This window comes from Heloderma suspectum, chromosome 2 (genome assembly GCF_057233095.1).
Source record: "Heloderma suspectum isolate Gila_16-S chromosome 2, 16-S_ref, whole genome shotgun sequence".
Taxonomy (NCBI): domain Eukaryota; kingdom Metazoa; phylum Chordata; class Lepidosauria; order Squamata; family Helodermatidae; genus Heloderma; species Heloderma suspectum.
Genome location: NC_139459.1, coordinates 260,781,337 through 260,925,515, shown reverse-complemented (window position 1 = coordinate 260,925,515; position 144,179 = coordinate 260,781,337). Strand labels below are relative to the sequence as shown.

Sequence of the window (144,179 nt, the reverse complement as noted above, 5' to 3'; positions counted from 1 at the left end):
AGTCTAAACCTCAGCAGGAAGTGATCTGACCATGACAAAGGGACAGATGTTAATTCCTCTACTTTCAGATCACCATCCTCCTGCCCAGTCGAGAAAACCAGATCAAGCGTGTGTCCTTTTATATGCGTTGGGCCAATGACATGTTGGGACAGCCCCATGGTTGTCATGGCGGCCATGAAGTCCTGAGCCGCCCCGGATACAGCGGCCTCGGCATGGAAGTTGAGATCCCCCAGGACCATCATCCTGGGGGTCCTCAACACCAGGTCCGAGACCACCTCCGTCAGCTCAGGCAGGGAGTCTGATGGGCAGCGGGGTGGGCGGTACACCAACAGAATCCCTAATCTGTCCCGGGTACCCAACACAAGGTACAGACACTCAAGATCTGCACTCGAATGAGCAGGAAGCCTGGAGAGGGAGATTGAATTCCTATAGACCACGGCAACCCCCCCTCCCCGACCCTCAAGTCGGTGTTGGTGCTGCACCGAGTACCCAGGAGGGCACAGCTGGGAGAGAGTGACCCCTCCCAGTTCCCCCACCCAGGTCTCAGTAATACATGCCAGGTCAGCCCCCTCATCCACAATCAAATCATGGATGAGGGAGGTCTTATTTTGGGCCGACCTGGCATTCAGCAGCAGCACCACCAGACCCGAGGGCAGACTGGTAAGGCTGCCAGGAACCATCAGGTTGGGGGAAGAACCAGAAGAGGGGACAGCTGTAAGGTGTCTAGCCCCTCTTCTCCTCAGCTGGCCTGTTAATCCCCCAATGCCATACCTCCCCCTGCCCATGACCACAGTTATGGTGGCACCTCCCCCACCCCCTGAGTTATCCAATAGTCCTCCCAGGCACATATTAAAATATTAAGATATAAAATATACAACAGTTTAAAAGAATATAAAAGAGATAAAAGAGAACAGCAGCTAAGAAGGAGCAGATAGTCCACGTTTGCCCCTTCCCCTGGTCTTTAAAGCTGCTGCCCTCTGCTGCTGCTGCTATTTGCTGCTGGTGTTGTGGCTGCTGGTGTCTCTGGAGAGGCAGGTGGGTAGATCTTGCGACTCCAAGTGCGACGCTAAGACGTTTCCATCTAACCATCCCAAGGAGGCTGTCAAATTCATGAACTAGTGTCTAGAGCCTGTTTTGGGGTGGATGAGGGTAAACAAGATGAAACTTAATCCAGACAAGACGGATGTACTGTGGGTTGGGAAACCAACAACTCTGGATGGAGGTTTACAGCTGGTCTCAGATGGAGTTGCACTCCTACTAAAAGACCAAGTGCGTAGCGTGGGAGTCTTCCTGGACTCTGCACTAACTGGGGAAGCCCAGGTGGCTACGGCATTCAGGAGTGCATTTTACCAACTTAGGCTGGTACGCCAGCTGCAGCCCTATCTGGAGAGGATAGACCTTGTCCCCATCTATATGGCACCACTTTGACCCCCTTACCCGTCGCAACTGCGCAGCAATGCAGCTTCGAATCACCATGCCCCGAGATACACTCGCGATGTACTGCACGCTTCCCTAACATTTGCTGTGCCCTTTTTTGTTGTTGTTGCTATTATACTGAAATGCGCAGCTGTGCAGTCCCATGAGTGTGGGGGTGCAACACTTCAGTGGCTGTTTTATATTTGAGGGGCTCTGCTGTGTCTTTCTGACCCTGTTTTAGGTAAAAATTGGGTGTTTTGTGCTCCTTCATTTCCGCACCATCAGTTTGTCAGTTCCTCAGCCTGACACCCTGGTGATGGTTCGCACTCACAAGCGTGAGCACTATGTGCCTACCCACTGCTCCAAAATGGTGCCCGGAGCAATGTTGTTCCTCCACCAAGACCCCCAGGCCCCCAGCCCTTGGGTACTGAGTCCAAAAGCAACTGTTGCGAAGATATGAAGCTGCAAATATGTGCAAAAGTGTGATTAAATATGAAAACGCCCCTCTGTGCCTCTGTAACTGCAGCGCTGCAAAGGGATGGGTGGAGTAAAGGGGCGTCACAGAGTGATGCAGGCACTATGCATGCCTAGAACATGCCCGCTACAAAATGCGAAGTCAGTTTGGGGAAAAGAAAGACAGCTCACAAGCGCGGGGAAACCTGTAGCAAATGGAAAACATCGCAGCAAAATGACTCCTTGGAACTCCACATTTTCTGGGCGAAAACTGCGGATGGCTGCAAAGTCGCAACTGTGTCATCTATCACGAGGGACCTCAACTCACACCCACCCCAGAGTAAAACCCAGGTGTTGGTGAGCCCCTTGCCTCAGTTATCTATGCACTAGTGATGTCCAGGCTGGACTGTTGTAATGTGTTGTACATGGGGCTGCCTTTGAAGACAGTTCAGAAACTTCAGCTGGTACAGAATGCAACTGCCCAAGTGTTGGTGGGGGCGAGGCATTTTGACCATATAACACCTATACTGCACCAGCTGCATTAGTTACCAGTGTGTTTCTGAGCCCAATTTAAAGTGCTGTTTTTCACTTTTAAAGCCTTAAATGGTTTGGGACCAAATTACTTGAAGGATACACTTCACCTATATCAACCTGCCCATATTTTAAGATCAGCAAGAGAGGCCCTTCTCATTTGCCCACCTGTGAGAGCAGTTAGGTGGGTGACCACACAAGAGAGGGACATTTCTGCAGTGGCCCTACACCTCTGGAATAAGTTGCCATTGGGGGTTCACCGGGCCCCATCACGGCAAACCTTTAAGAAGGCCCCAACACTGTACTGCTTTACTCTGGTCTTCCCCTAATTATGTTTTATCAGACTGGGTTTTGGCTGTAATTGTCTGTTGTAAGGTTTATTTTATGCTGGTGTTTTTAGAAGGTTTGCTGCTGTTACTGTTTTTATTGTGTTTTTACTGTTTTTGTTTGTTTTTACCATTTTTAATACTGCATCAGTTTTTATTACGTATTTTATTGTTATATGCTGCTTTGAGAAGGCTCCTGCCCTGAAAGGCAGTCAAAACTATTTTAAATAAATAAATGTTAAAATCTCCAAGTGGTCCATGGGAAAAAGGTGGCATTGGATATTATGGGCACGTATGAAGGTCACCCCACGAAGCAAAGATCTGCTATATTTCTGGTAGAATTATTATTCCAAATGACCTGAACTTTCAGTTTCTGAGAAAGTGACCACAGATAAAGTGATCCCATTACTTTTGTGAGGGAATTCCTAAGGAAGTAGTGACTGGTAATGGGCAGCAGCTGCCATCTGTTGAAATTGAACAATATTTCTACAATAATGGAATAAAACACAAACCTGTTTCTATGTATCCTCCATAAGGAAATGGATTGGTTGAATGGATAAAGAGACAACGAGAGTTTGATGAAGAGTCAACTAGAGTTTGCAATTAGCCAGTTCAGGGCAAAAACCCTGAAAGGAAGCAATTCAGTAAACCCGATTTGCCCACAGAACCACTCCTTATTCTACTACAGGTGTATCACCTTTTGAATGGTTGAGGGGCCGCAAAGCAAACACTAAACTTGCTAAGCGGAAGGATTTGGGGGGATCCTTTATTCAGGGCTGGCCTTAGGGGTGGGCGAGTTGGGCGGTCGCCCAGGATGCCAAGCTGAAGGGGGCGCCAAGCGGAGCTCAGAGCTAAGGGCTGGTGTTCTACATAACACTGAAGAATTGCATTTCTAGTTTCTGCCCATCTTCCAGGAAGGATGCCCACCAAGAGGACTGGTCGGGCAGGTTTATGATTGGCCCATGTCAAATAGCCCTGTAAAGCTGACCACAGCAGGGTGGGGCGAGGGCACCAAAGGCACGCCTTGCCCAGGGTGCTATTTATCCTAGGGCCAGCCATGCCTTTATTCAATCCACACCTAAGGACAACAAGATTTGTAACTCTGTGAAGAAAAAACAAATTGTATACAGATTAGAAGACTGGTGCTAAATGTCCTACATTTCGTACAGGAGACTTTGTTGATGTGCAGCTGTCCTACAGGATTAGAAAGGGACAATACAAATAGGAGTAAGGAGAGGTTGCTGAGACAGAAGACCACCAAAAAGATTTCAGGACTTTGTTACACAGTTTTGAACAGTCAGATTATGTAATGTTTGTTAATTTAAAGAGTGGGGGGATGTGTTGTATCCTGCTAACGATTAGTCTGTGTTTTGAAAAGTTTGTCCCGGGCTGGACCCAATACAGAGACAGAAGGAGGGCAGCATGGCGGAAGAAAAACTTATGGCTGGGAATGGAGTTATTAAGTAAAGTGTTTTTTTGGAAATACTAACGTTTCTTCCTTATGGAGGAAGGGGCAGACATAAAAGGGGGGTTGTACTTTGCAATCTTGAGGTTCCCCTGAGGCTACTGATACCTATGTTTTGTGTGTGACTGCTGCTCTTTGGGCTACATTGGACTTTGAAAATTGAATCAGAATGAGAATGTAAGCACCATGGCTGCAGCTTTTCTCTGTGTTACCCACAGTGCTGGGTTAATATTTAGAGGCCCACAACCATGAACATGCTAACATCACTACCCCATGGTCTGAATCAGGCTTTCTTCACACGGAGCTTTTATCCTGAGATTGCTCCCTCACAGAAGTTTGCGGGCTCTTTACATGATGCTGTGACCTCCAGGGCGTCTCCTGCACTAAATGTCCTTTGTTCTGTTTTTAAATAGATTGCAGATAATGAGCCATCAAATTACCCTGTTGTGTTCCACTTGAGTTTCCTCCGGGAAGAGGAGCGAGATCAATGAAAGATAATGGAAGACTCAGATACGGGGAGAAGGAAGGGGAAGGGGGTGGGGGGAAAGGAAGCATGTGACAAGGGAGTCGTTGTGATCCTGCATTTAAAACGGAAGCAGAAAGCCTCGTTTTAAATGCAGGATTTTAGGCTGGTGTAGAGATGCACCAATGTAAATCATCTGACAGGTTTTATTCAGACTGTGAAATATCCTTTTAATTTCCTGGAACAGGACATGACCACTGCCTTCAGGTATACTGGAAAAACACCTTAACTAGATGTTCCTAATACGATGATGTGGAGTTTAAATAGTTTTAGACACATGCACCCCTCTTTGAAATCCATCCAATCCAAGTATGCTTTTCTTTCAGTGTTCTTCCATTTTTTCTGTTGCACAAATTGGTGGGGTATAGAAAAAATGGGATTTTGTTTTTTCTCCAGACCTTTACACTGTACTTTTTTGACATTTGTGTCGTCATGACATACCTTATAATACAATCTGATTGTTACAGAAAATAATCTTGTTTAGTATTTAAGAACCAGCAGTGCTATGGTAGGCCACAAGATGGTACTGCCACATTATTGATGTAAATGAGCAGTCCAGTCATACAATGCTGGCAGTGGTGAAACATACCCATGCCCTTATAATAGCCTCTAAAGCAAGACTGCAAAATCCTGCTATGATGTGGTTTTCTACTGAGCCAAAGGACAGTGCCCTCTTTTCCACCAAATAGAATTCTCAGTAATCACATAATCTTTAACTACCCCTTTTATTCATTTGTTTATTATAATGAAGTTAATATTGCTGGTTTGGGGGAAAATATGATGCTATAATTAATTTGGCCAAGGAAAGGGTGCTGTGACAGGTGCTAACCAGCCACCCTCCATGTTGTGTTTATGATATACCTTACTGCCCAACTGCCGCTTCGTCTCTTTCCAGCAGTGGCAGTTGGTAGGTGGAGGGATTGAGGTTCTCATCTAGAGCTGTATCTAGGCACAACGGAGGTGCCTGAAATAACAGATTACAATATGCTGGGGTGTGAGCTGCTGGGCAATATGTGTTACTCAATATGGGAACTTGTAAAGTAATCTGAGATTAAAAACAGAAAATAAAGATGCTGTGGGTAGGGAATCCTTAAAACCTTTATAATGTTTGTTGGAGAAAATGCTATATTCTCTTGTTCTTGCACATTCACCTGTGTGCCCCTTCATTGCCCGATTCAGGGATGGGAGAACTCTGGGCCATGGGCCAATTTGAACCACAGGCTGGCCCATTCAGCCCATGGGGCCTCAGCTGAGGCACTTCCCCCTTCCCCAAGCTCCACTGTCTGCAAGTCCTCCCTCTTCATCAGAGATAACAGTGGGGATGCCCCTGCACGTTGCTTCCTATCCCAACTGGGAAGCTGAGCACCAGGTGCCTTGGTTGGGGCAGCTTTGCCTGCCCACGTCCTCCCCAATGGGGGAAGGCACAGGGCAGGCGAGGCTGGATCCCCGATCAAAGTGCCAGCTGGAGGAGCTTCAGTTGGCGTTTTGGCTTGGGAACCAAATGATATCGGCATTGGTGTGTTCCCCCCCCCAGATGTCATCAGAGCCAAAGAGGACCATCATCTGGCCCCGCACCCAATTCAAGATCCCCAGCCCTGGCCTTGTTCTTTGTCAAATAAAATAGTTAACTTGGCTGGTATTATTTTATTTAATCATAAGTTGTGATCTGATCTTGTTCAGCAATACATATACTGTTGGTGAGAAAGCAAAAGAAAAAATGGAGCTCAAATGTATTGGGTTGGATCCAGATTTAGGGGGCAATCCTATGCAGGTTTAGACATGCTGGCTGAGGAATGCTGTGAGTTGCAGGACTTTTTTCTGTCTACCTACATAGGATTGCGCCCTTAGGCAGTTTCCAGACAGAGGATTCCTAGCACTACCAGTCGAAAGCCGTTGTGCCATCTCCCTCCTTAATAGATTTAAAAAGAAAATTTAAGAAAAAAAGATGTAAGAAGCAGTGGGAAAATAAGGGAGGGTAACAAATTAAAGATGATGTCTGGACCCCCTGCAGAATTCTGTGAATGAGGTAAGGTGATTTATTGTGAAAAGTATTGTCTGGAAGCGCCCTTGGTCATGCTTAGAATAGAGCCACTTAAATCAGTGGGACAAGTTAGTCATAATTAACTTAAGTTGCATTGATTTCAATGGGTCTACTCTAAGCATGATTAAGTCTAGATCCAACCGCTTGTCTCCAAAATCCTTTCAAATTGTGCTTGAAGAAATGGGTGGCACAAATAATGAAACTCTGGGATTTGCCAGTAGGAGCAAAATATTCCATTCTGCATAAAGAAATTTCATAATGAGCTGTTACGCTATTGTCAGGGTGGAAACTGAGTGGAACAGAGCCCCAGAGCAGTTCTGATTCTGAGGAGGAACAGCAATCCGTGGGAGAGGAACTCGCTCATCTCTCACAAGCACAGCAGCTGGCAGAGATTCGTCCTGCCAGCATTCCTGGGAGAGAGAGTGACCCTGGCAGCGAGAGAGCGCTGGAGGGGGGCTTGCTGGACACTCGGTGCAGATGCAGGGAGCAACAACAGATGGAGGGCGCTGAAAGGAGGCATAGCACTCAGTTCGCGCGCAAACAACGGTCGCGTCCCGAGGACCCAAGGGAAAGAGGGAGGATCTCTCCCTAGTCCATAAGTTCAGGGTCTTCCCATGATTTTCCTTCAAACGGGGACCAACTGCCTTACCTGGAGCTTAGGCTACTCTGCTATCTTTCCCCAGTGCTGTTCCTTGCTTTGTCACTAGTGATTAGTATCTGAAAGAGTCAAAAAGGAATAAAGTCTCGGAAAGCATTCCTCGTCGTTCGCGTCCTGATTTGGCTATTGGTGGGGACTGCAAGAGGCAGCTAGGGCGCTCCTGACAGCTTGGTCCCCGTTCCTCTTTTTTTCCCCTCTCTGCTCCTACTGCCTCTGGAGGCTGCCATGGACTCGGCGATACAAGCTCTCGCGCAAGAGAACCAGGTTCTTCGTGATCAAGTTACTCAACTGACGACTGCCGTACAGAGTCTGCAAGCTGCGGTTCAACCCCCACCACCTCCAATTCCCCCCTGCCGCAAGTTCCTGGTGGCTCTGCCAGATAAGTTTTCTGGTGAGAAAGGACTTTTTCAGATTTTCCGGGCCCAGTCGGAGCTGTATGTGCGCCTACGACCTGAGGATTTCCTGACAGAACAGGTTCGTGTGGGCTTCATCGTTAACCTACTTTCAGGCATGGCAGCTAGATGGGCTTTGGGACTTCTTGCTAATGACCCCCTGCTCCGGGACTATCAAGGTTTCATGACAGCAATGGCCTGTTTTTTCGGTGACCCCTTGCGCACGCAGATGGTTTCTCGGGAGATTCACCACCTCAGGCAGGGCAAGGACTCAGTTTCCAGCTACACAACAACTTTTCGCTTGCTGATGCAGGATTTACAGTGGAATGATGATTTACTTATATTTTCTGAGGACCCCCACGCCCATCAGCACCATGTCTCCGCCGTCCTCCAGTGCCTCCGCAAGCACCATCTTTATGCCAAGCTGGAGAAATGTGCGTTTGACCTAACCTCTTTGGACTGTCTTGGCTACGTTATCTCAGCTGACGGTATCAGGATGGATCCTGTAAAGATCCAGGCTGTCCTCTCCTGGCAGGCTCCATCCACCAAAAAGGACTTGCAACGTTTTCTGGGGTTTGCTAATTTTTACAGAAAGTTCCTGCCCAGCTTTGCTCAGCTGACATTTCCTCTCACGGACCTCCTTAAGGGCAGGAAATCTCCTTTTCATTGGACGGCATCTGCCCAACAGGCTTTCGAGGAACTTAAGAAGCTTTTTAGTTCTGAGCCGATCCTGTTACATCCCGACCTGAGGAAGCCTATTGTAGTGCAAACTGATGCCTCTGACTTTGCGGTGGGGCGGTGCTTTTTCAGCCAGATCGGGCAGGTGGCAGGTTGCAACCCTGCACCTACCACTCCAGGAAGCTGAACATGTCTGAGAGGAATTATACCATCTGGGAGAAGGAACTGTTGGCCATCAAGTCCGCTTTGGAGACCTGGCATCATCATCTGGAGGGGGCACAGCACCCAGTCGAAGTTAGAACCGACCATCACAACCTGGAACATCTTCAGACAGCCCTTGCCTTAAACCAGCAACAGATGAGGTGGTCGCTTTCCCCCCCCCCAGTTCTACCTTAAGAGTTGCCATGTGAAGGCCTCCGACAACCTACAAGCAGATGCTCTTTCTCATAAGTCGGACCTCCAGCCAGGGGGTGAGGGAAATCCCCCCACCTCTCTGATTCTTCCCCCCCCCCCAGAGCCTGGCAGCAGCTGCAGTGCCTCACTCTTGGGAGGAACTTATTCACTCTGAACAGGCTCAGGGTGCTTTTGTCTGCACAAAAGTGGAGGAATTGGGGCTAGCCTCTGGCCTCCCCCACTCTACCCCCTTCTCTTTGCGAGGTGGCCTGCTTTACCATTCTGGTGGGGTCTATGTGCCTTCTAGACCCCTCCGCGAGAAGGTCCTCCATCAGTGCCACGACTCCCCCACCGCTGGGCGTTTTGGCTTCGCCAAGACCCTGCACAGAGTGATGTGGGATTTTTGGTGGCCTCGTGTGTGTCGGGACGTCAAGACCTATGTCATCTCCTGCCCAACCTGCCAGTGGGTGAAGGCTCCCTCAGGCAAGCCCACAGGCTTGCTTCACCCCCTGCCTACCCCCTCAGGACCTTGAAAACTGCTCTCCCTTGACTTCATCACTGACTTGCCTCCCTCACACGGTAAGACCACTATTCTGGTGGTGGTGGATTTGTTTTCTAAGATGGCCCATTTCATCCCCTGCTCTGGGTTGCCCACAGCCACGGAGACGGTGGAGCTTTTTTGGGCGCATGTTTTCCAGCTCCATGGATGGCCCGAGGGTCTCATTTCAGATAGGGGCCCCCAATTCACTGCCCATTTCTGGAGGGAGCTACTTGGGTTTCTCCATGTGACACTCCGTCTTTCCTCCGCCCACCATCCACAGACGGACAGTCAGACCGAGCGCACCAATGCGATTCTGGAGCAATATTTGCGCTGTTATGTCAATTACCAGCAAGATGACTAGTTTTCCTTGCTGCCTTTAGCAGAATTTGCTTATAACAATGCCTGCCATGCTTCCACCCACCAAACTCTATTTTTTGCCAATTTTGGTTACCACCCCAAGGCTTTCATGTCCACCCTAGCTCCCTCTTTGGTGCCGGCGGCCCATGACTTTTTAGTAGGGATGTCAGAGAATTCTGCCACGGATCTTGGAGAGGCCGAATGCGCTGGCCCCCGAAATTGGTGGCTGAACGGTCTGCCACCCCCCCCGCCACCCCCCCGGGATGAGACTTACCTGGAGCGGATCTTCCTGGCGGCAGCGGCTCCGGTGGTGGCTCCGGTGGCGGTTCGGCGGCGGCGGCCGGTCTTCCGACCAGCTGCCGCCGCCACCAGTTCCAGTTTAAAAAAACAAAAACAAAGAAAAAGACGTGATAGGCTACGTAAAGATTTAAGTAGCCTATCACAGCTAGGTTTAAAAAAAAAACCGTGATAGGATACGTAAATCTTTACGTAGCCTATCACGTCTGACTTTAAAAAAAACAAACGCGCATACGCAAATGGTCACGGCCACCGCCATTTGCATTCCTTATTTTGTCACGTCTTAGTCTACGTCAAGATTTACGTAGACTAAGACGGCAAAAATAGGGAACGCAAATTGTTCCTTATAAGTGTTCCCCTTATTTTCGCCATATTTTCTCCCTAGCCTTATAAACTTATTTTCGCCGTATTTTCTCCCTAGCCCATAAGTTCAGGGTCTTCCCATGATTTTCCTTCAAACGGGGACCAACTGCCTAACCTGGAGCTTAGGCTACTCTGCTATCTTTCCCCAGTGCTGTTCCTTGCTTTGTCACTAGTGATTAGTATCTGAAAGAGTCATAAAGGAATAAAGTCTCGGAAAGCATTCCTCGTCGTCTGCGTCCTGAGTTGGCTATTGGTGGGGACTGCAAGAGGCAGCTAGGGCGCTCCTGATAGCTATTTGGAAGTTTATGATGAAATCGATGGGCTAATCACTGCTACTCTTCTCATTTATTTTCCATTCATTTCACTTTTTTCATCCCATTTTGTTCTGAAACAATCTTCGTGAGGTTCTGTGACTGCACAGACCTCTCCCCAAACTGCACCTGTGTTTTTTCTTAATTAAATAGCTTCATTTCCGCCATTGCACCTAGGTGAAATAGCGCAAGTGCCCCCCCCAGGGGGGGGTTACTTCCTTCCATTTTGGAAGGAGGTAGTGTGAGCCACATTACAATGTTGTGTCTTTACCACGGACAGTGTACTTCTTCAAGAAGTAAACTATTTTTGCATGCAGAAACTAGGAAGCATGAAGTACAGTGACAGTTTTGGAACATAGTGGGAACTGACCCTATTACTCATGTGAAGGCCACCATAAAATTATGGAAAATATGGCTGGTATGAACACACTCTTAAGATTTCATGTCAGCATTGCCTTTACGTAGGGATGCACGAAAGTCACTTACCTGGTCTCGCAGCTTGCTTTGCGGTGGGGGGGAGGCGCTTCGCTGCTCACCCCGAAGTTCAGGCCAGGGGGGGAAGCTTCCCTCCTCGCCCAGCCGAAATTCAGGCCGGGGAGAAGCGCCCAGTCTCCCCGGCCGCGAACTTCAAAAGAAAAGAAAAAAACGCCCCTGTGATAGGCTATGTAACGATTAACGTAGCCTATCACAGCTAGATCTGCAAAGTCAGCCATGATAGGCTACATTAATCGTCACATAGCCTATCACGGGTGACTTTGAAAAAAAAAAGCGCGTACGCAAATGGCGGCCCCCATAGGGAGCCGCCATTCGCATTCCTTGTTTGGTCCCTGTAGTCTATGTAAAGATTTACGTAGACTACGGCGAAAATAAGGGCAACGCTATTTGCGTTGTCCTTATTTTCGCCGTAGTCTACGTAAATCTTTACGTAGACTACAGGGACCAAATAAGGAATGCGAATGGCGGCTCCCTATGGGGGCCGCCATTTGCGTACGCGCTTTTTTTTTTTTTAAGTCACCCATGATAGGCTACGTGACGATTAACGTAGCCTATCATGGCTGACTTTGCAGATCTAGCCGTGATAGGCTACGTTAATCGTTACGTAGCCTATCACAGGGGCGTTTTTTTTTTTTTTTACTTTTCTTGTAATGACGGCGGCGGCAGCCGGTCAAAAGACCGGCTGCCGCCCCTGCCCCTGACGACCTGCTGAACCGCCGCTGGGACCCGCCGCCGGGAGGGACATTCGTGAAAGGTAAGTCCCATCCCGGGGGGGGGGGGCGGAGAATTTCTCCCCGAACAACCTTCGGAGGACCGAATGCGTTGGCACTCGGCCCCCCGAAGTTTCGGGGAGAAATTCTCCCCCATCCCTATCTTTACGACAGATAATGTATGTGAGTTCTGGCGCCAAATCCTCCCAAACACACCACCCAAGCAAGTGAGTTTTTGGTTAAAATCATGTGAAAACGTGCTTTCAAAAGGCAAATAAATTAGAAAAGCTTATGTATTTTTTTTAAAAGACTCTCCTTCTCTCCCTCTCTGTCGTATAGGTAGTAAGAATGACTGCAAGAATCAGCACGCCTCAAACACAACTGTTCTTTATTCAGTACACGCAGAAGTGAGGGCTTAGCAGAAGCTCCACCCACTGTTGTTACTCTCAACTCTACAGGAGCTGCCAAGGCTCAGAAACAATAACCAACCCACAGTACACCCCCCCGCCCCAGATATATAACATAAATGAAATGGCAGTAATTAAATGTTTGACTTTTTGCATTCAGTGCACGTGCTCTGCTACTGGGCCATGGTTCCTCCCAAATTGAATCTAAGGTTATTGTTTCATTTAACTTTTAATAGCATTGCAGCAAATTGGTAGTTTCTCAGGTGAAGTCAAAGGGCAAATGGACACACTTTCAATCCCACCTGTTTTTCCACTGGAGCAATCTTTCTCAACCTTGGGTCTCCAGATGTTGTTGGACTACAACTCCAATCATCCCTGACCACTGGCCATGCTGGTTGTGGATGATGGCAGTTGTAGGCCAACCACATCTGGGGACCCAAAGTTTGGAAAGCCTGCTCTAGACCAGTGGTCTCCAAAGTGGGGTGCGCGCACCCCAGGGGGTATGCAAGATGATCCACTGGGGTGCGCGAGCTGCCTGATAATTGAGCAGCCTCCTGCTGCCCCAAGGAGCTGCCATTGTGTGCAATCATGGCAGCGGTGGAGGCAGCAGGATGGGATGTGAGCTGAGAGAGAAGCTCCATGGCATTTCTCTCTCGGCTCCAGTCCTATCCAGCCAGCAAGAGCAACTGCGCCAGTCTCAGCGAGGCACAGCAGAGGTAGGTGCTGTCGTTTGCTTGGCTGCGGCACCGGAGCAGATGCCACCCTGCTGAAGGAGAGCAAATTTGCTCCAAATTTGCTGACCTTTTCTGTGATGATAAGCGGCTGTCAGTAGTATTCTACCTCGCAGATATTTTTGAAAAAATAAACACAATCTGTCCCTTCAAGGTAAAGGTGACATTTTAAAAATGAGTGAGAAAGTAACTACTTTTCGAAAGAAACCCATGCTATGGAGAGAGCATTTTGAAAATGGATGTTTGGAAATGCTTTCATCGGTATGTGATTTTGTTGCCGAAACGATATAAGTGTGTGTCACCTATAAAAACTCTCAGATCTGCACACTGTAAAAACTTGGAAACTGAATTTTCTAACCTGTTTAAAAATCTTCCAAACAAAGAGTTTCAGTGGGTTTCGAACCCATTTGTTAGAAATATAGAAATGCAACACCTTCCAATTCGTTTGCAAGAACAACTGGTTGACACCAGAGAAGATGGAAGTTTACTAGCTGAATTTCAACAAAAACCTTTGCATACTTGGTGGATGGAATTGAAAAATGAGTATTATGATTTAGTAAGCACAGCCAAAGATTCACTTCTCCCATTTGGAACTACGTATCTTTGTGAGGTGTCTTTTTCAGCTATGACAGCCATTAAAACCAAGTATCGAAATAAACTGAACTTAGAACCAGACCTTGAAACTGCTGTATCGCAAAGTGTTAAACCAAGATTTTCAAAAACAATGATGCATATTCAATCACATTGCTCACACCAAAAATATATATTAATAATAATATTTTAATGAGAGCAAAGAGGTTTTTTTATACCATTAAGAAATACAAGAAATAATTTTTAAAATATTTCATCTTTATCTCATCCTTTTTTAATTTTTATGTTTGTGTATGTTTTATAATGTACATAATATATTAGTACAGTAGAACATGTATATCATTTATAAATATATGTATATTGGGGGGGTTCAAATTTTTTTACTGATGGGGTGCACGATCAATAAAGTTTGGAGACCACTGCTCTAGATGATGTCTGAGTAGCAGATCTACACAAATGGTTGGGTATGACCATAGATCGCCCTTCTCTGTGATGCTACTATTATACCTTTGCATTCTGGCACACCACTCATCTCTCGCTCCATAGGACTATTCTCTACTTTAATCTCAGCCGCTTTAACAGCATGCTTAGGACATGTCTATACATAAGCCTGTGCAGTCAAGCCTCTGGTGGTATACCTAGAGTTCCACCCTTTTTGAGCTATGGTAGAAGGGTTGTTTATGAGAGGAGAAAGGTTCTGAAAGACTGGAGGGGGCGGGGGGGGGGAAGGAGACACAAGATCCTGAAGAATGGTTCTGGTGATGCGAGTGGTGGGGTGGGGGCTGAGGATGAAAGAGTATGGCTTGGCCAAGGCTGCCTGTTGTATTCATGGTAGTGATTCTGATAAGATTTGATCCAGATAGTTTCCGATTTGAGGCTTTATCTCTGAGCCACTAGGCCACATCAGCTCATTGAAGCAACGATGCATGAAAGAGTTTAAGTTCTAGCTAGATGTGGTGATGGCACAGCTAGTGTGTTAGAATTCAGATTGTGCTAACCAGGTATAAAAGATGCAATTTTAAAGCAGAGAACTGGCAGGCATACAATGCATCTTGAACCCTTCCCTTGCCCAAGCTCTCCCCTCCCAAACCACCACCTCTATCAACTTTGTGCCAAAGGGGCTCAGGGAAAGAGCAGCTGGGAAGGGAGTTCTGGGGGTGGGAAACACAGGTGGACTTCCGTTCTGTGGCCACGCCAGTGCTTCCCATCCCTTTGCACCAAATTGCATCTTTCTGCACATACTGCCCTGCTTTATACTTATTCACTAGCTAATTGTGTTTTAAAAGATGCGGCTGCTGCTATTACATCTCGTTAGACCTTCAGCAGTGGGTAGAAGATAGATCTAGATCTGCTGGTCAGTTTCTGGATGATTTTCAGTAAACTGGCAAGGATATCTGACTCCAAATGGTTTAGCAACAGCAGCAACAAACTGGCTCCTGCACTCCGCTCAAAATTATCTGCAGAAATGAAGAAAGCTTGGGGTAAACGGGTGCCTTTTTGTACGGAAGGACTGTGAATTCCATTGAATTCTGGTTCTCAGAACAAATTCTTGGGTTCATGATTCTTTAATTCTAAGTGTATGTCTCTTCCATCACAGTTGGTGGGAAAGATAAAACAGATCCTGCAAGCCTGAAGTCTGCCTATCCCTGCTCTACACGATTCCCACTTGAACTGCACCAATCATTTCTTAGTATGCGCCATTTGGTGCTGCAAGTATAAGACTTTTTCTGTTGCTTTTTCTTCCATCATTACCATTTAATCAATTCTCATTGCTGACAGCAAAATAAATTGGTTGGGAAATGTATCTTGCTAATTCTTTAAAAAAAATCAGGTAAGTTATTGAATTGAGATGACTGAATTCCCCTCCCTTCTCTCACAGCTTGCTTATAAGTTGAGGTTGATTGTTGTGTCTGTTTTATTAATTGCATCATAAGCACTGGTATATCTTATTTCTTTGTAGTTCTAATTATATTGTCATTGAGGAAAAACTCACTTGATGCCTGGGTTGTTATTTATAGGACCGTTGAAGAGTATGATCTCTCAAGAAAAAAGAAATTACAAACCAAATACAGACTTGTTGCTGTTATTATTTCAATGTATAGCTCGCTTCTCAGGGTAAAACCTTCACAAAGTGGATTACAACTTAATTAAAAATACAAAATATATAATGAAACCCTAAAAACAATATTCAGTAATAAATTATTAAAATAACGAATAAGATACAACAAAATAGCATTGGCATCAGATGAAACTTTAGTTACAAGTACAATACACAAAAATTAAATACAGACTGGAATAAATCAGTCTTTATAATCCTCCTGAAGGTCAGCAGGGGGAAGTCATATGCGCTTCCCAGAAGAGGGCATTCCAAAGATGTGAGGCAATCGTAGAAAAGGCCCTATCTCTGGTACTCGCCAATCTCATAGCTCTCACTAGTAGACCAGAAAGCATGGCCTCAGATGATGATTTTAAAGCTAGGGCAGGCTCATATGAGTGCAGAAGACATAGTCCCAAAACATTTATTGCTTTAAAAGTTGTAACGTGTTCCAGACACCTAACACCTACAAGCATTCTGGCTGCTGCATTCTGCACCAATTGCAGTTTCCAGGTTGTCCTTAAGGGGAACCCCATGTATCACACAATACAGTAATCAAAGACCAGATAAGTTTTTGAGAAGGCCTCAGCTGGTAAACCAGCTGAAGAAGCATGCCTAACCACCAAAGCCTTCTATGCCTCTGTGGTAAGCACCCAGGAGAATTCCCATGCTGCATATCTGGCCCTTTAGGGGGAGCACAACCCCATCCAGAGTCAGGCTGGATCTACACTTACCACCTTTTTTCGCTTCCAATGAGGTTTCACCGCCCGCCTTTCACATTACACGGTAGCTGCCTCGAATTGGAACTGGAATTTCCCACTTCCATGCTCCCACTTTCAATACCCTAATATCCTGATATTTCCCCTTAATGTGCTGTGATTTTCCGTCTTCGCTACCGTATCCGGTCATAGTCCTCTCCCCCGCCTGTCCATATGCGGCGGTGTTTGTATTTCCCTCCTGTCCAATCACAGCTCTCGATGGCCCCATGTCTTCTTCTGGCTACCAATCGCATAGCTTCCTCAGCAGCCCCTGTTTCCTCATCAACAAGCTAAGGGCTGGATGTGCGCATGCTTGTCTGATCTCGGAAGCTAAGCAGGGTTGGTTCCGGTCAGTGCTTGGATGGGACACCGCCTGGGAATCAGGCTTCCTGCACTGAGCGGGGGGTTGTTATATCCCTTCAAATGAGACTAAATGAGACTTTTACCCCCTCCTATCCCCCGCTCTGGATGTTTTTTGAAAAATTCAGGCGTTATCCTCGCAGAATCGGAGCTTCTCTGCGATGTTTTTTTTTCTAATTGAGCATGATCTTCAAAGCTTCGAAGTTGTGAAGCTTCACAACTTCGAAGATCATGCCTCAATTAGAAAAAAAAAAACATTGCAGAGAAGCCCCAATTCTGCAAGGATAACGCCTGAATTTTTTTAAAAAAACATCCGGAGTGGGGGATAGGAGGGGGTAAAACTTAGTCTCATTTGAGGGGATACAACAACCCCCTGCTCAATGCAGGTAGCCTGATTCCCAGGTGGTCGCCCATCCAACTACTGACCGGGGCCAACCCCGCTTAGCATCCGAGATCAGACAAGCGTGCACAGGAAAACAGCACAGCGCTTGAGTGTGAACCAAGCTTGCGCATTCGATGAAGCACAGCAACAGGGAAAATGGGTGAGTGTGAATAATCACGTTTTAATGCGAGAGCGTTTAACCCGACGGGACACCGAATTCATTGCGATGGCAGGAGCAATGTAGATCAGCCCCCAGTGGCACACCCCCATTCAGATCAGCAGATCTCCCCATCCACAACACGTCCATCTTGTCTGGATTCAGCTTCAATTTGTTTGCCCTCATCCATCCAAAAATTGTTCTCAGACACCTGTTCAGGGTTTCCACTGCATCCTTGGGATTAGAAGATGGAAATTAGAAGTAGAGCTGCATGTCATCCGCATACTGAGGAAGTTAAGGCACGAACTGACCACCTTCCCCCATATATACCCAGTTGATCCCTGATATCTTCCAAGGACGCCATATTGGTCATTCCACAACCAGTAGAGTGTCATCAAGTAACCACATGTAAGCAACCATCTCACCAGTGATACCCACACTCTGGAACAAACTCTCATGGTTGTTCGAGAGGCAGAAAGTGTGTCAAGTTTTAAATACCTTTTGAAGACATATTTGTTTACACAGGTGTTCCCTGACTTGTAATGGGTTATGCTCTGTTTTTATGATTGTCTTGTGGTAATGTCTTCATTGTTCTGTTTGCACATTGGTTTTATATTGTATTTTATATTGTGAATTGCTTAGAGATCTTAGAATATTAAATGGTAAAAATATAAATAAATTTACAATTTCCATGTTTTTTGGTGCATGAGTGAATTTTTAAGTGCCTTAACTCTTCTCTTAAACCCAAAGTCAATTAATCCTAAAATATAAGTAGTAAAACAGCCTCCCCCAAACTGATACCCTCCAGATGCGTTGAACTATAACTCCTAGCATCCGCCGGCCAACCATGCTGGCTCAAGGATGCTGGGGCTTGTAGACAAACACGTCAGGAGAGCACCAAGTTGGGCAAGTTGGAGAAGAATGTAGTAAAAGCAGTTTAATTTCTGCTAGCACAGATCTGCTTCTGGCTGCCACTGGAAGTGCTGTCTCCCTCGATCCAGCTCTAAAGAAGCAATGGAACTTTGTCGACTCAACATTCTGCTCTGAATGTCGGTTGGCTTGCTTTGTAATAGCAGCTGCCCTCTAGTATGTGATAAACTTCATTCTTCCAGTTTTGACTCTCAGATGCAAAGACATTCAATGATCCAATATTTCCAGTAATCGGTGTGTAATCTTATACATTAACACAGTCAAATTTATTGTTTGTAGCCAATGGCCGTAACTTCACAAAACACAACATACAAAAAGCAAAATCAATTAATCCAGGGTAATTTCAGAAATACAAATCATCAAATTAAAAGCATTTTAAGTTAGGGGATCCCCTTGGCAGTTAATACTGTTGTAGGTCAGGAAAATTGCTCTTAACTTTCTTGCTGCCAGTGCATACAAAGCTAACCTATAATTAACAACCTTACCTACACCAGCCAGCAAACATCCAATTTTGAAGTTACCCGACTAACTTATCTAAAAGCCTCTGGAAAGAAAAATTAAACCAAGACCTGGTGAATTATATAAAGGGCAGTGTGCGTTAATCAATGCAGTATCAATGCAGTATATGTGAAGCTGCCTTTGAAGACAGTTCAGAAGCTCCAGTTAGTTCATATAGCTGCCAGAATTTTAGCTGGTGAAGGTCATTTGGATCACATCTAACCGGCTGTAAAACAGTTTAACTGGCTACTTGTTCGCTTCCCAGCCAAATTCAAGGTGATGACGCTTACTTCTAAGGCCCCAGCAGCCTGGGCCCAAAATATTTGAAGTTTATCAACCTGAGATACCTGAAGCACCGACTACTTGAGCTTCTCTGAGGTGGCTAATCAGAACAGGGACTCATCTTAACTAAGTTGGGCTTCTTCAGCTCTGGTATCCCAGTGAGGGAATTCCCTCCCTTGTTATTTTTTAGATGCCTTGCAAAAACCCTTTTCTTTGATTAGGCATTTTAAGTACTCTTTCTGACCTTTTCTGTTTCCTCCCTTTTTATTAAAGAGCCCCCTTAACACAATAAAAAACAAGAACATTAACACAGTAAAACATTAAAACAGCTACATAATTTAAAAAGCTAAATTAAAAAGATGTATCTTCACATCCTTTCTAAATGTCAGGAAAGTGAGGTCAGTTGTAGTTCTTGAGGGAGCGTATTCCACAGTTTGGGAGCAACGCAGCAGAAAGTGCTTTCACGTGTGTCCGATAGATGGCATCTGTGGGTAACGGTGGCCACAACGGAGCCTCTTCCGCAGATCTTAACAACTGGGTAGGATCATAATGAGGCAAGTTTCTATTACCCTCCTATTTCCTTATTTGGCTCTCGCCAGACCACTGTCTGCCTAGACCTATTGTAGGTTCTTTTTCTTAGCCATGCTGGAGTGTTGCTTTTATAAAGAGAGATTCTGAAGTTATTGCAAGTTTATTTCCCTGGGAAGATACCAGCAGGCATTCAGGGAAAGAACAGTGTGACAAGAGCAAGCTCTGACAAGTTAGTAGATGGATTCTCACTATACAGAGGAAGAAAGTGTATCTCTGTTCCACATAGCTTTATCTCTTGCTCACATTTTCCAAAATAATCCTGAACAAAGTCTTCTCTGAGACAAATTGCCCCAATTGCTCTAGGGTGTTTTGTTTTTGTTGGCATAAGCTGGTGCTTGTTTAGATGTTCCAGATATCTGCTATCAGCCTCAAACAGGAACTACTGGTTTTGTTTAATGTCCAGGAAAGCAACCATTGTCATTGAGCTCTACCCAGAAAAGGTTAGACATGCTGAAATCAAAGAGGCTTAAATGCCTAAAGGTATGCAACATTATAAGTATGCACCCTATCATAAAATATTTGAATGATACTGAAAAATATACATACTTTCAAGATATAAAACTTTACTTTGGTGTCAGGTAATGTTATATGTCAAAATTTGCATTCAGTGTTTTCCAGGGTATCTGCAATTACAGATATTTCCCATACTGTTCGTATAGTACACTGTATCAGGCAGAGCTAGAGTGAACCAGAGCGATTTTAATTGTTTGAATTGTTTGTTGCCCAGAGAAGTCCAGATATGGGGTGTCTGATAAATGTAATAAATAAATACATATTCTGAAGTGACTCATGAAGTAACTTGACACTTACAAGCTGCTTCAGCATTTAATACAATCATGTTCTTTCTAATCTAGAAGATGCTTGAGACAACATTGAGAACAAGTCAAGAAATTACAGCTCAGAAACATTTTTATTAGCCTGCTTGCCTAGACGTACCTACATAAATCAGGGCCAAGCTACACATGACATTATTCATGCTTTTAAAAACATGTACTTAACCTGGCTACTTTTATTTTGGAGAAAAAGCAGCCATGGGTCCCAATCAGAAGTGTGTTCCCAATCTGGATTGGGGACATGCACCAGTTTTCTGCTGAAAATCATCTCCTCCCTGGCTGCTATTTCCCCCTGAAAATTCTGGGTTGGATCCAGGCTTAGTCATGCTTAGAGTAGACCAACTGCAATCAATGTCTAGTCATGACTAACCCTTCCCATTGATTTCAGTGGTTCTACTATGAGGATGACCAGGGGCTCCTCTTAGAGATAAAATTTCCTGGCCAGATGGATTTTTGGTATCATTAGGCACCTCTGCCCCATCTGGTTCATGAGTTCCACTATAACACTCCTTCACACGGAGCTTTTATCCTGCTATTGAGATTGCTTGCTCACAGAAATTTGCAAGCCCTTTAGATGACTTCGTGAATCTCCAGGGCGTCTCCTGCACTAAATGACCTTTATTCTGTTTTTAAATAGATTGGAAATAATGAGGTATCAAATTACCCTGCTTGCATTCCCTCCATGAAAAAGGAAACACCGCAAGAAGAGGAGTGAGATCAGTGAAACACATAGAAGACTAAGATAAGGGGGAGAAGGAATGGGAATGGGGAGGGGGTGAAGGAAGCACATGTAAAGGGAGTCATTGTGATCCTGCATTTAAAATGGAAGCAGAAAGCCCTGTTTTAAATGTGGGATTTTAGGCTGGTGTAGAGATGCTCTAGGTCTGGATCCAGCTCTCTGTTTGCAGTAAACTGGATCTTTGGGGACAAAGAACAACTTGGTAGAGGGTGATTTTCAGCAGAAAACTGGTATGGGGCTGCAATAAAGATCAGGAGCATGTTCTCAATTGGGGCCCTACAGCTGCTTTTTCTCCAGAATCAAACTGCCCAAGTTAAGCACAATTTAAAGAAAGCATGAATAACGTAGTTCAGCCACTAGTAAACCCGCCCCCCGCCCCATTTCTTTAGTTGATGTCCTTAATGCTTTTTTATTGTTGTTATGTGCTTCCATTTCAAAGTTAATTGCATGCAGGCTGCTCTCTGTGTCTCAGTCTGGCGGAATCGTATTCTGACTGTATAGAGACAAGATACGAGAGGGTGGGGTTAAACTTCCTTTATGGGCATTGTAAGATTGTTAGTGAAAGATGCACAAGGAAGTAGATAATATTGTGATTAGTGACTCTGTTCTGTTTACACTCCTCTGTCTTGTCTTTCCCTGCTCGTACTGTGCTGCCAGGAATGGCACTGTGATCTTTAGGAGGATTATTTATTGGGCATTTTTTCCCTTGGCTGTTTCCACCTCTCCTTGTTTCTAGAAGGCAGGACACTTTTTCTTGGAAGCATTTTCATCTTGGGCAGCTGCCTCAAGCAGTGAGTTTGAGCGAGATTCCTTTCTAGTGATTTTCCCTGGTGGTTTCCACCTGGTAGCAGAATTTTGCTCAGTCTGTTGTTTTAAGCAAACTGACCTAATTCACAATTCCCTCATACATGGATCGGAATGCACTGATCTTTTGGACTGTATACTTCTCCAAATTTTGAAGTGCAGTTCTCAGCTCAAAAAATGCATAGACAAAATATTTTTTATGAAAAAATGCGTACAAAATTTGTATTTTATGGAGAAATTAGTGCAAAATTTTTTTTATGGAAAATGTGTACAATTTAAATGTGAATTTTTATGCATTCAAAATGCAGGATGGAATGGCCTTTGACTGAACACATGTGAAACCGACATGGGCTGGAAATAGGCTCGTCCGTCCATCTCGAGGCTTGATACCTTTGCTCAAAACAGCCTTTATCATTGGGTGGTTTCTTATTTGATACCATGCTTATGTGTCTGACTGGGGGGTATGGATGGCATTTAGGAAGTAGAGGGTTCAGAAATCTTCAAGCCATTATTGTTGTTTATTCATTCAGTTGTTTCCGACTCTTCATGACTTCATGGACCAGCCCACGCCAGAGCTTCCTGTCGGCCATCGCCACCCCCAGCTCCCCCAGGGTCGAGTCCATCACCTCCAGAATATCCTCCATCCATCTTGCCCTTGGTCGGCCCCTCTTCCATTGGCCCTCCATTTTCCCTAGCATCAGCATCTTCTCCAGGGTATCCTGTCTTCTCATTATGTGGCCAAAGTACTTCAGTTTTGCCTTTGAGGGATCATTCCCTCAAGTGAGCAGTCTGGCTTTATTTCCTGGAGTATGGACTGGTTTGATTTTCTTGCAGTCCAAGGCACTCTCAGCCAAGCCCATTCCCCAAAGAAATTCAGCTCAGCTCATAATGGTTAGGCACCAGCTGTTCACCAATGCCAATCTTCACTGGTTTCCTCCCATTTTCTTTCACATAATTTCACAGATTTAGCCATTGGAGGGGGAGGCTGGCAGTAGAGGAGGCTGGTGAAAGCAGAGGACTCATCATAACTTCCCGTGCTTCCTGTCTGCAAGTAAGGCTTAGAACACTAATCGACAATGGGAACTATGTGGCACCTTTTGAATGCCTCCTGAAAGCACACTTGTTCACCCAGGCTTTCCCTGGGCTGTAATTAAATCATGCCGCACCATCTACTGCTCTTTGTATTGCTTTTATTGTAATTGGAATGGTTTTTAATGTGTGTTTAATTTTGTATTTTAAATGTGATTTTAAGATTTATATGTGAACTGCTTAGGTAATTTAGTATATGTAGAAGTATATAAATATCACAAATAAATAAAACTATTTATTTATTTATTTAAAATTACTTTTAGGCTGCCTTTAAGGGTAGAACCCTCTCAAGGTGGCTTACAGGATAATTGTTTCTCTATTCCTGTTTGGCTGGACTACCCTCCCTCTTTTTTTTAATTAGTTTTTATTTTGCTCCTGGAGGGAGCAAGAGTATAAAATGTAGTTTGGTGGTGAAGGTTTGCAAAGTTGGAATTTGGCTTCATAGCTGTTCTATGCCTTTTATTTTTCACTTTATGCAATTAATTCTTCCTCCTCCCCCCATTTTTCATCAACTTGTTGGTGCTGGTTTGAGTTTTACATAAGACAGGTAGACATTAGTGGGATCAGGTCTGGCAGTGCTGCGGAGGGAGCTGTGGTATCTGTTGCTTCTGTACCGGGTCATCGTATGTCCTTTTTATGGCCTTTTCCCATATAAATATATCCCTGTACTGTAAGCTGAAGTCAACAGGAGAGCAAGCACTTTGAGCACCACTATCAGCAGAAGAAAATTTATCTGTGACCAGAAATACATTTTTCTCAGCAGTAATAATTGGTGTATGGAACTCCCTTCCTGGGGAAGCTCATCAGTTTTGTTCAAACCTTTGTTCAAACCCCCTCTCCCCAAGTTAAAAAAAAAAAAAAAGCATGTCCACAATCCATGGAATCCATGCAACTTGGAAAAAGTCAGTCTGCTGAAGAATCCCCAAGTCAGATTTAAAGAAATTCAAACTCATTTGAATCTATTTCTCTGGATTTCTCTGACATCTCTAGATATAAATAACCTGAATCTGTTTAGAAACTTAGGGAGCAATCCTATAGCTGCTAGTCAGCCGCTAGACAGCCATAGAATATGTGGTTTTCCAGGAACCAACCTCGGAGTTCTGAGGTCGGTTCCTGGAGAACTGACCTTCCCCAGGCAGCATGGAACAGCCCCACACTTGTAAGAGGAATGCGGAGCAGCCAAAATGGGGTATTCGGGGGGGGCGTTCCAGGGCAGGGAAGGCAGAAATGGCGGTACGACACATCCTATGTGTTGTCCAGCAGCCTCCTCCCCCACTCCTCCTTCCTGTGGCTAGACAGCCGAAATCAGCTGTCTAGCCGCAAATGCAGGGCAGGAGAAGCACAGAGGGAACTAATCCTTCTGTGCTTCTGCCCTGCATTGGATAGGTGGTCGCCTCCGAGTTCGGAGGCAGCTGCCTATCCCCATAGAATTGCACCCTTACTGAATAAAATTACTTAACTTAAATATATTAATAGAATAGTAGGGTTGGAAGGGGCCTATAAGACCATCGAGTCCAACCCCCAATTATTAATGTTATTAATATTTAGCACTTATATAGTGCTTTAGAGTATTCAAGCATAATATGAAGTACCTTAAGCTCTCTAAAGTTCTATCAGTGATAACAAAAGAACGTAAGAAGAGCCGTGCTAAATCAGATCAAGGGTCCTTCTAGTACAGTATTCTGTTCACAGCGGCCAACCAGCTGCCCACTGGAAACCCACAAGCAAGACATGAGTGCAGCAACACTCTCCCACCCATGTTCCCCAGCATACTGCCTCTGATAACATATAGCCATCAGGATTAGTAGCCATTGACAACCTTCTCCTCCATGAATTTGTCCACCCCCCTTTCAAAGCTATCCAAATTGGTGGCCATCACTACATCCTGTGGTAGCGATTCCATAGTTTAGCTATGCGCTGTATGAAGAAGTACTTCCTTTTATCTGTCCTGAATCTCCCAGCAGTCAGCTTCAGGGGATGGCCCTGGGTTCCAGTATTATGAGAGAGGGAGAAAAATGTCTCCCTCTCCACATTCTCCACACCATGCATAGTTTTAAACATACACTATCATGTCTCCCTTTACTCAGCTTTTTTCCAAGCTAAACAATCCCAGCTGTTGTAACCTTCCCTCATAGGGGAGATGCTCCAGACCCTTGATCATTTTAGTTGCCCTTTTCTGCACTTTTTGCAGCTGTACAATCTCCTTTTTTAGGTGCAGTGACCAGAACTGTACACAGTATTCTAAGTGTGGTGACATCATAGATTTGTATAGGGGCAGTATGATCTTGGCAGTTTTATTCTCAGTTCCTTTCCTAATTATGCCTAACATGGAGTTTGCATGTCATGTACAAAGAGTAGGTGCATTCTTTGATTCTCTGATAGTTGATTGCTTGGTTGATGCAACCACTTTGCCTCTGGGTCAAACATCCAATTGAATGCTTTATCCAACATCCTTGCTTCTACTGGCTCTGAACTCACAATTGGCACTGCTCTTGTAAAGGAGGAACAGAAAGGGAGGTGGGGTTGCACTGTATGTGAAAAATACATATCTCTGCACAGAAATACAGGAGGATGAGCTTGATAACCCCATCGAGAGCATCTGGATCAAAATAAATGGAGCAAAGAATAAAAGGAACCTGGTGGTCGGAGTCCACTACCGGCCACCCAATCAAGGAGAAGACGAGGATGAAACTTTTGAAAAGCAAATAGCCAATGTTTCAAGGAAGCATGATGTAGTAGTAATGGGGGACTTCAATTTCCCCAATATTTGTTGGGAGACAAATTCTGCAAAACATGGCCCCTCCAGGAAATTCCTGACTTGTGTGGCGGATAACTTCCTCTTACAGAAAGTAGAGGAAGGAACTAGGGGATCGGCTATCCTTGACTTGATCCTAACTAACAGAGATGATTTAGTGGATAAAGTAGCAGTTAATGGAACTCTGGGGGAAAGTGACCATGTTGTACTTGATTTCTTGGTTCTAAGGGAAGCAAAAGCCAAGTGTAGCCAAACGCGTACCCTGGATTTTAGGAAAGCTGATTTTAATAAACTCATTGCAGCTTGAGATCAATAGGCATATGGTCAAGGAACACCTAATTACTTTGAATGAGTTCAAATCTCCAGGGACAGATGAACTGCATCCTAGAGTAATAAAGGAAATGGCAGAAGAACTCTCAGAACCGCTGTCTATTCTCTTTGAGAAATCAAGGAGGACGGGGCAAGTGCCAGATGACTGGAGGACGGCTAATGTTGTCCCTATCTTCAAAAAGGGTAAAAAGGAGGAACCTGGGAACTACAGACCAGTCAGTCTGACATCAATCCCTGGGAAAATTCTGGAGCAGATGATAAAGCACTCAGTCTGTAAGCACCTTGAAAACAATGCAGTGATTACTCGAAGCCAACATGGATTTGTCAAAAACATGTACTGCCAGACGAATCTGATCTAATTTTTTGATCAAGTAACCTCCCTTATGGACTGTGGGAATGCTGTAGACATCATATACCTAGACTTCAGTAAAGCTTTCGACAAAGTGCCCCATGATATCCTGATGAGCAAACTAGCTCAAAGTGGGCTAGAGGAAACAACGATCCGGTGGATCCACAGTTGGCTACAGAATCGGACTCAAAGAGTGCTTATCAACGGGACCTTCTCAAAATGGGGAGAGGTAACGAGTGGGGTACCGCAGGGCTCAGTCCTGGGCCCAGTGCTCTTCGACATTTTTATTAATGACATGGAGGAGGAGGTGCAGGGAATGCTGAAAAAATTTGTAGATGACACAAAATTGGGCGGGATAGCTAATACTTTGGAAGACAGAAACAAAATTCAAAGTGATCTGGATAGACTGGGGCGCTGGGCAGAAAACAACAGAATGACATCTAATAGGGATAAATGCCAAGTTCTGCACCTAGGAAAAAGAAACCAAATGCACAGTTAAAAGATGGGGGATATGTGGCTCAACAACACTACAAGCAAGAAGGATCTTGGAATTGTTGTCGATCACAAGCTGAATATGAGCCAACAATGTGATGTGGCTGCAAAAAAGGCCAATGCTCTTTTGGGCTGCATTAATAGAAGCATAGCTTCCAAATCCTGGGAAGTACTAGTTCCCCTCTACTCAGCACTGGTTAGGCCTCATCTGGAGTACTGTGTCCAGTTCTGGGCACCACACTTGAAGAAGGATGCAGACAAACTGGAGAGGGTTCAGAGGAGGGCAACAAAGATGATCAGGGGAGGGGACAGGAAACAAAGCCCTATGAAGAGAGACTGAAAGAACTGGGCATGTTTAGTCTTGAGAAGAGAAGACTGAGGGGAGATATGATAGCGCTCTTCAAGTACTTGAAAGGTTGTCACAGAGAGGAAGGCCAGGATCTCTTCTCGATCATCCCAGAGTGCAGGACACGGAATAATGGGCTCAAGTGACAGGAAGCCAGATTCCGGCTGAACATCAGGAAAAACGTCCTGACTGTTAGAGCAATGCGACAATGGAACCAATGACCTAGGGAGGTGGTGGGCTCTCCCAGCTGGAGGCATTTGGGACGGGGCTGGACAGCCATCTGTCAGGGATACTCTGACTTGGATTCCTGCATTGAGCAGGGGGTTGGACTCGATGGCCTTGTAGGCCCCTTCCAATCCTACTATTCTATGATTCTATGGTTTTATGATTCTACATCTCAGAGACATTCCAAAATGATTCCACAGAAAATTGCCAAGTAAGATATTTTGAAAACCGAATGTTTGATCAAAGGAAGATTTTCCTTTTAAAAATGATGAAAACAGCTCTAGGGTTTCAGTGGTGGAAGTAAAGCCAACATTTTTTTTGTATTTGTAAAAATGATAGATGAATCTTACCTCTGAAACATTAGAATCAGTAAGTCCTGTGCTGAGAACGAAATCATATGTAAAGATTGATGTTATCAGAATCGCAGAAAGTCAAGATAATATAAGTTTCGTTTCACCAAAAATATCCCTTTAGCAAAGTTTTACCCTTAAAAGTGGCTTAAAATTGTTCTAAAAAAATTATTAAATTAGACAATTTCAGTTATATCCATTTATTTAAATAGTTCACCAGAGAGAGAGAGAGAGAGAGAGAGAGAGAGGGACTGTAAGAGACCGGTATATCATACACAAATTCAGCAGTTTCTTATAACTGGTGAACACAAAACTCAGTTTGCCTTCTAGATTCTTAGCAATGTCTTACACTAAATAAACACCATAACAGAAAGCAGTGATTGACTGTAAAAATGTATACCTACTCCTTGGGGACCGCTGCTTACACATTTGTCCTGTTCCAGCAATAGATAGCAAAGCATTTCAAAGGCCCAACTACATGTTATGTTGTTCATGCTTTTTTTAAAAAAAACAAACAAACCCAAACAAAGTGCGCTTAAACTGGCCAGTTTTATTTTGAAGCAAAAGCAGCCACAAGGTGCTGGATGGCTGTGTGGGGGCAGGGCTTTGGGGTGGATCTGAGGGAGACCATTCTCCTCCTGATCTGCCTCTGGGCCATTAATAGAGGGCCTGAGCTGTGCCTTCAGCAGTGCCTTCCATATAATAACCTTCCCCCCCAAAGAGGCAACTATTGGGCATTGCCAAAACATATGGTTTTGAGAGCCAGTGTAGTGTAGTGGTGAGAGTGACGGACTGGGAGCTGGGAGATCCGGGTTCTAGTCCCCACTCGGCCATGGAAGCTCACTGGGTGACTTTGGGCCAGTCACAGACTCTCAGCCCAACCTACCTCACAGGGTTGTTGTTGTGAGGATACAACGGTGAGGAGGAGGATAATGTAAGCCGCCTTGAGTTCCTTGCGAGAGGGAGAAAGGCGGGGTATAAATGCAATAAATAAATAAATAAATAAATATGGTTAAAAGAAGCATTAATTGTGTTATTGCATATTGCCTAAATAACATGTCTGTCAGAGGTGTGGCACTGAAGAGGTGTAGTTTCCCAACATTTTGGAGTTTGTCTGGACATGGAAAACCCTTAACGCAACATGTCAACTGAAAGGGGTTTTTTGTTTTGTTTTATTAAATCTTGATTATAGCACGTGGTTATTGTAAGTTCTCTTTGTTGTTGTGGCGACTGTTTGCAGCTGGATCCATTTGTAGGGCTAAGTAGGATTGAGCTTCCCAAGGTGGGATCCCCTTAATTGATCAGGGTGTGTGTGGCTTCAACACCCAGGTCAGCAAGCTTGTCATACACCCGGGATGCGGGAAAGGCTCCCGTGACTGGTTTATGTTGTGAAGAGCCCAAGTCTCCTGCCACACACCCCATGCACTCCACATGTGAGTTGGTTTGTTGGCGTCAGTCATGAGGTGGGCTGCCTGATGACTGGATCCAAGCCCTATGCCCCCGCCAAATCTACTATAGCTGAAAGCAATAAAGTTGTGGCCAGGTTTAACCCATTCAGCTCTGGGTGTCTTTTGTTACCCTGCCTCTCCCCTGTGATCCAACATTGCGCTCTGCTGCCAGCACAAATGTTTTTGTGTGTGTTTTTCAGCCTCAGAATGATCGAACATGCACTTGTTGCCATAGGACAGTGGTCTCCAAACTTTTTTGATTGCGCACCCCTCTCAGTAAAAAAAATTTCAGCGCACGCTCCCGATATAGGTATATTTATTTATAAATGATATCCATGCACTATTGTACTAATATATTCTGTAGATTATAAAACATGCACAAAAAATAGAAATTAAAAAAGGATGAGATAAAGATGAAATAAACAATATTTTAAAAATTATTTTATTAACAGTACAAAACCCCTTTTTGTTCTCACTAAAAAATTATTAATAATAACATTTTGAGTGAGAGCAATGTGATTGAATATGCATCACTGTTTTTGAAAATCTTGGTTTAACACTTTGTGACACAGCAATTCGAAGGTCTGGTTCTAAGTTCACTTTATTTCAATACTTGGTTTTAATGGCTGTCATAGCTGAAAAAGACACCTCACAAAGATACGTAGTTCCAAATGGGAGAAGTGAATCTTTGGCTGTGCTTACTAAATCATAATACTCGTTTTTCAATTCCATCCACCAAGTATGCAAAGGTTTTTGTTGAAATTCAGCTAGTAAACTTCCATCTTCTCTGGTGTCAACCAGTTGTTCTTGCAAACGAATTGGAAGGTGTTGCATTTCTATATTTCTAACAAATGGGTTCAAAACCCACTGAAACTCTTTGTTTGGAAGATTTTTAAACAGGTTAGAAAATTCAGTTTCCAAGTTTTTACAGTGTGCAGATCTGAGAGTTTTTATAGGTGACACACACTTATATCGTTTCGGCAACAAAATCACATACCGATGAAAGCATTTCCAAACATCCATTTTCAAAATGCTCTCTCCACAGCATGAGTTTCTTTCGAAAAGCAGTTACTTTCTCACTCATTTTTAAAACGTCACCTTTACCTTGAAGGGACAGATTGTGTTTATTTTTTCAAAAATATCTGCGAGGTAGAATACTACTGACAGCTGCTTGTCATCACAGAAAAGGTCAGCAAATCTGGAGCAAATTTGCTGTCCTTCGGCAGGATGGCATCTGCTCCGGTGCCGCGGCCAAGCAAACGACAGCACCTTCCTCTGCTGTGCCTGGCAGAGACCGGCAGAGTTGCTCTTGCTGGCTGGATAGGACTGGAGCTGAGAGAGAATGCCATGGAGCTTCTCTCTCAGCTCACGTCCCATCCCGCTGCCTCTACCGCTACCATGATTGCACACAATGGCAGCTCCTTGGGGCAGCAGGAGGCTGCTCAATTATCAGACAGCTTGCGCACCCCAGTGGATCATCTTGCGCACCCATGAGGCGCACCCCACTTCGGAGACCACTGCCATAGGAGGCTGAGCAGTATCAAAGTATTGTCCGGCCATTGTCTACCTGGCCCAGTATCATTTACTGTGACCAGCAGCAGCAATCTGGGGTCTCAGGCAGAGGCATTTCATGTCACCTGCTATCTGATCCTTTTCGTACAGCAGGGGAAGGCCAGAGGGAAAGAGAGAAAATGCTGTCCCTTTCCTGATGTTCTCCACTCCTCCACCCACACACACACACACACACACACACACCAGACCTCAACAGAAATTCGAGCTGGCTGAAGCTCTGAGCAGGAGAACACCTCTTTGGGACTGGAGATAAACTGCAAGATTTTATCCCAGGTCCCACTTTGTAGCTACTCTTAGAAGGATGCTTAGACTACTTCTATTATTGGTCAATTTTTTTCTGGAGCAGCTTCAAAAGTAAGGTCAACCAAACTCCACTTGACCCGTACACTGTTTGGTGTCCTTAAACATGTCAGCAGAGATGTCCCTAAAAAGTACAGTTTAAAATGTAGCGTGAGGCAAGAAATGGGGAGAGATCCTAAAACTTTCCTGTATGAACATTTGATAAATTTTTCTTTCATAGGAATTTTTTCTCAGCCCCTCATGGAGATGCCAAGGATTGAATCGGGGACCTTCCACATGCGAAGCAGGTTCTCTGTCACTGAGGCAAAGTCCCTCCCTAGAGGGTATAAGGAACTGGAGTATCTGCGGATCTCTTTCCGATTCTTGGTTTTCCAATGCCAAGCTCATTTTGTCCCGGTTCTGTACAAGGTCTTTTTTTCTGCACAGAAATCCATACATTTCAAATGTGTGCATTTTTGTATGCATACCCCATTAAGTAAAGCATGTTTTTTGCACATTTTTTTGATGTGTGCCTATTGTCAAACACTTTTTTTATTTATTTTGCAGAACACATTGCAAGCCTGGAAAAGGATGGGTTTCTGTCTACAATTTGCATTTGGTTTCAAATTCAGTTATGCGGATTGGATAAATTCTTTTTCTTTTTTTTTAACTTAGTGGTGTGAATGTCTCACCAACCTCTAGTGATTGTTCCATGCAGGACACAAGAATGGTATTGCCTAAGGGGAAAGAAGTGTATCTCGCTTCTCCTCAGCCAACATAAGGAGCCAGCAGGAGAGACCATTGTGAGGGTACCCCACCGCTACATTCTGATAGCTCTTGGGCCCCAACACCAACCTCCCTTGGATCCTCTCCCCTGACAGTTCCCTGGTGCCACTGGGCAGGATGATTCTGCAGAGGAGAATCCTGTAGAGGCATAAAGGTCTGCACATTGATGCAGCTCCATTGAGAAATGCTTGATCTTGAGTTTTCAGGCACATATTTTGCAAAATGAAAGTGGGAAGAAGAATGGACTGAAACTAATGCAGAATGTTGCTTACTGATGGTCAAAACATCTTTGTTTACTTTTTGTGTGTGTGTGAGTTCTAGAGAACCATCCAGCATTGCCACTGGCCAGTTTCCATATAGATTCAAGATTTTGGAAAGACAACACTTGGACAAAGCAAAGTCCATATCATTTCTGAATACAGGCCTGTTTGCTAAGAAAGCTTCTGACACTATTAGTTGGAAAATAAAAAAGGGGTAAAAAGATAACACAACAAAACTTATATTCTTTCTATGAATGGCATGTTTATGGTTTTACAGAACATTACGGAATATACAGTGGTAGGTGATAACTGTGATAATACTAATTTCAGATTGATTCATTTCTTTGTTCTGTTACTTGAAGATGTGCTATGGCCTCGGTTAAAAATTCTCCCATGTTCCCACTAGTAGCAGTCTCACATGTTTTGTTACAGTGAGCGAACTGTGGAAGAAAGAAACATGACAGTCTTAAACATTTCATGAAGCAAGCTCAGATGAAGGATCTATTGCACACTGAAAATAAAATGCCCTTTTCTTCCTTTGTAGGTTATTCATTTATTTATTTACTACATTTGAAGCTAATAAAAAATAGTGTGGTAAAATGGTGAAAGAAGACTTTTGATTGCTAGCGGGGAAACCCCTAGTTCATATCACAGCCCACCTATGGTTTCTCTAAGTGGCCTTAGGGGAATCACTATTTTTTAATCTCAGTCTCCCATCAGTACTATGGTAATGGTATTAGTCTACCTGACCAAGGTGTTGTAAGGCTTACTAAGAAAATATATATGATGCATTTTGAAGTGCTCTGGAAATGGAAATATGCATATGCTTGGTATGTGTGTTTTATCTAGAAAATTGGATAATCACTACACATACATGGCTTTGGTGGAACAAATTACCTCTCAGAATAAGAAAGTGATTAAATGATCCCTGAGATCTCTTTGATGGTTCACAAAACAGCTCAGGCTGCAATTCTGTGCACATTTACCTACGGCACTGACTTCTGAATAAACAGTAATTAGATCATCAAGATAAAAGACTTTATGCTTCCAACTAGACTTTTATGATGTCATTGCCCTGCTTCATTCAGGGAGGTTTACAGAGTCCATACATCATCTTCTTCTATTCATACGCCCCCTGTGTTTTCCCACAACTTTTTCCATCTTTTTCCTTAATGCAGATACTCTATTAAGGAAGAAGAGATGGAACAGCTGCACAATACCTTCTGGTTGCTAGTGCTAGGAGCCCTGAGAAGAACCCTGTGATGTGATTGCAAGAGTGGAGAAAGGCTCCGTAACATCTAAAAAGGATTGTTTCCTATGGCAATAGCCTGGAATTATCAGATCAGGTTCCACCTTGTCCACTATGGCAAGTTTGCCACACATATTTTATATAGTCCCACATATTTGATTATCATCTGGGACCTGTAGTTTAATGCTAAAGTCAGAACTATTGGGTTCTTCGCTGTGTTCACATACCCAACATATGTAAGGGGCCATCATGTTCTCCTTTTCACACTACATTGTGTCAAGCGTACTGAGAATACCATCTTAATTGTACTATCTATGTGCCTTTGTTGAGCAAAACTGTAGGGACATTATTAGTATCTCCATTTTTAAAGGATTTCAGGTAACAGGTAAACTGTGAAGGGCTCTTGTCTAACTGACAAGAGATCTATCTGCGCTAGGTTAGGCTGACCAGTGGTTTCATTCAGTAAATCTTATCAAGGTATCTGAGAGTAGACAACCAGCTGCAACCAGCTACATGATGGATCCAGCCCTATCCTAGCCGCAGAAGGCCAGCTTGAGGAAATTGGACCGATTCCTGTGGCTGATATAATCAACGCCTTCAATGAAACAAACAATAAAAAAGCAATTTTGACACCAAATGACTAGTTATTTACTATTGCCACTTGAATCTTTTTCTCTTTTGTTAAGAGAGGGGAGCCTATGGTTGGCCTTTTACTCCTGATATATATATGAATTACACTGAATTTGTACGCTCATGCCACTGGGCTTCTGACCTGACTTTGGCACTGACACTGGGCAATTCCCAACACTGCTGCTCAAACTACCCCATTGATGTAGTGCCAGCATAAGCAACCTTTAGCGCAATGCCAATAGCAATAGCAATGAGGTTCCCCAGAACACCCATCACTCCAGCATACACTATTGGCATTGCGCTAGAGGTTGCTTATGCTGGCACAGCCACAGTGGCATAGGCAGAGCAGAAGCGTTGGATACTGCCACTATGTTTGTAGCCATCTGCATTAATCTAGGATTGGAGATCAAGATGGACCTGTCACCCTGCTTGAGTTTTCAACTCCCTTTAGTGCTGCTGATCATGAAGTATTAGTGAGGGACAAATCTGTGAGTCTGAAATGGTCTGTGACTCCTTTGTGCTACTTAGGAACCAGGAAAATCAAGTAGCATAGTGCTTCAGTAATAAATCACTGGTCTGTTAAAAATGAATGCATACATTAGAAGTTTGTAAGAGAACTTACGCTGCATGCTGCTTTGTTTATTTGTAAAATCCTCCTGTTGATGGACTTGATCTCCTTGGCACATGTGATGCCCGATGGCAGCAATTTCTTAATAATGTCAAATCCTTTGTCCAGGCATAACCATTTACAATGAGTCTGGTAAACATACATGCATTTTTAATATTGAAACCAGTCATAAGTGTGACTGCACTTATCTTAAAACCATGGCAAGTGTAAAACACACAGACAAAGCCTAATCATCTGTTCTAAAAGCAGAACATCCTTTTACATTAGAAATTGGCTTAAAACTATTGTTAGCACTTGAAATATGTATTTCTTTGGTTTGAAATCTTTGGCATATATCGCACAGTATAAAACTATGGCATTATTGTTAATATATGGTCACATATATTTGAGCATGTCTATATTTCAGCAGTGTAGTGGAAGCCATTTCTAGTGGTTAAATAAGCAGGATGAGCAACTCATGGCATAACGATCTTGGCTTCATTTTTTTAACTACAAATATTAGAAGGCAGAGGGAGGCAAGAAATGTAAAAACATAAAATGACCATTTGGCCCATATTATAGCACAACCAGGTTCCTAAAGGCGATTGCAAACATCTCTTTTAGATATCCAATACCCTAAAAATAAAATCACATATGTAAACTAGGAGCCACCTAATATTGTGCTAAAAATCTCATATCATCTTAACATGCCCACTTATGTGTCTTTAAATTGGGATCTCAGGTTCTTTGCTCATCAGGCAACAGACCCCAAATGCGGTCCAAACAATGCCCATTCTGAGAAGAGCTCTTCTCTTCTCTTGCCTTGGCATGGATTGCCTTCAGCATTTCTAGCCACCAGTAGGAAGGTAGGCGATCATCAGACACTGGATCAATCATGTGTATATCCAGCCAGATAACATGGGTGGACAGAAAGTAGACTGGGAATTACTAGCAGATTGCTTGGTGTTTTGCAGTAGATCAGCATGGGTTTCCAACTTTCAGTTGTTTAACAATAGCAACTATCAAAAAGCTCCCCACCTCTAAATTAGGGTTTTACAGTTTCTGATCTACTAATTTAGATCACAGCTCCCCCCGAACCACCATTTTTAGCTGGTAGTGCCACCATCCCAAGGCACTATTTTGCATGTGGTTCCATATGGTGGACCTTGGGTGTCTAGTTAAAAATGAAGTGGACTTCACAAGCTTGAGGTCTGCTCAGGTCTGGTGTAAAACAGATGATCTGTGGTTAGTTCATGGGCAAATATATTGACAACAGAATGGAGAGTCTGTCTTCCATTAAAAAAACAGGCCAAACCTCTAAGGTGGAAATCCTATGCACAGTTAGTTGGCACTAAACTCAAACCTTACTTCAAATTATTATATACGCACAGGTTGAGGTTGCGCAGGATGGGGCTGCACAGGGTAGGGCTGCATATCTATTTGCATATACATTTTTCAAGGAATAGGACAGAAGGAAAATATGCTTATCCAAAACTAGTTTGGGGGTGTTGTTTTTTTTAAACAACAACAACAACAACACACACCTTAGTTCTAGTGAATGCTGTCTTGCATAGTGATACCTCTAAGTCTTCATTTTAATTCAGTATTAAATGTGAACTTAGAGAGACAGCAATCAAAGCTTCATCACGAAACAAATAGCCATATAATTCTGAATTTGAATTAACCAAACCAAAAGCTAAAACCTGGAAAGAATATATTCTGAGAATCCATTTGAAAAAGCTAGTCTCAACCTTCATAATGGATTTCCATTAATGTATGTCTTTCCTTTAGATATCTTGGTTATCCATATCCCTCCTGTCTCTAAGCCCAAGTCCAAAAGTTTCCTTAAATATTGGGCACGACCAAGCCAGTGTTAAGCACTGTTAAGGAAGCCCCTGAACCTGGAGACTTCCAAGATTCCTGTGTCCTGCTTGGCTCAAGCCGGCAGAGCAGAAAGAGCAGTGGAGGTGATCTTTGCCTCCCCATCCTCCAACTTTTGCTTTTTTTGCTAGATGGGCTTTTCAGCCCATCTTTTCAGCTCATCTTGCAAAGGTGTCCTGCCCCCAGAATACCCCTTTTTCACCCTCTCCGAGGTTGATTTTTCAACCTCAGAGAGGCAGGTGGTACAGTTCTTTCCATGCTGGCTGCAAGGGGGTGGGGGATGGGGGAGTTGGGATCCCCAACTCTGCCTTCTGAGGTCAGAGCACTGTCTCTGACCTTGGAGGGAAGAAACCGAGTCATCCTGTGATCCCCAGGATGGTCGCCCAGGGACTGTAGGATTGTTCTCCCTATTCCAGTGTTTTCAGCAGAAGATGTTGGCATATCTATAACTGAACCATTGATTTCAAATCAATGAAAATTTGCTTGCCTTTTGCTGGACCATGCCCAGCATGGTCTACCAGATTGCACTACTTCTAATTTATTTGCTTTTATGCACATTCCACATTTCAACACCATGCACTTTTTATACTGGGGGCAAGCAACAAACTCTTGTGCCACACAGGGCTTCTAAGACATTTTTGTGTGGCTCTTGAGCTTTTGGAAGAATGCAGATAACTCAACATTTATAACAATTTCAGATCTCATTACATTTACCCCTTTTGCATTTCAAGGGGGCTAAATAATGATTTTTGACATAATTGGTTAGCCATTCCAGAGCTTTTGTCCACAACAGTGGCCTGGAAAACAAACCCATCAAATCCACTGCCAATATTTTGGCACCTTCCACTTCCATGTGAAGTATATTTAAGGCTCAATCCTATGCGCGTTTAGACAGAAAAAAGTCCTACAACTCCCAGCATTCCCCAGCCAGCCATGAGGAATGCTGGGAGTTGTAGGACGTTTTTCTGTCTAAACATGCATAGGATTGCACCCTTAATCTATTTCAACTATATGCAAGTAAAAGGTACAGATTATCTATGACCCTGTATCCTATTACATTTTATGTTTATATAGAACACACATTTTGTGATTTTAAAAAAATGTTTTGAACATTTACATATTTTCAATTAATCCAGGAATTGCATCGTTTCCTATTAATAATATTTGATAAGACAGACATTAATAGCTTTTCCTTTAGCAGAGAGAATATGTTCTCTTGTGAATACATTTTTAAACATTTAATAATAAAGTGTTCAGGACAAAAATGTGATATAATTCAAGCACTTCAATCCTCTAAGCCTAAATACATAATTTTTTAAAAGGTCTGAAATATTCCTTACCCATTTAGTAGGAAGTCTTAGATTTGCCTGAAAAGAAAAGAGAAAGCAGTAGTAAACATTAGAAGACAGTATGGCTATGTAAATTATTCGTATGTACAATAATTTTTGAAGAAAGACTAATGCACTTACAAATTCTCTGTCCATGCAGGTTTCACTCTTGTTCTAGAAGGATAATATCAGGACAATTTTGTAATTACAATCAAACAATTTTCAAAATAAAAGTAATGTTAAGCTATACAGTATATGTATACTTACGAAGCTAATTATTTTATTTCTCAACTCTTGGACCAGGCATTGTCCTTTGACCTGTGCTAAGATCAAACAACAGAAGACTACATAAGACAGCATAGTGGAGTTTAAGTGCTATTTTGATGCTGGCAAAATTGCTAGAGAGACTCCTTTAAATTGAGACTTTTGCAAAATTCCCTTTATCATGGGATGGGGTGGGGGGAAATGATGATCTGGTCACAGAACTGATAATAAATGCCCACTATTTTCACTGCTTCCAGGGTTAGAGTACATTTTAGTGATAAGAAACACGGAACTGAGTCATCTGTTTTGTGGTTTTCCTTCATACAAGAAATGCATCTATCTTTTTACCCAAGTGATGAACCTTTTTTTTTTTTTTTTAATTAAGTCACAATAGGAAACAATTGGTGAATAATTTTCTATGAAAGTAAAGCTATCTTCCTAGACCTAGTAGATTCTTCCAGCTGAAACTTTCCCCAAATACTGAGGAATGCTTGTATTTGTACAGTCACATGATGAAGATATGACATTTCCCTCGATTCCAAAATCTATACCATAACGTCATGGGATTTTGTTGGGAACACAACTGAAAAACTCTTGTCTGATTATTCCACTGGGCAGAACTGCACCCTTGAGGATTAGTATCTCTGAAGCTTGCAAGTGCTGTCTTGAAGAACTTGGATCAGATCTTAGCTCCCAAAACTGGTTTGATTTAGCTAGTGTGAACATCGATGTGAGTTCGTTTATCACATTTGACAAGGTGCAGTATTTTGACCAGACAGTCCACCTGCAAAAGCAATGAAGGAGGTTAGCTTTAAAAAAAAGGAGCCAGTGTTAAGTCTGGAGCAATTTAGTAGTTCCACCTGCTAAAAAAGATAATCCTTTCAACCTGCATTTTCTAGGCTATGCAAGTTGTAGAACGTGTCTCCTTTTGCATTTGTCATTTTTTTAAAATTAAAAAAAAACCTAAATCCATCAAATTGCTATGATGCATGCTGAGTGAAAAAATGCCTGAAAAATAACTTGAAGACAAAATTAATCATCGCTGGCTTCTTTTCACTGCTCTTGCCATTTATCTCCCATTAAATCTCCATTTGCAAGCATAATACTACCTTCTTACTGTTCATACTCTTCTTACTCCTTGTTTCTATACATGCCTTCTAATTACAAGACTGAGCAGCTTTCCTGGGGTGGAGCAAGCCATTTGCCTTCTTCCCTTAGGAATTTCTTGCTAATGTGAGTGTGCGGTTCACAGCCTATTATGAATCAGGGTCCACTGTTACCTTAATGGTAGTAGACAGTAACAGCTGGATCATTCAAACTACTAACAATTTTCGGTTGGATCCAGACTTAGTCATGCTTACATTGGATCCATTGAAGGTTAATTATGACTAAGTTAAACCCTGTTGATTTCAGTTGGCCTATTAAAAGTGTGAATAAGTCTGGATCCAACTCATTATCTGCATATAGTGTGATTTTTAAGCTATATGTCCCTTAACTGAATTACCTTGAATGCTGGTCTTAGTTGAGTTGGATCCAGCATCGTGCTACTGCAAACAGAGGCGACCACTTGTGGAATGAGACTTCTGCATGCTCTCCTACAGCCCCCCCCCCTGCCCCCGAACACTATCCATATCTCCTGGAGGATCCCCAACCCTCTGGAGGAGTTTTGGAGGGCCTGCAGAGAAGCTTGGAGAAGGAGAGGAGATGGATGTCCCATTCCACAAGTGGAAGCCTCCACTTGCAGCAGCCCAGTACTGGGTCCAACCCATTGGCAAAAGAATTTTAAGTGTGCTTTTATTGCTGGGTTTAATAATTGGGGTGGGGGGGTTGAAGAAATCTCTACACTGATACCCTTTGTGATTTAAAGTTTTCCAAAAGCTTACCACAAATCATAATTGTCCCCATTGAATGACCTTTAAGTTAGGACCAAAGTGGGGCGTGCCAGTGTTTTTGGCAAATATTTTCATTTTACTGAATGCTTTATTGAGGTCAATAAAAAGTTTGACCTGAGGTTTTTTTATTGCAATGTTAAGGGTTTTTTCAAGCACACATTTATCATGTCAATATCTCACTAAAATAAAAACAATGACTCCCAAGAGTAGGAAAAGAAAAAAAGAAAGGATAGACAAGAGAGGAGGAACACTGCCTAGAAATGGAATGAGGATGAAAATCGGTATCGGAAGTGGGCCAGTCCTTTGTTTCTTCCAGGCCAACTCAAAGTTATGACACATATGGGTACCAAATATGACGCTGCAATACAACAATGATCAGAAGGATAACAACTTCAAAAAAAAAGATGGATGAACTGTTTGGGTGTTTCAAAACCATCAGGAATTTGGATGTCTATTTGCTGTTAAAGGTCCAGCATGGTCATCATGTGTTAATATTAGAGAAAACATTTACAAAATCTTATACCAGCCTTCTCCAATGCTTTGGACTACAACAGCCACCATCCCTGTCCACTGGTCATGCTGCTTGGGGCTGAAGGGAGTGGTAGTCCCAAACATCTGGAGGGCACCACATGAAGGAAGGCTTTGTTATACCAGTTATGTTTGACTCCTTACCAGTTGAGTAAGATTATAATAATAACCAGCACAGACACTGGAGATGTAATACATTGAAGGCAGATTTCATACATTAGTGATCTGAGTTTGTGGGGTGAGATCATGTATTCTGCCTCTTAGATAGCCTACTGAGGAACATGGGTGAACCAGTTAAATTAAAAGACAGGCATGAGTGGAATTTATTAAGAGTAAAATAAGGTGGTGATTGCAAGGAGATGGGGAGATTCTAGATCATCCTCCATAAAGGAGTGGCCAGTGAGAATCTGGAAAGTGGCAGAAATGGCAAAGCGAGCACAATTTGTCCATTTGAGAGTGTAGGCAAAAAGTAACCCTTTGGGGGATCTTGATGGGCACCTTTTAGAATGTTTATGAAAGAAAGATATAATCTGGAAACAGACAAGTATGAAGTGTGTCAAATGGATTGAATATGTTAAGAGATTGGAAGCAGAGCTAAGACCGTGTCTACAGGTGGTAGAAAGGTTATGTTTGTGCATCTATTATATATGATATAAACAATATACCATATTATATCTATTTTGTACTAAATTATGGATGAAATTAAGATTTTCTAATAAACATTTCTATCTAAAAAATATGTGCCAAGTGAGTGTATGCATATTTGAATTCTCACATTTATTACAGGTATTTTTCTTTCATTGTAGGCCTAACATATCCTCAAACAAGCTTCCCAGTATTGGGAAGACTTCAACATTCCAATACAATTCTTTTGTCCACTAGGGCTGCTCAGAGGATCCAGTCCCTGTTTCCAACCAGGAAATCACACTCTCACAGTATGATTCTCTTCACAGTGATGCATGATTAGTTACTTCTTTTCCATCTTTGAAAAGCCCCACCAAATTCTTGTGAATAAATATTTGGATGTTTTTGAAATTATTCTATTCAGTCTGTCTTTAGAGCTAGTAAATGCTTTTTAATCCACTCTTAACAGAGAGATTGGGTGGCACGATGTCGCTCTAGTTTTGAGATTAGACTTCCATTGGCTTCTGTTGACTTCAGTTTATCCATTATGCTTCCAGGTCACTTCCCAGCTCTTACCTGAGTAACAGCATTAGGCCAAAACTACACATAATACCCAGTCATGTGTATTTTTCCACAATTTTGTAACCCCCACAAACAGCTGTGGAGGTTGGGGAAACGCTGTTTAACGCAAGCTGCTTTTTGCCCTGTGGGGGAAAAGAGACTATGAGAGCTATCCTATGGTCCCTGAATGTGCATCCCAGGGGCCATAGGATGGCTCTGATTCCCCCCTCTCAGGTTGGAGACAGCAGTCCGACCTCGGAAGGGGGAGTCAGAGACCTGCGCTCCCAACTCCTCGTAGCCAGTGCGGAAAGGCTGCCTTTCTGAGGTTGGAAGAACAACCTTGGAGAGGGGGTAAAGAGGGCATTGCAGTGGGTGGGGAGGGGAGGAGACCGGAGAGGCCAGGATATGATTTATCCTGAGCCTCCTGGAGCCTCTTTCCCTCCCCCTCCGAAGCACCCTTGCCAGATGGGCTGAAAAGTGAAAAAATCAAAGATCGTAGTGAAAAAATCAAAGATTGGAGGATGGGGAGGCAAAGATCACCTCCGCCATTCCTGCTGCCCTGCTGCTTTCAGCTCCACAGGGCATAGGGATCTCAGAAGCCTAAAGCATCAATGGAGGCTTCCCTTGAAATGCACCTTCCGAGAGGAGGTTATCATCAGGACTGTGGCAGAGAGACAAAGGCCGCTTTTGCACGGTCAGCAGGGGAAACCATGCACTGTCGCTTATTCCTATGTGCATGCTGCTCGCACACCTGCCATTTGCTTAATTATGTGCACCACATCATGGATTGCTGTGTCATCCGAACCTGGCATGGTGTGAGGTGAGGGAGGCTTCTAAACCATCCCACAACCCATGGCTCACAACGACTCCCTTTTTCACCCGCTCCCCCCCTCCCCTTCTCCCCGTATCCGAGTATTCCATTATCTTTCACTGATCTCTCTCCTCTTCTTTCCACTTTTCCTCTTTTCATGGAGGAAACTCAAGCGGAACACAACGGGGCAATTTGATGGCTCATTATCTGCACGCTATTTAAAAATGGAACAAAGGGCATTTAGTGCAGGAGACACCCTGGATGATCACAGCATCATGTAAAGAGCCCACAAACTTCTGTGAAGGAGCAATCTCAGTCGCAGGATGAAAGCTCCATGTGAAGAAAGTCTATGTCTGCAGGTGTAAAGGACCACTATTCCTACATATACATGAAAGTGCCAATGAGCAGGGCCAGCCAAAATTCTTCGTGTGTTTTCAGTGGGGCTCCCCTTTCATCCAGTTTGTTAATAAAACTGACAAAGGCACGCTATCTTTCAGGAAATGTATCTGATTCTTTTTGTTGTCTTTGCATCTGAACTTGTCTAGTCAGTTTCTCCTTATATTATTATGCTTTCACTGATAGGTGTTTGGAAACTTTCCAGCATTTTGCAATTAATATATTTTAACGATATGATTGAACATGAAACACCCCTAATGAGTTTTTTTTTAATGAAAGATTGTATTGATTTTATGGCATGTAACCCCCTCCCTCAATGAACTTGGTTAATGACCGTCGCAAGATTGATTGATTGATTGATTTAATCAATCTCCCATTTGGCTGGTCACCCAGCCACTCTGGGCGATGTACAGTGGTACAATTTAAAACAGTAAAATAATACACTGAAACATTATTTAAAAATACCCCCCCCCAATGCCTGCCTGAATAACCAAGTTTTCAGTGCGTGGTGGAAGCTCATTAAAGAGGAGGCATGGTGGAGTTCCCTAGGGAGGGAGTTCCACAGAGTGGGGGCCACCACAGAAAAGGCCCTCTCCCACATCCTCACCAGCCTAGCTGTCCTGGCTGATGGGACAGAGAGAAGGCCATCCGAGGCTGATCTTGTTAAGCGGCCTATGTGGCGTTGCTGAGGCACTCCTTGAGATAGGTTGGGCTGGAACCATATAGGGTTTTAAAGGTCAAAACCAACACCTTGAATTTGGCCCAGAAAACAACTGGTAACCAACTGTGAAACAACTGTGGTAAAACAACTGTGATCACGCCTTTAATCGGCTGCCTTTAATCAGGTGAACCGCCGCGTTCTGCACCAGCTGCAGCTTCTGAACTGTCTTCAAGGGTAACCCCACGTAGAAGGCATTACAGTAGTTTAGATGAGAGGAGACCAGGACATGTACTACCGATGGGATACCCACCCCCCTGCTGTGATAGGCTATGTAAATACTTACGTAGCCTATCATGGCCTCTGCAGGGATGCAAATGGCATCCCTGCATTAGCTGTGATAGGCTACATAAGTATTTACGTAGCCTATCACGGCTTGAAGAGGAGGAAGTGAATGGTGGCCGCAGGACGGCCGCCATTCGCAAAGCAGTGCGGATGGGAGCAGGTAAGTGCTCCGTTTTGCACGCCTTTCGTGGGGTGGGGGCAGCGGGGACTTCGTCCTGCACGCCTTTCGTGGGTTGGGGGGGCAGGGGCTTCATTCCGCAATGGATTTCGGGGGGCCGAATGCACTGGCATTTGGCCTCACCGAGATCTGTCGCGAAATTCTCTGACATCCCTAGATTCCACAGCCAATCCTGGTGAAGATTTGAACAAGAGGTAGAGCTGCGTGTCATCCACATATTGAAGACACTGCACCCCAAACCTCCTGATGATAGCCCCAAGCGGCTTCACATAGATGTTAAATAGCATCGGGGAGAGGATGGAACCCTGTGGAGAGGATGGAACCCCGCTCACATGTGATCAGCCACAGGTCCGACACCTCCTCTCCCAGTGCTACCCTCTGGTACCTGCCGGAGATGAAGGACCAGAACCACCGTAATACAATGTCTCCAATGCCCATCCTCTCCAGGCGGTCCAGGAGGATACCATGGTCAATGGTATCAAAAGCTGCTGAGAGGTCGAGGAGAACAAGGAAGGAGCATTCACCCCTATCCAAAGCCCTCCTCATATCATCCACCAAAGCGACCATGGCTGTTTCTGTCCCATGCCCAGGTCTGAAGTCCAATTGAAATGGATCTAGATAATCAGCTTCTTCCAAGTGTGCCTTCAACTGCAGCGCCACCACCAGCTCAATGATCTTGCCGCAAAATGGCAGATTCGAGACTGGGCAAAAGTTGTTCAAAACTTGGGGATCCAAGGAGGGCTTCTTTAAGAGCGATCTTATCACTGCCTCCTTGAGGGCTGATGGCATCACTCCCTCCTCAAGGGAGGCGTTCACCACTGCCCTGATCCCCTCATCCAATCTCTCTCTGCAGCTCATAATGAGCCAAGATGGGCAAGGATCAAGTAAGCAGGTGGTCGGCCTTACAGATGAAAGCACCTTGTCCACTTCATCAGAAGGAAGACGCTGGAACTGATCCCACAAAACTGGTTTGCCACAGACTGCCTCTCGCTCGCTAACTGTATCCATGGCGCATGGAATAACACTCCTGATCAGATCAATTTTATCCACAAAGTGCCTTTCCAAGGTCTCACAGGAGGCCTTAGAATGCTCCAGCAGTTCCAGAGCAACTGGACCGACCAGGCTCCGGACCACTTGGAACAGCCTCCTGGGACAGCACTCTGTGGACGCAATAGAGGCAGCATAGTATTCCTTTTTTGCTGCCTTCACCACCACGTGATAGGCTGAAGATACAGCTCTAGCCAGTGTCCGATCGTCTTCGGAGCGAGACTTCCGCCACCGGCGCTCTAGCCATCTCACCTCCTGTTTCAGGGCTCATAACCACAGATTGAACCATGGTACAGTTTGAACCCTGTTCAGGGGGAGAGGGCATGTCAGAGCCACATGATCTAATGCCCCAGTGATTGCAGCATTCCAGCCACCCACCAGGGTCTCGACTGAGTGGCCATTTGCATGCTCCAGAGAATCCCCAAGCATGTTCAGGAATCCATTCGGATCCATAAGACACCTGAGGCAGACCATTTTAATGGGTCCTTCACCCCTGCGGTGGGGTTGTGGAACCGAGAAGTCCAATGTCACCAGATAGTGTGAACTGTGTTATGATGTGTGTTTTTATATTGGAAAAATTGTCATATATCTATTGTTATAGCACATTAAAATGTTATAAATTAAAAATAAAGCAGGACCAGCCCAAGTCATTTTGCTCTGAGGCAAAGGAGAAGATGCCCTCCCCATCACTCCCCACCACATCCATGTACAGACACCAACTGGACAGGCAGTTTAAACCTAGTGAAACCACCTAAAAATGTGAAATTGAGGTGGCCAAAATGCAGCTGTACTTTCCTCAAGGTGCATTTTTTGGCACTGTAGCAGTAACTTGCGCCCCCACAAATTTCGGCTCCCTGGTAAGTGGGGAATTCTGCTTATTTAAACCTGTTGGTACTGGCAGTGTCATCCTTGGATCTTGGGGCTCTTTTCCCTATCTGTTATTATTCTTATACTGTAGATTGGAGGGGGGGGGGGCTTAGGCAGAGAGAGAGAGAAGATTGTGTAAGGCAGGGATCGCCAACCTTTTTGGGCCCATGGGCACATTTGGGAATTTGAGACCATGCTGTAGGCACCACCACAAAATGCCTATCAATGAGCCCCCGCTTTGGCATCCACCTATGGCATCTATCTATCTTAGGCTGCATCTTATTCAGCAAAACCTTTTGTTTCATGTCTGTTGAACACAGTGATGTCTCTGTAATAAGGGATTATCTAATTCGGCCAATTGCTGGCAGTACAATACAGCTAATGCTTCTTTTAAACATATGTTGTGGCACTAGTTGCTTCTTTTGGGGAGGAGGTTAATACACCAGTAAATTTTGTACTGGAATGGTCTTTAATATTCACTAATGTACACACACTTTTAAATTATTTATCTGCTTCATGGAAATTAACAAAGGGTCAGCATAATGGATTCTCTGTGCCCTTTTGACAGCTAAAAGACTGACATCACAACATTGGAAGGATAAACATTCAAGTCCTATAATGCAATGGATTGAGGACCTTATAATGTTTTCAGTATTTGAATGGGTGGCATCTGGACACCACCTTCAAATGGATACTTATTTGGATATTTGTTCTGCTTTTGTTGAAGCTTTTGTATGATTGCTAGAAAGCTGAATGCATTTCACATGTATTCATTGCTATGTATTCAATGTATGTGTATTTTAAGCAATGGAAAAAATATGTAAAATGTTTTCCTGGTGCCCCTGGGGGCCATATTCGGGACTCCTGGCCTAAAGTCACGGCATGAGCTAATGGCAGAAGTGAGACTGGAAAAGGAGAACCACGTGGAAATAAATTTCTGTATAGAGAGAAACCACGAATGTAACATTTTGCCTTGTTTAAATAGCTTGCCTGAGTTTTTTGTATATCATTATCAAGATGCAGCAGAAAAGTAACCACAAAAGGAAGAAGGTTATTGTGTTTGACATGCAGCAGAGAATTAACCACAAAAGGAGAGTACGGTGCTGTTTGTTGTTTTCATGGCATGATAGTTTTGCATTTTCAAGAGAAAAAGCGGGGTGTGATGTTCACAACTCTTTGCTGTAGGGATTTTTTTTTTTAACCTCTATCTGAGCCTCATCTGAGTCATAAAAGCTTGCGTGCAGAGAGAAGTTATATTTATCTACTTTGCTGAAGTCAAGGGACTTAAAAGTACATAACTTTGACTGAGTCCTTTCCCAGATCAGCAGCCACAGATGTGAAAGGGCAAAAGCAGGATATATGGTCTCTGTGAGATGTGTACAGGTTTTTCTAAGCCTTTATCTCTTCGTAGCTGGGCACATGGATAACCCGCTCTCACAGAATGTGGAACATTCTGCAGGGTTATACTATACCACATTGCATGTGAATATGGTTAGGCCCCAAAATGCCATGGGGACTGTTCCACATGTGCATAAGGACTTTTCTGTTTCCCCTTGCTAGCACAGCATTTTATGTGGGATCCAGACAATGACATATTCAGCTTGTAGCCATCCCATATTTTCCTACTGCTTCTTCTGTCTCTTTCCTTACTGTGGAAAACCCATTAAGGAAAAAAGATGGAATTGCTGCACAGTGCCATCTTTGTTGTTCGCGCTAGGAGCCCTCCATCTGTAAGCACACTAAGTGACGCTCAAGGCTTCTGTGTACTAGGTCCCAATTCAGCAAAAGTGGCTGTCAGAGGAAAAACAACCCTGAATGTGTGTTTTCAAAGGGGAAAAAATGTTTCTGTTAATGTTGGATCACAGAAATATGCAAAAACATCATTTTAATTATTTGCACATTCTCACAGTTCTACATGATATGGACTTCTCGTCAGGGCAGTTCCCTGTAACATCCTCTCTACTCCTACGAAAAGACATATACAGTTATCTCTTTAAACAGACACCCCTGAGATACACATGCTATGATGGCACAGGCTGTATAGACCTCTCTGACAGGGTGTGGACACTTCGGAATGGCATCTTTGTATCCCCTTGCTTATGAATCTCACCATAACTTGTACTCCTCCTGAAGGTGTCAGCTCTCCAATAAACTATCTTGTCCTTGTAAACCATATACCTATGCTTGCAGGCTCCTTGGCCCTATCCTCATGGCCCATGTTTCCACGACAATGGAAGGAGAAGCTAATGGAGGAGTACCGGATTTTTAAAAAGGAATCAGCTTTGCTGCGCTTTGGTCCATGCAGGGCTCCACGAGCAGGTTCTCCGCACCAGTAAAAATCGTTTCTTCCTGGTGGGGGTGGGGGTTGGAGTGAACATCATCTGACTGGCAGGGGCTGCTCAACCAATAAGAAAGGCTCTTCCCCTGCTCTCCCCCCTTTCTCCTTTCCCCTGAAAGTCCAGATGCACCTGCATTTCAGGAGTAAGCCTCATTGAGCACAATGGAAGTTACTTCTGAGTAGACACACATATGCTTGTGCTGGGGAAGGGGGGGGAGAACACAAAGACAGGAAAGCAGCCCCCATTTTAACCCACAGGATCTCTATAACGAAGGGTCCAAGTAGTTACTTCGTAAGGCAATAACCCAAACAAAGGAGAATTGGAGCCTTGAGATCGCACTTTACTGCATTTAGGGAATTGGGCTTTAAACTGTGCCATGTCAATTGAGGGGGATCTCTGTAAGTTCTGTGGGCATTCTAAGGGTGAGCCTCATTGAGCACAATGGGAGTTACTTCTGAGGAGACACTAATTGGTTTGTGCAGGGAAGGGAAACACACAAGAAACACCCATGGACTGGGGTCACGGTGAAAGGCACATCCCTGGGCAGGGCTAGCATTGTTGTTGTTGTTCAGTCGTTAAGTCGTGTCCGACTCTTCGTGACCCCATGGACCATAGCACACCAGGCCTTCCTGTCCTCCGCTCTCTCCCGGAGTGTGCTCAAGTTCATATTCATTGCATCGGTGATGCTATCTAGCCATCTCATCCTCTGCCGTCCCTTTCTCCTTTTGCCTTCAATCTTTCCCAGCATCAGGGTCTTTTCCAGGGAGTTTTCTCTTCACATTAGGTTGCCAAAATATTTGAGCTTCAGCTTCAGTATCTGTCCTTCCAATGAGCAGTCAGGGTTGATTTCCTTTAGGATGGACTGATCTGACCTCCTTGCAGTCCAGGGGACTCGTAAGAGACTTCTCCACCACCACAGTTCGAAAGCATCGATTCTTCAGCGCTCAGCCTTCCTTATAGTCCAGCTCTCACAGCCATACATTACTACTGGGAAAACCATAGCTTTGATTAGATGGACCTTTGTCGGCAAGGTGATGTCTCTGCTTCTTACTATGCTGTCTAGGTTTGCCATAGCTTTCCTCCCAAGGAGCAAGCGTCTTTTAATTTCATGGCTACAGTCACTGTCTGCGGTGATGTTGGAGCCCAAGAAAATAAAATCTGTCACTGCTTCCATTTCTTCCCCTTCTATATGACAGGAAGGGATGGGGTCAGATGACATGATCTTCGTTTTTTTAATGTTGAGTTTCAAACCAGCTTTTGCACTCTCCACTTTCACCCTCAACAAGAGGCTCTTTAGATCCTCTTCGCTTTCTGCCATTAGGGTGGTATCATCTGCATATCTGAGGCTGTTGATAATTCTCCCGGCAATCTTAATTCCCACCTGTGATTCATCCAACCCAGCATTTCTCATGATGTACTCTGCATATAAGTTAAATAAGCAGGGCGACAATATACAGCCTTGTCGTACTCCTTTCCCAATTTTGAACCAATTGGCTGTTCCATCTCTGGTTCTTACTGTTGCTTCTTGACCCTCGTACAGGTTTCTCAGGAGACAGGTAAGGCGGTCTGGTACTCCATCTCTTTAAGAATTTGCCACAGTTTGTTGTGATCCACACAATCAAAGGCTTTAGCGTAGTCAATGAAGCAGAAATAGACGTTTTTCTGGAATTCTCTTACTTTCTCTATGATCCAGCGAATGTTGGCGATTTGATCTCTAGTTCCTCTGCCTCTTCGAAACCCAGCTTGTACTTCCGGTAGTTCTTGGTTCACATATAGGGATGTACGAGAGTGACTTTGCGGATTCTGTTCATGGTGGATTCTGTTTCTGTTTCGCGGATTCTGTTTCGCGGATTCTGTTCATCGCCTCCCCCGCCGGAATCCTCGATGGGGGGGGAGGCGATCCAGTCCTCCCCCCTGGAATCCTCAACAGCCGGTTGTGCTCTGCAGTGGCTCCGTGAAGCAGCCAGCCAGGCCCAGGCCAGGGCTGGCCGCAGCCGGATTTCCGGCTGTGGAAGGCTCTGGGTAAAAAAAACAAAAATGTGTACGCAAATGGCCGTGGCTACAGCCGCCGCCATTTGCGTTCCTTATTTTTCACCGTCTTAGTCTACGTTAATATTTACGTAGACTAAGACAAAGAAAAGAAAGGGGAACGCAAATAGTGTAGTGGGCGCTATTTGCGTTCCCCTTTCTTTTCTTTGTCTTAGTCTACATAAATATTGACGTAGACTAAGACAGCGAAAAATAAGGAACACAAATGGCGGTTGGCTGTAGCCGCTGCCATTTGCGTACGCATTTTTGTTTTTTTTTTAAACCCAGACGTGATAGGCTACGTAAGTCTTTATGTAGCCTATCACATCTATGGGGGGGGGGGGAGAAAAAGACACAAACTGCAAATGGTGGCGGTGGCAGCCGGTCGGAAGACCAGCTGCCGCCGCCACCGCCGCCAAAGCCACCGCTGGAGCCGCTGCCGTCCGGAACATCTGCCCCAGGTAAGTCTCGTCCTAGGGGGGATCCGTGGGGGGCGGGGGGTGGCAGGCCGTTCCGCGATGGATTTCGGGGGGCCGAATGCACTGGCATTCTGCCTCACTGAGATCCGTCGCGGAATTCTCTGACATCCCTATTCACATACTGCTGAAGCCTAGCTTGTAGGATTTTGAGCATAACCTTGCTGGCATGTGAAATGAGCGCAATTGTACGATAGTTTGAACACTCTTTGGCATTGCCCTTCTTTGGAATTGGAATGTAAACTGACCTTTTCCAGTCTTGTGGCCACTGTTGAGTGTTCCAAATTTGTTGGCATATTGAGTGCAGCACTTTAACAGCATCATCTTTTAGGATTTTAAATAGCGCAGCTGGAAGACTGTAATCTCCGCTAGCTTTGTTGTTAGTAATGCTTCCTAAGGCCCACTTGACATCACTCTCTAGGATGTCCGGCTCAAGTTCAGTGACTGCACTATCATAGCTATCAGGGACATTAAGATCTTTCCTGTATAGTTCTTCTGTGTATTCTTTCCACCTCTTCTTAATCTCATCTGCTTCTGTTAGGTCCCTGCCTTCTTTGTCCTTTATCATGCCCGTCTTTGCACAAAACATTCCCTTGAGATCTCCGATTTTCTTGAAGAGATCTCTAGTCTTCCCCATTCTATTGTGTTCCTCGATTTCTTTGCATTGTTCATTTAAGAAGGCCTTCTTGTCTCTCCTTGCTATTCTCTGGAAATCTGCATTCAGTTGGATATATTCCCTTGCTTTCGCTTCCCTTCTTTCCTCAGCTACTTGTAAAGCCTCATCAGAGAGCCACTTTGCTTTCTTGCATTTCTTTTTCTTTGGGATGGATTGAGTTGCTGCCTCCTGAACAATGTTACGGACCTCCGTCCATAGTGCCTCAGGCACTCTGTCTATCAGCTCTTATCCCTTAAATCTATTCCTCACCTCCACTGTATATTCATAAGGGATATGATTTAGGTCATACCTGAATGGTTTAGCAGTTTTCCCTATGTTCTTCAATTTAAGCCAAAATTTTGCAACAAGAAGCTCATGATCTAAACCACAGTCAGCTCCAGATCTTGTTTTTACTGACTGTATGGAGCTTCTCCATCTTTGGCTGCAAAGGACATAATCAATCTGATTTCGATATTGACCGTCTGGTGATGTCCATGTGTACAGTCGCGTCTTGTGCTGTTGGAGAAGAGTGTTTGCTATGATCAGCGTGTTCTCTTGGCAAAACTCTATTAGCCTTTGTCCTGCTTCATTTTGTACAGCAAGGCCATGCCTGCCTGTTATCCCGGTGATTTCTTGACTTCCTACTTTAGCATTCCAATCCCCCATGATGAAGAGGACATCTTTTTTTGGTGTTAGTTCTAGAAGGTGTTGTAGGTCTTCATAGAACCTATCAACCTCAGTTTCTTTGGCCTCAGTGGTTGGGGCATAGACTTGAATTACTGTGATGTTGAATGGTTTGCCTTGGATTCATACTGAGATCATTCTATCGTTTTTGAGATTGTACCCCAATACTGCTTTTCCCAGCCTTTTGTTGACTACGAGTGCTACTCCATTTCTTCTAAGGGATTCTTGCCCACAGTAGTAGATATGATGGTCACCTGAATTAAATTCGCCCATGCTGGTCCATTTTAGTTCACTGATTCCCAAGATGTCGATGTTCAATCTTGCCATCTAATGTTTGACCACCTCCAGCTTACCTTGATTCATTGATCTTACATTCCAGGTTCCTAAACAATATTGTTCTTTACAGCATCATACCTGAGGTAAATGCAGGGGTTGGGGCATACAACAACTATACCAGGGAGAACCCGACTTAAGGAAAAGAATTGGACCATAAGCAGTCTCAGGAAGTCTGGTTTTTCCGCAATAAGCTCTGGGGTGGCTGCTGGATGGCCACAACATCATGTATCCGTAATGGCCTACACACACAGCCAGTTCGGAGTAAATCACTCATGGAAACAGGCCCAAGGAGACACTTCATAATCCATTTCCAATTTAACTCGGACTTTTATCAATTCAGGTTTGCTTCTCCGGCAGCACACAGTAACCAGTCAAGTGATGTGTACCTTTAAAAAAAAACCCTGCTTGCACTGGGCAGATGGCACCTGAAGCTGCATTAGTTTGGAGATGGGTGGGCAAGTAGAACAACGTCATGAATTGCGTAGGTGCAGAGCAGTGAATGAGTGGAGGCTTGCTCTTTGCCCCTGTTCTCCTTTCCCTGCTCAGTGAAGTGCAATGCATGTGTATGACTTACTTCCAAGTGGGCACACTTAGCGAATTGGTTGAAAGGATTATTAAAGATAAATTAGTAACCATATAGAAGGACAAGCCCTGCTGGAAAAGAATCAACACGGCTTCTAAAAAGGTAAGTCCTGTCTCACTAACCTTTTAGAGTTCTTTTAGAGTGTCAATAAACATGTAGACAGGGGTGATCTGGTAGACATTGTTTACTTGGACTTCCAAAAGTCCCTCACTTTTGAGAAAGTCCCTCACCAAAGACCTTGAGCAAACTTGGCAGTCATGGAATCAGAGTACAGTTCCTCTTATGGATCAGTAACTGGTTAAAGAACAGAAAGCGGAGAGTAGGAATAAATGGTAAATTCTCCCAATGGAGGGAAATAAATAGTGGGGTCCCACAGGAATCTATATTAGGGCCAGTGCTTTTCAGCTTGTTCATAAGTGATCTGGAATTAGGACGGAGCAGTGAAGTGGCCAAGTTTATGGATGTCACCAAACTATTTAGGGTGCTTAAAACAAAAAGGGATTGTGAAGAGCTCCAAAAGGATCTCTCCAAACTGGGAGAATGGGCATCTAAATGGCAAATGCAGTTCAATATAAGCAAGTGTAAAGTGATGCACGTTGAGGCAAGAAATCCCAACGTCAAGTATAGCCTGATGGGATGTAAGCTAGCGGTGACCAACCAAGGAAGAGATCTTGGGGTTGTGGTGGACAGCTCAATGAGAATGTCAACCCAGTGTGCAGCTGCTGTAAAAACAAAGAAACTGTATGTTAGGCACAATTAGAAAAGGGATTGAGAATAAAACTGCCAATATCATCCTGCCCCTACACAAGTCTATGGTGTGACCACACTTGGAATACTGTGTACAGTTCTGGCTACCACACCTAAAAAAAGAATTGTAGAGCTGAAAAAAGTGCAGAAAAGGGCAACTAAAATGATCAAGAGCATCTCCCCTATGAGAGGGTTACAACAGCTGGGATTGTTTAGCTTGGAAAAAAGGAAGTTAAAGGAAGACATGATAGAGGTCTACAAAAATTATGCATGAGGTGGAGAATGTGGATAGGGAGACATTTTTCTCCCTCTCTCAAAATCCTAGAACCCATGGTCATCCTATGAAGCTGATTGGTGGGAGATTCAGGACAGATAAAAGGAAGGACTTCTTCACACAGCACATAGGCAAACTATGGAATTCGCTACCATGGGAAGTAATGATGGCCACCTATTTGGATGGCTTAAAAGGGGGGTTGGACAAATTCCTGGAGGAAAGGGCTATCAATGGCTACTAGTCCTGATTGCTATGTGCTATCTCCAGTACCAGAAGCAGTGAGCTTATGTACACCAGTTGCTGGGGTATATGGGTGGGAGGGTACTGTTGCACTCATGCCCTCTTGTGGGTTCCCAGTTGATAGCTGGTTGGCCACTGTGTGAACAGAATGCTGGACTAGATGGACCCTTGGTCTGATCCAGCAGGGCTTGTCTTATGTTCTTAATGCCTTCAGCCAATTTACCCAGAACAGATGTTAAGCTAACTGACCTGTAATTTCCTGGATCCCTCTAGATCCCTTTTTGAGAACTGATGTTACATTGGCCATCTTCTAGTCCTCTGGTACAGAGGCTGATCTTAGGGACATGTTGCATATTTCGGTTAGAAGATCAGCAGTTTCACGTTTGAGTTCTTTAAAAACTCTAGGATGGATACCATCTGGGCCTGGTGCTTTATTTGCTTTCAGTGTATCAATAAAGTTGAGAACGTCATCTTTTGTCACCACTTTTTGCCTCAGTTCCTCAGACTCCCTTCCTGAAAACATCAGTTCAGGCACAGGTGTCTGTCCTATATCTTCTGCAGTGAAGACAGATGAAAAGAATTCATTTGGCTTCTCTGCAATCTCCTTGTCCTCCTTCGGTAGTCCTTTAACTCCATTGTCATCCAGTGGTCCACCTGCCTCCCTAGCTGGTTTTCTGCTGCTGATATTTTAAAATAATTATTTGTTGTTGGCCTTGATGTTGTTAGCAGTATGCTCTTCAAAATGCCTTTTTTGCACCTCTTATTGTCTGCTTGCATCGCCTTTGTGCAAGCTTGTGCTCCCTTTTGTTTCCCTCACTTGGGCAAGACTTCCGTTTTCTGAAGGAAGCTCTCTTTTCTCTGATGGCTCCCTTAACACTGCTTGTTAACCATGCCGGCAACCTCTTGGACTTGGTGCTACCTTTCCTAACCTGTGGTATACATTTTAGCGGGGCTTCTATTATTATGGTTTTGAGTAACCTCCAAGCATTTTGAAGGGATTTAATCCTCTTGACTCCCCCTTTTAACTTTCTTTTCACCAGTTCCCTCATTTTAGAGAAGTTTCCTCTTTTGCAGTCAAATATGACTGTGTTGGACTTCCTGGGCAATTTTCCACTTAAATACACAGTGACAGGTCTCCCACCTCCCTGGAGGAAGGAAGAGTGTGAAGGGGAAGATTTATGACAGTATATGCGTGGCTTGCACCTCACTTCATAAGGTGGTGGCACTCTTCCTGAGGCCCCCTTTTTAGCACTGCAGGATCCCCTCTACCACCAATCCCTTCATTAGTAGTGTGGGATCAGTCAGTCACCCAGAAGGGTCTGACTGGGAATTGTGGAGATCTCATCTAATTGGCTCCCAGGAGCATCTCCTTTTCTTGTCTACTCCACATTGCAGATTGGACCTGGAATGAGGTTTCCTGGCACAATCTGGCTAATTGGCTTATATATTCTGGTCACAAGAAGCAGGTGGTATGAGCAGGGAGAGGATTAAATCTGTTTTGATGAGCACTCAGGAGCACTTATATCATGAAGTGTTACTCAGCGTATCCTCATTGCCAGCGGGGTCAAGAAGCCTGGGTTGGGTGGGCTGACCTTGGATGCTGAAGGCTTCATTCCTCTGAACACTGGACAGTGTGGGACAGGTGCAGAAGTTATCTGCTCAGCCTCACCTTACCTATTGGTGAGAAGGCAAGTAAAGGCCCAGAACAGTCAGCTGATTCTGGTGACTGGAGCCTGGCTGGCATCACCCAATTGGGGAGATGCAGGGAGCTCCCTGCCTTCTCCCCAGTCCAGTGTAAGGGTGCCTGCAAGGGGCAGTTCAGCTAGGTTTATGTCATTGCAGATCCTGTTAGTATTCAATAAATTTGTGATGCTTAAACCGAAGTCGTCTCTTGTGTCTTCATTCCGTGGAGTGGGGGCAAATCAGTGTTGCAATTTTGCACAATGAGAGTGTTATAATAAAGTGGGGCAAAGTAACCATGCCATCCTTGATTGGGCTATTGTACATTTCTTGCAAATGCACAATGTTCTATGACGTGAATTCTCTATATGCACATGCAGAAATGACAGGAGAATTTTAATGTTTAGTTTCACCCCTCAAATTTCATTTTGGTGTCCTGTCTTGTTCTGTTCCTCATGTAATATTTCTTAACATACAAAGAGTTAAATTTTAGAAAGGAAAAAAAAAGGTTGGAAGTTCTGTATTCTGAAGGGCAGTTTACATTGTCACTGTCCAGGCTAATCATCTGTTAATGTGAAAACTGGTAGAAGAAACATTAAATGGGGGCATCATCAGTGCGCTAATGCTGCTTCCACCTTTCGATTAATGTTTAAACTTGGCTCTTTGTAAAATTGACCAGCCTGTCTTGCAGAACATCGGAGCTTAGGATAATTTTGAAGTCAATAAAAAGAAATTCAGCTCTCAATGCTTGTAGATTCAGGGCCTCATCCACAACTCCGTTGCTCCACCTTAGGCCCCATGTTCAATCCCTGGCATCTCCAGGCAGGGCTGGGTGAGATGCTTGTCTAAGACCCTGGGGGAATCTATCTGCAATCTGTTAACAAGGATTTTCTATTTTGTCTAACTCTGTACTACCTATTATGTGGATGGACAACTTTAAAGTAGGAGGAAATGAAGCCCTTGAGAGCCACTACCAGTATGTGTAGATAATAATACTGAGTCATATGGTCTGACTCACTCTGAGGCAGCTTCCACTATTCCTGAGAAGTTGGCCTGATCCCTGCAGACTTTGAGTACTTATCACCTAGAAGCTCAGAAATTAAATCAGTCAATGAGGCTCTTATTTAAAGTCATGCACAACATATAGATTTATAATGGAAACTTGTTCTGGAGACCAATAGGATACATTTATATACACTGTGGGGAAGAGAACAGTATAGTGGAATGTGTGTCCCCCTGGCAAGATCCATGTCACCTTTGTTCTGACATTTTATGATTGAGGATAAACACAACCTAACAACTGATGATGTTGTCCTTAGCAATCAAAGGTATTTTATTTATTCAATTAAAATATTTTGCAGTATTTCCACCAAATGTTCAAAGCAGCTTACATCAAACATGAAATACATCCCACAGAAATAAAGTACTCCAAAATTTGTTAAAACATACAAAAAACTCACTAAAAACATACAGCTACTAGCCACAAGATAAAAAAAAAGTTTACAACTTTTGCAAACTAACAGATGACGCTCTTCTCACCTCAAAAGGCAAGGCTATGGTAGTAAAGGCCCTACTTCTGGCTTCCACCCTTCTAATATGCTACAGCATAGCAACAGCATAGAGATTGGTGCTGGATTTCCCAAGCACAACTGCAGCATAGACTGATATAGGGGGAGGTGGTCCCTTAGGGATGTAGACCCCAGGCTCAATGATCTCACATCATTACTTCCTTTAGACATTGGGGCTGTTCACACAACACGTTAACCCATACTCGGCAGCTGAGTGTGGGTTGTTTTGAACGATGGGTTTTTTGTTGAACTGTGGGTTATTGTGTTGTGTGAACACAGCCAGAGTGGCTTGTTAACCATGCAGTGTGGCTTATTTTCTCTAACAAGCCACTTTGAGAACCCATGGTTTGTTGTTGGGTTGTTCAGGGTCATTAATAAGCATGTTGTGTGAATAGTCCCATGAAGTTACATTTGGTGATAACACCAAGCCTGAAACAGCAGCTCAGTTGCCACCTTCTGTGTCCTACTGGACAAAATGAATACAAATGCATTGACAGTCCTGACAGATGTTCTAAAAGGGGCAAAACAATGCTGTGGTCCATAGTATCAAAGGCTGCTGGGGCATCCAACAACACCAGCAGGGCCCCTTGTCAATCTCTAAACAAAGATCTTCCATAAGGATGGGCAAATCTGTCAAGTTCGCTTTCGTTCAGTTTGCCGGATTTCCACCATTAAGTTCATTCCATCCTGTTTCCACATCAATTTGCAGATTTTGTTTTAAATGTCAGTGCAAAAATGCATACATGTTTTTGGTACATATTGAAATGAACCTTTCTCCCAATATATGCATTTTTGTGTGAACGTTTAAAAATATGCAGATCCCTGCCATAGTATATAGTGATTTTGTGCACATTGTTCTCTAATATGCACAGTTTTGGCACATCTTTTCCTAATATGCACTTTGTGCACATTTTTAATTGACAGACTTGATAGAAAAGTCCAGAAATGTACAGATTTGGGGTTGCAATTGCATTCTGGTTCGTGTAGAAGTCTGGGGATTAGGACTAGGTAAATTTGCATCAAAATGCAAAGTAAACGAAATCCCCAGCTATCCCTTACAATAAATTTGTGGTGCATTGAAATGCTAATGCCGTATGTCTTTCAGATGGTTATTTTATTTAAAGTACTTTCCCTGATCATCATTTGCAGTACCAGAGAAAATCCTTCTCCTTGTTGAGGAGGAGCAAGATGTTGCTTGATTCATCTACAATAGGGATGTACGAAACTCACTTATCTTTTCGCGGAATATTTTGTGGTGGAGGGGGAGGTGCTCCATCCCACCCCCCGTAATCCTTGACGGCCGGCTCCAGGCTGTCCACAGCCAGATTTCCAGCCACAGACGGGCTGCTGCAGACGCAAATGGCGGCCGCCGTAGCCGCCGCCATTTGCGTCCAGCCAGGCAGCCGTGATAGGCTACGTAAGAATTTACGTAGCCTATCATGGCTAACCCCCCCCCCAAAAAAAAACCAGCGTACGCAAATGGCAGCGGCTACGGCGGCCGCCATTTCCGTTCCCTATTTTTCACTGATTTATCTTACGTAAATATTTACGTAAGATAAAATGGCGAAAAAAGGGGGAAAACAAATAGCGTAGTGGGCGCTATTTGCGTTCCTTTATTTTTTGCCGTTCTAGCCTACGTAAATATTTATCTTATATTTATCTACATAAATATTTATCTACGTAATTTATCTTACATAAATATTTACGTAGGCTAGAAAGGCGAAAAATAAAGGAAAGCAAATAGCGCCCACTACGCTATTTGCGTTCCCCTTTTTTTCACTGTTTTATCTTACGTAAATATTTATGTAAGATAAATCGGTGAAAAATAGGGAACGCAAATGGCGGCCGCCGTAGCTGCTGCCATTTGCATACACTGGGGGGGGGGGTAGCCATGATAGGCTACGTAAATTGTTACGTAGCCTATCACGGCTGCAAGGATGGCAATGGCGGTGGCAGCAGCCCGGCCGTGGCCGGCCAGGAGACCAGCCGCCGCTGCTGGAGCCGCCGCCGGAACTGCTGCCGCCGCCGCTAAATCCGCCACATCCACCCCAGGTAATTGCCATCCCGGGGGGATTCCACGGGGGGCAGGAGGCTGTTCTGCCACGGATTCCGGGGGCCAGATTCTAAAGAATCCGGCCTCACTGGAATCCGTGGCGGAATTCTCTGCCATCCCTAATTTACAATGGAGTGTGCCTATATTGGCTACTCTTCCACTTTGCTAAAGCAAACGGATCATTCAGGTTCCCTCTCATCTTCCTCTACCCCTTTGCCATGCCTTCTGGCTTCTCTATCCCTTCTCTGAGATTGAACCCTAACCTTGATCCTTCCCTATATCTTCTCATCAGAATAGTGCTCACATCCAAACTGATGCAGTTTGGCATTCACCTGTCATCTGTATCCTGTTATTTCAGTGGCTGCATTCTGACTGAGAAACTGATTTTGACTTGGCCTGCAGAGCTGTTTCTGTTATACCCAAGCTTTCTGCGAGTGTCAGCTAGGCCAGATCCTAAAAGTAGTGATCTGCCCTGATTCTGCACACACTATTCACCTCCTCGCCGTTTGCTAACAGGAGCCAAAGAGGACTCTAGAAGTAAGACTTGGAGACCTACAGTAAGGCCAAATGGACTGCTGATACGCAATGGTTCTACTACAGTTACTTAAAGGCACTCACTTCTTCTTACATTTAGTATCTCATTCAGTGTAACAGACTCCATAAAAATAAAACACTAGAGAGGCCAACAGCACTGAATGGGGAAAAAACTTTGTCACAGTGAATTACATTTGTTTGGAGGGCAGGGAATCAGAACTGTAAATTTATTGTAGCTAAGTGCTTGAAGTCTTGATGAGGTTATTACATTCCTTCTCGTCTTCCAATGATATTATTATTATTATTATTATTATTATTATTAAACATTTCTATTCCACCCAGTAGCCAAAGCTCTCTGGGTGGTTTACAATGATTAAAACATTAAAAAAAAAATAGACAAAGATTAAAAACCATTTACATAAAAAGCACACAAACAGACAATATACACAAGAGAACATAGATCTAAAACAACTTCAAACAAGTGATCTCAAGCAAACAACCATAACCATTAGACAATCCAGGATCAATTAAAACTTATCATATACTGCCAAATGCCTGGGAGAAGAGAAAGGCCTTAACCTGGCGCCGAAAAGATAACGATGTTGGTGCCAGGCAGGCCTCATCAGGGAGATCATTCCACAGTTGGGGGTCCACCACTGAGAAGGCCCTCTCCCTTGCTGCTATCCTCCAAGCTTCTCTCAGAGCAGGGAGCTGGAGGAGTACCTTAGATGATGAGTGTAGTGTATGGGTAGGTTCGTGTCAGGAGAGGTGGTCCGTCAGGTATTGTGGTCCCAAGCCACGTAAGGCTTTATAGGTTAAAACCAGACCCTTGAATCGGGCTCAGAAACATACAGGCAGCCAGTGCTAGTGGGCCAGAGTCGGTCTTATATGTTTGGACTTTCTGTACCTTGTCATATGAAGAGAAAGAATGGAAAGACAGTTTCAGCACATTAGAAGCTATTCTCTTGGATTATTCGACGTAATGGGCCACAATTAACCTCTTACAGATAGTACTAGAATACAAACACTAGTGGTTTATCCTAGACCAAACAAGTTGCACTATTGCCTCACCAATGAAAGTTTTGGTCATTGCCAGACAACCATACCTATTTTAAAGTTGCGTTTGGCTTTAAAATGAAAGACTTCAGATGAAGATGATTTGGATCAGAATTCTATAAATGCATACTTGAAACTCTTCAACCAAGTCCACGGAACAGATCAATAATTACTTTTCACAAACAGAAAGTTTTCTGGCATTATGAAATTCCTTCAGTGCAGGTTCCATTTGTGTGACATAAGTCCCTCATCAAGGCTATGCTGTTGATTTGGCTCATGAAGTAAAAGCAATGGTCAGGAGCAGAAGACTCCTTAAGAAAAATAAAAAGAAGCAAATAACCATAAGAAGAACAACCCATACAGACAACATCGTTTCAGATATGTCAGTATTGTAAAACTGCTATGTGAGGCACACACATGCATGATTTTTTGTGTCCCAGCACAGTTTCTGGTCAAACTGGTTTTGCCATTTTTATTTTTTAAAGAGTCTATAGAGTTTCAGGCTGTTCCCTGGAAAAAAATAAAATTTGCTTCCAGAAGCATGACCGATGCTCCTGTAATAGACCTACTGGGCAATGCCCATAGCGTATCATCTGTTCCCACCACTCCATGGTCAGAGCAGTTTTAGAATTTTGTTTAATTTTTTTTTCTTCCCTCTGTCCAAAGCTGAATGCTGATCTGGAATTAATCCCATAACAAGTTAAAAAGAAGAAAGTAGTACAAGGTTATCTCCACCCCCTAGCAATGCCCCACAATTGAATGTATTGTTTTGTCATCTGTCAATGGAAAGTAAACTGATAAATGGATAGTGGACTGAACATAACTAAATGCAATCCATTTCCCATGGAAACTAACTGCAAAAATCACATTGTGTTCCAGGGACTGGGTTGCACTCATTGGCAACAATCCAGTGCAGAAGTTTACAGACTGATCTTATGTACTTAGAAGTAAGTTCCCCAAAATGCAATGGGTTTACTCCCAAGTAAGAATATAGCATTGCAGCTTTAGTTAATTTTACATTGATTTCAATGGGCTTAAAGCACTTAGGTCTAAACTGGATCATGGCCATTATGTGGAAGTATGTTCTATCTGCTTCAGTGGATGTTACCTTCAAGCAAATGTACTTAGGGTCACTGCCTATCTTGCTGTTATTATATTTCCCTAGTTTTTTAGATGAAGAAGGTATGGAATCACTAAACACGGTTATGACGCTAACCTGAAATTCAAGGATTTGTCTCTGCTTGTTCTCTTAGGGCTTTGAGTGAAAGTTCATATCCAAGAAACATGGCAGCACTCATTGGGAATCCTCGCACTGCATTCACTGTAAGGCCCCTGAAAAAGACCTGATCAAAAGAAGGAAGGAGAGGTTACCCCAAAGGAACATACACTATCAACTATTTTGTACAGAAATCACTTTAAATAGGAAATAATGAATGAGAATCAGACATTGGGAGAGCCCAGTTTTTTCATCAGCATTCTGTAAGGAACATAAATGAACTCAGCTAAATAATTTTCCACAAGGTATTGTACCATATATATTAGCATCTTTCTTATTCATTTGTTTATTATCGGGATGTATCCTGCCTTTTTTACTTTATAAAATATCCAATATTACAATCAGGTTAAAAATACACAAACTATAAGCCCAACCATATATAATCCACTGCGAGGCAATCTTCTAGTCATGCGCTAGATTTTGTATGACAGTGTTACATCAGGATCAGCACCCCCACAACCTGAGCTGCAGTTAATATTCCAAGGTTCTAAAAATTGTATATGTTTTCATCCAGTATTGCAAATATGATTACACCTCCCCTGATCCACTTCCCTAGGTTCTGCCCCTCCTAAATTCTCCCCACTCCAACCCAGACTGTCCTATTACATCACTCCCTTCATCTCCATGCTCTGTTATTGGTGGAGTGCTAAGGCAGCTTAAGCCAAGGCAGCTTGGCTGCCTCTTCCTCGAAGCATTAGAGCGGCAGTTTTAAGAGCGGGAGGAAAAATGAAGCCCTGTGTGCAATCTCCAGAGATAGTCTTGTTAAATATACAAGGCTTTGTTCCAGAGGCAGGCCAAAGGCTATTTCTTTCCCTTTTCTGGGAAGAGAGGAAAACAATGGAACCAATGACCTAGGGAGGTGGTGGGCTCTCCCCCACTGGAAGCATTCAAGATGAAGCTGGACAGTCATCTGTCAGGGATGCTTTGACTTGGATTCCTGCACTGAGCAGGGGGTTAGACTCGATGGTCTTGTAGGGCCCTTCCAACCCTACTATTCTAGGATTCTATGACTCTTATGTTCAGCCTTTTGGCCTTAAAGATCTACTGTTTTTTTAAAGCTAGTAGGGAAAATGGGGAGTCATCCAGTCACTTGGGGGCAATTCTTAGCATAGTCAACCAGGTGAATGGCTATTTTCAAAGCTGCATGTATGTAAATGAAGGATGGGGCATACAGATTTCATGTGCCCCCCTCCCACCTTAAGTCTGCCCCCACTGCCCCCGAACTTGCTGCTGCTGCAGTGGCAGCAGCAGTAGCAAAGCAGTCAGCGGTTTGCTGCCGAATGGCAAACTATAACAGTGGCCAAAGCGTATGCCTTTGCTGCTGAAAATTCTGTGGTTTGTTGCTGAAATTTGGTGGCAAACCAGTGGCGGGTGTTTTGGGTTTTTTTTGCCACACTGCCACCATCAAAATTCAGCAATACACAGTGTTGGTGTAGCCCCCAGAGGGTTCCAGGGCATTGAAATTGGCCCCCAAAGTTGCCCACCCCTGATCTAAACTCTTGATTATATAAATATTTAGTTGGAACCAAGGTTGTTGTTTCACCAACAGAAGGATACTGATGGGGGAAGGGGACTTTCCTGCCACCTGCAGCCCCTCATGCACCCTCAAAATCTGTTCCAGAGGGTATCCTGCTGGTGGAACAACAGTCTTGGATCCAGTTTTTTGAATGAGCTTTAGGCTTAAGGCATGTAATAGGTTCTGCAGGACCGGAGTAAGTAACAGCCATATAAAATGGAGATATTAAAAATAGGACATATATATTCCAGTTGTGCAAAAAAATAAAGAAAATAGAAAATAGATCCCCTCTTCTATCTGTCTGCATCTCTTTTTCTTTATTCATCTCATCTAATTATGTACGTTATAATATGAGATTGAAATATTGATGTCTTTCTATAATTTGATAGGCTAACCTTCTGGGTATACTGTGAATCAACTTGAGAATTCTTAGGGAATAGACCTTTTGGCAGTGCCAATGCTATGTTGAAGCAGTTGTACGGTAGGTCATCCTATCATGAATGGACCAAACCTGGACTGTCAGAATACACTGGGACATGGAACTGGAGCCCTCTTACACGTTTCAGACTTCTCAGAGATAGTCTGACCATGTTTATCTATGCTTTGGAAATTTTCAGATTGGACTAGTGCAATGCATTGTACATTGAAAACTACTTGGAAAGACTTGTTGTTGTTCAGTTGTTAAGTTGTGTCCGACTCTTCGTGACCCCATGGACCATAGCACACCAGGCCTTCCTGTCTTCCGCTCTCTCCCGGAGTGTACTCAGGACTTGGAAAGACTAGTTGGGTCAAAATATAACTGCTAGAATGTTGACTAGTGCCAGTCAAATGGAACACATTTTGAAATTTCTTAAACTGGGAAGGACTGACAAGATGGGCTTTTAGTTGTTACATTGGTCTATTTCCAAGCACAATTCAAAGTGCTCATTTTAACCTGTAAAGCCCTATATGGCTTTGAACCTAGGTATCTAAAGTGCCATCTACTCCCAAGTGGAATTACCTGAATGCTGAGATCATGTTCTGAGGCCCTTCATCAGTTGACCCTGCCTTTGGAGATGAGACAGGTGGTGACCAGGGAATGGGCCTTCTTAGTTATGCAATCCTGTTTGTGGAATTCTCTCCCCAGAAAGGGTCGCCTGACACCAACTCATGTCTTTCCAGTGCCATGCAAACTTGCACAGGACTTTTAGGATGCTATCCTCTACAGACTTACCCAGGAATAAGTGTGTATAGGGGATTAATTCTGAGTTAACATTTATAGGATTGCAAACTTAATCTGTTTAAAGCTGGTGATATTTTTAGGCTAAGTAGCTTTTTTAGTCATTATTTTATGATTATTGCATTTTATTTTTTTATTATTGATTTTTTCTTGTTTTAACTCTATGTTGTTAAGTTGTTGTTTTTAAACTGAAGGGTGGGATATTAAATATTTTAAAGAAATAAACACACACATAACCTTCTTGGTTCTGCATGACTCAAAGATTTGATTTGTATCATTGAACTTTATGTAAGTAGAGGTAGAATGTGTTCCAGTACCTTGACTGTAGCAATGCCAGAATAAGAGTAGAGTGTTTGTGCATTGAATGAGCACAATAATGTGGCCCTGGGCTTCAGTGATCTTAATGGAAGCAACAGTTTAAAAAGTCCATGAAACCTGAAGTCCCACCAACCATACCAGAAAGGTGAGGAATTCCAGTGGAAGGATGTAGCCAAGTATGGAACAGAAATATGCACACTTCTCTCTCTCTCTCTCTCTCTCTCTCTCTCTCTCACAGGGAAGAGAAGTTCCCCCAACTAGAACCAGATGTAAAATGGTGATTCGTGGGGCAGAGCCAATTATCTTCTGTACCCCATGACCTGCATACACAAATACAAATCTACATCTGAGTTACTACAGGTCAGGGATTCTAACTGTCTAAAATCAGACTGCCAAAAATTGCTGTTGATAAACAACTGGGAGTTAGAGCCCCTTCCGATCTACTGCCAATCACGTAGAGATCTACCATAGATCCTGATATACATTCTGCCATTTACACAGGCACATGAAGCATCAGAGTGGGTTTTTTTTTAAACTCCTGCCATGTACTCTTCTCCTTTGACATTCAATTGCCATTAGGAAAGCTGAGGATTATGGCAGTTTCTTCTCATTTTTTTGTGAATCACCAGTAGATAACAATGCTGCTGCTATTGCTGATGATGATAGCTTACATGACCAGCTCAGCCACAATGATGGCTATGCAGGGCCCCAACAGACAGAGTAATTGCTTTTTCTGCATGTGTTAATGAGTATTTAACAGCCTTACTTGGAACATCCGATCGTAATCCTTGGAATAGTGTTTGTCCTCTTTAATGGTAAGAGAGCTATATGTTGGCTTCAACAAGTAGACCAACCCAGGGGCTGTATGAAACTGCACAATACTTTGTGGATTCAAATTAATTAATTAATTAATTAATTTTCTTTTTTCTTTTTTAACTAACTTTTTTTTCCATTTATTTGTCTTGTAACACACACTTCCACACCAGTGGGACTCTGCTTTTAACCTCTACTGAGTAGAGGAGCAGGCACAGGCTAGTCTAGAACAATCACAAAGCTAGACACAAAAAGGGAAAAGAGGCAATGGAAGGACAAGGCTCTCCAGTGGTGGTGACCTGCAAGGTGTGTGCAGTGTTTGTTTTCTTGCCTGAGAACAACATGGCCTACACCTGCAACAAGTGCAAGTTGATCACGCTGCTGGAAGAAAAAGTAAGTGGACTGGAGCGGCGATTGTCAACCCTCCAGGGAATAAGAGAACATGAAGAGTTCTTGGACAGAATGGGGGAACTACAGCAGCAAAGCGAAGACGAGAAGCTTGAAGAGCAACAGCAAGATGAGGCAGAAGTGGGAAATGCTGAGGTGAAGAAAAATGGAGTAGAGGATACTCCTTGGAAAAGGGTGACAGTTAGGAGGAGAAGAACTAGACGCCACTCTGCACCAGTGGAAGCAGTGGAGCTGTGGAACCGATTCCAGGTACTTGCGGATGAGACTGGAGGACAGCCTGCAGAGGAAGAATCACAGGGGAACCTACATGAGAGTGATCAAGAGGCTGAAGGTCAGTCAAACAGAGGCGATGAAACCCAGGCCTACAACAACAAGAAGAGAAGAGTGGTAGTAGTGGGAGACTCCTTGCTGCATGGGATTGAGACCCAAGTATGTTGCGAAGACCCGTGGATTCGCCAGGTATGTTGTCTCCCGGGAGGACAGATTAGAGACATGACTGAAAGGTTGCCTGCACTCATAAAGCCCACTGACAGGTATCCCTTTCTTCTCATCCATGTGGGAACAAATGATACCGCCAAGCCGAGCTACGAAGAAATCAAGTCAGACTTTGAAGCTTTGAGAAGGAAACTCAAGACCTTTGGGGCCCAGATAGTTTTCTCATCCATCCTTCCAGTAGTTAGAAGAGGGATAGAAAGGGAACGAAAAATACTCTGGGTGAATGACTGGCTACGAAGTTGGTGCCGATGAGAGAGGTTTGGATGCTGGGACCACGGGCTATACTTCCTGGAAGATGGGCTGTTGGCAAGGGATGGGTTGCACCTCACAAAGGATGGGAAGAATGTAGGGATGGCGGAGAATTTCTCCCCGAAACTTCGGGGGTCCGAGCGCCAACGTGTTCGGCCCCCCGAACAAGTTTCGGGGAGAAATCCTCCAGCCCCCCCCGCCCCCCCCCCGGGACGGGACTTACCTTCCCTGAATGTCCCTCCCGGCGGCGGGTCCGGCTGGCGGTTCGTCCGGTGTTCGAGCGGGGCGGGAGCGGCAGCCGGTCTTTCGACCGGCTGCCGCCCCCGCCATTGCAATGAAAGAAAAAAAAAACACGTCCCCTGATAGGCTACGTGACGATTCACGTAGCCTATCACGGCAAGATTTGCAAAGTCAGCCGTGATAGGCTACGTGAATCGTCACGTAGCCTATCACGGGTGACTTTAAAAAAAAAAAAAAAAGCGCGTACGTGAATGGCGGCCCCCATAGGGAGCCGCCATTCACGTTCCTTATTTGGTCGCTGTAGTCTACGTCAATGTTTACATAGACTACGGCGAAAATAAGGGCAACGCTATTTGCGTTGCCCTTATTTTCGCCGTAGTCTACGTAAACATTGACGTAGACTACAGCAACTAAATAAGGAACGCGAATGGCGGCTCCCTTTGGGGGCCGCCATTCGCGTACGCGCTTTTTTTTTTTTTTAAAGTCACCCGTGATAGGCTACGTGACGATTCACGTAGCCTATCGCGGCTGACTTTCCAGATCTAGCCGTGATAGGCTACGTGAATCGTCACGTAGCCTATCAGGGGACTTTTTTTTTTTTTTTTTTACTTTCGTGTTCGCGGCCGGGCGAGGCGGGAAGCCTCCTCCCCGGCCTGAATTTCGGCCGGGCGAGGCGGGAAGCCTCCCCCCCAGCCTGAATTTCGGCCGGGCGAGGCGGGAAGCCTCCCCCCCCCGGCCTGAACTTCGCGGGGGGAGCAGCGTAGCGCTCCCCCCCACCGCGAAAAAGCTGCGAGAAAAGGTAAGTGACTTTCGTTCACCCCTAGAAGAATGTGTTTGGCCACAGCATGAAGAACTTCACCAGCAGGGCTTTAAACTGAATCCTACGGGGAAGGGAGATGTAAAGTTGGGGGTAACAATGGACGTAGGCGCATGCACTGCAATGGAGAGAACAGCTCTGATAGCGCCCAGTAATAGTCTTCAGACACATGTAGGAAGAAAGCCAGACATGAAGCACATGCTCTTTGATGTCTTTATACTAATGCCCAGAGTATGGGAAACAAACAGAACGAATTTGAACTGTTAATACAGGAGGGAAATTATGACTTGATAGGTATAACTGAGACTTGGTGGGATGACTCTCATGACTGGAATACAGCAATTGAAGGACATAACTTGTTCAAAAAGAACAAGAGGAACAGAAAGGGAGGTGGGGTTGCACTGTATGTGAAAAATACATATCTCTGCACAGAAATACAGGAGGATGAGCTTGGTATAGGGATGGCGGAGAATTTCTCCACGAATCTTCGGGAGGCTGAGCGCCGAGGCATTCGGCCCCCCGAAAGTGTTGGGGAAATTCTCCGCCGGCCCCCCGCCCCCCCACAGGATGGAACTTACCTTCAGAGAATGTCCCTCTCGGCGGCGGGTCTCGGCGGCGGGTCCTGGCGGCGTTTCGGCGGCGTTTTGGTGGGGGCGGGGGCAGCGGCCGGTCTCCCGACCGGCTGCCGCCGCCACCATTACAAAATAAAAAAGTAAAAACAAAAGAAAACACACACACCCGTGATAGGCTACATGACGATTTACGTAGCCTATCACGGCTAGATTTCCAAAGTCAGCCGTGATAGGCTACGTAAATCGTCACATAGCCTATCACAGGTGACTTTGGAGGAAAAAAAAAAGCACGTGCGCAAATAGCGGCGGCCCATGGGTGCCGCCATTTGCATTCCTTATTTTGGCACGTCTAGTCTACGTAAAGATTTATGTAGACTATGGCGAAAATCAGGGCAACGCAAATAGCGTTCCCTTATTTTCGCCATACTCTACGTAAATCTTTACGTAGACAAGACGTGCCAAAAATAAGGAACGCAAATGGCGGCGCCCATGGGCCGCCACCATTTGCATATGCGCTTTTTTTTTTCCAAAGTCACCCGTGATAGGCTACGTGACAATTAACGTAGCCTATCATGGCTGACTTTGGAAATCTAGCCGTGATAGGCTACGTTAATCATTACGTAGCCTATCACGGGTTTTTTTGTTTTGTTTTACTTTTTATTTCGCGGCCGGGGTGACGGGGCGCTTCTCCCCAGCCTGAATTTTGGTCGGGCGAGGTGGGACGCCTCCCCCCTCTCGCCTGAACTTCGGGGGGAGAAGCGAAGCGCCTCCCCCCCACCGCGAAAAAAGCTGCGGGACAAGGTAAGTCCCTTTCGTACATCCCTAGCTTGGTAGCCCCATCAAGAGCATCTGGATCAAAATAAATGGAGCAAAGAATAAAAGGAACCTGGTGGTCAGAGTCTACTACCGGCCACCCAATCAAGGAGAAGACAAGGATGAAACTTTTGAAAAGCAAATAGCCAATGTTTTAAGGAAGCATGATGTAGTAGTAATGGGGGACTTCAATTTCCCCGATATTTGTTGGGAGACAAATTCTGCAAAACATGGCTCCTCCAGGAAATTCCTGACTTGTGTGGAGGATAACTTCCTCCTACAAAAAGTAGAGGAAGGAACTAGAGGATCAGCTATCCTTGACTTGATCCTAACCAACAGAGATGACTTAGTGGATAAAGTAGCAGTTACAGGAACTCTGGGGGAAAGTGACCATTTTGTGACATTACATGTCTGTATATAATAAGTCTATGGTTATGGTTATGTTTTCCTGTTATATGTCTGTGTTTTACGGTATTTCTATGGTGACAGAAAAATGAGTGGCTGGAAGAATGGGGGATTTGCATATGTGAACTGATTGGCTGAGTGACTGAAGGGGGTTGAAGTATGTGTGCTATATAAACTGTGTGCTTTGCTTGAGAGAGTCAGATAGCGATAGTGAGGGAGTTTAAGGGATGGTTTAGATCAGAGTTAGGATTTGTCATAGGGTTAGGATTGAGGAGAGAGAGAGAGAGAGAGAGAAACGTCTGTGGTGATTTGTGAAGTGATAGTTGGAGAAGGTGATTTAGAGAACACTTCATGAGATAACCTATATTAACAGAGCCATTAAAAGTTACCTGTTTATTATTCGACCACTTAGTACAGTAATCAGTAAACCTTTCCTTGTTTATGAATCCTACGCCTTCTGCTCTTGGCTACATGAGAGGGGGGTAATAAAGGGAACAGTACAACGTTATAGAGAAAAGTCTATGTGTGTCCTCACAATACAAGGATAGAGTAAAAGTTTGGGCCTGAGCCTTAAAGGTCCAGGTGGCAGCGAAACACGGTGTGTGAGAGAGAAGGTGGTTCCTGCTGGGGGTGAGAAAGGCCTTAGAGAATGGGAATTCTCACTAGGAGAAGGCAGGAATACCATGTTCCTCATCTTTAGGAGCTTACATGGGAGGCAGGGACATGTTCCTCTCCATGCTGGGAATAGCTGTATCTATTGAACTTAGGCACTACAAATGGGTGAGAATTGTTTGGTTCATTGTTCAGTAAGAACTTGCCAAACTTCATAAATGTCTTCATAAATAGGACGGAAAGAACTCGAAATTTAAAATAATTAAAATTAAGGGGAAAGTAAATGGAGAAAGATTTGTCCATAACTAGGAAGAAAAAAGATGGAAGCATTTGTGGGAAAACAAGGGAGGATTACAAATGGAAGATGACATCTGGACCCCTTATGAATGAGGTTGGGCAATTGTTCAACTAAAGCCTCAAAAGAGTAGCCATATGCATCGTCCCTTAATCCAGAGATGGGCAACTTGCGGCCCTCCAGATGTTTTGATCTACAACTCCCATCAGTCCTAGCCAACATAACCAATGGGGAGGGATGATGGGAGTTGCAGGGCAAAACATCTGGAGAGCCACAAGTTGCCCACCCCTGCCCTCATCCATCATTTGTTGGTGTTGTTCAGTCGTTCAGTTGTGTCCGACTCTTTGTGACCCCATGGACCATAGCACGCCAGGCCTTCCTGTCCTGTGCTCTCTCCCGGAGCATGCTCAAGTCCATATTCATTGCATCAGTGATGCTATCTAGCCATCTCATCCTCTGCCGTCCCCTTCTCCTTTTGCTTTCAGTCTTTCCCAGAATCAGGGACTTTTCCAGGGAGTTTTCTCTTCGCATTAGGTGGCAAAAATATTTGAGCTTCAGCATCTGTCCTTCCAATGAGCAGTCAGGGTTGATTTCCTTTAGGATGGACTGATTTGACCTCCTTGCAGTCCAGGGGACTCGTACAAGTTGCAATTCATGCACAGACCACATATTTTGCTATTTTGCCACCCTGTACCTGATTTGGCTGTGCAAGAACACCCTCCTCCTTCTATCTAGAAATTAAAGCCCACCCCCCAGATTTCTCCTGCTGAATTGTATATAAAGTCCAGCCAGTTCAAACCTGCAACTGGACAGGGGGTCTGCTCATGTGGAGCAGAGCATAAATGTCATAGTTGATAGATCATTGACTTGGACTTAGCATGATGTAGTAGTAATGGGGGACTTCAATTTCCCCGATATTTGTTGGGAGACAAATTCTGCAAAACATGGCCCCTCCAGGAAATTCCTGACTTGTGTGGCGGATAACTTCCTCCTACAGAAAGCAGAGGAAGGAACTAGAGGATCGGCTATCCTTGACTTGATCCTAACCAACAGAGATGACTTAGTGGATAAAGTAGCAGTTACAGGAACTCTGGGGGAAAGTGACCATGTTGTACTTGAGTTCTTGGTTCTAAGGGAAGCAAAAGCCGAGTGTAGTCAAACGCGTACCCTGGATTTTAGGAAAGCTGATTTTCATAAACTCAGAACAATGATCAGTAAGGTCCCATGGCAAGCGATGCTAGCGAGAAAAGGAGTCCAAGATGGGTGGGAGCTTTTAAAAAAGGAAATTCTCAAGGCACAATCACAAGCAATTCCAACAAGAAGAAAAGGTGGAAGACAACAGAAGAAGCCAATGTGGCTTCACAAAAAGCTTAGGGATGACCTGAAAACAAAAAAGGGCACATATAGGAAATGGAAAGAAGGCCAAGTAACAAAGGAAGAGTACAGGCAGGTAGCACAGAATTGCAGGGATGGTGTCAGAAAGGCTAAAGCTGAGTACAAGCTGAGGTTAGTGAGGGATGCTAAAAACAACAAAAAGGCTTTCTTCAGCTACGTGCATAGTAAAAGGCAGAGGAAAGAAATGGTGGTTCAGCTATTAAATAAAGATGGCAAAATGATAACAGATGACAAAGAAAAGGCAGAGGTGCTCAATTCCTACTTTGGCTCAGTCTTCTCCCAAAAGAGGGTCTATGACCCCCCTGGCAAAGGCGAAGTACAGGCTGAAGGGGCAGGATTGCAGCTTGAGATCGATAGGCATAATGGTCAAGGAACACCTAATTACTTTGAATGAGTTCAAATCTCCAGGGACAGATGAACTGCACCCTAGAGCAATAAAGGAACTGGCAGAAGAACTCTCAGAACCGCTGTCTATTCTCTTTTGAGAAATCATGGAGGATGGGGGAAGTGCCAGATGACTGGAGGAGGGCTAATGTTGTCCCTATCTTCAAAAAGGGTAAAAAGGAGGAACCTGGGAACTACAGACCAGTCAGTCTGACATCAATCCCTGGGAAAATTCTGGAGCAGATGATAAAGCAATCAGTCTGTAAGCACCTTGAAAACAATGCAGTGATTACTTGAAGCCAACATGGATTTGTCAAAAACATATACTGCCAGACGAATCTGATCTCATTTTTTGATCAAGTAACCTCCCTTGTGGACCATGGGAATGCTGTAGACATCACATACCTTGACTTCAGCAAAGCTTTCGACAAAGTGCCCCATGATATTCTGATGAGCAAACTAGCTCAAAGTGGGCTAGATGAAACAATGATCAGGTGGATCCACAGCTGGCTACAGAATCGGACTCAAAGAGTGCTTATCAATGGGACCTTCTCAAACTGGGGAGAGGTAACGAGTGGGGTACCGCAGGGCTCAGTCTTGGGCCCAGTGCTCTTTGACATTTTTATTAATGACTTGGAGGGGGAGGTGCAGGGAATGCTGATCAAATTTGCAGATGACACAAAATTGGGCAAGATAGCTAATACTTTGGAAGACAGAAACAAAATTCAAAGTGATCTGGATAGACTGGAGTGCTGGGCAGAAAACAACAGAATGACCGTTAATAGGGATAAATGCCAAGTTCTGCACCTAGGAAAAAGAAACCAAATGCACAGTTACAAGATGAGGAATATGTGGCTCAACAACACTACAAGCGAGAAGGATCTTGGAATTGTTGTCGATCACAAGCTGAATATGAGCCAACAATGTGATGTGGCTGCAAAAAAGGCAAATGCCATTTTGGACTGCATTAATAGAAGCATAGCTTCCAAATCCCGGGAAGTACTAGTTCCCCTCTACTCAGCACTGGTTAGGCCTCCTATGGAGTACTGTGTCCAGTTCTGGGCACCACACTTTAAGAAGGATGCAGACAAACTGGAGAGGGTTCAGAGGAGGGCAACAAAGATGATCAGGGGACTGGAAACAAAGCCCTATGAAGAGAGACTGAAAGAACTGGGCATGTTTAGCCTTGAGAAGAGAAGACTGAGGGGAGATATAATAGCACTCTTCAAGTACTTGAAAGGCTGTCACAGAGAGGAAGGCCAGGATCTCTTCTTGATCATCCCAGAGTGCAGGACACGGAATCATGGGCTCAAGTGACAGGAAGCCAGATTCCGGCTGAACATCAGGAAAAACGTCCTGACTGTTAGAGCAATACGAGAATGGAACCAATGACCTAGGGAGGTGGTGGGCTCTCCCACACTGGAGGCCTTCAAGACGAGGCTGGACAGCCATCTGTCAGGGATGCTCTGACTTGGATTCCTGCATTGAGCAGGGGGTTGGACTCGATGGCCTTGTAGGCCCCTTCCAACCCTACTATTCTATGATTCTATGATTCAAAAACAAGTTGATTCTAGGAAAATTCCACTTGGTTATAGTCAGAATACAAATGAGATACACATCACCTAACTGGCTCTTTCCTGGCGCTCTCCCATGCACTGTTCATTGTCGTAAGTGTAATACAATATAAAATTACAGATCGTGATGTTGCTAAATGTCCTAATGACCTTGCCTGGAAAACCTACTAGACATACCAGCAAACTGAGTCATCCACCCACCACCACCAGCAATTGTTTTCTGATTGAGATTGTAATCAGTCAGAAAAAAAGTCTTGTCTCACTCATTGATCTGGAGTGAGTGGTGAGAAGGGAGTTCATTGTTTCTGTCTTGCTCCCTTCTCCTTCTTTCTCTGATGCTTGAAACACTGCAGTTAAAATCCTGGGCAACTTGGAAAAAGTGCATTTTCCAGCATCCCTAGCATCTGTGAAATCCTGTAGCAGCATTTCAGGTGCAAGAAACAAAGAGAGGGAGAAGGGGAGGAAGACAGAGGAAAAGGAGAGAGAGAAGCCCTCCTCAGACATTCAACATGAATGTCTAGAGGGTAGTTGGGTCATGCAATCCTGGTCCCCAATGTCTCCATCTCTGCAGGAGGGAGCTTCCAACCTTGGGAAGTCAGTTCAAGGTCTCTAGCGGACTTCTATGTGTGTTCAACTGAATGTGCTTAGAAGCCTCTGTGCAATCAGGAACACTGCTTTATCAGAGTTCCCAATTGCAAGGAGGTTTCTGAGCACATCGAGCTGAATGCACATAGAAGCCCCCTTCAGACCTTCACAGTAAACAGACAAAGGCCTGAGGCTCCCTCCACAGGGATGTTGGAGGTGGTGCTAATGTGTGTGACCTTGCTCCCCCTTTTATGCATTCATTTTGACAGATGCCTTTGGCCCTAACACCCAAGAGCTTTGGCTGTTGGGCAGTCTAGAAATGAAATGAAATGAATGAATGAATCCTGCTCGCATTGTCAGAGTAGCTGCCCTTAATGCCACCATAGCAGAATAAGGGGTTGGCTCATGGGCAGTGTAGATAGATGGCTTCCGGCACCATCTTGTTCCCACAGATGGTCATCAGAAGTATGGCAGGGACCAAACTGAGCTTGGAATAAATCAAGCTATCTTCCTTTGGAGCGGGGGGGGGGGGATAGTTTGCTGACACCAATTCCAGTTTGAATGGGGGCAGGGGCAAGTTCTCCCATCACTAGTTACTGATTATAAAATAAGAGTGGGAAGCAAAATAAATCAGCAAATTACTTCCTTAGTCCTAGTATTTGCAAAAGATACCCAGTGCCTCATTGTGAAGAAACGCTGTATTTTTACCCGCTTGTATTTTGTAGTGTTTGTATCCTATAAGTGACCTTTGAGGTTATAATGTAACAGAGTAGGTCACGGTGTAGCTACTGTGCATTGGGCATAAGGCGGTAGTGGCTGCCTTGGTTTATGGCTGCTATGGAAGGGAGGAAGGTGACCATTTAAAAATGTCTCGGGGGAGAAGCTGCCTTAATTTGGATTGGTAAGGAGAGGTCAACAGATTGGGTGGGTTTGCATGATCGTGGAGGGAAAATAAGCCATGGTGGCTTATTTTCCCTCCCTGCTCGTGTTGGTCACGAGCTGCCTAATTAGTTTAATTACCCTTGCTGGGCACAAGTTGTTTTGATGTCTGAACCCAATGAGGGTGGCTGGCTGGGGTGGTTTACAAACCACCCAGCAACCCTAGAACAAACCATGGATCTCAGGGTGGTTTGTCATGATAACCCACACCTGTTGAGGGTAATTAGTTGCACTGGCTACCAGTTGTTTTCTGGGTCAAATTCAAGGCGTTGGTTTTGACCTTTAAAACTAGGGATGTACGAAAGTCACTTACCTTGAACGAAATTTTATTCGCGGTGGGGGGGAGGCGCTCCGTCCCTCCCCCCGAAATTCTGGAGGGGGGGAGGCGCTCCGTCCCTCCCCCCCGAAATTCTGGCCGGGGGGGAGGTGCTCCGTCCCTCCACCCCCGAATCCTGGCCGGCCGGGACGCAAATGGCGGTGGCCATAGCCGCCGCCGTTTGCGTCCCTGCAGTCAGCCGTGATAGGCTACGTAAATGCTTACGTAGCCTATCACGGCTGAGTAAAAAAACAAACAAACCCGCGCGTACACAAATGGCGGTGCCCAGGGGCGCCGCAATTTGCGTTCCTTATTTTGGCACGTCTAGTCTACGTAAACATTTACGTAGACTACGGCGAAAATAAGGGGAACGCAAATAGCGTAGACGCTACGCTATTTGCATTCCCCTTATTTTCGCCGTAGTCTACGTAAATGTTTACGTAGACTAGACGTGCCAAAATAAGGAACGCAAATGACGGCGCCCATGGGCACCGCCATTTGCGTACACGCGGGGTGTTTTTTTTTTTACTCAGCCGTGATAGGCTACGTAAACATTTACGTAGCCTATCACGGTGTTTTTTTAAAATCTAGCCGTGATAGGCTATGTAAATCTTTACGTAGCCTATCACATTTTTTTGGTTTGTTTTTTTTTTTACTGGAAATGGCGGCGGTGGCAGCCGGTCGGAAGACTGGCCACCGCCACACCGCCGCCGGAGCCGCCACCGCCGCCAGGAGGATTTGCCCAAGGTAAGTCCCGTCCCGGGGGGGGGGGGCGGGGGGGCAGACCATTTCGCCACCAATTTCGGGGGGCCGAATGCGCTGGCATTCGGCCTCCCCGAGATTCATGGCGAAATTCTCTGACATCCCTATAAACCCCATATGGTTCCAGTCCAGCCTATCTCAAGGACCGCCTCCAGCAACAGGCCGCTCAACAAGATCAGCCTCGGATGGCCTTCTCTCTGTCCCATCAGCCAGGACAGCTAGGCTTGTGAGGATGAGGGAGAGGGCCTTCTCTGTGGTAGCTCCCACTCTCTGGAACTCCCTCCCTAAGGAACTCTGCCATGCCCCCTCTCTAATGAGCTTCCGCCACACATTAAAAACCTGGTTGTTCAGGCAGGCATTTGGGGTGAGTTAGGGTATTTTTAGACGATGTTTTAATGTGTGATTTTACTGTTTTAAATTGTGTTGTTGTACATCGCCCAGAGTGGCCGGGTGACTGGCCAGATGGGCAATTAAGAAATTTAATTAAATAAATAAATACGTTATGGAAATTAGGTGGCTTGTGACCAGCATGCATGGGGAGTGAAAATAAGTCACCGTGGCTTGTTTTCCCTCGGTGATTGTGCAGACCAAGTCATTGGATTGATAGCTAGAAAGTTCATAAAGAATATGAATGGTCAGTAGTTCTGGCCAGGAGATTAAAAAAAGGTCAGTTAATCAGAGAACAAGGGGGAGTCAGTTGGTGTGGTCAGTTAGGAGACAGCTGGTGGTTGAAGGGAGCAGAGCCCAGGGCTTAGGAAGGAAAAAGCCTTCCAGAGAACCATCTTCGATCTGAATACCAGAGCTGGTAACTGAGAGAAACAAGAAGCCATGCTGTGAGGTCACGGTGAAGCTTCAGGCAGTCAGCAAATCCCAGCACTGGAAGGTTTCAGGAAGGGGTCTGACAAGAGAGAACTTCAGCAAGTAGTCCTTGAAAGAGAATCCTGTTAGAAGCCAGAGGCAACAAGAAGCCAGAGGCAGAGGAAGACTGGCTGGGATGTGGTTTAGGGAAATCTGGTCTGAGGAGAAACTACTGACAGCTTATTTGGCTGGGGAAGACTCCCTTATAATTAGGAACAGTAACCAAGCATATTTAAGCAAAGCACTTTTATTTGTTTGCCTACAAAATTGATATCCCACTCTTCATCACAAAATGATCCCTGGGCAAATTACAATAAACAATAGGTAATTAAAACCAAGAAACCAATAAAAATACACAACTAGTAAGTATCAAAAATTCCATATATACCACCTGTCAGCTACCATGCTGTAATGCATAGTCCCAACCATCTTATCAAAAGGACTGCTTTAAAAAAGGATTGTTTTTGTCTGGTGCCAAAAGCTGACTGATACTGGCACCAGTCTAACCTCTAGGGGAGAGCCTTCCACAACCGGAAAGCCCTATTATGAGTTCTATAAGTCCAGACTTCATTAGGTGATGTAATAAGCCAGGAGTGCAAAAGGCATAGCTGATAGGCTGCAGGTGGCCCCCACAAGACCCTCTGCCACCAACAAACTGGCAAACTGGCAGTGTGGTGCACTGGTGGGAGTGCTGCTTTATTGCTAATAGCAACCATAAAGCAGTACTTAGGTCAGGGTGGCTAGAACGGGGAGGCAGCAAGGAGCCCTAAAATAATGGACTTGTTGACCACTGCCAATAGCTGTGTATGAATGCAGATGAACCCCAACAACCCAGAAGGCACCCATCATGGCCTTCAGGGCCCAAAAGGTTGTGCAACCCCAGTATAATGAAATGGGCCTCCCTGATAAATCTCCGTACATGGACAGGATGATATAGGAAGATGTACTTCTTTAGGCAGCCAGATGCTAAGATGTTTATGGCTTTATACACCAAAATCAACACCTGGCAACACCTGTGTGGTTGCATTTTGCACAAACTGCAATCTTCAAGAGCAACCCCACGTCGAGTGCATTACCATAATCTTAGCCAGGAGGTTACCAGGGCATGTATTAATCTATCCCTGTCCAGGAAAAGCCGTAACTGATGAACCAGTCAGAGTGGGGAAAAATCACTGCAGCAACATAGGCCTCCAGTGACAAGGCAGACTTAAAGGTTTAGCCCCCAGACTATGCAACTGCTCCTTCAGGTGAACTGCAACCCCATCCAAAGCAGGCCACTTCCCTAATTCCTAGGCCTGAAAACCACCAATCCACAGTACCTAAGTAGTATTAACCTATTATTTGAAGAATGACAGTTTATTGCCTTTTGTTAAAAAAAATAATTTGGGATGCAATCCTATGCATGTTTAGACAGAAGAAAGTCCTACAACTCCTGGGTGGCAAAGTGGGAATTGTAGGACTTTTTTATGTCTAAACATGTATAGGATTGAGCCCTTAATAACATCTTAATTTTATTTACCTTGTAAGGTTGCCTCTAGTGCTGGTGTCACTCCCTTGCCTACAGCAGAAGAACCAGACTACTGAGTTTATTTTATATAGAGCGGGTTTATGTTGGTAGCAATGGTTAAAGGTTTGATACTTGAGGCAGCATTTCCTAACAGTGAGGTCTATTTGGGAACTTCATTAAAAACTGTGGCAGAGAGTTCCATAGACCCAAGCCTCAAGCTTTCTTTTCTTTTCTTTTCTTTTTAAAAGGAAACATATGGTGGCAGTATAACCTATGTGGTTTTTTGCACACTCAGAAACATTTATTTAGACTGTGAGTTCCCAGGGGATAGTACCATTTAGAATAACTGCCACTAAGCCTCTATGAGTCCATGGGATAAAGAAAAATAAAAAAGCAAATAAAGTAAGAAAATTTAAAACAACAATTAAGTATATTTTATAAACTTCATTGTCATGGCCTGAATGATAAAGCACAATGTATTGATTTTTGTGTACCCATAAAATAGCACCTCAGGATGTAGAAAGTGATTTGCAGATATTTTGTCCTCCCTAGTACTTTGTGGATTAAGATACATTGAGAGACTGTAACTGACCCAAGACCACCTAGTGAGGTGGGGGTGGGAGTGGATTTGTACAATGTCTTCCAAATCCAGTAGACTACTGAATCCTGTCCTATCTCTTTTCACCTAGGTCAGTAGGAATGGAAGGAGTATTTTTGTGATTTTATATATGTATGCATAAAGCCAAAGTTAATACTGAATGAATTTTCAATGGGATTGATTTTTAAATATTTTAAATGGATACCACTGGGTACCAAATGTGTACAATTGTGCTATTTTAGACTAACAACCAGTCATGTATGACACCAGGATTTGTCTAGGGGGGAAATGGGAATTTCACATTGAGAGCAGAGATGAAATCTTTTTACACAGCTGTGACGGGCTGCAGGCAAAGAGAAGTTGGCATTGTAAACATTCATGGTAATGTGATCAGACTGATATGCTGAGATAAAGTACAGTGATGACTGAGACAAGTGCTGGAACAGCCATCCTAAACTGTATGGAAGCAAACACTAGTTTATATAGACCAGGTTTGCATAAAAAAGCCCAGGTTAAACCCTAGAGTTTTTGGTTTGCACATCACGCTAAACAACTCAGGGACAAAACTTCACAATAACCCAGGGTTTTTAATGTGTGATGTGTGACCCAGGCCACTGACTCTCCATATGTGTGCTTCCCACATCACAAAGTTATGTTAAATTAATTTAAATCCACACAAGGGAATTTACTAGTGTGGATTTAAATTTCATAGTGATGTATGAAAATGGAACTTATGGGCCACCAATAAGCAGCCATAGTGATGCTTTTCAGTGGTGTAGTATTGCTGTGCATATTACATGATTGATTGATTTAAATTTGGCTCATCTGTTTTTCATCATCATACTTTACAACTCCCCGGGGGCCCAGGCAAAAATGTGTTAATTCAGAAGCTGGTAAAAAAAATAGAACATTTCAAATAAATAAATAGGGACTTCACATCTACTGTAGCCCTTTTGAAGCCCACTTCTTTTGCAACATGTCAGTGGATAATGCCGCTTGATATAGTAGGTCACGGATCACTTGCAGCACATGAGAGAAGCGAGTGGTATGCTGCAGGTTGCTCCTGCCATTCATCTGGGCTGAGGCAGTTCAGATCACTCCATGCAAGCACCAAGGACCTTGGCAAAAGCCTGTTGCTGTCTTGGCAGGAAAAAAAAATACCCCCCCCCCCCCGGGAGTATAAAACCTTTGCATTTCTGTAAATGAAATGGGTCTTTGTTCATCCATATGGTGTTGGCACTTGCACAAAGTAAACTGGGCCAGGCTCCTTTTTTTTAATTGCTTGCTGAAGACAGCCATACCACCCATACCCCTGGGCCACAATTGTTACATTCAATTCCCAGGTGGAAAATTCAATTGCCAGGTGGAAAATACCATGACATGTCCCTTGAAAATCAAGCAAATTAAAGAATTCTGACTTGAAGTTTCATCCATCAAAGATGTTTCTCCTCAATTAACACAGAACAACAGCATGATTTGGGTGTGTGTCTTTGAAAATTAGGAGTCATTAATTACTCTTGATCATGGACTTTATTTGTTGATAACAGAGAAAAAGAAGATTTACCTAACCTGGCTCATTGCTATCGAGAGACCTCGCCTACATGATTTGTCCAATTTCCTTTTGCAACCACCTATGCCACTAGCCATATGTTTGCCAGTGAATTCCATATGTTAATCATGCCTAACGGTGCTACTTATATTATAAATATACATTTGTAACAGGGACAACTATTTCACATTCAGTTTATTACCAGAAATTAGTTAATGGTATCAAGTTGATATTATTTTGATCATGCTTACTTTTAGACCCTCATTGTGGTAACTCTGGGAGATGCAGTCGATGACTCCTCTGTATTTGTTGTTTAAATAAATGCCATCTGCTTGAAGGCGACTCTTCACAACATCCATAGGAGTAGCAGTTCCCCAAGATATTGCTCCTAGGGGCAAAAGGGGGAAGTATTACATGCCAAAAAACCCAACAACCCACCACCACCCTCCTAACCTCATTCATTAAAGAGAATGGTAGATGTCTTTAGGAATCAAGCTATAAAAATGTAGTAGAAATTTATTTATAAATGAAGGCAACGTGAATTTTGCTACCAAGTTCAATGGAGTTAGACTTACAACTACTTGGATTTCAGCTTTGTAGCCAAGGTGGGGCAAATGGGTGTGCCCCCCCCCCCCAGAATTGTTTTGGAAAATTGTCCTTTTAATTTGTGACATGACAGACAATGTCAGCCTCCATTTAAAGAATGACAGCTTGTTTTAAGAACAGGAGCAGTTTAGAATACATTGCCTTCAGCAAGCAATCCTCTGAAAAATCCAGTGAATAAGGCAGGGTGAGTGCACAACAAAAGCCTCGTCTGGAAGAGCCCCCCAAAGACTCCTCACTCAAGACTTTCCGTGACTGAGGGTGGATTTTTCATGATCGCAATCACCCTATAATTACCCTATGATTACATAAGTGATCCTGAAAAAACAGCCTGTGTAGTAACATGACCCCTGAAGAGTTAAATATTAGAACTTTGTATTGTGGGTTAGAGTTGACTCCGTCCCTTGGACTTTCCTTTGCTCTGCTTTTCAGTTTCAGTTCTGTTCTCTACCCAGCCAGCAGTAAGGATGCAGTAAGGATACACTTTCCTGCAGTAAGGATGAGTTGAGCAGGACTGGGTACTTACTGAGAAAGGGTGAAATAAAGAGATATCTTGAAGTGATCTGAAGAATATGTACCTTAAGGGTGCAAACCTATGGCCACTAGACAGCAGCTAGAGGGCCGTAGAATTTTTCAGTTTTCTGGAACCAACCTTGGAGCCCATGCTCCAAGGTCATTTCCCAGAAAACTGCCTCCCCGCCCCCTCATAGGTGGCGTAGATTGTCCCCAGCTCCATGCTCAGGAGAGCAGAGCGAGAGGAAAGGGGGCATTCCTGGGGGAGGGGAGGGGACAGCGGAAGCATCGTTATGACACTTCTTAAGTCCTGTCCGGCCTCCCCCCACCCTCCCGCTTCGACCCGCTCTGGCTAGACAGCCGAAATTGGCCATCTAGCTGCTAATGCAGGGTGGCTGGAGCATGAAGGAAAAGATGCCCTCCATGCCCTACCCGCCCTGCATTGGATAGGTGGCCGCTTCCAAGTTTGGAGGCTGCTGCCTACCACCTTAGGACTGTGCCCTAAATTACTCTTTACTCTTTTAAAGCACTCACTATACACCATCATAGTGGCTAGTTTTTCTTCTTTTTCTTGAGTCCTTGATGGCAAAGGATGAAAACAGCCGCAGAGGAATAGAAACACTGCTGTGCACACTACATCTAGCTGGCTGGCTGGCCACCTAGGCTCTAACTCAGGCTTAATTTCTGATTTTCCCATTTCCTGAAAACGATGAAATAAGCACTACAATGCCATTTGTTGATGACTTGAATTTTGAGCAAATAAATCCATTTGGCTCCTTAGGAATCACAGTCACGAGAAAAGAATAGTTTTCTGTGGCAAAACATTTCTTACAAAAGCAGAGCAACCCAAATTTGGTTCAAGAAATATACCAGGAAAGAGTGGCCTTTCCAGATACACATCAGTGTCTGGCTGCTACAGAGATTTTGCCTCACAAGTATCCGTGAGTAAGCATTTTTGGTTCTAACTCTGATCAGTCAGCCACAGGGACTTTCAGTGACACACAAGCATTTAGCAAATTTGGTTTTTCTGCCATTTGAAAAAGAAAGGACAGCTAATCTTAATTTTGATTTTTAAAAAAGTATTATTTTTAGATGCTAGGCATTTCTCTCTCTCTCTCTCTCTCTCTCTCTCTGTCATGGTGTATTGTGAACCTACCATTCAGAAAGCTTACTTGCATGTTTATCAAGCATTTTTATAAGTTTACAATAGGAAGTCTATTATGCAGTAAATATTTTAGAAATTTAAGGACTCAATCTCATTGACTTCAACAAGAAAGTTATGCATATTGTTCTTAGCACCACTGTCCCTAAATGCTCGACTGTGGTTGCATTGTAATGAGCTCTTACTCTGGTTCTAAGGGCACAGTCCTATGCATGTTTAGACAGAACTGCCTGGGGAATGCTGGGAGTTGTAGGATATTTTTCTGCCTAAACATGCATAGGATTGCACCCCAAACCTGATTTTTTGTATTGGCGTTGTTGTGATACAAGATTAAAACTGTATTTTTTAGAAAACCAGCTCCACACTCGTTTTTAACTTCTTAGTTATAGCATAAACAATTTTGTTTGTTTTATACCTTTTGCTATATCCTTGTTCACCGTATCCTTAACATCCTTTTTTTCTTATGAAATAAAATTAAATATGCCAGTCTTTTAATTCCTGGTGTTCATACTAAATTTTCTATCAACTTGACCATGTGTAAGTCAGGGGTCGCCAACGCAGCACCCAGAGGTGCCATGTCACCTGTGGGCACCTCCAAAAGTGCCCGTGAAAGGGTCCCCAATGTGGTACCCATGAGCACCCAATTTTCTTTTTAATTTTTTCCTCATTTTTTTAAATATACATACATGGATTTGTATGAAATGCATACAACTTTCTGGCAATACACAGGCTTCAACAACAGTGGACCTAATATCCAAATAAGTATCAATTCGAAGGTTGTGTCTATATGCCACCTGCTCAAATATTGAAAGTGTTGTAAGGTCCTCAATCCACTGCATTATAGGAGGTGAGTGTTTTTCCTTCCAGTCTTACAACATCAGTCTTTTAGCTGTCAAAAGGGCACAGAAAATCCATTTATACTGACCATTTGTTAATTTCCATGAAGCAGGTAAATAATTTTAAAGAGTGTGTACATCCGTGAATATTAAAGACTGTTCCAAAATCTCTCTCTCTCTCTCTCTCTCTTCTATCTATTTTCTATACTGCCCAATAGCTGAAGCTGTCTGTGTAAAATTTATCTGTGTAATAACCCCCTCCCCAAAAGAAGCAACTACTGGACACTACCAAAACATATGTCTAAAAAAAAATTACCTGTATTGCACCACTAGCAATTAGCTGAATTAGTTAGACAATCCCTTATTAAAGAGACATCCAGTAGACATGAGACAAAGGTTTTTTCTGAATAAGATACAGCCTATGATCCATAGATGCAACAGGTAGATGCCAAAGCGGCAATCTACTGATTAGGCATTTCGTGCTGGTGCCACAGCAGACTGATTGATTGATTGATTGCATTTATATTCTGCCTTTTTTCCTCCAAGTAACCCAAGTGGTGCATATAATCCTCCTCTCCATTTTATCCTCACAACAACAACCCTGTGAGGTAGGCTGGGCTGAGAGTCTGTGACTGGCCCAAAGTCACCCAGTGAGCTTCCATGGCTGAGTGGGGACTGGAACCCAGATTTCCCAGCTCCCAGTCCAGCATTTGAGCCACTACACCACACTGGCTCTCAAATCCCCAAATGTGGCCATTGGTCCAAAAGGTTGGTTACCCCTGATGTAAGTTAGCACACTCTCTGCATGGAGGAGGAGTGAAGAGGAAGGTCGCTGCCTTCCCCTTCCCCTGGGCTGGCCCTCACATCCTCTCCACCAGTGAGGAGGGGGAATTGAGTGGTGCTATGCACCTTTCCCCCGCAATGCCCCACCTAGAAATGTGGCTGCCCCACGCTCCCACCTAACAAGGAAGACTGGTTACAGGGCTGCTTGAATTGCTTGTCTAAGTAACAACAACAACAGTTCACTGATAAGGCCCCACAGCATATCTTTGATACCCATGTTCTAAAGGAGCTACCACTAAATAGGGGGAGACCAGGTCCGCATGATTACGGAGGGAAAATAAGCCACAGTGGCTTATTTTCCCTTCCTGCGCATGTTGGTTATGAACTGCCTGCTTAGCATAATTACTTAGCAAAACCTCTGGGCACAGGTTGCTGTGACATCTGAACCCGGTGAGGGTGGGTGGCTGGGGTGGTTTACAAACCACACAGCTACTCTAGAACAAGTCATGGGTTTCAGGGTGGTTTGCAAACCAGCCCAGTCGCTCACCCTCCCCAGCAAGAGTAATTATGCTAATTAGCAACAGACAGGAGCAGGGAGGGAAAATAAGCCACCCTGGCTTATTTTCCCTTCATAATTGTGCAGATCTGGTCTCTCCCTATTTAGTGACAGTTCCTTTAGAACAGGGGTGTCAAAGATATGCCATGGGGCCTTATCAGCTACTTTGGGCTTTCCAATATGGCCCATAGCACCCAGTGGACTTTACACAACTCCATTCACCTCATCTGCTTGAGGCAACATTGCAGAAAGTCAGGGATGCTTGTTGCAAGAGAGAAGTGGACTTTGGCCTTGGACCCTCATTCAAAGACTTATTTCTCCTCATCCCCTGCAGTGCTTCTCTACCTGGGCTGTACATCCTCCAGGAAATCAAACACTTACAGTGGGTGATACCGTCAGGAAGGGGAGTCTGGGGAACGGAAGTTCAGCAAAGTGAGGTAGAAAAGGGGTGGGTGGGAATTTGACCCTCCAACTCTTTCAGATTGTATACCCCTTCCCTAGTTGATATTTTGTGTAAAGAATCAATGTATCAGACAGTTAGGCTAAGTTGCATATAGCTCTTTCATTGGGTTTTACCAGATTTTGGGATCTTGTAAGACCTTGGGGATGATATCTAGGACTCAAAAGCATGTCTGCACGAGAGCTTCCCATCCATGTCAATTTGGTGTTTTAGTTCATAACTGGAAATGCAGCACATTTAAAATTTGTGGTACAGCTGTTTTTTTCGTGCATCCACTTCACTGCCTCTGAATAACTCGTGCATAATCTGCAAATCACATTTGCAGCCTGCATTTGATCTGTGAAAAGGCAAGGGATTTGCAAGAGCTCTGTGTAAGATATTTGCTGGTAATCAAGCAAACAGCTCAAACACATACAAGGCTGATTCTTAACTAAGCATTTCTATTAAGTAACGAATATGCTTTGTAAATCTAGCAGATACAATTACTGCTATGATGAAACTTCCAAATGGAACCTTTCTGACACATTTGTACAGCTTGGGTTAAAATGGAGGTGAAGAAACCCACAGCCCTTAATGGGCTGGTGAAATTCTTACATGTTTTACAGATTGAGGACTTGCGTTTGTAATAGCCAGAGGCTATTGTAATAGCAGCAGAGGCTTCTCTTTCAGCTAGTTTTGTTGCTGCAGGAAAGCAGTTGTGGCACTCCTAGGGGGTGTCTCCATGACAACGGAAGGAGAAGCCCATCATGGCTTACCTGGATTTTTCAAGGAGCCGGCTTTGCTCCACACAGGGCTCCATGAGCAAGTGTATCATACCAGTAAAAGTCACTTCACAGAACATACTTCTGGGTAGGTTGGGGTGGTGGGGGAGGGGGGTTGGAGTGAACGTCATCTGACTGGCAGGGGCTGCTCAACCAATAAAAGAGGCTCTCCCCTCTCCAGGCTCTCCGCCCCCCTTTTTCCTTTGAGAATAAGAGAGGCTCCCCCGCATTCAGGGGACAAGCCCCATTGACCACAATGGGAGTTACTTCTGAGTAGACACTAATTGGTTTGTGTTGGGAAACACAGGGGGGACAGGAACAATCTCCTCCTCTCTCTCTCCCCACCTTACTTCCTTAAATAAACAATCCTTTCCGGAACACACAGTGTTCTAGCTGCCATGCTGCGATCAATCGAAGCTTTGACATTAACGCTTTCTCGATGCATTATTTCAGTTCATGGGAATCTCGGTGCGCATTTTGGGAACAAGCCTCATCGATCACAAGGGGACTTACTTCTAAGCAGACACACGTATGTTTGTGCTGGGAGGAGGGAGGGGAAACAAAGGGAAGGGAAACCAGCCCCCTTTCTAACCCAATGCTGTGCAGGAACGAAGGTCTGAATTAGTTACTTCTGAAGGCAATAAACCAAACAACAGAGAATCGCAGCTTGGGGAAAGCGCTCAGGGGACAAGCTTAATTGCCCACAATGGGAGTTGCTTCTGAGTAGCCACTAATTGGTTTGTGCTGGGAAACACAGGGACGGGAAACACCCCTTGACCAAGGTTACGGTGAAAGGCACACCCCTGGTGAGGGGTAGCATATGCGAGGTCAATGTGGGGTCTGGGGCACACAGTAAGTATACCCGGGAGAACCTGACTTGAGGAAAATAATCGGACTTTAAGAAGTCTCAGGAAAACTGGTTGTTCTCTGATAAGCTCTGGAGTGGCTGCTGGATGGCCACAACATCATGTATCCCTAATGACCTCCAAATGCAGCCAACTCAGAGTAAATTGCTCATGGAGACACCACCCTCGTGATTTCCCTAGTTAAATCGATATTACTCGACTGTATTTTCCCAGGCGTTCCAGTCTTTCACTTTCTGTTTTAAATCTGTTACTGTACGTTAAACCTTTGCATTGCTGCTAGGTTTTATTTTGGATTTTAGTTCTACTATTTAATATTGTAGTTTTAAACTTTTAGAGTGTATGTTATGTTGTATTTTATGTTTTTAATTGTTGTGAACCACCAATATCGGCTACTGGGCAGTATAGAAATGTAATAAATAAATAAAATATAGAAAAACTTGAATATGTACTGACAATATAGTAAAAGGATATCTAAAGCCTAACAACAGTACATCTGTGGAAGGATGCTATATCATGACGTAGCATCCTTTCAGAGATATTGTTAGGAGAAAAACATGGCTGTTATCTCTAGCCTAAGGGGCAGCCATGTTTTCTCCCCAACCATTGCCCTGGCAGGAAGCTAAGGTCCTTCTAAAGAGGTAGGGTGGAATGGTCCTGACATCACTAGGAGTGCTGCCACCGCTTTCCTGCAGAGACAAAACAATTTAAAATGGAAAAGAAAGAAAGAAAGAAAAGCCTTTGCTTCTGGCTATTACAAATGTAAGCCCCATGCCTCGAACCTTTGTAATTTCTCCAGTCCACCCCTAAAAAGTGAAGAAAGTGCCTCCTCACCTTTGTAGCCAGAGAAGATTCGGGATAACCCTCTACACTTAAAGTGAAACCTGACTGCAGATTCAGTTAGGCGCATTCAAATATATAACACTATGTGTCGGTGCCAAGTGGCTTGCATGGAGCAGGAGTGCTAAAAGGATGCAACAAGACCTCCCCCAAAACCTTGAGGATATTTCTTAAATTAAACGAAGGAAGTTCATTATATCCTGTGCTTTATGGAGAGCCCACTGCTTTGTGGGTGGGTGAATTAAGAAAATGTCAAACTTAGTAATAAAATCTTTTTAAAAAATAACTTTTCAGTACAAACAAGAGGTGACATTTAAGAACAGTGGAGTTAAGAATCTAATATTTGTTTCCTTGTTACATGGTATTGCACTAGTTTCCAGAGGGGTAGTGTGTTAGTCTGTTGCAGCAAGAACAGCCAAGAGTCTTGGGGAACTATGCAAGCCACAGGAGAAAGAGTTGAACCTCTTGATGAATTCCCGTTCAGCTGTTTTGTGTTGAAATCTGTCATTGAAGTTCTTTTGTTCAACATTTGCCACCTTGAGGTCAGTGACAGAGACCGGGTTTGCACATACATGGTGGCTTATTAACCACCCCTGCACACGCCAGGTGCATGCCGCCCAATTTCCCTAATTACTCTCACTGAGTGCGGCTTGTTGTTATGTGCGAACCTGGAGAAGGTGGTTGGTTGGAGTGGCTTACAAACCACCATGAAACCCATGGCTTGTTCTAGTGTCTGCTGAGAGTAATTATGCTAATTAGGCAGCTCACATCTGCCACGTGTGGGGAGGAAAGATAAGCTGCCACAGCTGATTTTCCCTCTGTGATCATGCCAATCCACCCGTTCTGTTGTAAGGTTGCTAGGTGGTGTGTTAAGCACCCCAGCCAGCCACCCTCACAAGGTTTGCACATCCCGCAAAGGTAATTAGGGAAATCGGGCAGCATGCACCTGCCACGTGCAGGGGTGGTTAACAAGCCACCATGGCTTGTGTTGTGCAAATTGGGCCACTGTGTCCTGGGAGGTTGAAGTGGCCCCTGACATGGTTTTTGAATATTATCATTCCAGGTGTCAGATTTACATCCATGTATTCTTTTTCATAGAAACTGGCCTGTTTGTCCTATGTAGAATGCAATAGGGCATTGCTGGCAAATGATGGCATATATCAGATTGGAAAATGAGCAAGTGTATGAACCTCTGACGTCGTAGATGACATTATTAGGTCTTGTAATAGTGTTGTCAGAGTAGACATGGAGACAATGGGTTTTATCCAATGGTGTTGATCTTCCAGCAGGAGGGAAACACTGGAGGAATGAATTCTTCTGCAAACCCCCCACATGTGCCCCAGTTCTGCTCTGGAGAGTTGGGGGACTGCAAAATCTCATTGCATGGGAGGACTTCTGTTTGTGTGAGGGTTGGATCCAGCCTAGAGTTGGCATCTGGATCTGCCACAGGTTCTGGTTCCTGTGTCTGTATCTCACTTATGGTCTATGTGATCTATTGTTGCTGGTAAGTAGGTGTATTAGGTTGGCAGATTGAATAGGGACAAAGTCTTCTTATCATGCTACATGTGTTAATCAGCGCATCAAGTGGTCTGGGTTACCACTCTACAGCTGTTTTGTGAATGGCCACTGTTAAGTTAATTATCACTGTCCACAGTTTCTGCATTTCAGTTGCCTCTGTCTTCACTGTTTACAATACTTTCCCTGTGTACAAACATGTGTATATATTCCTGCCAATTGGTGATAACACTTCATGCATCTGATGAAGTGGTCTGGGTCCACAAAAGCTTATGTCACAATAAGTGTGTTAGTCTGTAAGGTGCCACAAGACTCCATGTTGCTGTTGCGCTAGAGTTTCATAGATATGGATCGTATGTTACAAGCAGACCGGTGGCTTGCCACATCAGCCTATGTCTTTGTTTACAGGGCAGTGGCTTAGAGGAATGTACTTCGGATGGTACTAGCATTATGAAATTCTAGAGATCTGTTCATATTAACCAGTAACTACTTTGTTTTCAAGCAAGCTGGTGTTTTGAAATGTCAGTGCCAATGTGTCAAAATCATTATTTAGATTAAAAAGTGTCTTCACTTGGACTCTTGCCCTTCAGTAACACAGACCAGGGGTGGGGAATATGTCATTCTCCAGATGTTGTTGGACTGCAGCTTCATTAGCCCTACCAGTATAGCCAATAGTGAGAGATAATGGGGGCTGCATTTTAACAGCTTCTGGAGGACCACACCTTCCCCACCCCTGCGCTAGACTAAGGGCACAATCCTATGCATGTTTAGACAGAAAAAAGTCCTACAACCCCCAGCATTCTGCTGGGAGGTGGGGAATGCTGGGAGTTGTAGGACTTTTTTTTACTGTCTAAACATGCATAGGATTGTGCTGTAAGAAATATAGGGAAAGTTCAATATACACATATAAGTGAAACAAAATACAAGAAGTTTGCTCCAGTATAAGGACATCAACAAGAATCTCATCACTCAATGGACCACTGATACGGGCTGGAGTCCAAAGTTAAATAGATGCATATATAAAACCAATCCAGACTCTGTTACAATCTGGCCCTGATGAAGCAGCTCTCTTTACTAGTACTACCCAAGGCCTAGAGATACATGTCATTCTAAGGGTCTAGTTGAGTTCTCTGAAGCTATGCCAACTATAACTGAAACGTACTGAGAATGGAGATTTACTGGGAAGAGAGCCAGACAGTTCTACCATAGTTTCCATAGGATGCTGCTTCCACTAAATTCAGCCAATAAGGGTGGGCTGAAACAAAAGGATTTTTTTAAAAAAACATTATAAAACTAAATTAATATTTGAAACTAAAGAAATTTTCCATATTGTGAATGCATTTACTACCTACTCCCTTTTGTCATAATGTAAAATTTGTTCCTGCTGGAACTGGATCAAAAGTGTTTCGGTTTGCTGGAAATTGCCATTTAATGGAATGCATAGTAAGAGCCCTTGCAAACCATGATTCCAGTTAGGCTTCTGTGTTTCTGTGACTTGATCCCCATCTACTGGTTAATTTGATCAACCTACTGATGTATATAATTAAAAAAAAACCCATTAAAGATAATGAGTTTACATAGCAGTGCCTTGGATTTGTGGTTTCTCTTGCTGTCTGTTACTCTGTTTTGTCATTTCTCATGGAGTCATACAAAAAATAAATACAGTTCCTAAAGTTGAAAGGTGAATAGCAGTGCAGTATAATACTGGTTACACAGACTGAAGCTTCATCGAGATGTAGGTGTGTGGCATGGTGTGCTCTTAAAATAATTTGCTTTTATTTCAGATTAAAATGGCCAATGGTCAGGGATGAAGGGATTAAACTGTGAAAATAAACATTATCCTCACCCTTTGTCTCCCGCCCACTAATGTGGATTTGACTTACTACTCAACATGGTAGGGAACATTTTAACTTTACTTCATGGTTAAATGTGACAAAAACAGAGCAAGCACACACACCCATCACATGCTCTAAATCAGCCTTGTTCACTGTGGTGTCCTCCAAAAATTTTTGTCTACAAGTCTCATCATTCCTGACCATTGGCCATGCTGGCTAGGGCTGATGGGAGTAATAGCCCAAGTTTTTGAAGAAATACAGGATGGGGAAGGCTGTTTTAAATTCTCATTTTAGGAATATTCCTACAATCCTTTGCTGTCAATATTATATCTGATTAATTAATGGGAAAATGCAATCACTAATGTAAATTAGAGTCACCTCTGTATTCCTTATGTAATGTTATCTTTAAAAATGTAGGAAATACCCAGCCTGAAGAAATGTATGGTCAAAACTTGTTAAAAGAAATGATTTAGCTACATTGAGCAATTTTGAGAGTCTACTGACGATGGCTGTAGGTAACTTTCCATTAGCTTCAGAGGGCTTTCTCACTGAGGGTAGGCTGGTTCACATGTGCTGCTAGAAGATAAGTATGGGTCAGGAGGCATAACGTGTATTGTAGATTAGAGCCATGTCAAAGATGTAATTAATTATATTTTCACACTGGGTATTTCCAGAAAGCACCTCTATCTGCACTTGCTTTCGGGGTGTTTTGGAACTTTGTTTCCATTTCTATTCCATGTCCTGGAAACTAGAAGACACAAAATACTGACTGCGCACAGGGAACTGTGCATCTCCTGAACCAGCCAGCAGGGCAAAAGCTCCTGTGCTGTGGGAGTAAGGAGTAGTGCAGTGAAGGCCAGCCCTACCATTAGGCAGAGTGAGGCAGCTGCCTTAAGCAGCAGAAGGTGGGGGGTAGGGAATAGTGGTGAGCTGTTGAAGGACAGAGCTGTGTGAACCATGCAGCCTGCCTTCTGCTTACTAAGCTAGCCTGCTGCCCTCAGGTGTGCTGAGTGGTATTGCCAGTGTTGAAGTAAGATTCAGTGACCAGCTCAGTTGGCTTTTGTATGTGGAATGGAGTGTGTGTATGTGTGTGTGTGGGGGGTCATCTTCTTCTTTAGCTCATGTAGCAAAATGTCTTGGGCTTGCCTGAGTGCAATCCCTGAGCTTGCCCCAACTGATCTAAAGCTTAGGCAGAATCCTTCATATACCTTCTGTAAGCCCCCTCCTCCACCCCCGCCCAGCAGTGTGGCTGTAAGCACAGCTGGGGTGGGGCTAGTGAGTTTTAGGAATGACACGGGTAAATTAGAAATTGAACAATGCACAGAAATCATCACTTCTGGTAAAGGAAAGCAGAGACGTTCATACCTGCAGTGCCGCCAGCCAGCCACACAGAAAAGGGACTAGGAGAAAGGCATCCTTCTGGAGTGATCCACCCACAAAGAATCGTATAAGGGATGAAGTAGAGGCAATATCCAGGAACATCCCGCAGAATCATTGCAATAGCACCTCGATATAATCCTGCTAGACCCTCCTGCCGAAGGATTGTGCCAACACAGTGAATTGGGCCTCTGTAGGCAGCCTGTACCGAAAATCCACTAGCCTTGTGCTTCAAGTTTAGGTTGGCTGCAGAAGCAAATAAAAACATTTGTAGTCTCAGCAAACCAACAATTCCTCAGAATTTTGCTTTCCCTGTTGGTTTCTTTTTTGGTCCTTCTTTCTTTTTGTGTTGTTCTCCTGTCTAAGATCTCCTCTATACACTATGCAGCAGCAAATACATGTTTTCCACACCACGAGTATACAATATGTACAGCTCTCTGGTTATGTGCCTGTACCTGCCTTCCCCAGCCTGGTGCCCTCCAGATGTTTTGGATGACAATTCAAATTACTGAGCATGCTTTAATGAAATAATACTATGGATGTGCACTGAAAACAAGGTTCAGTTTGGACCCTGTGTCAGAAATCAGGCCAGTTTGAACTGGACTGCTTTGAGCATGACTCACTTTGCCTTGGGTCTGAAGCCAAGCCTCACTTCAGAAAATCCAAGGATTCATATGTCTCTCTATTGACTTATAGGGTGAAATGAACAAAAGTCAATCACTTGTTTGACAGAATTGGATAAAACGTGCAGGTAAAGTAGTTCCTTCTGAGTGGTTAAGGCTCACGAAATTTCAAAGTTTCAAACGGGTTTCTGCGCTAAGCGCCTTTAAAATCTGAGGGTTGGGTTCTTTTTAAAGGGCCTGCTTACAGCTTTTTTTATATCTTGGCAGAATTGGATGAAATCTGCAGGCATACTTGCCCCTTCTGAGGAGATGAAGCCTGCAAGATTTCAGGTTCAGGATTTTTGTGCAAGGGAAGTCTTTGAGTTTGGGGGGAAAGGGTTTTGCTTACCCCTTGTGGTTTTATGGGAAATTTCTAGGTAAGTAACCTGAAAAACAATCAGAACAATAGGTGCAGTGGCTAGGAAGTTATGGTGAATCAAAAACACTTTGAGGCGTTCTGTTCTCTGCTCAGTTGACACTAACTGATATGTTTCTTCTACGTCTCTCCCCAAAGCACTGTGAAATAACAAGGAGAGCCCTGGTAAAATAATTCCCTAGTTGGGAAAAAAAACTAGAGCTGTAGGCCAAAACCACTGCCCCTCCCCTTCCTCCCCTGCTATTTTTCTTCTGTCAAGAGGTTGGAGGAGAAATGTAACAATTTTTAACAGACAGCCTGTGACTGATTAATTCTATCCATGTCCTCTGAATCCCTGAGGTGGATTCACTTCCAAGCTGCTTCAGGGAAGCCCTACCTCACCTCAGACAAAGCTTGAATCACTCCAAAGCCCAAATCACTTACCTACTGCTTGGGTAATTTAATTATCTGCAGCTCAAACATTTGAAAGTAAAGAGCTAAAGTAATTCTCCATTCATATAAGATGAATAAACTCTCATAATATTGCATCTGTTCGCTGTATCTCTCCCTTCACATAATGTGAAGTCAGGTTTCTGTCGGGTGTTTACGTGAACCGTATTTCCGTGTTCATGTGGCAAAGTGTTTATTCATTTCTAATTAGAAGCATCTTAAAAATTTATTTCAGGCCACCCATACTAAATGAGAGTTTTACAAGGTACAGTTAAATTTCTGAATCTGAGCATATATAGTCCAATACAATATTTTGTTGCTGTTCTCCTGATTAATATACTTGGTCTCTTAGAGCTGTCCCAAAACTGCTTTCTATCAAAACCCTCAGTTCTTCTCTTACTGATACCTCAACTAACCCTATAAAGCTAGTCTTCTCTGTGGACAACCAGGTAATACATCTCGTCCTGTAACCATTTTAATGTTTTGCTTTCCCTCCGCTTTGCAAACAGAACAGACTTCAAGAAACAATCCCAGAAACAGCATATGCTGCAGTGAAGTTTGTTTTTCTCTTCACATCACTGTATGGAATTTAGTACCTCAGATGTAACTTGGAACGTATCAGGATATACACAGGATCAAACTACACATTATGGTAACAGTGTAGTGTGAAGCTGAGCCTTTTTTTAAACTTTAGAGTAAGTCCATGTGGTCCCAGTTCAGATCATGACTGGGTGGGGAGAGTTAAATCTTCCCCCCACCTATTTGCTGCCCTCTCCTGCACCCCGGCATGGGGATTAAAAAAAGAAAAAAGTCTCTATTAATGTAAATAGAGGCTGTCTTTCTCTTTTTAATCCCTGCTGGGGGCGGGGAGGAGGGAATTTCATAAAGCAAGCAGGTGGAGGGTGAATTAACCCTACCCTCCTGGTGCATGCTGGTCCTGATCCAAATCAGGGTCATGCACACTTACTCTAAAGTTGAAAAAAGAAGAGGCTGAGCTACATGCTATGTGATTAGTGTAATGTGCAGACCCTCACACCCAAGATAATATCCTGGTTTGGACAATCATATCTTGGCTTAATAAACTGATGCTGCTGGCACCATATTTCATGGAAATGCAACTTTCTGTCTTCTTGAATAATTGGCTTGAAGCAACATTAACTACATTTAAATGTTTGTTGTTAGAAGAAAGGAAACTGAATGCCAAGGACTTCAAACACACAGACAACTACTCCTTGTGGTCTATTTCCAGCAACCCCCCCCCCCAATAAACCTTTCAGTTAATAGTGATCCCTATCGAAAAATGTATTTTAATTATTGGGTGGAGTATCTAGAATTAGTGTCTCTAGTTGAGATTGGCAATTCTGCAGACAATTATGTACAGGAATGTTTCATAGGAGCCAGTTGATCACATTTAATTATAACAACACTGAAATGCCATTATGTGATTCTTCACATAGAGCTTTTATCCTGCTATTGAGATTGCTCACGCACGGAAGTTTGTGGGCCCTTTAGATGATGTCATCAACCTCCAGGGCATCTCTCGCACTAAATGACCTTTATTCCATTGTTAAAAAGATCGGAGATAATGAGCTATCAAATTACCCTGCTTGGGTTCTGCTTGAGTTCCCTCCGTGAAAAAAGAAAAGCCACAAGAAGAGGAGGGAGATCAATGAAACATATGGAAGACTCAGATAAGGGGGAGAAGACAGGGGAAAGGGGAGGGGGAGAAGGAAGCACATGTAAAGGGAGTCCGTTGTGATCCTGCATTTAAAATGGAAGCAGAAAGCCCCATTTTAAATGTGGGATTTTAGGCTGGTATAGAGATGCTCTATAGTGAAGTAGGGCTTCACTCAAATGGCCCTTTGAAATCCTCCACCCTATTTGTGGGCAGAGAAACTGGAGGGACTATTTCATCAAATTTCTCTAGGGGAGTTTCTCATAGATAGAACTCAAAATTAGCAGTGGCAATTACACAGCTTCTGTTGATTTTTCTACTTTTCCTCCTTGTTTTCTCTTCTTTTTTTGGTTACTGTTGAAATTACACAGCAGCAATTGTGTTGACAGCTGCCATTTTGTTCCTGCACAATGTCCCAGATGTTGAACCAGGGCACTGGTGATGGGGAGGGGGGGCAGGATGGCATCCACTGTAAGACAGTGGTGGAGATTATTGGCGGGGGGGAATCTGCAAAGTGGCTTTATTTCTTGGAGGGAGGGAAATAAAAAATCTCATAGATTTCTCAGAAAAATGTCTTCTGAGAAATTTCATCTCAGTTCTAATTATAAGGGCGAATAAAATATAAGTTAGAACCACAAGCATAGTGTGTTTTTCTTCTTCTTCACAGAACCTTTGGATTCTTACCTGCAACAAAAGATTGTGTCTGCATCTGTAGCCTTATTTTTACTAGGTCAACTGGACCTCCAATTCCTACTGAAAATGCCCCTGCTACCATGCTTGCTAAAGCCAAGTCCGTAAGTGCTGGAGGGTGGTTAGAATTCCCATAGCGATGTTGGCTAATGAGCCTTTGGGTATTGCTGAAGACTCCAAATACCACTGAGTTGTATACAGCAATGCTAACTAGTGGGAAAGACATTCCCTTAAAGAACCCAGCAACCTGCAGATAAAATAAAATAGGATGCAAATAAGAATGGATTTGATTCTCTTTTGAGAAAGCTTTAAGTCACAGCATTACTAGGATCAAGCACCTCATATATTTAGGGTGCAGTCCTATCCAGATAGTTGGCAGTCTCTGAACTTGGAGGCTGCCGAGTATCTAAAGCAGAGGAGAGCGGCAGTTCCCCATTCCAGCCGCCCTGCATTTTTGCTAGACGGGCAATTTCACCCATTTAGGAGCAGCGCTTTAGAAGGGGAGGGAAGGAGGCTAGGGCAGCCATAGGAAATGGCGTAATGCAGCCGCCCCAGTCTCCTCCCCTCCCAACCCCCCAGAATGCCCCCTTTTCCCCATCTCTGTGGTCCATTTTCCAAGCATGGAGAGGTAGCCGGATACAAGGGGGAGGGGGAGGGGATCTTGGAGCCAGGAAACTAAACTATCCTACCCCACCCCCACCCCACACACACACACGCTGTCTGGTGGACATAGGATGGCTCTCCCTGGCCCTATCAGATTTCTAGATTTAGAAGGTCAAAAGTTTGTGTGGGATTGAAGCCAGATTGTATAAAACCAAGCCTGCTAACTGTGTGCATTTGCCATACAAGTAAATCACCCTTACTATTCACTACCCAACCCTACCAGCATGAGAAAAGTGTGCTCTGTGCATACAATAATGTGCACCTATGAAGCTGTCATATATCAAGTTAGATCTTTGATCTTCATGCTCACTGTTGTCTGTTCCAAGATCACTGTCAGCACCTTGGGCAGCTACTGAGGCTCCAGGATTCTGCCAGGGTCCACATCTGATGCTTGCCCTGGGCCCCATTTTCCACCACTCCAATGGGCAACTTGGATATTTTCTACAATGCCCCAGCCAGAGCAACCCCCATGCAGCAATGCTCTGGGGCATTGTGGGAAATTTATATGGATTTATAGAGATGTACACAGCATAGCTCTGAGTATGCAGGCCAGTGCTCAGTCTATGAGAGGTCCAAGCCTTCCTTGGAATCATATTCTTTGAGCTTTCTGTTGAAGGCCTTGGCCTAGGAATAGGAAGAAGAATACTGGAAGTCCATGACTGGCTATGCAGATGGTATTGTTGGGAAAGGTTTGGTTTCTTCGACCATGGTCTACATGTCCATGATGAAGAACATCTGGCAGGAGATGGGTTGTACCTCACCAAGACTGGGGAGACTGTTGCACCTCACAAAGACTGTTTGACAAGAGTCTCATGAACCTGATCAGGAAGGTTTTAAACTAAATCTGGCAGGGCAACAAAACCCAAGAAGACAGGATAATGTCAGGTACTGGAGACAAGAGCATGGATGAAACCAGGATGACGGTATGGGTAGCCACTAATATGTAAGAAAAAACAGTAAGGAAGTGGTTGTGATATACAACCCGTGGTTTCCAGTTTCTCTATACCAATGCACGGTGTATAGGAAATAGGCTGAATTTGAAATCTTAATACAGGGAGGCAAATATTATTTAATACGCATTACTGAAACCTGGTGGGATGTGATTCATACTTGGAATGTAGGGACTGAAGGGTACAATTTATTCAAAAGGAATAGACCAATGGGAAGAGAGTAATACCATTATGAATCTGAGCATTTAAGGTAATTTGAGAGCATCTGGGTAAAAGTTAGATGAGAGGGAAATCATAGCAATATCATGTGCTACAGACTGCCAAGTTAGGCAGAAGACTTGGATGATGCCTTCCAAGATCAGGTAACCAAGCTTTCAAAGTGGAGGGACATAGTCATAATGGGAGACTGATATCTGCTGGAAGTCAAACTCTGCAAAGAATGGAAGGTCTAATAAATTCCTGACTTGCCTTGCTGACAACTTCATCATCCAGAAGGTGAAAGAAGAGGCAAGGGGATCAGCTATCCTAAACCTGATCCTCACCAGCAACCTAAGAACTGGTTGATGAGGTGAAAGTAGTAGGAACCTTGGGTGGAAGTGAGCATGTCATCTTGGAATTCATACTACTGAGGAAAGGGAAAGTTGAGTATAGTACGATGTACAACTTAGATTTTAGGAAACCTGATTTTAACAGGTTTAAGGAAATAGTATCCTTAGGATCAATTAGATCAAGGAGAAGGGAGTTCAAGATGGGTCTATGACAGTTTAAAAGCAAGATACTGAAGGCACAAGTACTAACAATTCCAATGGAGAAGAAAAATGAAAGGCTTCTAAAGAAATCATGGTGGCTATGTACATAAGGAGTGTTCCAATGAGCTCAGAATTTTTTTTAAAAGATGCATAGGAAATGGAAGTGGAGGTAAACCACCAAGGATAAATACAAACAAATATCTGAAACATGTAATGCTACGTTTGGAGCATGAGGAAGGACAAGGAAATGGTAGGTCTACTGCATGGAGAAGATGGAAAATGTTAATAGACAACAGAGAGAACTCAGAAACTCCTACTTTGCCTCAATCTTCTCCCACAAGTAGGGATGTCTGTCACTGGGAAATCCGTCCCTTTTTGGGCTCAGCAGGTTTCTGTGGTGCCCCTGACTTGGCTTGCATTTGCGAGCTGAGCCATGGGTTTCTTCCCAAAATCCAGGAGCTTTGGGAGGTTGTTTTTAAATTTGCATAAAAGCCATTTGTGCAAATTGTGGGAGCAACTTGTGCAAATTATACAAATGATGGCCACAATTTGTGCAAATTGCACTCAAAATTTGCATAATTTGCACAAATGGCTTTTAACAGAAATATTAAAAAACCCTGGAAATCCATGAGCTGGCCTGACTCAACTCAACACAGATTGAGTCAGGAGAGCTTGCAGGAAAGTGAGCCAAAGTCCAGGGGGCCAAGATGATTAAAGCTCGGTGAGCTTCATCCCCCAGACAGATTCCTTTGACATCCCGCCCCACAAGGGAAATTGTGCTTGACCTGGCAAACATAGATCAAACTATAAAGGGAAGGAGCTGTAGGCCCAGAAAGGTAAAGGGGTGGTAGAGGAGAACCTAGCTGCTCTAAATCAATTCAAGCTTTATGGCCCTGAATTTCAATTGAAGAATGATCTGAACTTCCTGAACGCCAAATCTAATTGAAGACTGCACGGCAGTCAGTGGGAGGTCTTGGAAGGCTAGTTCATCAGTGTGCATATTTAAGTTCCTCTGTACTTGTAGTTCTCAGCAAAATAATATACTTACCCCTTCATTTCTGAACACAGTGAGGACACAGTTAAATGTGCTTCCATAGCCATGTCCAGCTTGTAAGCGAGTCTGCAGAAGAACAAAATTATTGAATAAAATCAAAATAGTATGCTTCCAATTAAACCAGACCTCATGCTTTATGAACAATGCACACTTTTATTTGACTATAATTCTTGCTTTGTTCCAAAGAAAAAACAAGGCAACAAGGCAAAAAAAATCAAGCATTGTATTCAATTTTTCCATTGCCAGAGACAGATCAAAACCATACTATGATACCTAAAACTCTCTGCTGTCAACATGTTTTGCATGCTGAAAATAAGAACTCTAAGCATTATGCAGGACTGTTAGCAGGAATCAGACCAGCAGCTCCCAGCAGCTCCCAGTCTATTTGGACCACTTCTTTCTGCCAGCTCCCAAAATTCTCCTTGGATCACTATGCACTTTTATTTCCACTTCATTGTAATCTATCTAGCTGTCATAATTGTTAGGCTTAAACAAGACTGGTAGGTGGTAATTATACGAACTTGATGAATGACGGAATATCACTTCTGCTACTCTAGAATCCGGTATATGCTACTAGATTTGGGGTACATACATACAATTCTCCACTGGAATAATTATATTAGATTTTACTTCTGTAGAAGCTGTTTCACTTCTGTTTTAATGCAAACACATTACAGTCTGAGCTTGTACCTATGATGTCATCCCAGATGGCTATCCTGTATTCAGTGGCACTGTCAGTATAAGTGGCCAAGATACAGTCTAGGATTCTGGAACTGGTTTGACCATTTTATGGCATAAGGCCCGCTGAAAATCCTTGTGTAGTTTCTGTTTCAGCTCAAACAAATTAAGAAAATATGCTCAACTGGCTAGAAAAATGCACAGTTTTAATTAGTTCAGGAGTGTAATATAGTGGCTAACTGTACAATGCTATGTATATCTATTTTATTTAGGTAAAACAATTTTAGGCCACTCTTTAGGGTACAAAACCCTCTCATGGTGGCTCCGAAATAAGTTAAGTTAAATGGGGTTTACTTCCAAATAAGTGTGTATAGGACTGCAGTCTAAGAGAGTGAGCTGTGAACTAGGAAGTATTGCCAGAGGGCACCATTTTGCCCCCATTTTGAGTTCCCCACATGACCACCTTGGCTCAAAAGTCTCCATTTTGTCTGGCAAAGTTTGCTGGCAAGGTCTGTCTTGCAGTTCACTCTGACACTCTCTAGTGAAATTGACTAGAGCGTTACCCACTCCTCTGTGCGTTGGCTTGAGAACTCTTGGATTTGCTAACACCTAATTTTCTTCCATTTTCTAATTCAGTGAAGATAACGCTGAAGGCCTTGATGGGCTGGTTAGGAACTGTGGCCTGATAGAAGTGCAGCTACTGCTCTGCGTTTGTGTGGAATAATACGTTTGTGGCTGCATTTAACAATAACAAAGAAATGAGTGACCTATTGCATGTTGCACTCTGTGTTTAACCTGGATCAGAAGCTGATAAGCCGTAACTGTATTTAAACTAAGAATGGCCCTGCGGAGTTGACAGAACTTTGAAGAAGCAAGAGGAAAAAGAGGAAGTGTGCTGCATGGGGGAGAGAGATGTGTAGGAGAGAACATTAGGAAGCAATGAGAGAACAATGGAGAGACCGCTAGGAAATAGGAAGCCACCTTATACTGAGTCAGATCACTGGGGATGTACTTAAAAGAGACACCAGATGGCCACTGAAATGCATTAGTTCATTCCAAATGGCCATAGGAAATCACTGGAAGGTTTTAGAGATAATCTTCAAATCAAAGCACATGAAGAGGCAAACATTTATTTTTCATAGAAAACAACTCTGAATCAAAATACTAACAGAGTGGTTTTAGGGAACAAATTCCTATGACCCCCAGCACAGCAGTTTCTAGGGAACATCTCCAAACACACAAAGAGATAGGAATGCAATAAACAGAAGGTGACTGCAGTCTTACACAGTGATCTATAAGCGCCAGTTTCAAATGGCCTAGACATGTGGATGGCAAAGGGTGTGTGTGTGTGTCAAAAACCTGCCTGGGACTATTTTCATGCTTATAGCTGCCATCCCTCCTTCCCTTACAGCTGGCCTGTACTTCCAAATAGCCATAGGAATACACTGGAATGGTACCAGAACCCTACAGGAAACAGAGGGAGCCCCCAAACTGCTCACGGGTAACAGAGGGTAAGCCCCAAACTTCCTAAGAGTCCTGATGTAATGCATCCTCTATAGGAATGGCCTATCCTTCAGCATGGCCATCATATTCAGGTGACCTTTGGAATGGCCTGCATTGGACTGAGACAAGCAACCCCACAGAAAAGAGCATCAGCCCCCAAATTGCTCACATATGACACAGTGAGTGACCCCAAACATCCCAAGAGCCCAGATGTGGTGAATGCTTCAGCATGGCCATCATATTCAAGTGTCATTCCAAATGGCCATAGGAATGCATTGGATTGCGATGAACAGCACCACAGAAAAGAGCAGGAACCCCCAGACTGCTCACAGGTGATAGTACCCCCACATATCCCAGGAGTCACTGTTTCGCGCATGCTCCATAGGAATGGCTCCTCCTTCCCCATGGCCAGAATGTTCAGGTGTCGTTCTGAATGACCATAGGAATGCATTGGACCGAGACAAGCAGCCCACAGGAAAGAGCAGGAGCCCCCAGACCACTCACAGGTGCCAGAGAGGGTATCGCCAAACACCCCAAGAGTCACTATTTGATGCATGCTCCATAAGAATGACCCCTACATCCGCATGGCCATAATATTCAGGTGTCCTTCAGAATGGCTATGGGAATTCATTTGAATGAGATGAGCAGCCCCACAGGAAGGGGCAGGAACCCCAATGCTGCTCACCGGTGACAGTGGAAGTACCCCCAAAGACCCCAAGAGACCCAATGTCATTTTCCCTCCATAGCAATGACCCCTTCATCCACCTGGCCATAATTTTCAGGTATCCTTCGGAATGGACATTGGAATGCATTGGTCTGGGACGAGCAGCCCCACAGGAGACAGCAGGAGCCCCAAATTGCTCACAGGTGCCATAGGGGGTACCCCAAACATCCCAAGGGTCACTATTTGATGCATGCTCCACAGGAATGGCCCCTCTTTCCCCATGGCCTCAATATTCAGGTGTCCTTCGGAATGGCCATAGGAATGCATTAACTGAGACAAACAGCCCCACAGGAAACAGCAGGAACCTCAAAACTGCTCACAGGTAATAGAGTTGGTACCCCCAAAGTCTACAGGAGTCACTATTTGAAGCCTGCTCCATAGGAATGGCCCATCCTTCTGCATGGCCATAATATTCAGGTGTCCTTCTAAATGACCGTAGGAATGCATTGGATGGATACAAACAGCTCCCCAGGAAACAGCAGGAGCCCCAATACTGCTTATGGATGCTTCAAGGGAGTACCCCCCACAAATGCCAAGCATCATGATGCCATGCATGCTTCATAGCAATGGCTTCTCCTTCGGTGTCCTTCTGTTTAGTATGCCCCGACCATTGGTCCATCTAGCCCAGAACTGTCAACACTGCCTGGTTGCAGCTCTCCAGGGTTTCAGGCAGGAATTTTTCCAGGTCTACCTGGAGATGCTGGGGATTGAACCTGGGACCTTTTGCATGCAAAGCAGGTGCTCTACCACTGAGCCATGCCACTGATTGTTTGGGTATATTCCATGTCAAGTCTCTAGGGGTCTTCTGCTGTCTCTGTGTATATCAGTGCACAACAAAGCAAGCAGACAAGCAAGCAACATGTTTGCCTAATAGTTATCACAGTGCTGCGTTATTACACAAAGCTTATTACAGTCCTCTGTAATATAGGTTATTACAGTCCAGGAGTGATCCATGGGACATACAGACATAACATATTAGTACTGTGACACCCAGTAGTGTTATAACTTAGCGTTATAGCTTTTGTCCCATGTTTTAGGAAGACTTCTACTTTCACACAGATGCTGACACAGTCATTTATGTATGTGTCACTGATTTTATGTAACAACATTCTATGATTCTATGTAGCAATTACTCAAAATATTGTAGGAAGGTACAAATGAGATGATGAATCAATTTGAACTCAAAGAGCAGGGATGGGGGCAAGTTGTTGCGTAAAGGGGAGCAAGGGATAGGAAAGCAGGAGTAAGCAAAGGGGAAGTTAAACGAGTCAGCAAGCAAGGAAAGACTATTGAACATAATTAGCACCAATTGTGTTTTTTTTTTTTTCATTATTACATTTCTATACTGCCCAATAAGCGAAGCTCTCTGGGCTGTTCACAACAGTTACAGTGTTGAACTAAGACCTCTGAGCTTTGAAGGACTCCCTGGTAAACTAGACTCCATGACAGGCCTAGCTGCTGCTGCTGCAGCAGCAGCTGCTTCTCCTCCTCCTCCTCCTCACTGAGGCCTTGCCCTGAGCAGACCAGAATAGCTCAGCATCACTGCACAGCCTCCTTTATCTGGCTGACATGTCACTTCTCATTCTCACTCTGCTCCACCCTTTTCCGGGTCAGCCTCAACAGATAACCCATAACTTGCCTTTTTGTCTTACTTTCTCAATAAAAGCTCTGTTTCTGGAAAAGCTCTGATCTCATCTTTGTTGACCTCCTGCCACCCTCCCCCCCCCCCCGTACTTTATGAAGACACTCTGCTACCTAGACTACATTCCTAACGCTATGTGTGCTGTGGTCCTGTTTATTTTGATAAATGTACTAGGTTCTGGGCCATAAGTACCAGACTGAGAGCAGCCTGTCCTCCAGTGGGATAGAGACAGGGCTGCCGATGGGAGAGGTCAGTAAAGCTAAGTTTCCCCCAGTCACGCATGTTCCAGATGGGCTTATTCCCTGACCATCGGGAAATAGCTTACAGAGATGTATAGTGACGGGTGTTCCAAGAAAGTATAGAAATAAATGCCTCTTATTAAAACATTAGTTCTGCCATGAACTAATGAACCTCAGTGGGTGGCCATGGGTAAGCTACTATTGCAATATGAGGATGATAATAATTATGGTTAACCTTTCAGGGCTGTAGTAAGAATTAGTGTGCTTTGAACACTCAGAAAGCACTGGATACATGCTGCTGCTGCTGCTGCTGATTGGAAGCTGTCTTGCACTGAGTCTGACTGTTGGTCCATCTAGCTCAGTATTGTCTACACTGACTGGCAGTGGCTCTCCAGGGCTTCCGACAGGAGCCTTTCCTAACCCTACCTGGCAATGCCAAGGACTGAACATGAAGCCTTTTGCATACAAAGCATGTGAACTTCCTGTGAGATATGGCCCTTCCCAGGAACTTTAACAAGTGAGGCACTATAAAGTCCTGTCCTGAGATTAGTGCTAGTTATTGTATCCATCAATGTTTTGAAAAGAAGAATAGAAAGTACACTTCGAAAATGTACACATGAGATCATGTACTTCGGAGGACAGCAAGAGTTACTACAACAAGTTGGGCACAAAATAAAAGGCACCATTGCAAATGAGATCAAACTGCACACTGGGGTGCGTTAACAGGGGAAGGACAAGTAAGGCACTTGTGCGAGATTCTTCTCCCTCTACATTCATCATTTGCTTGAAGGCTGGTCATGTGCCCTCTTTTACGGAGGACAGTCCTCTATTTGAAGCATTGTCAGGGGACTGGCCTGTATTTGAAAGCATCCTGTATTTGAAAGGTTGTCCAGTTTAAAGATAAAGAGCCATAAGAACTGTTGCCTATCAACAGTTAGCACCTTGATAGCAGACTGAGCAAGGAACACCGGTCACCTGGTCACAGTCTTCTACACTATGGTGAGGTGGATTGTGTTTCTATTTAAATTATTATAACTTAATTCTATTTAAATTATAATAATTATGTCTAAATGTGCATCTTGATCGATTGCATTTATATCCTGCCTTTTTTCCTCTTGCAAGAAACCCAAGGCGGTGTACATAATCCTCCTCTCCTCCATTTTATCCTCACAACAACAACCCTGTGAGGTAGGCTGGGCCTGAGAGTCTGTGACTGGCCTGAAGTCACCCAGTGAGCTTCCATAGCTGAGTGGGGACTGGAACCTGGGTCTCCCAAGACCTAGTCCAACACTCTCACCAGTACACTATACTGGCTCTATATAAAGTAGCATATGCAAAGTTTTTGCAAATCACGATCCTCTTTTGTCCTCTTTTTTGGTGATGCATTCCCTGTTTTTTGGCAATTCTTCAGCAGCCACCCTATTTGCTTGAGCATGCCATACTTCACAGCACTGATTTAAGTGTCATGCTCAAACTGTTGTGCTCACAACAAGGTCTGGCCCAAGACATTTTCCTGCTCGAAGCAAAGGACAATATGGCACATATACAGAAGCTGATCTTACCGGCAATTGGATCTTATTTCAATGCTAGTGATGGGACAGCATCCCCTTAAGGATAGCAAGCTAGCTTAGGGGCACAGAACAGGCTGTGTTGCTCCCCTCCCCCCCCCCGAGCTCTGTCCTCCAATGCCTTGTTGTGAGCATCTGCTGCCTGAGGCAGCCACCCCGCTCAGCCTAATGGCATGGCCAGCCCAGTTCAGAACACATTAAGAAAGACACAAGCACATTGCTGTCCTAACCCATAAAAAATGGTGGAGTTTGCACTGTAGGGCATAAGATGAAAAGGTAAAGAACTTGGTCCTGTGTGTGTGTGTTGGGGCAGATGAAGACGGTTCTGGGTACTAGCAGCTTTTAGATATTTAAAAAGGCTGGGACACTGGGAGTGGGAGAAAAATTGGTGGCAGAAAAATGGTTGACCAAGCCTATTAATAGAAGCGCAAGCATTAGTTGATCAAAGTTCTAGCAGAGCAAAAATAAAAGGCATCTTAACAGCAAGAATGACAATATAATCGTGGCCCCTGAAGTTGTGGAATCTCTTTCCCCGGAGCGTTTTGAAAAAGAGATCCCCATTTTGAGCAGCTGCTATAAACTGGAGACATATCCTGTGAATGAATGCAAAACTAGAAGGTAGGATATGATATGGGGTTCCCTGTGACACATTTCTTGCTCCACCCTTTTCCATGTAAGTCTCCACATCTGCCATACAAGGCAAGGGTATCAATGAAAGCTGTTCAAAAGTGCCATGTAGCCTTGATGACTTGGAAATTAGTGGAAGTGAGTTAGTTCAAAGGGGTCCAGATGGAAAATGATCAACAGATGCTTGTTGAGTTCCCATCTTTGTACGTAAGCAGACCTAGCCAGGATGTGCATGGGAGACTACCTAAAGCAGAAATTCTGTGTAGTCAGCTGAACTCCCTGGAGGAACATGGGGTTAAAATGTACCAAATAAATGAAACATTTTATGGTTAGCATGAAAGTCCTGAAATTCATCTGTCGAAGGAGATCCATCCATAGATCTCATTAGCAGCAGGCTGGTACTGATGAGTAAAATGTACTACTCAGTGTCAGCTCCAGGTGCTGGGGAGCTCTAGGGCAAGATGCCCTGACTGGGTCCACCTTCTTGCTACTGTCACCACTGCCCTCTCCCTTTATGCTTAATCTGCACCATGGCCCAGAATGAGACAGAAAGGTGAGTGGAGGCTGCTGTTCCTCCTCCTCACTCTTGCCACTGTTCACACACTTGGAGCGGGAAAGTGAAAAGGAAGCAAAGCAAGGAGCAGGAGAAGGAGCAGGAGCAGGTCCACACTGTCCTCTGGGTATCAGGAGTGGGCCCTCTGCTGGGATGTGGGTCTTGGCAGGTCCCCTATGGTGCCACCCCTGATGTTGGCCCTGGCATAACCAATCAGCTATGGGCTTTCTTTTCATACTGCTGCACTTTAGGAGAAAATAATTGGCTAGGACACATGATTGTAAAAAACCCAGAAAAATATTAATCCCATCATTTTTCAGGATGAATTTTATATAGAGCATCAGTGTAGTAAATTGGCAGATGATCTAAAAGGAATGCAAATGCTAACTACGCTCTTGGGACACATGCCAAAAAAAGAAAGAAAAAAGAGTAGAAGTGGAATTTAGCACCAGCTTTACTTTTCACTTCTGCATCGTATTATCTGCTTGGTTAATTATACCAAGTTTAAGAGGCAGATTTATTATTCAAGGATTCATTAAAAGCTAGAGTGCTGCGGTACGTATCTACGTCTAGCGTTTTGTGTAAGCTGAAGCCCATACCTACCCATCCTCATACATAAACCATAGGAGCAATCTAGTATAGCTACATTAAAATCCAGAACATGCTTACACTACCTTTCAAATTCCTCTTATTCAAGGACCATCACATTAATTTCTTGTTCGCTGAAATCAACATTGGCAAATCACTCCCGGGGCTCAAGGTTTTGCAAAGAGTCAAAGTACTCACTTTGAGCATGGTCTACATGGCTTACTTGTCAGTTTCAAGAGACCTGCTGTACTGGAACACAAACCACATTCAATACACTCAGCTATTCAGCACAACCCCCCATTCTCACTCCCTTATTCCTCAGGATGCGCCTCAGCTATTTTCATCAGTAAATACTGAATAACTCTATGACTGCACTTCTCAATTCTCCATTTAAGGCCCTTCCCTTCCCCCCACCAATTTGGAAATGGAACAAAGCCGCCTCGTTGCTATTCCCAAGCTGCATCCAGATCCAAGGGCAAAGAAAGTGCCAGCTTGACAGTTGTCTTTTAAGTATTGAAAGATGCGTTGCTTGTTTCTTGGCAGTGCTGAAGCAAATGTAGGAAACGTAGCAAAAATGTTCCCACAAGTTCCATTGTCGGCCTATAGCACGCACTACCAGCAGTGACAGTAAAACCATCCATTTGCCAGCCCTGGAAGGCACATATTCCTTCAGTACTTACTTCCAGAGAAATTCACGGACTGCACAGCAAATTGTAAATACACAAATACGATTAGCGTCCTGGCACAGCTGCTACAGGAAGGGGGAGCATTCAAGCAAACACTGTATTTTGGTGCTTTTTGCTTTAAAACCCTCCAAGCATACTCAGCCACAGCCCTGTTCATGGGAACATAGCAGTACTCACACTGAATAGTTACACTGACAATAGGCAGCATCATACACATCATACAATGTACAAGGCCGTAAAGTAGGTGCTTCGCTTCCCATTACAATCTCAGGGCTGATTCCCACTTTGACTATTGCGTCTTCTTCCTAATCCATGGGGCCATAGCATCCATTCAACAGCCCTATCCATGGGTTGGCATTATGTGCAGACCAAGTCAATATATAACATTAAGCCCCACAGCCACAGGACAGAGCGTAAGAAGAGCCCTGATGGGTCAAACCAAAGGCCTATCCGCTCCAGCTTTCTGTTTCCGTATTGGCCAACCAGATGCCACTTGGAGGCCATCTACATGAACCTTTTACTCCAGGGCAGGTGCAAGTCGAGGTCCTTTCGATTAGACGGCGCAGTCACCACTTCGCAGCCATCCGTGGTTTTCTCCTGGAAAATGCGGATTTCTGAGGAGGCGTTTTGCTGCGTTGTTTTTGGTTTGCTGCAGGTTTACTGTGGTTGTGAGCCGCCTGTCCCTTCCCCAAACCCACTGCGCATTTTGCGGTGGGTGTGTTGTGGGCGTGCATGGTGCTTGCGTCACTCTGTGATGCCCCTTTTCTCCCCCATCCCTTCGCAGCTGTGCAGTTACAGAGGCACAGAGGGGCGTTTTCATCTATTTAATCACACTTTCGCACATTTTTGCAGCGTCGTATCTTCGCAATGGTTGCTTTTGGACTCAGTGCCCAAGGGCGGGGGGTGTGTGCGGTCTTGGGAGAGGACCAACATCGCTCCGGCCACCATTTCGGAGCAATGGCTAGGCATGTACCACTCACACTTGTGAGTGAGAACCATCGTGAGAGTCTCAGGCTGAGGAACTGACAAACACATGGCGTGGAAATGAAGGAGCACAAAACACTCGCTTGTTACCTAATGAGGGATGGAAAGACACAGCAGAGCCCCTAAAATACAAAACAGCCACTGAAGTGTTGCACCCCCACACTCCCGAAGCTGCACAGCTGTGAATTAAAGTATAATGGCAAAAAAAGAGGGCACGGCGGAGTCTGTAAGGGAAGCACGCAGTAAACCCCGAGTGTATCCCAGCAGAAGCTCATTTGAAGCTGAAATGCTGCACAGTTGTGACAGAGTGTGGGGTGAAAGCGGTGCCATGTAGATGGGGCCTACGAAGTCCTCAAGCAGGACATGAGGGCAACTGCATCATCCTGCTTATGTTCCTCAACAACTAGCATACAGAAGCATACTGCCTCCAGCACTGGAGGTAATATAGCCATCATGGCTAGTAGTCATTGATAGCCTTATCCTCCATGCAGTAGATCAGCAAGAGTTTCTCACTCCCAATGGTTTAACAATAGTGACAACAAATCCCCTTTCCCCCTCCTAAGTTAGGCTACTGAAATCAAGAAAGCTTTTGGGGTTGGGAAACATGAGTCCATTTGTGTGCAAGCTCCAGTTATGATACTGAAAATAAATTCCTGGGCTGACTATGTACTCAGAGGCACCTCAATTGTATGTTCCACAGTTCTATGTCTATCTTCTGGAGCTACTGATTTGTACCTAGCTCCAGCTGGTAGACCTCAGGCCTTTAGTGGAAAGCAAAGTAGATGCCACAAGCCTAAAACCTGCCCAGCCCTGTTTTAAATGGTTGTTGTTAGTCACTCTGGAACCCTTTGGTGTTGACAAGCAGGATACAAATATATGAATAAGTATCTATTGAAAATAAGTACTCACAACTGTAAATGGTTGATTGACGTATCTATTTATTCATTACAGGTTGGATCTAGACCACGTTAGACATGCTTAGGTCCCATTGAAATCAATGTGAAAACTGGGTCATGACTACCTTAAGTCCCCCTGATTTCAGTGGGACCTCAACACTGCTAACGTGGCCTGGATCCAAGTTACATTTCTGCCTGACTTAAGGCAGCCTGCATAGGGTTCTCCCTGGTGGTCTCCCATTCAGATCTGCTTAGTTCCAGCAAAGTTGCCGCATCATGTGCTATTCCCGTGTGGTCTGAAGACACATGACGCAGCAATCTTGCCAAAGCTAAGGAGGTATGAGTCTGATCGGTGCTTGCATGGGGCACCACCTGGGAACCTGATAATAAATTGCATACTTTTTTCTCTTTATAGCAGATCCGTCTTCTCTTCTTATGATTTTGCAATCCTGGAGAGTGACATATGTACTAAGACTTAGCAAAATTGGGGTGGGGGAGGAGAGAAATTATGTGAGCCAACTGCTGCTCTCACAGAGAAAGCTTTGGGGGCTGGTCAGAAGCCCCTTCCCCCGTGTCCGGCTTGCCTGGCTGCAGGGAGGATTTTGGGGGTGGGGGGGAGGGAGAGATGAAGGAATGCAATTGACATTCCCAGGGTGGCACCACTGTGGAAGGGAGGAGCCTACAGGCCGTTTTAGGCTAGGGCACCCCTCCCTTCCACCTCTTCGAAGTGCGGCTGCAGGAGGGGTTGACAGGTGCTCCTGCAGCCGGCAAAGAAGAGGCCGATCGGGAGCTGGGCAGCTTTGCCTCAGCTGAGTCGAGGCTGCCCACCTCCTCTCAGTGTTGTCAGCGGCGTCTGGGGCTCTGCAGCGCCTGATTTTGGTGGTGGCTGCTTGCTGCGGCATTCCTGGTAGCAGTGTTTCCCACTCACTGGACAGCGAGGTCTCTCACATGCGTGTGCGCGGTTCCCCCCGGGGACGAAGGGGGTGGCTTTGCATCACTACTGGGCCTGTAGGCCCAAGGTTTGTAGGGTGGGTCTCTTGGGCCTCATCCCCCCCCCCCGCTGTTTTCACCCAGTACAGCAGGTGTGGGGATCGATTGGGGGTTGGAGTTGGGCGGCTTTGCCCCCCATTTCTGTTTAGGCGATTACGCCGTGGCTGCTAGGGGCTGGTTTTGAGGGGCGCAGCCTGGAGTGTGCCTGGGCATTTTATGGGCCTGCAGGCCTGACGTTTTCTGGGTGGGCCATTAGGCCTATTCCCCCCCCCTCTACAGTTAGTGCCAAGGGGTGTGGGCTATTGGTGGCAATCCCTGGGCTTCCTCTCGACACCCCCCCCCCTTATAGTACTAGCCTGTGTAGGTTGAGGCAGTGTTTAGCCCTGGCAGGATGCCACCTAGGAAAGGAATTGGGGTGGGAGGGAAGGCGAAGGCCCCTCCCCCCCCAAACAGCATTTTCATAGGGCCGATTCATCCTCTTTTGAGGATGATAGCCCTACAGTGGCTATGCTTCTCTCCAGCGTGGAGGCAGCGGAAAGGGATAAGGGGATTTCTGCTCCAGTTACTCCTCTTCAACAGAGCATTCGGAGTATGGGGTCAAGGCTGACTAGGAAGCAGACTCAGAGAAATCTTTTGTTTTCAATTTCAGCCAGGTTGGATGCTCTGGAGGCATGGCCTAACTCCATTCCAGTGCAGGTAGCAGAGCTGTCAGATGTTTCTCTGGCCTGTGATCAAGTGCAAGAGCCAGCATTGGTTTCTGTTCCAGTTCCAGTTTCCAGGGAGTCTGCCTCCACATCTGCAGGCACAGTAGCACCTAGCCTGTGCCAGGTCCCAGATTCTCCTGCATTAATACCTCTGGGTCAAGGTGAGGGTGTAATGCCTGGGTCTCCCACCTCTTGGCAGGGGTGTGGCCCATTTATGCCTTGGGGTGGCTTCCTTAGATGTCTGGGATGGGTTGGTCCTTTCGTCATGGAGGAGATGTTCCCACTGCTCAGGCCTTTTGGCCTATGCTAACTCCTACTGGGGGTTTGTCCGGTGTGTCCGGCACAGCTGTTCCCACGGTGACATCAGTCGGGGCCTCCTCTGGTGTCATTTTGCATACCAGGTGTGCCCTTAAGGGCATTAACCCCCCCTTCCTCTGATGTTTCCGGTGAGTCAGGGGCCACAGTGGGGAGTGGGACCATTCAACCTCCGTCACCTCCAGTGGCTACAGCCTCTATGGGGACCATTCCTGAGCTCCCTTCTCAACAAGTATCGCCTGCTGCTGTGGCTTGTGCAGCAGTGTGGCATGGCCCTACAGCCAGTGATCCTGTGGCCCCTGTGGTGGCCCCCGTTGCTGGCAATGATCCTGATGCCAAGGTTAGTGATGAGGCAATCCCGACAGGCGGTACTGTTGCCCCCCTCAGGTATCATCTATTGCCAGCCACTAGGGAGAAGATATTGAAGGGTGAGTTTGTGGATGTATTCTCCTTGTTATTCCAGGAATCGGAATCAAAGGACAAGGAGAAGTCCAGCAACAAGGAACAGGAGCGGATTAGGCATAAGATGGTTTCTCGCACCTGGGCAAATTCGTTGCCTGGTTTCCTCATCTACATGGGTATTATACAGCAGAAATACCCAGAGTGGGGTTGGGTCCTGACCGAATATTTGGATATTATTTACAGGGCCTATACGGAATATGAGGGCGGAGCATGACTGGCATATGATGAATCATTTTGTATGCGGCCCGCCCCTGACCCCACCTTGCGTTGGGATGCAAAGGGCCACAACCTGTGGCTCCAGTTCATGACCCCAGCGAGGCAAGGCTTTGGAGACAGGCTGGATAGTGGCCACTTATTATCCAAGCAGCAGCCTGCTTCAGCCTTTAAGGCCGGCGCAGGGCAGGTCGTTCAACACTGCTTGCTCTGTTCGGAGTTTAGTGCCCACAGCACCTGCTCTAAAACCTCTTGCAAGTTCCGGCATGAGTGCTCTATGTGCGGGGGACAACATGGTTGTCTTAATTGCCCCAGGGCTAGAGGATGGCGGGGAGCAGCCCCGGAGGGGCAGGCCAATAGGAAACAAGGTGGGGGTCAATAGCCCCCTCCAAAGGGGTCCCAGCCCAGTTAAATTGCAATCTCTTTTGTGCCTCCTGAGGCGGTACCCGCTGTGGGAAGATGCTGTTTATTTAGAGAAAGGGTTTTCTGAGGGATTCCAGATTCCTTTTCAGGGCCAGCGTCATGCTCAGTTTGCATAGAACCAGGGATCCATTGCATATTTTGAACATCTGGTCAGGGAAAAAATGCAGAAAGAGGTGGCTGCTGGCAGGGTCATTGGTCCATTCACTACAAGGGGTGGACGAAAGTCACTTACCTGTCCTCGAAGATTTCCCGCGGTGGGGGGGAGGCGCTTCGTTGCTCCCCCCATGAAGTTCAGGCCGGGGGGGGGAGGCTTCCCGCCTTGCCCGGCCAAAATTCAGGCCGGGGGGGAGGCGCCTCGCCCGGCCGCGAACTAAACAATTAAAAAAAAAAAAAAAACGCCCCCGTGATAGGCTACGTGACGATTAACGTAGCCTATCACGGCTAGATCTGCAAAGTCAGCCGTGATAGGCTACGTAAATCGCCACGTAGCCTATCACGGGTGACTTAAAAAAAAAAAAAAAGCGCGTACGCAAATGGCGGCCCCCATAGGGAGCCGCCATTTGCGTTCCTTATTTGGTCGCTGTAGTCTACGTAAATCTTTACGTAGACTACGGCGAAAATAAGGGCAACGCAAATAGCGTTGCCCTTATTTTCGCCGTAGTCTACGTAAACATTTACGTAGACTACAGCGACCAAATAAGGAACGGGAATGGTGGCACCCTATGGGGGCCGCCATTATCCGTACGCGCTTTTTTTTTTTTTAAAGTCACCCATGATAGGCTAAGTGACGATTTACGTAGCCTATCACGGCTGACTTTGCAAATCTAGCTGTGATAGGCTACGTTAATCGTCACGTAGCCTATCACGGGGGCATTTTTTTTTTCTTTGATTGCAATGGCGGCGGCGGCAGCCGGTCGAAAGATCGGCTGCCGCCCCCGCCCCTGACGCAGACCCAACGAACCGCTGGCCGGACCCGCCGCCGGGAGGGACATTCGGCAAAGGTAAGTCCCGTCCCGGGGTGGGGGGCAGAGAATTTCTCCCCGAAACATGTTCAGGGGGCCGAACACGTTGGCGCTCGGCCCCCCAAAGTTTCGGGGAGAAATTCTCCGCCATCCCTATCACTACACCTCCTATTCCCAACTTGAGTCCTGGCCCCTGGGGAATACAGGCTGATCCATAACCTGTCTTTTCCTATAGGTGGATCTGTGAATGATGCAATTCCAGAGCACCTTTGTTCCGTACACTACGCATCCTTCGATTCTGCAATTTCTGTGGTAAGGGCCTGGGGTTGTGGGGCCTTCATGGGCAAATGCAATATTGAATCCACATTTTGCCTTTTGCCTATCTGCCCTGATGATTTTGATCTTTTAGGGTTCTGTTTTCAACGCCAGTTTTATGTTGATAGAGCTCTCCCTATGGGGTGCTCTATTTCCTGTGCTATGTTTGAGAAATTCAGTTCATTTTTGGAGTGGGCCCTTAGAGATAGGACGGGATTGCAGAATAAGCTACATTACCTGGATGATTTTTTATTTGCCGGCCCCTGGGATTCTACCCAGTGTGCCTGTTTAATGCAGGAGTTCTCTGCCTTGGCAGAGGAACTGGGCGTTCCTTTGGCCAGAGAAAACTGAGGGCCCCTTATCTGTCATTCTGTTTCTTGGGATTGAGTTGGATTCCGCAGCTCAGTCTTGTAGGCTCCCCAACGATAAACTCTTGGCCTTGCGGGAAAGGATCTCTGTGGTGGTGAGAGCTAAGAAGGTGACACTTCATGCCTTACAGGAAGTTGTTGGACATCTTAGTTTTGCTTGCCAGGTGGAGGCACCTGGTCGGGCATTCCTGCGGCGCCTGTGTGGTGCCATGCAGGGCCTACAGTTTCCTCACCACTGTGTCAGAGTGTCTGCTGCTATGAAGGCAGACCTGCAGGCATGGCTGCACTTCCTGGATGACTTTAATGGCATTTCTTTCTGGTGGTGAACTTCAGATACACTCTGATGTGTCAGGCGCCTTTGGTTTCGGGGTGGTTTTCCAGGATTGATGGTGTGCTGGGTCATGGCCGGAGGACTGGCAAGCTGCTGGTGTGGGTGGGGATCTCACCTTTTCAGAATCCTTTCCCATCTACGTGGCAGCACAGTGTGGGCCGAGCAACTGTCCAACTCCTTAGCGCACTTTTGATGTGACAGCCAGGCCACGGTTTGGGTGATTAAGTCCCTGTAATCCCGTAATCCTAGAGTAATGGTTTTGGTCAGGGCATTCACTTTGCAATGCCTCTGGTTTAATATCTTGTTCCAGGCCCGACATGTCCCTGGCTCGGATAACGCCATTGCTGATGCTTTGTCGCGTAACCAGGTAGAGAGGTCTCGGGACCTTGCTCCCTGGGTGCAGGTACTGCCAGAGACCATGCCAGCCGAGCTTGGGGAGTCTGGTGGAATGAGGCTGAGCAGGCCATGCTGCAGTCGGTAGCACCCAGCACGAGGGCTTCTTACCTCAAGGCAGGTGGGGAGTTCTTTGTTTTCAGGGATTCCTTGCAGCTGCTGCAGGTTTGGCCCATTCCGGTAGAGCAATTCTGCGTTCACGCTCGGCAGAGAGGCCTTTCAGCTCGGCCCATTGGCGGAAAACTTTCTGCTCTAGCCTTTTGATCCAAGCTGAAGGGGGTGCCCAATAACACTGTTGACTTTAGGGTGAGGCGAACCCTTCAGGGCTGGGCACGGATGTCTCCTGCAATACCTGACACTCGGCTTCCTTTGAGGCTGGATATATTGCTGGGACTGAAGGGACAGAGGACATCTTTATGTCACTGAAGGGACAGTGGACATCTTTATGTCACTCTCAATACAAGGCTACCCTTTTCCATGCTGCAGCTTTGATGGCATTTTTTTGGAGCATTTCGGATTTCAGAGTGATCTGTCCGGGCGAGCATTACAATTTATGGATATTCCATTTTCACGATCGGTTGTGCGCATCCATTCGCAGAGGTCTAAGACTGATCAGTGTGGGAGAGGAGTGCAGGTGCCTCTTTTCCATGTCATGTGGGAAGAGTTATGCCTGGTGGAGGCTCTATGAGCATTCCTCAATGTTCAAGGGGACTGGCATGGCCCCCTTTTCTGTCATAGGGACTCTGCCCCCCTGACCAAATACCAATTCTGGACTGTCATGAAGCTGGCCTTGAAGGGTCTTGGTTTAGATGCATTCCGGTTTTGTTTGCATTCTTTCTGTATTGGGGCTGCTTCAACTGCTGCAGCTATTGTCTTCCCAACAGACAAGGTGCAGTCGATGGACAGGTGGTGTTCCAAGGCCTATAGAGCCTATGTGAGGCCACTACCTGGGCACTCATTCTTATGCAATTGCTCTCACATGTTCACTTTTGTTTCCTAGATTGCTGGAATGCTCAGAGACCAGTGTGCGTGCTTATTTGTGGGCACAGCATGGTCTTCTGGGCCGGATGGAGGGCCTCCTGGTCAAGCTGTGGGTCCCAGCTCGGACTCAGCCAGTGTGCCAACGTTCAGTGGTTGGGCAGACATGGTGTGCGTTGGGAGTAGGGATGGCGGAGAATTTCTCCCCGAAACTTCGGGGGGCCAAGCGCCAACGTGTTCGGCCCCCCGAACAAGTTTCGGGGAGAAATCCTCCGAACCCCCCCCGCACCCCGCACCCCCCCCCGGGACGGGACTTACCTTCACCGAATGTCCCTCCCGGTGGTGGGTCCGGCCGGCGGTTCGGCAGGTGTTCGAGTGGGGCGAATGCCGCCGCCGCCATTGCAATCAAAGAAAAAAAAAACGCCCCCTGATAGGCTACGTGACGATTCACGTAGCTTATCACGGCTAGATTTGCAAAGTCAGCCGTGATAGGCTACGTCAATCATCACGTAGCCTATCACGGGTGACTTAAAAAAAAAAAAAAGTGCGTACGCAAATGGCGGCCCCCATAGGGAGCCGCCATTCCTGTTCCTTATTTGGTCGCAGTGGTCTACGTAAATGTTTACGTAGACTACGGCGAAAATAAGGGCAATGCTATTTGCGTTGCCCTTATTTTCGCCGTAGTCTACGTAAACATTTACGTAGACTACAGCGACTAAATAAGGAACGCGAATGGCGGCTCCCTATGGGGGCCGCCATTAGCGTATGCGCTTTTTTTTTTTTTAAGTCACCTGTGATAGGCTACGTGATGATTGACATAGCCTATCACGGCTGACTTTGCAGATCTAGCCGTGATAGGCTACGTGAATCGTCACGTAGCCTATCAGGGGGCGTTTTTTTTTAAAAAAAAAACTTTCGCGTTTGCGGCCGGGCAAGGCGGGAAGCCTCCTCCCCGGCCTGAATTTCGGCCGGGCCGAGGCGGGAAGCCTCCCCCCCGGCCTGAATTTTGGCCGGGCCGAGGCAGGAAGCCTCCCCCCCCGGCCGGAACTTCGCGGGGGGAGCAGCGAAGCGCCTCCCCCCCACCGCGAACGTCCTTCGACAACAGGTAAGCGACTTTCGTCCACCCCTAGTTGGGAGCGCCTCCTGCCTACATTATTCCAGGATGGTCTGGTTTGTGTTCCCCCACAGATTGTGCTGTTACACCTCGGGGGGAATGATTTGGGCTTGCTGAAGGGCAAGGCCCTCATTTTGCAGGCTTTGGCCAACATTCAAGTTATCATTGGCTGGGAGTTTCCATTCTGTGGTCATGTTTATTGCCCAGACTGGTATGGCATGATGGTCTGGATCCTTGGGTCCTGGATAGGGCCCGCAGGAAGGTGAATAGAGAGATAGGTAACGCCGTATTTGGTCAGGGGAATGGGATAGTTAGGTATCCTGATACTTCTTACATGTGGAGGGAGCTATATAGGCAAGATGGGGTCCATTTATATGAAGAGGGCAATGATTTGATTTTGGCCAATCTGCGAAGTGGATTGCTTGAATGGCTTCACCGCAGGTGGGAGGAGAACAGCTAAGCAGCGGCTTGCCACCCTCCTGTGGCAGGTATGTGAAGGCACCTTGGTGGGTTTTAGGGTTGGTGAGCATTTGGACGCACTGTTTCAGGTGACTGGTAAAGCCTGAGGCTTCCAGCTAAGGGTTTTGCGGCCCCTGTTGGGAGACAGGGATTACCTTTGAGGCCAACTCCTCTCATCCAATATGAGTTTTGAGGCTTAAGAGGAGGTGACAGGGGAAGGCCTCCCAACCCAAAATTGGGGGTGAATGTCTCGCCCAATACTACACCAGGCTACGCTGGCTTTGAGAAGGTGCCTGCTTAGTTCCCCCTTTGCAGATCAAAGAATTTCAATAAATGTGGCCCAGATTTTATTCCAAATACTTGTGTCTTGTCTCTTTATCCGCCCCCCCCCCCTTATACCCACAAAAGCCTTTCATATCATTTATTAATGTTAGGTAGTCTCAGGATAATAAAGTAAGATGTCCCTTCCAATCTACTCTAAATTAGCAGTAGTTACATTCCAGCCATTCCAGGGAAAGGGAATCACCGTTTTTCTTAATTTTGAAAGATCTTTGGTAGTTCTTCTGTTACACCAGAGATCTATAATATATCATTGGACTCAATGTAGAAAAAGTAAAGTGCATGTAAGTCTCGTGAATCTTTAACTGAGTACTTAAATGCCACTTATTTGAATAGGGCTTATATTTTTTCTGGGTTGCATCATCTTGCATCATGTATGCAAAATATATCCCCCTGCAGAAAGCATCCCCATTCTCTGTAGGAGAGAATGGTCTCTTGTATATTTGTAAAACTGAAAAAATAAACAACAAAACTATTTACCTTTACTGTGTCCAGAGGATGGCCCACAATTACAGCTGCAGCTCCTGGAGATTAAAATAAAGCAAGTGCATGAAAAAGCAAGCAAGAAAAGAGAAACTATTTTGCCGTTGGCCTCAAGGAATGGTGCCATCTCAATTAATTACAACCCTCTCTGTTTTGTAAATTCCCAGACTTCTCCCACCAGCAGTATTATGCAAATTAAGGAAACAATGTGAAGCATAGCTGGCCCCAGCAACAGCATACATGAGGAATTGCATGTCAGTACAAAGCAGTACTTTCTATGGAAGTTTGAAGGAGGAGGAAGAATGTAGAAGATGCTATTGTCTAGGCCAGGAATGGAGAACCAGTGGCACTCCAGATGTGGTTGGGCTCCAGTTCCCATCAGCCACAGCTAGCATGGTCAACAGTCAGGGATGATGGGAGTTGTAGACAACAACAGCTGTACGGCACCACATTCCCCAACCTTGATCTAGGCCAAGGATATCAAGGGAAAGTGTTCTCAAATAGTCTTGGCTTTCCATCATTCCTGACGGAGCTTCCATGAAAGTTCCCAGGCCATGCTCACAAAAATAAGGCTTGGAGATTACTGAGGTATGTGTGTGTCTTATTTTTGTGTTGTTTACAAAAATGTGTAAACAGAAGACATCATCTTGGATTTTCTTTCCTGCAGATGGGGTCATATCTGGGCTATATGTCAGATTTCTTCTTGACTTTGCTTCCTAAAGTGCAAGTAACTAAGAACATAAGAAGAGCCCTGCTGGATCAGACCAAGGATCCATCTAGTCCAGCATTTTGTTCACCCAATGGCCAACCAGCTGCCCATGGGAAACCCACAAGCAGGACATGAGTGCAACAGCACCCTATAGTGCAACAATCGTGACGGAGGCAGAGAAATGTAGCCTGGAAAGGGGACAAAAGCAAACCCCACTAAAGTTCATGCAAACATCTCAGGATAGCATTTTTATGTCTCCAAAGGGCCAGACCCTGAAATTTAGAGGCAAGCTACAGACAGTCAGAAGGTGATTTCCTGAAGTCAGTGCAAATAGGCAAAGACTTCTGTTTGCCTAATGCAGTAATTCCCAAACTGGGTGCTAGAGCCCATTAGCATACTGAAGGAGAATGGCTTCAATGCCTAGCTAATAACCCCACAGTTTCCTGGCTAAATGTGATCTACAAAATATCCTCTGTAAAATTTTCTACAGCTTTTAATCAAGGCACATTTAAATGTAGAACCGTAAAACTGATTTTTTGCATCCTGTTGCTTGAAGAATCTTTGCCTAAATTGTGACCAAGAGGGCTTCACATGTAACAGTAAGCCAGGATTCAGTCTCCTATACATGAGCCTCTGTGAGCCTTAGAAAAGCTTTGAGCTTGCAGATTCCCCTCCCATGCAGCTGGGAGGAGAAATAAACTATTATTCGGTTTCACTTTCCTCAATTCTTGGCTGGTTGTCACATATGAACCAGGAATCATGGTTTAACTCAAATTCTTGTCAATAGCTAAACAAGCCAACAACAAACCCTGGATTGTTTTGCTAGCTTGTTTAGCAAACTAGTGCAGCTTTCCCCAACCTAGCACCCTCCAGATGTGTTGGACTACAAGCTGGCTGGGGATTATGGGAGTTGTAGTCCAACACATCTGGAGGGCGCCAGGTTGGGGAAGGTGAAAATAGTATTTGTGTTAAACCATGAGTCCTGTTTCATACATGCCATGAATTAGAAAAAGTGAAACTGAATCAGTTTTTTTCCCCTCCTTCCAATCATGCAGGCGGAGGAGGGGAAGGAATCATGAACCTGAGGCTTCACTTGGGCTGAGAGAAGTTTGTGCAAATAATACTAAATCCTGGCTTAGCATTATGTGTGAACATGGCCAATGAATGCAAATAATTGTTGGAAACCTGGGGTGTTTCCAGATGAGTCTTTTATTGTGCAATTACACTGCCTTGTTCATAGAATTTTAGAGGGGTCCAGATGCCATTGAAGAAGTGATTGGAAAACCCAGGAGGGCTACAAGTTCTGCCCACCCATTTCTCATTCAGATGCTAAATATTAAATTCATCATCTTCCACATCGTAAGGTTCCAGGAGAGGATTTTGTCCCTGGGGAGGCTTTTAAGTACAATAGTGTGGTGGTTATTAATTGTTACCAAATTGTTTGGTTCAGTTAACATCATTCATTGTTATCCTATTGTGATGGAACATAAACACATTGATTCAATTTTTAAGAAAATAGGGCCCATTTATTTATTTATTTAAATTTACATACTACCCAATTTGCAGATGTCCTCAGGGTGGTTTACAATCATAATTACTCATTTATAAAATAAGAAGACAAACATTTCAGAACTGTAAGTTTCCTTTAGAATTCCAAGAAGAAGAAGAAGGAGAAGGAGAAGAAGAAGAAGAAGAAGAAACACAATCTGGACACATCTCTCTGTGATGGGTCTGTTCCAACTGGAACTAGAATTATCAATCAAATACTGCTTCATGATTGCCAAACACATTGGGTTGTATCCAGATTTAGGCACATGCAATGCCTACCAATTACAAACCAGTTAACTCGATCAAGGTCATCGCCAAGCTATTGTGAAACTATTCCTTTGTAAGATGGAAGGATGGTTCATGATATATGATATAACTGACGAAGAACAAGCTGGCTTTGAGGATGCCTCATTGACATTAGGTAACTGTTTTGTCCTTACCCGTTTAATCCATCAGTATGTTAATATTAGAATACAAAGTTGTTCACAGACTTTGTAGATTTTAAAGCCACTTTTGAATCTATCAGACAGAGACCTAACAAGCTTGACTTTGCCTTGTTTTACTGTTAGAACGGCCTATTCACAGTTCAGAAGGCAGCTTATGCCACTGGCTGTTTTTGTCAGGTGATTCAGCAATATTTATTTTGCTTCCTGATTATCGTTATCCAGGAGCAAAGTCTTTGAGCAAAGATGTAGTTGTTCACTGTGTTTGCAAGAGGGTTTTCCCAATTGTCTTGCCCCCCCCTTCCCCCCAAATCGGGGAACATTTTGACAGTTTTGACTGCAATACCATTCAGAAACCAGGGGCGTATAATATCAGCCGTATATTTATTTCAGTACAACAAGGAAAAGAGAAAAACAGTAGAATAGTGAACGACAATGCATTTCATCCCTGGGTCTGCTTTTTTGCTGGCAAGTAAGCCCCTTCATGGATCACTGCCTTGTTGTGGCGAGAATTTTTGTGCAAAGATGGGCATGATAAAGGACAAAGAAGGCAGGGACCTAACAGAAGCAGATGAGATTAAGAAGAGGTGGAAAGAATATACAGAAGAACTATACAGGAAAGATCTTAATGTCCCTGATAGCCATGATAGTGCGGTCACTGAACTTGAGCCAGACATCCTAGAGAGTGAAGTCAAGTGGGCCTTAGGAAGCATTAGTAACAACAAAGCTAGCGGAGATGAAAGTATTCCAGCTGAGCTATTTAAGATCCTAAAAGATGATGCTGTTAAAGTGCTGCACTCAAGATGCCAACAAATTTGGAACACTCAGCAGTGGTCACAAGACTGGAAAAGGTCAGTTTACATTCCAATTCCAAAGAAGGGCAACGCCAAAGACTGTTCAAACTACCATACAATTGCGCTCATTTCACATACCAGCAAGGTTATGCTCAAAATCCGACAAGGTAGGCTTCAGCAGTATGTGAACCGAGAACTACCGGAAGTACAAGCTGGGTTTCGAAGAGGCAGAGGAACTAGAGATCAAATCACCAACATTCGCTGGACCATGGAGAAAGCAAGAGAATTCCAGAAAAACGTCTATTTCTGCTTCATTAACTATGCTAAAGCCTTTGATTGTGTGGATCACAACAAACTGTGGCAAATTCTGAAAGAGATGGGAGTACCAGACCACCTTACCTGTCTCCTGAGAAACGTGTACGAGGGTCAAGAAGCAACAGTAAGAACCAGACATGGAAAAACCGATTGGTTCAAAATTGGGAAAGGAGTACGACAAGGCTGCATATTGTTGCCCTGCTTATTTAACTTATACGCAGAGTACATCATGAGAAATGCTGGGTTGGATGAATCACAGGTCAGAATTAAGATTGCCGGGAGAATTATCAACAACTCAGATACACAGACGATACCACCCTAATGGCAGAAAGCGAAGAAGATCTAAAGAGCCTCCTGTGGAGGGTGAAAGCGGAGAGTGCAAAAGCTGGTTTGAAACTCAACATAAAAAAAACTAAGATCATGGCATCTGGCCCCATCCCTTCCTGGCATATAGAAGGGGAAGAAATGGAAGCAGTGACAGATTTTATTTTCTTGGCCTCCAAGATCACCGCAGACAGTGACTGTAGCCATGAAATTAAAAGACGCTTGCTCCTTGGGAGGAAAACTATGGTAAACCTAGACAGCATAGTAAGAAGCAGAGACATCACCTTGTCGACAAAGGTCTGCATAATCAAAGCTATGGTTTTCCCAGTAGTAACATATGGCTGTGAGAGCTGGACTATAAGGAAGGCTGAGCGCTGAAGAATCAATGCTTTCGAACTGTGGTGCTGGAGAAGACTCTTATGAGTCCCCTGGACTGCAAGGAGGTCAAATCAGTCCATCCTAAAGGAAATCAACCCTGACTGCTCATTGGAAGGACATAGGGATGGCGGAGAATTCCACCACGGATTCCAGTGAGGCGGAATGCACTGGCATTCGCTTCCCCGGAATCCGTGGCGGAACAGCCTCCTGCCCCCCCGCCCGCCCTACAGAACCCCCCAGGACGGCACTTACCTGGGGCGGATGTGGCGGTGGGGGGGGCGGCGGTGGAAGGTGTGGCGAGGGCGGCAGAAGGTGTGGTGGCGGCGGAAGGGGCGGGGGCGGCAGGTGAGGCGGCAGGTGGTGGAAGGTGAGGCGGGGGCGGCAGTTGCGGCGGCGGCTGGGGCAGTGGTGGCGGTGGGGGCGGCTGGTCTCCTGGCTGGCCACAGCTGGGTGCAGCGTACGCAAATGGCGGCTACGGCGGCTGCCATTTGAGTTCGCTATTTTTAGCCGTTCTAGCCTACGTAAATATTTACGTAGGCTAGAACGGTGAAAAATAGCGAACGCAAATGGCGGCCGCCGTAGCCGCCGCCATTTGCGCACGCATTTTTTTTTACTTTGCCGTGATAGTCTATGTAAATATTTATGTAGCCTATCACGGTTAAGTACAGGGATGCAAACGGCGGCGTCTATGGCCCCTGCCATTTGCGTCCCTGCTGCCCAGTGGCCGGATGTCTGAATGCTGGCAGAGCCGGCCAGCGGCTCCGCAGAATCCCCACGGGGCGGAGCCAGCCGGGCAGGATTCCGGGGGGAGGGACGGAGCGCCTCCCCCCCCACACCGCGAAGCAGATCCACGAAACGGTAAGTGACTTTCGTACATCCCTAGAAGGACAGATACTGAAGCTGAAGCGCAAATATTTTGGCCACCAAATGCGAAGAGAAAACTCCCTGGAAAAGGCCCTGATGCTGGGAAAGATTGAAGGCAAAAGGAGAAGGGGATGGCAGAGGCTGAGATGGCTAGATAGCAACACCAATGCAATGAATATGAACTTGAGCACACTCCGAGAGAGGCGTCCTATGGTCCATGGGGTCACGAAGAGTCGGACACGACTTAACGACTGAACAACAAGCAACTGCAGCAATCCAGGTTAGGGCACAGCCTGGGATCGCAATCTGGGGCTTTAAAACTGCTTTAGGATTAACATTTCAGCCTGTAGTTAAGCAAAGCACCAGTTCCACTTGAACTGTTATGTCCCTGCTGCCTTCTGTCATCAGGTAGTGTGCCCAGCTTCCACTGCTGTCACACTTAGGGCCAAAACAGACAATGCTTTACATGTGTGTCTTCCCCCCCCCCCATTTTTACTCTAACTCAGGCATAGGGGCCCTGTGCTGGACTGGGATTATGTGGGGGGTGGGCGGGGGTGGCTTTTAAGATCTAGATCGGGGGCCCTGCACCTACTCTAGAATAAAGATAAAAAGAAGGCAAGGCACAGCTGCTAGATGCACATTTAAAGTACTGTCTATTTTGGCACTGAGTCTTCCCTGAAGAGTAATGCACTTCTCAGTCCCCTATCAATAACTATCTCTCATTTTGGCCAGTAACTAGAAAGAAGCTCTCAGTCCCGTCTAAAGCTTCCAACAACATTCCCCTTTGCTCCCCAGGGTTGATTTAGTTATGAGGTGGTAGTTCAGGCTTTCCTCAGGCCGATCTTTCTGTAAAAAGCTGACTCTCCTCCCAGACATCTCAGATCCTGTTTTCTAGAGCAAATTCCCTAACCCAGCTCCCATGGTTCTTTTGCATTCTCTTCCAATGTGCAAATAAACCCCTTTTAAGGCCATACTGCACGGCCTTTGCCAGGCTCCCATTAGTAAGCCAGTGCAGGAGGATGGGTCTGAGAGAAATGCTGCCCTCCTCCTTGTGAGCAGTTCTATACTCTCATGATATTGCTGATGGTATTCTGGCAAAATCCATCCAACCTAATCTTCTTCAGTCCAGCAGTAAACACTGCCTTGTTGACTATAGGCTGGATCGTAAGAACTTCAAGCAGAGTACCAGACTGCTCCTTTTCCTCCTGTGTCCCCCATAAGCTGATCCTGAGGGTCGGGGAACCCCCACATGGTGGTAGATGGTCCACTGGGGGTTGCAGATGAAGGAGGAAGTAAAAAAAAAAAATCAGGGACGCTCCCATGCAAGCAGATGTGTCCTTCAGTCATGCAAATATTCCTATGCCACTGGAAAAGACCCTGATGCTGGGAAGGATTGAAGGCAAAAGGAGAAGGGGACGGCAGAGGATGAGATGGCTAGATAGCATCACCGATGCAATGAATATGGACTTGAGCACACTCCAGGAGAGAGCGGAGGACAGGAAGGCCTGGAGTGCTATGGTCCATGGGGTCACGAAGAGTCAGACACGACTTAACGATTGAACCACAACAACAAATGTTATTCCCCGATATTGCCAGAATATAGTGCAATGGTATTTGATGGGTCTCAAAGTTATTATGACCTTTTCTACTTAATTTGAGGTGCTTGTCAAATTAGTATTTGCTAAACATCAAGTGATTAATCCCATAAGCCTTAGAACCTTTTTATGAAGGCTTATGGTTTTCAACAAATTAATTGAATTAAGTATAGAAACTGCATTCCTTCCTTAGGTGTTCAGCCACATAGAAGCCAAAACCTGCTTTATAGAGACCATCAATCCAGTGAGCCCAAGTACCTCTTCTTACATTATCTTTTTAGCATGGTATGCATGCTGTGCATATGCTAAGAAAGATAACGTGCAAGGCAAACGAACTCCTCTCTATCACGTAGTGCAAAAGGAGAGGTTTATATTTGGTAATGTGAGTTACTAACACTTGCTGCCAGTAAATCATCACTCTGCATACTGTAAAGGTGGTGGGTCATTTACATTTTCCTCAGCATTAATTACCTTGACTTGTTACAGCTTTGCAGAGTAAACAACCAGTATAATTCCTGAGGCAGCCACCAGACATGTAACCAGAAGAATCCCCTGGCAAGACTGATGGTCCTGAAATGTGTCCTCTCAGGAGGTAATACCAAGGAGACTGGCTCTGGTATTGGCCAGCTGATAATCCCCACAGGGACATAAAAGTATGTCCCATGAACTTTTCAATTTGGATTGATCCAATTCAGAAATACTATTAGGCTTTAATGTGAAGATGATTCCTGCCTTTTTTCTTTCATAAAGGAAAAAAAAAAATTACGAACACGTTACAAAAAAAGATTTTATACTATCTAAACTGGGACTTTATTCTCTGAGGCTTTATCCCCGCTGATGACTAGGTAAAACTACCCAATTTGGCTTTTTTTAAACTTGTTTTTACCTAGCACAGCATCTAAATTTATCTCCAGTTTTGTTAATATACAGATCCCTACTTCTGTTTTCCCCCAACCAAGGAACCTGTCTGGTTCACCCTGGATGGAGACGATTTTGAGTTAACTGCCAGATTTTATATTTTCAAAAATGAACAATCTGTAATTGTCTGACAGGCAGGCTGTTCGCGTGACACGCTACAGTTGGTCATGGCTGATTTAAGAAAAGAAAACCCATTTTTCTGATTCCTCATGCCCTTCATCTTAATCGCAACCACTGAAATTAACAGCAAAATTAAGAGTTAAATTAAAGTGAAGTAATTATTTGTGTGAAAATTCCTACAGTAAGAAAATAACAGAAATTAACTTTTCAATGAGAAATTAAGTTTTCAGCGAGATTGCTGTACCTGTGAGTGTAGGCTTGGAGTGTTTTCATTTGGATGGCCCCTGTTTCCCAAATCTCCATCAAATTGTCTTTCAGTGCTCATGGAAGCCCAGATGTATGCCAAAAAATGTCAGCATCTGATACCACAATGTCATCTCATGGCATGTATGGCACTGTTAGTGTACGTTCTCAGAAAATGCATGAGGTTTTTGGAAATAGTTGCTGAGAAAGCGTATAAATACTGAACTGAGCTAATACGGAACTGAGGAGGAGAGTTCACCCATCATTATGCAGCAGGGCTGTGCAAATGTTTTGGCCCCGAGGGCCACATTCAGTGGCACCAGGGAGGCTGTACATGTGCACACATGCACACACACATATGCCCATGCATGCATTTGGGTACACAAACGTGAACACAAACACAAACATACGTACCTACACAGATACACCCTTATCTTTGATGGGAGATAAGGAAGGAGTTAATGTGCTAGGGCTCACAAACCCTTCCCTTATCTCTCCGATCTCTTCTGGCACTAGTAAGGGAAACCCCAGGCACCCCGCCACAATTTTTTCGGCGGCAGAAAAACAGGGCAGTCCGGTGGGCCACCAGAAACGTCTTGGCAGTCTGCAGAATTTGTACCCTCTCCTACACAGCGTAGCTCTGTCACCACCACAGATCCACTTTTAAATGTTCTGTTCATGCATGCATTCAGTGTGTCCTCCTGAACCCTTGCTGTCCAATTGGGTGCAAACCCTGGCTATGGGAATTTAGTGGGAGTTCCGCAAAGGAAAATGGGTTGGATTCAATGGAACCCCCTCATTTGTGAAAGGAGTCCTTCTATTCATGGAAGAGCCCATTCCATTTGTAGAGGGGGCTTCAACCCAGTGGAAGTCCCTACTGACAGAACAGGGGAGGCAATTTTCACCGATTCCCCCTTCCCCTTACACCCACCTTGTGCCACCTCCCACACTGTTCCAGAGGGTTCTCCAAACCTCCAGAGCAGATTTTGGGAGGTGGAGGGGACTGCAGATGGAAGAAGAAAGGGGCATAAAAATCTCCGCCTTCCCACTTGTAGGAAGTTTGAGTGCCCTGTTCTGTGAGCGGATCTCTGCTCACAGATATCTGCATCAAACCCAATGAGAAGAGGAATACAAAAAGGACTGTTTGTCTGTACACAGGGGGCAGGGAGTAAAATGGATTGAAAATACTGGCAATTGTCCATATTTTCTTATCAGGTATAATTATCTGACAGAGTACCATGAACTCTAGTCAGAACCAGAGTTCACGAAAGGAGTGGCTGAATCAAGCATTTTGACTGGCCACTCTAATGTCCCAGCTGTCTAAACACCAGGGTCTGTCTCCACAGCTAAATTGACCTTTGAAAATCTTTATTGAATCATGGCATCATTTGTTTCAGAGACATGAGCAAAACGATAGAATAATCTGAGCAATTTTCATCCAGACTTAATACTTTTTTAAAAAACCACCTGTTAGCTATGGGCATTGAACTTCTGACATACACAGGGCTGTCTAATTCATAAAAAGCAGATTCAACTTCATGAGGCTGCAATTACTGCTTCTTCAAAAATGGGATGTATTACACATAGGGAACACACAAATGGGCAAGAAATGCATAGAATGTCATGTGTGCCCTCAGTTAAGATCAGAGTCAATCAGTATTCAGCTAAATCGGTGCCCCTTTTATAATACTCTTCTGCTGCCTTTTCACACTACCCCACAAGGGTCACTTACCTCCTACCCATCCAGCTACAAAATCATCCATCTGAAGGCTGCTCATATTATTATTTTTTAAGCAGTCCTGTTCAATTTTATTCTTGAGCAGCTGGCTGTTCACATTCAGCTCCTTCAGCACCAAGCAAACAACAGAAGAGGATCTGAATATGCCTCTTTCAGTCTGTTTTTTTCCACATCCCACAGTGTCCCAGAGTGACTGCAGAGCAGCAGTTTGTTTCTTTGACAACTTTCAGCAAACTCAAAACTGAAACAACTCTGATTCCAACCTGTCACTCTCTCTCTCAAAAGTGCCTTCAAAGTATGACATCATACTCACAGAGCTTAAAGGAACAGTGCCACAAGAGCCAAAGGGTGCAACGTTGTCCTGGTATGTTCCCAATGGAATTTTAAAAGATAATTTATTTCTGGATCTGCTTCTAATCAATACTGTTTGTGTGTGTCAGTGTGTGGCTGTGTTTGATCTGTAACAAAAAAGTGAAACTGTAGATGTGGAAACTGGCCTGGCCTGACAGAGTACAAGTACATGGGGTGGCCAGCAATATTGGGGCGGGGGTGGGGGCAATGAAAAATAGATTTTAAAAACAGTTGTGAGAGGTTGTGCATGGGTTGAAACTCTGCTAGGCATGTTAGTTCACCAGAAGACCATTACAGCATCCCAAGAGGAGGCAGGGGATGGCTGTCATGTCCAGTCAGTGGTCCCAAGTCCCAGAGGATGAGATATAACTGACAGGATAGATGGGAGGAAGGGGGCAGGAAAAAAGGCAAGGAGTCCTTTCAAGAAACAATGCTTGCCCAGACAAACAGGTGGGCAAGCATTGTTTCTTGAAAGACTGAGGAGTTAACAGGACTATGAGGTGGATTGACTGAGCCGGGGAGTGGGCATAATACAAACTTCAGCGTCTGTGATAAGACAGCTGTCCTTTGTTCAAGGCTGAGCTGGGAGTTATTTGGCTCTCGCAAAGGAGGTAAAGGGGCTAAATTAGCTCTGAAAGATATTTACTTTGATAGTTTATCATCACAATTATCTCAGTTCCTCAGAGATTAATCCTTAGGATGAAGGTGGTGCTAAACAATGAGGAAACCTGTGTTTAAGAGATCTTGGCAAGCTGTCAAGTGTCCTCATGGAAGTGCCCTCATGGGAATGGATTGGCCAAATGGATCTGAAGAAAGAGGTTTCATTAAGAGAATGTTGGTTAAAAAACAATGGGTTGGATCCATGCTAAGTTAGTTGCACTTCAGTCCCATTGTAAACAATGTGAAAAGTTAGCCATGACCCAGTGATTTCTGTGGCACCTAAGGACAACTAACTAAGTCTGGTTCCAACCCACTAACTTTAATGAAACAGAGAGCATTTTACAATTCATAACTGTTGCTACTCCTTGATTCTCAGAATATCAGTTGAAATGTCAATTTAATTCTACAATGATTGAAAAGTATGTTTATATGAATGGCATGTATGTACTGTAAATAATTTTGGGGTTTTGGTTATTAAAAGTTGGTAATTAGGGGTTGGATCCAACCCTTGTGCAAGTGGAAATCTGTGCAACAAAATGTCTGCTTGTATAACAGGACTTCCCTGCCCTCTTCTCTCCCCTGCAGGCCCCTCCCCCCACATGCCACAGATTTGCCCCCAACCCTCTGGAGCAAGTTTGGGGGGAGTGGGGGGCTGCAGGGGGAGGGGAAAATATGTTCCTCTTGTGGTTCCCTCACACTGGTGGAACACCACCATTGGATACAACCCTAGGTGCGTAACTACTCACTTCAATTTTTTTTTATAGATATGGAGACAGATGTTTCCAATAGCTGTAGACACTTGGATATGAAAAGTTGCACAACAATAAATTAGATTTTACTTGACAACAGGGCTGGATCTACACTTACCGCCTTTTTTCGCTTCCAATGAAGTTTCACCGCCCGCCTTTCACACTACGCAGTAGCTGCCTTGAATTGGAACCGGAATTTCCCATTTCCGTGTTCCTGCTTTCAATACCCTAATATCCTGGTATTTCCCCTTAATGTGCTCTGATTTTCCGCCTTCGCTACCATAACCGGTTGTAGTCCCCTCCCCCACCTGTCCATATGCAGCGGTGTTTGTATTTCCCTCCTGTGCAATTACAGCTCTCAACGGCCCCATGTCTTCTTCCAGCTACCAATCACATAGCTTCCTCAGCAGCCCCCATTTCCTCAGCAAAGGGCTGGATGTGTGCATGCTTGTCTGATCTCGGAAGCTAAGCGGGGTCGCCCCGGCCAATAGGTGGATGGGCGACCGCCTGGGAATCAGTCTTCCTGCACTGAGCAGGGGGTTGTTCTATCCCTTCAAATGAGACTAAGTTTTACCCCCTCCTATCCCCCGCTCCGGATGTTGTTTTTTTCATTAAGGCGTTATCCTTGAAGAATTGGGGCTTCTCCGCGATGTTTTTTTTTTCCTAATTCAGGCATGCTCATGCCTGAATTAGAAAAAAAAACATCGCGGAGAAGCCCCGATTCTTCAAGGATAAAGCCTTAATTTTTAAAAAAACATCCGAAGCGGGGGATAGGAGGGGGTAAAACTTAGTCTCATTTGAGGGGATACAACAACCCCATGCTCAGTGCAGGAAGACTGATTCCCAGGCGGTCGCCCATCCACCTACTGACCGGGGCCGACCCCACTTAGCATCCGAGATCAGACAAGCGCGTGCAGGAAAACAGCACAGCGCTCGAGTGTGAACTGAGCTCGCGCATTCAATGAAGCACTGCAGGGAAAATGGATGAGTGTGAATAATCATGTTTTAATGCAAGAGCGTTTAACCTGACGGGACACTGAATTCATTGCGATGGCGGGTACAATGTAGATCGGCCCCAGGTCTTTATTTCCTTTTTGCTGCAACAGCTTAACAGGTATACTTCTATTAGGAGCTTTAAAGTAATTAAAGATAGCTTTACTTAATATCCTTTTCAGCCACTAGATATGTGCATTCTAGCAAGATTGAGATCTTTGGTAAACAAGTTGATGTTCAAACTGCATACGGTCTTATTATTGTTCTGCATTTCTGTTTCTTCTGGATAGCAAATGAGTGTGCCTTCAGATGAGCAAGCATTTTTGTTTTGTTTTTCAACCAGCTGCCACCAATCTAAATCCCATCTTTTTGTTGTGTTCTTCCCACTTCTCTGATTTGGGAGAAGTCCCTGGGGCAGTGCTACAGCTTTTAGTTTCCTTTGCATGAAAGAGCACGAGAGGCTTAAAACAACTTTGTAATCTTTGTACACAAGCAGAGCAGATGGGAAGCAAGTAGATGCTCCTACTACAAGCAGCAGAATCACTGACACTTCCATCAGATTCCCAGAGATCCACTGTTTCAGGCCCTCAGGACTACACCCCGGTTTCATCTAACCTCAGCTAGAAATTCTCTTTCTGTCTCCAAATTCAGTCTGCAAAACGGACATGAAACTTTCTCTGCCTCTCTCTCCAGCTGAAAGGGGCCCCCTTCCAAAGGCTAGAGATTCCAGGCTATCAGGACTATCCAATCATTAAGGAATATGAAGTTTCTTTTATCAAATCTCTGGGCCTCATCAAGCAACACTTTAGATAAAACCACAATGATAGCCCCTTTCACCGTAGTTGAGATGGTCCAAACTCATAATAATATTATTTTGTGTTCCATTTATTGGGGGAGGTCATAGAAAAGCTTGTACCTCATTAAAAGTACACAAACCTTCCCTCAGGATAGAAGTCTAACTGTGTTCCTCTTCCGAGGCATTGTACTTCCCCATCTCCTTGAATACTGAAGCCTTTAGAACTGTCCATGCATTCATCCACATAGAATGAATTCATGAAGAGGGAAAGGGAATACTCCTGATGTTCCCCCCTGCCCACCATTCATTCTATGAACAGAGTAGGGATGTGCAAATCCGCAAAACTCAAGCTTCTTGAGGTTATCCAATCTCTACCTCAAAGCTCATTCTGACTCATGTCTGTATCAAATTTCTTTTCACACAAAAAATTGTGTGTATTTTCCAGCACATTTTTTAAAAAAATGTATGCATCAATGGTGCATTTTTTTTTAAATGTACGCATTTTTCAACCATTGATTATAGTGTGTTTGTGCATACTTTTGCAATGTATGCATTTTTCTTGTGCGTTTAAAAAATGCACACATTTTGGAACACATTTTTGCTGTTGCGTGAATCACGTCACAAGCTTGGTAATGTACAGACTTCTACCACAGATTGCGTTCGGGCCTGCGTTTGAGTCTGGAAGGTACACATTCGCTAAATTCTGGTCAAAATGAGCTGAAACGAATTTCTCATGCATCCCTAGAACAGAGCCTGGGCTCATACACGTTGCATGGATGTCGGTGTGTTCTGGAACCCTTCATTTGCACTAATGATCCCTGAGTTGCCTGTACAACAGATAGGCTCTGTTCTTAGGTGCAGGTGAACAGGTGAAGGTCAGGAGGGGCCAGCAGATGCAACCCCAGTGTCTACCTCCACATGTTAATTCCACATGGATGGTCACACGAACAGGGCTTTTATTACTGCTGAATTTGCCCCTGCTTATCTTTCCATAGAGACATGTTGTATATTGTTTTTGCTGATTTTCCTTTCAAACTAATAGGACGGGGGGGGGCATACTTCATACAAAAAAAGAGAGTGTATCAGCAACATGGGAACAGATAGAACTATTTGGAAAAAGGTTACCAGGCCAATGCATATTTTGAGGGTCATGTCACTTGCCACCAGACTATTGAGAACTAGAAGAACTGGTTGGTTCCCTAATCTCAAAATTAGGAAATACAAAGTAACTCTCCAGAGTGGAAAATATACAGGATCATGGTACAGGAGACTGAACTGTACCTGCAGGGGGCATGAAATGGCCAGGCCCGCATATACATATAGACAACATTCTGTATATTGTGTAGCTCCTACACTGTATACACTCTGTGTGTATATATTGTATGAAACATCAAATCCAAGGAAATAAGAGATGGTATTCTATGCAATCATCACAGTGGGGAGGATTTGGCTATCTCCCTAGGAAACTTTATATATGCCAAAATCAAAAAAGGAGCTGCTGCACCAATGGAATTCCCAATGCATTTTGACACTGGTCTTTATCAAGGGAACTGTAGAAGACAGTGTTGACCTAAGAATGTGCTGTGCTGTGCTGTGCTCTGCTGACATAAGAATTCAAGAATATCTTTGACAACTCCCCATAAGGAAAATGGCCCATTGGTATACCCTAAGCACTCACAATGCCCGGAGCCCTAAAGTGGGGTTTGGGATTCGCTAGTTCACTTGCAGTAGGTAACCAAACTATCAGTTATTTCACTCTGTAGTTATCCATTACCAGATAAATCCAGTGGCACATTAACAAGAATAATGTACTTTCACAGTATGATCACCTCTGTTATGTATTCTTTTGCCCCAAAGGTAAACTATTTCCAGCTGTAAGATGTATAACCCAGAATTACCTCTTATTTGGACATCAAGTCCTTGTCTGTGACTATTTTTTTTTAAACTTCTCATTTAATTTCCTTAACTTTTCATTTAAGCATCTAGAGAAATAAAACTCTTACTCTTCACACCAATATACAAAAGCAGACCAGCCAACCAACTCACAACAGTGAAAACAACAGTCTGGCTTGAATTTTTTTAAAATGTCATTTCTTTTGGCTGAAAGCAACTTGCTAAAACGAAGTCAAGTACAGAAGCTGTAAAAGACCAGTTGGTGAACTATGGCCTGCTGTAGTGTTGCTGGGTGGTTTGTTAACTACCCCAACCAACCACCCTTGCTGGGTTCGGATGTCACAACAAGCTGTGTCTGGCGAGGGTGAGTATGTAAATTGAGCTGGCCTGCAACCTGCATGCGCATGGTGGTTAACAAGCCACAGTGGCTTATTAACAACCTTCATGTTGTGCAAACCAGGTCAGTGACTGCCATTTCCCCATGGCCCACAGCCTACATTTACTTGTGCAGAACAGTGCAAGTACACTAAGGACTGGAGTCATGCTGCAGTCGGCTGGATCAACTGATCTTCTGGACTTGTGATACACTTGGCTCATTATTTATTATGATTTATTATAAGTCTTTTTAAACCACCCTACAATTATGCTCCTAGAGCAGTTTAGGCTACGGGTTAAAGCTGGCCTTCCTAGCGACTCAATCAAACAAGATTACGTCAGTTAGTAGCCAGCAATCTTGTTTTTATCACCAGGTACTTCAGAAAGCCCTTCTGCACGTTGATCTGAGAAAGTCAGCCACATGTGAAGATGTCCCCTGAACTTCTACCACATGGAGACTTCAACCTTCAAATCATACTTCATAGTCCTTCCAGAAGTTAGTATTAATAATCATATCAATCCTAATGTGTTTCTGTGTGCATGTTAAGGGTAGTATCCAACTGTGCCCCAATGCTAGTGCGAATGATATTGAGCTAGCATAAACCAATACTTGTACAATGTAACCAGCCACTTGCTAGGGCAATGGAGAAAAATGGCAATTTGGGCACAGTGCTCAGGTGCAGTTGGATACTACCCAAAACCTTGAACTAAGTATATATTTTCTGAATGTGTATGTGAGAACATCTCCCAGATCTCCACAGGTGACAATCTGAGTTCCTACCAACCCTGAGCCACTGCTGTGCTTACTTTTCAAGCCATGCCTGTCTGAATTGGTGGCTATACGCTCTCCTGCACCATGAAGTAGAATCCCTCTCTCTCTCTCTCTCTCTCTCTCTCTCTCTCTCTCTCTCACATACACACACACACACAGAGAGAGAGAGAGAGAGAGAGAGAGGGAGAGAGAGAGAGAGAGATCAAAACAGTAACAGGAAATATGGAACAGACCTAAAATTACATGGAAGGGTTTGGTTTTTGCTGCCCAATGGCAGCTAAGAGCAAGGATGACCTGTCAGAAATGTCTGAGACGTGGAAAAGTGCCAAGGGGTAATACTTTGCAATGTGCTTATTTTATTACATCAACAGATTAATAGCTTCTCTGATGTCTTCGCAGCTGGCCCAAGGATAGTTGGCAGCCTAATAAGGCTTTCCTTTCCAGCTACTCCTCTTTAGGAAGCTCAAATAGAAATGTTTCCCGTCTCAAATATTTTAAGGCTGAAATCCTAGACACTTGCCAGTGAGAAAGTGTTATTGAATTCTGTGTTCTCTTACTTCTGGGTAATGATTATTCTGCACGTCGTTAGTCTAGTCATAAATGTAGGATGATTTGTATTTTTACATCCATCCTTTCAGTTCTCTGTATAAAGCTTTATGAAACACATTTTCACAAAATGTTGTCCCAAACATTGATGATACTTTTCACTGCACTTGGTTCCATAATAATATCTCTTGTTTGGTAGGAATAACAGCAAAACCAAACAAGCAACCCTCCCATCACCCTGCTTCCCTGGAGGAAGGGGCACATTTCCAGTCCTTCATAAACTTAGCTCAAAGTTCACCTCTAAAAGAGAAATCCTGGCTCTAATGTTGTACACTGAAGTTATGGATTTAGAGGAATTAGTCTGCATTTTGCATTGTATGTCAAACTCAAGCTACAAATCTGTACTGCCTATTGACCTGAGCAGCAGGTGAAATTAAAAATGAAAGCAAGAAAGCAAGCTGTTAGCACACTGCCATCTACTGGCAGCAATAACCAATTTCTCCTTGGTTTCTTTCCCTTCCAATGAACACCAAGGGTGCTTCCAGACTAGGAATGTTGGAGGAATCCGTCCAGGGGGCCGAGCTTTCATCAGCTCAGCCCCCTGGACTTTGGTTCATTTCCCTGCGAGTTGGCCTGACTTGATCTGCATCGAGTTGGGCCAGCTCACAGATTTTTCAGGTTTTTAAAAATGTTCATAAATAGAAATTTGTGGAAATCGCAGCTGTAAACACCCACCACGTCCACCACCGAAAAAAGTTCTCCGATTTCAGGAAAAACCCGTGTCTTGGCTGCAAATGCAAGCTGAACTTGGGGCACCATGGAAATCCAGCAAGCCTCAAAGGGCCAGATTTTCTGGAGATGGACATCCCTTTTCCAGACAGACAATTCCTAGCACTACCAATAAAAAAACATTGTGCAGCTATTCCATCTTTTCATCCTTCACTGATTTTCTGTGTGTGTGTAAAGAAGAAGAAAAAGGAAGATATGGTGGAAAATCGTGGGGGGTTGCAAGTAGAAGACATCATCTGCCCCCCATCCCCTTAAAATTCTGTGAATGAGGCAAGGCAATTGCATAATAAAAGCTCCAAGTCTGTACAGGGCAATTGAGAGCTGCAACACATTTGATGCGAGAAATCTGTGATTGGATCTCTTTGACTTTGCAAAACAACAAAGCAATCCTCCTCCACCCAGCCTGCAAACTGCTATTTTCCCCCAGTGAAAAAATACAGGCACAGTACAGCAGGTACTAGTATTTTTCTGCTGTCAAGATAACAGAAGCTGGAAAAGGTCAATTTGATCAGGAAAATGGAGGGAGGGCAGTTAACATTTAAAAAAAATGGGAGATTCGATTGGAGATGTACTGCGTCATGCCTGTTTCAGCCCCAAGGCCCTACATTTTCTAAAGATGACAAATGAGACACACAGGAACACGGCATGGAAAATATTTTCATCGTCATGTCAGCTAATGCAGGAGTCTGACTATTACTCTGATACTGACGTGCTCAAATTTCCTGAAGCAAAGGAAGGATATAACAACAGCAATACAATAGCTGCAACCCTCCTTTTTTTGCTTGAAATAATACATTGGGCATGAAAATTAATGGAACAGATGTATGTGTAGAATGGTAGCCTTTGTAGCAACAAAGCTTTGCTTCCCTATATAGTTCTCCTTTGATTGATTGATTGATTGATTGATATAGAATACCTACATTCAGCTATAGCCTTGAAAGGCCCTCAAAGTGGCTTGCAATAGATTTGCCCAGTGCTACCTCATTCAAGTGTAGCATCAGAAAATGTAATCATATTTGTTCCCATATGATGCCAGGATTCTTCAGGCAGCATTTCCTGCCTTCATTCTTTGTCTTCTCTGATGTTGCAAGAGCTGGCCCTACCATTAGGCAGAGTGAGGCAACTGCCTCAGGCGGCAGATGCTGGGAGGCAGTGGTGGCACCACCCCAGCCATATCACCTGAGCTTCCTGGCCATTTCCCCAACTTGGAGGACTGAGCTGTGTGTGCCACACAGCTGGTCCTACATCCCCTAAACTAGACTGCTGCTCTCAGGTGTGGTGAAGAATGCTACCCTGGTGTCAGTGTTGAATTTGGAATGGAGGGGTGGCACCACCTTGGCCTTTGTCTCAGGCGGCAAAATGTGTTGGCTCAGCCCTGGGTTTTGCTCTTTGGCCCCTCCCTAACTCAGCAGGAGGGGCCGCGGTGGCTTAGTGGTTAAGACGCTGAACTGCAGACTGGAAGGTCGGCAGGTCAGCAGTTCGAGACCCGAGTGCTGCGTGACGGAGTGAGCTCCCGTCTTCAGTCCCAGCTTCTGCCAACCTAGCAGTTCGAAAGCAAGAAATTGCAAGTAGATAAATAGGTACCGCCTCGGTGGGAAAGGTAGCAGCGTTCCGTGCACCTCGGTGTTCAGTCATGCTGGCCACATGACCACGGAAGCGTCTTCGGACAGCGCTGGCTCTTCGGCTTAGAAACGGGGATGAGCACTGCACCCTAGAGACGGACACGACTGGTTGGGGACACCTTTACCTTTTTTTAACTCGGCAGGAAGCCCACTGAGGATCTCTGAAGGACAGGTCAAGCAGCTGAAACTCACTCAGCTCACAGTGGAACTAAGTCTTCCCTTTCTGGCAGTTGCCAGGCAATAACACCCACTTAGGTCTTCACAACCCATTATGTCACAAGCCAGCCCTATGGCCCTCGTAGCACATGGCAGTTATGGCTTTTGAGTCAGTTTGTGTTGACGTCCAGCCATGAGCATCGTCTGCTATGGTTGTCTTGTACATGCAGATACAGAATTGCAGCTGCACCTGCTGAGTTGCCCTTCATTGCACACCTCAGCAGCCACCTGCACCTCATCTGCACCTGCGTATGCTTTCACCTGCTCCTCAGTTGCACAGATCTGCCCCTCATCTGCACATGTGTTTCCTTAGGATCTATTATTTATTAATTTGTTTGTTTGCTTGTTTATTCATTTCTATACTGCCCAATAGCTGAAGCTCTCTGGGAGGTTCACAGAAATTAAAACCACAAGGTACAGCATAAAACAATACAAAATATGTTTAAAACTACAGTATAAAAGTACAACCAGAATAAAATCTAGCAGCAATGCAGATATTTAAAATACAGATTTAAAACAGCAGAGCTAAAAGACTAGAATGCTAAAATGCTGGGAAAATAAAAAGGTGCTGAAAGGAGTACAACGCAGGCGCCAAGCGAACCTCTGCAGGGAACTCATTCCGCAGCTGGGGTGCCACAGCAGAACAGGCCCTCTTCCTGGTAGCCACCCGTCTCACTTCCTTTGGCAGGGGCTCACGGAGAAGGGCCGCTGAGGATGATCTTAAGGTCCCGGCAGGCACATATGGGAGGAGGCGATCCTTCAAATAACCTGGCCCCAGGCCATTTAGGGCTTTGAATGTTAATACCAGTACTTTGAATCGGGCCCGGAAATGGACTGGGCTGGCAGCCAGTGTAGCTGGAAAAGTACTGGTGCAATATGATTTCATTGGCCAGTCCCCTCTGCATGTGCGTACACTTAGGATCTACACTTCATCCGCACGTGCATATACTTTCATCTGCACCTCAGCGGCCTTGTCCCAGATTGCACCCAGTCAGCCTAGTGGGAGGGGAAGGTGGGGGAGGGGAGCATGCCCTCTTCCAGCTGTGTGATACAGTGTTTGTACAAAGCCAAAAAGGAGGGTGATTGCATGTAATACAGATGTAAAGCACATAACTATTACTGTTGTGCTATTTTGCAATGTGTGTGATTAGTCTCCTGTAATAATTTTAATGAAGCTTTTGTTATTCCCCACCCCCCACCCCAGAATATTCCCCTGAAGAAGAGCTCTACAGCCCCAAATGCCTTGGGAGGGACCATAGCTCATTGATAGCGCATCTGCTTTGCATGCAGAATGTCCCAGGTTCGATCCCCACCATCTCTAGGTAGGGCTGGAAAGGTTTTGGCCTGAAACCCTGGAGGGCGGCTGCCAGTCAGCGTCAACAGTACTGGGCTTGTTGGACCCAGGGTCTGACTCAGTACAAGGCAGCTTCTTATGTTCTACGAATATTTTTGTAATTCGGTTAATTTTTTGGGCATCTCTAATCATCTGCTTTGCAATGCTACTTAATGCATCCTTTGCCAGAGAACTGCTCCCACCCAATCCAGACTTCAAAGCTAGGTGGAGGAACTCACCAGTGTAAATTGCTCACAGAATGGTTCACTCCATCACGGTTGTTGGATCACTCCAAACTGCGGGGATTCAGAGATGTGTAAACTTCAAAGCTACCAGTCCTCTTATTCAAACAAATCATAAAAAATGGTCTGATGAGACTATAGGAAGCCATGAATGAATGACATTCCTATACCACCCAATAGCCAAAGCTCTGTATTGTTGCTGTGTAATAGGAACTGATGAGCAGTCAAAAGGGTTTGGGCACAGAAGTGTTAAGACAGTGCAAGGAAATAGCCAGGACATAATTTGTGCCCAGGTGAATGCAAAATATGCCTGCTAATAGAGCTTTCCATCCCATGCTGCCACTGCAGCTTATAGACTGCACCTGTGCACTGCAAGTGGTAATCATGAAAAAAGAGAAGAAAAAAGAGTGGTATTCAGACTCTGGTAAGAATGCCGGCAGGTCCCAGATTGATCCAGTTATTGCCTGAAGGTGTCATGACCCTGGAGACCAGCAGTGACCTGGGCATGGGCTCAGAGGCTGAAGAAGCAGTAGTGCCAACAGAGAAGGCTCCAGGCCCAAGCACTACTGTGGAACCAGAGCCCCCCGAGCCTAGCTCCAACACTCAGCCAGCACACCCTTCTTCAAGAGCTCCACATTCCATGGAGCCAATGCACCAATGCTGGGCAGCAGCGTGCCTAGCAAAAGCTGTTGGAGGGATGGAGCAGTGCTAGGCTCCAGGCCAGAGGTCTGTTCCTTTAAGGCTTCCATTTTGTAGGAAGGGGTGGAGTCTGGGAGGGGCCTCAGGACTGAAGTATAAGAGAGTTCAGTCTGGGCTCAAGCCTCACTGGAGCAAGCTGCTCTCTAGGAGCTCTCCTGGGTGCTGCAATATCTAAGCTACCTTGCCCTGAGCCCCCCTGCTTAGGCCAGAACATGACAGAAGGCAAGGACAAAGCTTGTGCCAACTCTTGTTTTAACTTCTTGTACAGATACTGTGGCCATAGTACATTTTCAGTCTTGTGCCACCTCAAAATGTCTTAGAATAGGGCTGGGCAACTTGTGGCCCCTCCAGATGTTTTGGCCAAATTATCTGGAGGGCCACAAGTTGCCCAGCCCTGTCTTAGAGGTACAATGCATGGTGTGACATCATTGACCTTACTTCACTGGCTGTTGCTTGTTAAGGCCAGGAATCTCTCAGCGTGATGATACCAGACTGTGCACTGAGTATCCTGAGATGTTATGGAAGAGAGGATGAGACATGGGCTTACACTTTGGGGGGGTAACGTTTATTTCCAGCAGAGCAAAAACTGGGGCTGACCCTACCATTAAGCAGAACAAGACAGCTGTCTCAGGTAGCAGTTGTTGGGAGGCAGGGACTCAGTCTGCCCTGCATCCTCTAAGCAGTGGTGGAACTAGGTAATTGTAGACTCTGGACTTAATGGTCTTATGGGGCTGGTGGCTTTGGACAATGTTCTGTATTACTTTAGTTATGAAGCAAACAACTAATGTTTCTCTTCTAACTACCCTGCAACCACCATTCTATGCGTTGCAATTGCTTCTACATTCCTGGTTTAAAAAATAAATGCTCTGAGCATGCGCAGTTTTTCATTTTAAGCTCACTTCAATCATAGCATCAACGTGACCACAGGAATAAAATGGAGTTTGCTTCTGCACCTGCCACTCTCTTGGTTGTCATTGCTGGCCTTTAGGGCCCTGGACTTTTGGCCCCAGGGCCCTGCTCCAGTTGGACCACTTCCTGTAAGTGAGCCTGTTGCCCCCACTTGTGCTCTCCCACCTCTAGCATTGGAGTAAGATTCAACGGCCAGGCCACTCAGCTTCTGTACACAGAATGGGGTGGGGTGGGGTGGGATGGGGGGCTCTTGTCCTTTGCCTCATGCAGCAAAATGTCTTGAGACAGCCTTGGGAAGTACCACTTCATCCAGATGAAGGCCGGTTGTGTTTT

The 144,179-nt window shown here is 44.7% G+C and overlaps 1 protein-coding gene across 4 annotated transcripts; it reads right to left on the bottom strand.

The window, feature by feature from the left end:
• Positions 1-59,737: 59,737 nt before the first annotated feature.
• Positions 59,738-131,130, bottom strand: SLC25A48 (solute carrier family 25 member 48). Of its 4 annotated transcripts, none has more exons than XM_084838994.1 (8): positions 130,896-131,130; positions 120,910-120,953; positions 101,370-101,441; positions 97,954-98,206; positions 94,116-94,373; positions 82,275-82,411; positions 62,725-62,851; positions 59,738-61,819 (listed from the first exon to the last, which is right to left on the bottom strand). In XM_084838994.1, exons 1-7 carry the CDS (start codon positions 130,939-130,941, stop codon positions 62,732-62,734), a joined length of 930 nt encoding a protein of 309 aa, XP_084695120.1. In that variant the 5' UTR covers positions 130,942-131,130; the 3' UTR covers positions 59,738-61,819; positions 62,725-62,731. The 4 variants fall into 4 exon arrangements, with proteins under 4 accessions (XP_084695120.1, XP_084695121.1, XP_084695122.1 ...); XM_084838995.1 differs by having other exon boundaries at positions 59,738-61,359; XM_084838996.1 differs by having other exon boundaries at positions 59,738-62,851; positions 129,165-131,130.
• Positions 131,131-144,179: the final 13,049 nt, after the last annotated feature.

Bases quoted from the DNA above. Each gene is read 5' to 3' on its own strand.
- SLC25A48 (XM_084838993.1), bottom strand. From the start codon at position 130,941: ATGAGCAGCCTTCAGATGGATGATTTTGTAGCTGGATGGGTAGGAG. The intron at 98,207-101,369 runs GTAAGTATATTA...TTTTATCTGCAG, and splicing joins CTGTGTTCAGAAATGAAGGG to GTTGCTGGGTTCTTTAAGGG. The intron at 82,412-94,115 runs GTATGAACGTCT...TTTTGCCCCTAG, and splicing joins GCTGGCTGGCGGCACTGCAG to GAGCAATATCTTGGGGAACT.